At 45.8% G+C, this 144,179-nt stretch overlaps 4 protein-coding genes, 1 long non-coding RNA gene and 5 pseudogenes across 6 annotated transcripts; 7 read left to right on the top strand and 3 right to left on the bottom strand.

Annotated features, from left to right (window-relative positions):
- The first annotated feature begins 33,232 nt into the window (after positions 1-33,232).
- Positions 33,233-33,971, top strand: LOC123066279 (uncharacterized). The gene is made up of 2 exons (XM_044489393.1): positions 33,233-33,378; positions 33,494-33,971. The coding sequence occupies exons 1-2, from the start codon at positions 33,315-33,317 to the stop codon at positions 33,847-33,849; spliced, it is 420 nt and encodes a 139-aa protein (XP_044345328.1). The 5' UTR covers positions 33,233-33,314; the 3' UTR covers positions 33,850-33,971.
- Positions 33,972-39,226: 5,255 nt separating this feature from the next.
- LOC123067792 (inactive poly [ADP-ribose] polymerase RCD1-like) lies at positions 39,227-44,291 on the bottom strand (annotated as a pseudogene).
- A 676-nt stretch (positions 44,292-44,967) lies between these two features.
- LOC123067791 (uncharacterized) lies at positions 44,968-66,761 on the top strand. Its single transcript, XM_044490431.1, has 3 exons — positions 44,968-45,139; positions 64,754-65,130; positions 65,780-66,761. Exons 1-3 carry the CDS (start codon positions 44,968-44,970, stop codon positions 65,804-65,806), a joined length of 576 nt encoding a protein of 191 aa, XP_044346366.1. The 3' UTR covers positions 65,807-66,761.
- LOC123067790 (uncharacterized) lies at positions 65,898-75,931 on the top strand (annotated as a pseudogene).
- On the bottom strand, positions 72,985-75,043 carry LOC123066278 (uncharacterized). 2 transcript variants are annotated; one of them, XR_006431299.1, is made up of 4 exons: positions 74,729-75,043; positions 74,233-74,584; positions 74,002-74,100; positions 72,985-73,765 (listed from the first exon to the last, which is right to left on the bottom strand). It is a non-coding gene; the product is annotated as an uncharacterized lncRNA (long non-coding RNA). The 2 variants fall into 2 exon arrangements; XR_006431298.1 differs by lacking the exon at positions 72,985-73,765 and having other exon boundaries at positions 73,883-74,100.
- A 1,882-nt stretch (positions 75,932-77,813) lies between the features above and the next one.
- Positions 77,814-85,364, top strand: LOC123067789 (uncharacterized; annotated as a pseudogene).
- A 1,881-nt stretch (positions 85,365-87,245) lies between these two features.
- Positions 87,246-95,220, top strand: LOC123067788 (uncharacterized; annotated as a pseudogene).
- Positions 95,221-97,101: 1,881 nt separating this feature from the next.
- LOC123067787 (uncharacterized) lies at positions 97,102-105,230 on the top strand (annotated as a pseudogene).
- Positions 105,231-124,567: 19,337 nt separating this feature from the next.
- Positions 124,568-125,968, top strand: LOC123067786 (uncharacterized). The gene is made up of 2 exons (XM_044490429.1): positions 124,568-124,717; positions 125,036-125,968. The coding sequence occupies exons 1-2, from the start codon at positions 124,568-124,570 to the stop codon at positions 125,966-125,968; spliced, it is 1,083 nt and encodes a 360-aa protein (XP_044346364.1).
- A 1,511-nt stretch (positions 125,969-127,479) lies between these two features.
- On the bottom strand, positions 127,480-128,977 carry LOC123072125 (uncharacterized). Its single transcript, XM_044495682.1, has one exon. It carries the CDS (start codon positions 128,788-128,790, stop codon positions 127,807-127,809), a length of 984 nt encoding a protein of 327 aa, XP_044351617.1. The 5' UTR covers positions 128,791-128,977; the 3' UTR covers positions 127,480-127,806.
- Between the last annotated feature and the right edge of the window lie 15,202 nt (positions 128,978-144,179).

Genomic DNA, 144,179 nt, shown 5'->3' with positions numbered 1-144,179 from the left:
TTCACAGACATAAATAAGGTTCAAAATATCAACTTGTTTGTTTTTCAGCACACACAAATCAGGTTCACAAACATAAATAAGGTTCAATAACATCCACTTGCTGGTCAAAATATAAAGGTACAAATTCTCAAACATGCATAAGGTTGTAAAGAAGGATGTCCAGGTTCACAAGCATAAGGTCACGATCACACAAACTTCACATATGTAGCTTCTTTTTGCTTCTTGTGTTTTTAGCAGGACTATCTGGTGGTTCCGCATTTGCAACTTGAATATGTATGGGAGACGAAACAAATCCACCTGCACGTCCTTCGGTTGTGGTACAAACTTCATTTTGCATGTCCTTCCTTTTCCTAGTGCTCTTCTCTGTTTTCTTCACACTTGTTTTCTTCACACTTTTCTTTGAGCTGTACAGAAGTTAGTCATGTTGCAAAAAAGAATGAAAATGGATGTTGAAAATACATATAGAAAAGCACATGTTCTTTTCGTGTTACCTAGCAAAACTTGCAACCATTGATAGTTCAGGGATTGCAACCATTGATAGTGCAGGGTCACCTTCTCCTGCCACAGAAGGGGCTTCCCTAGCTTGGAGGTCAGCCTCATCTTCTCCAAATGCTGGGTCAACTGGATTTGTGCACAATCTGGCAATGTGCCCGAAGCCTCCACATCGCTTGCACTTCCTTTTCCTAGCGCCCACGCTAGCACCTTCAGCACTAGATCTAATTCTAGTTTTCCTTGGTCGGCCTTTTGGCCTCCTCAACACTGGAGAATTTAGTTTGAAGCCGGGGTCAACAATGTCCCATTGTTGCTTGCCTACCATCGCAGGTATGTTGTCCGCATACGCAGCCTTAAATTTTGCAACGGAGTAGAACTCATGTACATATGGTTCAATTTCTGATATCAGACCTCGTAGTGAAGTAATAAAGTACAGGGCATGGATACATGGCAAACCCTTGACCTGCCATTGCCTGCAGCTACATGTTTCCTTTGCGATGTCAAAAGGGTACCTCCATTCCCTATTCTCTTTGTCCACTGCAGTAATTTCTGCCTCAAAATCACTGCGTTGAATAGAGGAAAATCAAAGCCACTAACATATCGCTTGAGACCATCGCTACTCTCACGGCTTGTTTCCATACTAACTGTCAGCATACAAGCAGTATTCGCATCCATCCTGACCATCAGGAACACAAGTATCAAATTGTACGTGATTATCAGCAAGGCAAAGTCAGCTACTACAAATTCTATGTACAAATTTCGACCTCTACAAGTTATATTCAACCACACACCCACACTGAGAATTAGTATACTCACAATGCAGGAATTTCAGAACCTATGTCATTTTGGGGCGTCCTGTCGCCGATGCAACCCTCTGATTCGGTCCTGCTGTCCGTCGCCATTGCCGTGGAACAACTGCACTTCAAGACTCGGGAGGAGCTGCGGAGTCAGCCAGGAGATGCGCCGGAGCTGCCTGCCTCCAGTGGCAGTGCCGGGCGGGAGGAAGAGGCGAAGCTGCGATGGGTGGCGGCACTCAGCGGGAGGCGCCGCAGCTGCGGCGAGTAGGGGCGCGCCGGAGCTGGGCAGGCAGCCCGGCGATCGGCGGTGCCAAGTGAGGAGTTTGGCAGGCGGCGGCGGTGACTAGGGATATTGGTTCCGGCTAGGGAAACTGCCACGAACAGATCGGGTCAAGGATTATATAAGGTTCTGTTTAGTTAGGTTCATGCATCGGTATATAAGGACTGTATCTCCTCACACAAGAAAGAGTTTCCATGGTTCAATTGGTTAGCTCACGCGCTTGTGTACCCCGTGGTCTTGGGTTCGAACCCCCATCCTCCAATATTTTGTCCTCTTTTCTCATGCACCTCTTACAAATGGGATAGGGGTAGTTTCGTCATCAAAGTCAACGTGTATTGACCAAACGGTAACGGTGAAAAATGGTCTTTTTGAGCTAGTGTCTAACGGAATAGTGGCATTTTTTAGTACTGAAAATGTTTAGTGACAAAACTGAGTAGCGTTATACAGACGATGGCAAAACTGATAAAAACCCAAAAGAAAAAGTTAGCAGTAGCGCGTTTTTGCCAGGACAGCGCTATAGCTAAGAAAAAAAAGGAAAAAGGAAACGTTAGCAGTAGCGCTTTTTCGCTAGACCGACGCTATAGCTAAGTTAGCTATAGCGCGTTTTGCCAACACGTGCTATAGCTAATTTGCATATACAGAGCCACTGCACCCATCTCTTTCCTCTCTCTCTCACTCTCTCGCTCGATCCCCTTTCTCTCGCACCCGCCCATGCCACCGTCGCCGCCTACACCCTCCCACGCCGTCGACGCTCCCTCCCCCCATGCTACCCCCTGCCCTAGGTGCACCCCTGGCCCGGCTCCTCCTACTCCGACGCTCTCGCTCTCTCTCTGGCCAAATTTGGTTTTGCAGATCGATGAGGAGGAGAAGGACCCCCTCCCGCGCCGCCACCGCCCCGACCCCGATGCTGGCCACCGACCCCGATGCCGGCCACCGACCCGCTCCCGCTCCGGTATGGACCACCGACCCCTCTTCCTTCCTCTCCGACCCCTCAGTCCCGGCTCTCTCACTCTCTCTCTGACCAAATTTGGTCTCTGCAGGTCAACAAGGTGACCCCGACGCCGGCCACCGACCCCCTCCCGCTCCGGTATGGCCCCCCGCCCCCTCTTCCTTCCTCTCCGACTTGCTGATAGTCCACACTTGCTGCCATAGTCCACACTTGCTGCCATAGGGTGTTAAAATGCTAAAATGCCTATTGTTAGAGTGTTCAAATGTTTTTTGTTAAAATGCATGTTGTTCAAATGCTTGTTGTTAAAATGCCTATTGTTAGAATGTTGTTAATATGCTTTTTTTATTTCGTTGCTAGAGTAAATGAAAATTAGTGTTTAGTTTGTCGATAGAGTAAATTTGGTCTCTCCCGCAGTAGCATTTGTTAGCTTATGTTGATGTCCATTTGAAGTTTTTTTAATTTGTAGTTGATGTCCTTTTGTAGTTCATGAGGCAAAAAAAGTGAACATATACAGAGGAAAATGATACATTTCTGAATCTTAACTTGCATCTAAACAGAGGCACTGCTGCCTTCTTAGTCTACTGCTTTTGTTATTTGCCTAGCCATGTGGAGATGTAAGTGATGACACACATCACTTCAGCACATAGTGCTTATTGTCATTTGCAGGGAAACCGATTGCTAAGTGACCTATGTTTTGCCGGATATGTTGATTCATTTCCATTCCGACAAATTTCAGGCGCTCTATATGTGCACTTTCTAGCAAAGGTCATGCCAAAATTTTCCGTGAATTTCGGCATGACTTGTGCTAGAAAGTTGGACATATCGAGTGCTTGAGATTTGTCGTGACGGGAATGAAACGACATTTCTGGCAAAACAAAGGTCATTTTTTTGTCATTGTTCACTTTATTATATAAAGCTCGATAATTAAATGACTACGACATTGAACCCTAGGAAACATGACCGACACCGATGGGGCCGGAGGTTCTCACTCCCAATTAGGTCGAGCACACACCTACCTCGACTTTCTGGCGGATCAGGAGAGACAGGAAGCTGGGTGTCCGGACCGCCTTGTCATGACGGATGCCGATGGTGGTGGCGCCGGCGCCGACACTGATGCCACCAACGACACCGGCACTGAGACTGGCGCTGATGATGTTCCTAACTATAGCACGGAAGGTGGGACCTCCCAAGACAATGAAGGAAAGAAGGAAAAGAGGACACGACGCCCCAATGAGCTCGGCACCGGAAGACTGGTGGTCAGGGCGGTGCACCCTGGCGAGTTCGAGCCAATAGAGCCGCGAGAAGTGGCAGCGTGTTACGGCAACCAACTAGCATGCATCCTACGGGATACCGCTAACATCAACACCACAAAAATATGGAAGAATGACCAGTTGAAGAAGCTGCTTCTAACTAGGTTGCACGCAAGATTTATGTTCCCCGGTCAGAATGACGAAGTCCACCCATGGGATGATGATGCCATGAAAAAATCAACAACAAAGCCCTAGGGAAGTTCAGCAACGCATTGAGAGCTTGGAAAACTAGGGTGAAAAAGGCGATTCAAGTAGACCATGAAACCTACGCCGAGATTGTTGCAGACAATCCAAAAATTACGATAGAGGACTTTGAAAAGTTCAAGGAGACTTGCAATGAAGAAGCTGCCAAGGCTAGGTCGAAGAGAGGCAAGCAGCTGTAGGCAAAGAACATGGGGAACCACCGCCTTGGAAGTCGTGGTTACACGGGAAAGAGGCCCGTGTGAGCTAAGGAGGACGCAGTACGTGAACGTCAGGGGATCCCAGGCCCATTGGCTGAGTTCACCGACTAGCAGGAGCACGACTTCATCAGGGCCCGATTCTCGTGGGACCCCAAGAAAAAGATTATTTTTTCACCGACGGGCCGACTAGGCAATTCATGAGATTACTGGTAATTATCCTTTTACCACCTTACATATTAGGTTCTGATCAACGAAGTCTACTACATTCTAGTTGCATTCGTAAATGATTCACGGTCCATTTTTGCAGAGAGAGCAACACAAGCTTGCGGCCAAGAGCGACTTGTCGACTCAGTCGACTCAGTCGTCGGCGAAGTACAAGTGGGACACTTCTTTGAACCGGGCCATGAACATAATGATGGGACACCCACCCGGCCAGCGGCCGCAATATGGACGTGTGCATGGCGCCAGGGATGGGGCCACTTGGAAGTACTATTATAGCAAGGACCCCGAGGCCAAAAGACAGAGAAAGAAGTTCAGTCAAGTGACTATCGATGAGAAGGTGGCACGGGCGATGGAGAAAGCAAAAGCTGAGACCAAAGCTAAGATAATCGCTGCCTGTAGATCTGATATGGTGGCTGCCTTTACAAGCTTGATTCCAGCAGTGGTCACATGGGTGCAACAAAATCCAAATGCGCCACCAAGTGATTTTCCCATGCCCAGCTTCACCGGGAGCAACTCAATGAACACCGCACCCATACCCGTACCTAGTATGGCAACCGCACCCGCACCTCCTCCAGCACCTGCTCCTCCGCCCAGCTCTCAAGCAGCCCTAGCTCAGTCTCTGGCTTGAATGTCAGGCCGTCGACATTGGATGAGCTCGACGCCCTCACGGTAAATATGCGTTGTCGCACCTTCATCAACTCAACTAATTAATTAATCTTCAGTTGTCGTTCTTTTTGGATCTCTGAAGCCGCACATATATGTCTTTGTAGGCCGACTCCACTCCGTGCACCCTCCTTTACAACATGAAGGGCGGGTTGGTGGATGTGGGGAAGGGTACTATAGTGAAGCCTAAGGATCGATTGTTTCACCGCCAGCAGATGCCTGATAACGCCTTAAGAGTCTCCGTGGCGAGTGTGAAAGCAGGCTACGAGGGTCTCCCTCGTCCGATACAAACGGATGGAGAGGATGACGAGACCCCCACGCAGCTTGGCCAGTGCAAAAATTGGCCGATCCTATTCCTGAAAAATCTTCTTCGCGTCGAGGTGGCCGGGAGCACACCAACAAGACCTCGGGAAGGTATGACCACAACACCACCTGCACAAGTACAACCATCGTCCGTGCTGCTTGCTGAGATCGAGAGACATGAGGAAGGAGGGGCAACCGTTCCGCCGGCAGATGATGCCATCTGGCCCATGGAAGAGGATAGGGATGACCCTAACCAGTATTTCAATACTGCCTTTAACAATGAAGTAACAATGAGTCAACCATATGAATATGAGATGCATGTACCAGAGCCGGAACGTCCTCGGGAGTGCAAGAAGTCTTTGTTCATGCAATCCTCACAGGACACGCCTCCAGATGCTGGCTCCACCCAAGCTCAACTACTTAGCCAGAGTCATCCAATGCTGAGCCCGGCAATACTAGGGGTGGTGCTCAGGAAGGGTCTGACAGACCCACCAGCACCTCATCCCACCAAGAAGAAGCATAGGAAGAGACCGGTGGCGAGAAAATCCAATAAAGCTGGCAATGTTGGTTCTAGCAGCCAGCCGCCTTCGACCAAGGTTGACTATGTACCGATGAAACATGCGCCATTAATCCATGTCGCGGGAGATCCAATGGTACCGGCGAATGCACTAGCTGCCATAGAAGGGGATCTCAGGAGACTCCATGACCATGTGCTTTCGACAGAGAGAAGCCTCCTCGCCTCGGATGATCCAGGATACCCACTTTATACGGTTCATGTGCCGAGAAGTTGCAAGATGTATGTCCACACATGCCCCAAGGACCTCCTCTTCCTGAGGTTTGATCTTCCAGATGTTTCAAATGAGGACACTCGATTTTATGTTCGTCCGCCTGTATGCGCTGCACATGAACTACATCGTCAGGAGAGAGCAAGTCACCGGTCTTTCGGTCGCGGACCCATACTACATGCATGAGGGCTTCTTGTCAATCAACGAAGCTAACCGTCAATATGCGAGTCAGTACATCAAAGAATTCTTGGTCAGCAACAAGGACAAAGAAACGATTCTCCTACCTTATCATCCCAGGTAAGTCATCCGCGGATAGCACTATAACACATACATCCTTTCGTGCATTTCAATAGTTACTTTGCACGCATGGAGGCTAAACTTGATCGTGTATTTTGCGCAACGGGGGTTGTCGTGTCGTTCGCATTGTTCTTTACCCGCGTTACTCCCGCGCTCTATATTTGGACCCGTCGAAGAACATAGAGAAGAAAGATTACACACACATAAAGTATGTTCTGGACAGAGCTATGTTGGGCTTTAGCATGCGGGGTGGCTACATCCAACAAAAAAACAAATAAGGTCGGGCTTTGTTTCACCCACAAGACTGACTTTTGTTGCATCCAGCAACCGGCAAGAAGTGAGAATGATGGATTCTACGTCATGCATCTAATGATGGAGTACAGAAGAGATGTGCAATCACTTTGCATGAAATCTTCATCTGATACCCATATCCAGAGATGGGCCGAAGCCTTTGGAGCCGTGTTGGATAATCGACTTCGAAATGATTTCTACCAGATCCAACAGGAAATTGCGTCCATCATCATCAAAGATGTCCTCGAAGAGAATGGGATGTTCTACGTCGGCCCAATATCGCGAGCTGACATCCGAACCCGCATTGCCCTACAGCGTCAGGACATGACGCCTTTCACTAAGCTTGGGTGCACCCTTCTGGATATGGACAGGTGGGAAGAGTGCACTGCTTAAAAACAATGTGTCTGTTTAGTTACTTGTTACTTTCTGTACGACGAAACTTTGAATCTCTCAGTATGACGAAACTATTAGATGTATGGTGCCACGCTCTAGTTAATTACTTACGGTACGATAAAAATTGTTAACTATGTTTACTATATATGTTGCTTCTATTTCATAACTGTTTTGTTGAATTCGCTTCATGGTATATATATGTGCATCTCTGACAGGTATATAGATCAACGATGGCGAGGAAGTGGTATGCCGTGTATGCAGGGCATGTTCCGGGTGTGTATGATGAGTGGCCAGAGTGTCAGGCCCAAGTCTCTAGCTCCTCCGGCGGAAGCCAGAAAGGGTTTGATAGCAGAGTGGAAGCCGAAGCTAGATACTTGAGATTCATAGCACAACAGGGGATTCAGAACCAATGCCGCTGCAAAAACTACTACATAATACCGCTTTTGATCATCGTGATCGCTCTTATCTTCTATGCAGACATATCATAGTCTACATTGATGATGAAACATGAGTACGTGACCATGTAGTTGCATGTATTGAGAACTTGTAATGACTTGTAACACTATTTCGAGACATGTATTTGACCATGATTGATGATGATGAGATATTTGCGACATGTCGAGACTTCTAATAACTTTGGCTGATCGATGACTCACTTGCTTTTCAATGAATATGCATGTTATTGTATAAACAGTGGATCTGTTTAATTGTGTACAGAGCCAAAACGCAAAAAAATAATACAAAAGTTAGCAGTGGCGTGGGGGTAAAGATTACCAGTAGCACTCAATTAACAATAGCGCTGGCTAGTTCCATGCGCTGTAGATAATTATCAGTAGCGCTGGGTGAAAGCGCGCTACAGCTAGCTTTAGATACCAGTAGCGTTGGGCCAAACAAGCGCTACTGCTAAAAAATAGCTGCAGCGTTGTAGCGGTAGCGCGCCTACCCGCGCTACTAATAGCAAGAAACCCAACGCTACTGGTAAGGGTTTTCCTAGTAGTGTATTAAGAGCTTCAAAGCTTTGTGAAAGACAAATTTACCTTGAGATGGATTTTAAACCAGAATCTTCATTTTGAGCCGGCAATTTTCTGACGACTTTTAAATTTTTCACCAATATGGCGGTAGCCTCCGGAACCGGGTTATCTTCCCTTCAATGATCCGGGGTCTTGAATCTCACAATATTTATTAAGGCATGTCATCGTAACCCCCGAGTCTTAAGACGACTCAAGGAGTTATCTTGAGGTTCTCCATATTTGACCGTGATATAAACCGGTATGGGTCATTCAACAACTCAGTGATATAATAATCCCTTTTGTAGTAGATAATTTGTCCTACACTGGGAAACTTGCAAGCCAAAGTAATTGCTCTTTTTAAAGAAAGTAATATGTACTATAAAATATACTGGACGGATTTCAACCGATATGTCATGCCAGAAATTATCCACCGCGGAATTAATGATCACAACGGGGAAGCTGAAATCAATCATAGGCGGGTCGAGTCGCGACATTATAAGCTGGCGCGTACGGGCGAGTCAATCGGAGGCACAGTCCCGGTGAGTTGATGTAAATCAAGCTCCACGGGCGGCGGTTTGCGCACACTTGTGCAATGGCAAGCCAGCGCGGACACCGGTGCATGACAATGCTAACGCATACTCCATAGGCATAGCACGGCACCATCTTTATAATGAATGATTGTCCTGCACATAAAAAATATACAGACCAAGGTAACTGTTCTTCGAAGAATTAAATATGCACCAAAAACAGATAAGGCAAATATCACCTAGTATTTTCATCGGATGACACTTAGCCGCAGGGTTGATGATGACTTCTGAATCCTCACTCTCATAGGAATTAGTACCAATAGCACTATACAACACATCGGTCGCATTCGTAGTCTTCCTTTGAGCGAAGCATCATGGGTTCCACCCCCTTTTTTGAGCGAAGCATCATGGACTTTTCTCCCGACCGAACCTTCTCTTATCTTTTCCTTTGTTTCTTTTCCTCACCCTTGCCCAGTCAACTGAAATGGACAGCTGGAGGCGGCTTACGAAATCGCGAGCGGCCCTGAGGCAGGGGCGGGTCAAGGAGGTGCAGGAGCGGCTAGGGAGAAGCACGGCACGAGCGTGTCACCGGTGAGGCAGAGCAGCAATCTTCCTGAACCGCCGGCGATTTGCGCGGCTGCGGAGCGGAGCATGACCAATGCGGCAGAAAAAAGCACGAATCGGCGGGCGGTTTAGTGCAACGGCGAGACGGCAGGAAAAAGCACGAAACGGCGGGTGATTTGCGATTTGAGGAAGGAGGCAAGGCGAGGCCCAGCATGGAGCAGGCGAGGCCCGGCAACGGGGCGGGTTGCTCGGCCGGCTCAAAGTGCGGTGGTGGCGGCTCAAGACGAGATCAAGGCAGGGGACGGACCGGCGACTTGGAGTCTCGGGGCCGACCAAGGCAGAGGCCCGCGTGACAGGGCCAATTTGCGGCCGGGCCAACCCAGCGCGGCGGCTTGCGACGAGTTTGCGGTGGAGCTTGAATCCGCGGAAACATCCGCTTCCAGGTCGTGGCCGAATCGATTGACTCACAGCATAGCACCCCGGGCGGCTCGCGGCCGGTGATTTAGCGACTGCAGCTCAAGGCGGGGATAACTTGGTGACAGAGGCCGGCTTGTGGCCGTGACAGAGGAGGCTGGCAGCGACTTGAGGCGGCAGAGGGCCTAGGGGGATCGACGATGCACAGGAGGCGGAACAGAGACGTGGCTCGGCGTGGTCCAGCTATGGAGGCGCGGCGGCCTGAGGAAGCCCAGCGCCCGGTTACCCCGCGCAGATATGTGCGCGCAACACAGCGCGATGGCGCAATGGCAACTCGGCACAGCTTCGGCTTAAGACGCGGCCCGGCGGTTTGACGAGCCAGAGGCGAGATGAGGCCGCACCGGCAAGCTGGAGGCGCAAACCGGAAACGACGGAGGCACCGTGAGTCAACGAGGAAGATTGCCTGAGGAATCCAAGCTCGCAGACCATCCGTGTCTGGGTCGTATCCTCCTTTTCGCACGCTGATGAGGCAGGCCTACGGCGGCTTGATGCCAAGCACGGCGCGGAGGCAGACGGCAGCTCATCGCGGGGCAGGGTCGCCGGGCGGATAGCGGCAGTTGCTAGCAGACGACTCAGCCAGGGGAGACCGTGACTTGGAGCAGAGGAGGAAGACCAGTGAAGCGGCTCGGGGCCGGCTTGAAACGCGATGATGGAGGTACCATGGCGAGGTGAGACGGCAAGACGGTGGAGGCAGCGGTGAACCGGCGAGGTGAGACCGTGGAGGTAGTAGTTGCGGCCACTCAGCGGCTGGGGCGGCTCACAGGAGAGGCGAAGCGATGTCAGACCGGCGAACTCAAGTAGAACCACGGCAGAGGCGATGCTGCGTCAGCAGCCATGCATAGTCCGGGTCGTGGTTGAGTTGACCCGCCGGCTGGACCGGCATGTATCCTATCCATAACTAGCTGCAGAGGTCGACTCCGTGATTGTTGTGATATTTTTTTCTCAATCAAATCCTAATCCCTGTATTAGTTGCTCCACATCTCATAATACGAATTGGAGTAGCACTGATAGTCCGTACTTTTGATTGCTTTGATCATCATGCCTGAAGAGCAGCAACAGAAAAGATTCGCTTAGGTGTGATGCGCGTGTGCACGGCCGCAGCAGATATATGAATATCAGATAATTATACATGCACGTGTTTGACTGTCTTCGGTTGTTTGTGTGATCGACGATACGCGATCTGAGGCCAGGCGGATTAGACCAATCTTGCTCCCTTCTGCCTTATTGATTTTCAGGGCGGCGACTGCACCCGACGCAACCCTAACCTCATCAACTCAAACCTCGTACTATCAACTCCAAATCTAATCGGCTCTGTCCAAGGTTATCACTATGCCGGGTTATCCCGTGCGATTGCTTTCTTCCGGTTCTTCTTCATCCGGCTAAACACGAACTTCTCGATCCCTGGGTGAGATCCCTTCAAGAACTCAACACCACCGTGCCCAGGCCCCATGGTGGGCGCCAACTGTCATAGAATTGTCACGGCAGATGTCCTGGTGTGAGGACTTAGTCGTGAGGCCAACGCATCTATGTGGTAGCTTGAGAGGGGTTGATCAGGATGAGAGACGTGAGACGAATCAACGCAAAAGACAAGGGTTTAGACAGCTTCGGGCCTTGGGAAACATCATCCGATGATAACCCTACATGTTGTTTGTGGCTAGGTCTCATTATCATCACGAGGGAGTCGCCGTAAACCGGCTCTCCTAGTTATGTCTAGCCCTCAAATAGTTCCTCTCCTCTCTTGGGGTGCCCTGCCCCTCCTTATATAAGTTGAAGGGGCGGGTTACATGTAGAGTCCATCTCAGAGTAAGACTTAAACTATTCTGACTCCTCTTCGTGGGCTTCTTAACATCTTGGGTTTCTTAACGTCTCGGGCTTTATTAACCCCAGACGACTTTGTCTGCCGGGTTATGTCTGACTTAACATCTGTCGGGTTATCATCTGGCTTAACATCTGACAGGTTATCATCTGACTTAACATTTGTCGGGTTATCATCTAACCTATCATCTGACTTAACATCTGTCGGGTTATCATCTGACTTATCATCTGACTTAACATCTGTCGGGTTATGATCTGACTTATCATTTAGCGGGTTATGACTGTCTGCCGGTTTACCACCTGCCGGTTTAACATCTGCCTTAACCATCTGTCTTAATTGTCTGCCTTAACCATCTGTCTTAACTCTCTGCCGGTTTACCAAGTCCCAGCCGGGTTACAATTCCGGCCGGGTCATATCGCGGGGTATATCCCTGACACATATCCTTGTTTTCAGGCCTTTCCAAAGCAGTTCACTGATGATTACCTCTCAAACAACCTATATGGTCATGAGGCGAGGAATGTATCCATATAACACCCACGGTTCAATATTGAAGTCTTCCTGAGGAGGACGAATGATGGACGGTCAATCATCCACAGGCACTGGCCTAAAGTTGCAAAGACCTGCAACATCAATGAAGGCTCAACATTTACCTTCTACTTCAGCAGTTTTCCATATGAGATTCATGTGTCTATGTATCGTCTATGATGCTAATTTCAAAAGGTTATAGATTTTGTATTTGAAACTTGATGCTGGTGCAATTGTGTAATGGGGTAGCTGAGTGCTGAAGATATATGATGTTGTACTATGATGTATTCTAATTATGAAATCCTACTTCCTTAATACGAAAATGAAATATATTGTGTGCTTAATATGAAATGTCAATTAGATTAATAAATAGATTATTAATATTGGGCTAATTAGCCTACTAATCGGGTTTATATTGCAAACAATTATTGAGAAAACAATATGGGTGATGACATCAGACAACGCACACCGTTTCTAGTAATAAAATGTGTTGGATCAATAAATAATTGCACACGACTTTCTCTTGAAAACTGTTTGAGTTATGTCACCATGTGCAAACGTTGACCACATAAAGAGTGTGTGTGATGGACAGCTGATGCCACACAGTTTCTTCTACGCACCATGTGTGATGCATTCAATAACGCAAATGGTAAAATTGTTAATATCGTCTGCAATGACAACGCTATTACGAACGATTTAATGGGGACAATTGTATGTGATGTACGTACGAACGGAAACGTTTTCCCTGGATTGACTGTGCGGGATGTATATACAAACGAAAACATACTTCTTAGATTGACTGTGTGGGATGTACATATGAATGAAAACGTATTCCTTGGATTGACTGTGTGGTATGTACATACGTACGGAAACATTTGTCTGGGACTGACTGCATGGGATGTACTTACGACCGGAAAAAATTGGCATGTATAATTGTAAATTTTTTTAACGCAACTGTACGTATAACCGTATTTGATCGCTCGGTCGTCACACCCAAGCTCATTTTGCCTAGCGTGTGTGACCAGAGGGCCTTTCCCCGACAATTTTTGGGTCGTGTGGGAAGGACCCTCCCCCCAGTCACACACACTCACTTGGTGACGATTCAAAATGCCGTCGCAGAAAGGGTTAAGAACCGTTTGTATAGCACCTCGTTGTACCAGTGGATAGTCTGTGCAGAGGCCCGTTGAGGCTGAGGACGGGGGATGAGAAATGCAGTGTGTCGGTACATGGTGAGTGCGATGGACGGTGGTCGTGGCGCCGTGTCTGACACGACACGCACGGATTCGTGCATGAGCGACCCCGTCGGCGGCGCGAACTAGTTGCTAGTCTCGTCGTCCGAGATAAAGTCCATGCGGAGATAGTGGACGGAGGAGGAGAAATGCAGTGCTCGTGCCATGGCAGCGTCAGTGCAGTAGGACGAGAGAGAGGAGGCCAAGACGACCGATGCCAGAAACGACTCCAGTGTAGTAGGATGCGGGCAAGGAGGTCAAGAGGAACGGTCCCGGCGTCGAAAGGGATGAATAGGATGGCTTTGAGAGAAAGGATAGAGGAGAAAAAAAATACAATGTGTGCGCATAATTGCGTCGTCAGTGCAGTAGGATCGTCGAAACAGAAAACTTGCAACACAAATGTATTGAGGAACTAAGAGATTAGGCTACTAGTTAAAGAAAATTTCAAACGGTTGATCGTGCTCGATGAATCTAACAAAGTTCGTCTAAAATAGCTTCAAACGTGAACACAAAATAAAGCATATACAGCCCACGAAACTACAAACGGATTGCCTGAATGGAACCGTAACATCGATATGCATATTTTTTATGTAGAGCTTATCTTGACTCGTAGCATCGTTGTGTTGATTAGAGGGGAGAAGGAAGAAATGAGATTAGGGAGGAGGTTAGCGGAGGTAGAAGAAGAAGCACGTATAGAGCTCGCATCCCTCCAGCCTCCTCTCGTGCAAGGGGCCCACCCATGTGCCATCCCTCCAGCCTCCTCTCGTGCAAGGGGCCCACCCATGTGCCCTCACTGTGGCTCAGCTCAAACAAACTCACAAGAAATTACCGATCTGAGCATCCCGGCGAGCCAGGCTCAGAGGCGCTTTAAGTTCCGTGCGATGCACTCAACAATGAACGCATGTAACCAAGTAGCCCAGTTTTTTCCATGCGGGCCTTGTTGAGCTTAATGCAGGCAACCAAACGTACCCAGCGAGACCAGAATCGTGAGTGTCCAGTGTTTTGTGTTGGATGGGATCGTAGTATAGGCCCAGTCGGTCCAATTTAATCTAAGATGGCCGAGTAAACAACTGGAACGGTCCGAGACGGTTAGCACTCACAACGCTGGGAACGTAGACTATACGCGCGATTTACTTTCGATCAAGAGCATCTCTACCAGATCCGCAAATGCGCGGCCACAAAAACATATAAGGTATACCGTAAATTGTATTTACAGTGTGGCGAGCGTTCTGGCCGAATAGATCCTGCAAACGCATCCCGTTGTCGGATGTGTTTGCGGGATCTGTTCGGCTGGAGCACTCGCTGCACCGTAAATTTTTCGTAAAACATCTGACAAACTGCACATTTCATAATAATGTCTACTCAATGGAAATTAAAGTAAAATTAATATATGAATATATAAATAGTCAAGCAAATCAGAATACAACAGTAGTCATCATTACAACAAATGTTTGAACTGAAATAATTATTACAACACCAAATTATCCAAATCTCACACGGATAGAAATGGATACAAATGGGGTTCTTTCTCCCCCAATAGAGTTGCCACCGATGCTCAATAAAATCATGCTAAAGTTGGTCATGCGAATCACGGTCCTTGATCTTCCGGTAGGTCTCAAGAAATGCATTGATATCATTACACCCCTGGCCGACTTCGCACGGCTACCAACATTGTCATAGTTGTACTCCAAGTCCAAATCCCTCTCGTCCTCGATGATCATGTTGTGTAAAATTACACAAGTTGTCATGATGTTTCCAAGGGATTTTCTATCCCAGAAGCGAGCAGGACCTCGAACAATGGCAAACCGAGCTTGCAACACACCAAATGCCCTCTCAATATCCTTTCGGCATGCTTCTTGTGCTTCGGCCAAAAAAAAATTGTTTCTTGATCTTGGGGTCACTAATGGTCTGAACAAATGTAGACCATGATGGATAAATACCACCGGCATGATAGTAACCCATGGTATAGTCATGGCCATTAATGATATAGTTGCAAGTAGGAGCTTTGCTACTAGCTAGTTGAGCAAATAAATGAGATTGTTGCAAAACGTTGATATCATCCAGGGACCCGGCAAACCAAAGAAGAAATGCCAAATGCACACATCATGTGAGGCCACAGCTTCAAGAACGATGGTGGGTTTCCCTTTGTGGCATGTGTGTTTCCTTGCCCAAATCACCGGGCAGTTCTTCCACCTCTAACGCATGCAACCTATACTACCTAGCATGCCCGGCCATCCCCATGCTTCGTTCATTTCCATGAGCTTCTTCACGTCACCTTCTTTTGGAGCGCGAAGATACACCGAGCCAAAAACTCGGATTATTGTCAAACATAGAGACACTTTTTGATGGTGGTATCCTTGCCAATGCAAGGACATTCATCTGCATTGTCCGCCAGAACAATATATGCAATCTCTTGCATCGCCGCCGATTTTTTTCTGATATGCACTAAAATCAATCAACCTGGCGTCATTCCTACGCCGGGTGAAGAAACAAAAAATTTGCTCGCAAGCCTTGACGATGCGGACAAAAAGTGACATACACATTTGATATCGCCTACGAAAGAGGTTAGCCGGATATGTCGGTACCTCGGTGAAGTAGTCCTTCATGAGCATTTTGTCGCCGAGAGCTCGGTTACGGGGAATGCATAGCTGGCCGACCATCGACCAGCGCCGCTTTTTAGGTGGCCCCGCTTCAAATTCGTCGACGAGATGCAAAAACACTAGATTTTCATCATCACCGTCGAGGATCAAATCTTCTATGTCCGAATCGTCGAACGAAGATGGCGAGGACGAACTCCATTCCATCTACAATGTGCACAGAAGCCGAATAAGCTTCACCCGAAGCCAATCCGAGCCAAAATCGAGCACTTGCCGGAACGAGCATCACCCGAACATACCTCACCGGAAACAAGCCGAGTTGCGCTACCCTTTCTCCTTCCCGTCGGCCGACACCGCGCCGCCCCTTTCTTCCCCCCCCCCCGGGCCGAAGCAGCGCTGCGCCGCCCTCTTCCCCTGTCGCACGTTGGCTAGAGTAGGCCGAACCAATCGGATCAACAAGGAAAGAGCCCAAGCGCCGAGCTCCCGCGTGGATCCATGGCGCCGCCAGCGGCGGCGAGCCTCATGTGCAAATGGTCACCCCCGCTGCCGAGAGTTGGTGGAGTGGATGCAGCACGGGGCAGCAGAGCTTTCTGGCGGCGTGGGGCAGCTGGAAGTGGCACCTAGCGGCGGGGATTTGCGGCGGCCCCAGCGGGGAGTGGAAGCGGATGAAAATGCTTCGCGCCAGCCGAAAGGGGTTCCTGCAAAATCGAGCAAATTCCGGCACATATGAAGGAAACGGGCTCGCGGATGCTGGATCCCGCAAAAAGAATTTCGGGACGGCCCAATTTGGTGGATCTGCTCGGGCCAGCGATACGGGATGGATCCCTCAAACCGGCGGTTATTTTAGCGGATGACCCGGTTTGCGGGATCTACTAGAGATGTTGTACCAGTCAATCGGATGGCCAAGGAAGTCTAACAGTGACGACCCACCGGATAAAAATTCCAATGGCCTGACCAGTGCAGGAAAAGTGCTTAGTTATATTGTATCTAAATAAATGTGTTTGTGTACCAAAAAACTTAGCTACCTGTATAACAGCTGCATCAATCCTGGTGTTGTCTGACCTTCTGAATTTTGATGGGTGGCTGACCTCCTGAATTTTGATGGGTCTTGGAACATTTCACTCCTCAGACAATACTTCTATCCGGCTGATGTTATAGAGATTCTGGAAATAAAAACCTCTCTCCGAGGGGAGGCTGATTCTATTGCTTGGCAACCAGACAAGCATGATCATTTCTCTGTGAAGTCAGCGTACAATTTTGCAAGGGATGATATCTTGGCTCGAAAGGGGACTGCTGCGTGTAGTAGTCGGCCTGATGGCTCAAGGCCGGGGTGGAAAATGCTATGGAGTTGTGGAGCACCACCCAAAGTCTGTGTGTTTGCTTGGAAAGCTGCTAGGGAAGCACTGGCCACTAGGCTGAACAAGATGAAACGCCATATGGAGGTTGATGGAGTGTGCACCATTTGTGGACAGGAAGATGAATCAGTTCATCATGCACTCGTACGCTGCCCCCACGCTCGGAACTTGTGGAATGTTATGAGGCTAGTTTGGGACCTGCCATCAGAGGAGGTTCTTAGTAGAAGAGAACCAGATTGGTTGTTGCTGCTCTTACACGAATTATCTGAGACCCAACGGATGCTTGTGCTCATGGTGTTATGGCGTGCTTGGCATATACACAATGAGTTGACTCATGACAAGCCACTGATTCCAGTAGAGGTGTCCAAGAGGTTCCTTTGTGATTATGCGCAATCCCTGTTGACAATCAAGCACTACCCACATGCGGATACTATCAAAGGGAAACTGCCGGTCCTGACAGAGTTAAGCAATTTTGTTCCTGTCACTAGCAGTACAAAATGTTTGGTCAGTCCTGTTGCTTGGGAACCCCCACCGGACGGACATGTCAAACTGAATTTTGATGGCTCGTTCGTTGTCGCTGATGGGTCTGCGGGAGCGGGCATGGTACTGTGCGATCACTTGGGCCAAGTAATTTTTACGGCGTGTAGATGGTTGTATGATTGCCCGGGACCACTGGAGGCCGAGATTGCTGCATGTGCTGAAGGGCTTAACTTAGCTCTGCATTGGTCCCAGAAACCCATCTTAGTGGAAACAGACTGTGCTAAACTTGTGTCCATGATCAAGACTGGACCGGCGGATCGATCTAGTAGCATGTACCTTATTTCAGAAATCACGGAGATGCTAAAGGAGCGACACTCCCAAGTTCGGAAGATCACTCGTGCGCAGAACAAGGTTGGACACGCTATGGCAGCGATAGGGCGTGGACAGCAAAGGACGGCTTGTTGGCTCGCAAATGTTTCTCATGAGATTAGCATTGTCGTTATGAATGATTGTAACACTATGATCAATTAAGTAAGGAAATGCTTTCCCCCGCAAAAAAAAAATCCTGGTGTTGTCTTTGCATTTGGTGGATGAACTGTGTTATCATTGGACCCAACTTAGGATTTATTTTTCGGACCCCCCCACCCCCACCCCCACCCTCCGCGCGCAAAAAGAAAACTTAGGATCTGTTTTTTGTGTATCTGCATGTGAACTATCCCAAAAAACAATTCATGAAATGCGGAAAGGGGAGGTTAATTGTTGTGTGTAAAGAACATGTTCACTGTGGTGATGCCTTTTTTTTCTTTTTACAAAGAATGACAGTAATGTTTCATTGAGCCATGCAGAAAGCTAAAAACTGAGCCCCCGTGATGATTCTGCTGTGTAGAACTGCTCACCTGCGTTCTATCCACGGCGTGCAACGTACACGACTACGTTCCTGCCGCAGTCCGAGCATGGGAGAATGGGTGGAGCAATTGGATCTTGGGCCTAGTTTGCTTTCACCATCTCCCGGCGGTGCTAGGAATTTAAGTATGTGATGTCAAACACATATATGTTTACACCTTTATACTATCTTTGGCACAACTTTTACTTGCAGTAAAAAGTTTTGCCAAAATGTTGCATGGCTTCGCCAGTCTAGGTTCGTCGCTCAAATGGAGAATAGGTTTATCTGGGATATGCGAGCGTTGTAGGGCTAGCTAATAAAATGAGTGGTCACGTGTGTGTGCCCCATCCAAAGCTGCTGGCATGCACGTCGGCCGTTACGTACCGGCTTGCGTGCAATGCGTGCCATTGGAACAAATGGTTCCAGGACATCGACGCCGCCACTGGAAACGGCCGTCAGCTATGCACGTGGATTCACGGCCCAAAATATAGCATTTTCAAACAAACTATACACCTGACAATACCTGGCGCATGAGAAGTAGCGCCGCCATACGCTCGAGTGCTGCACCTACAAGAACTAAAAAACCCAACCTAAACTACCAACCAGTGTGGAGGCACCCAGATTCTCCTCCCCACCACCGGCCATCGAAGCGACAGAAAAAGGGGAGGCGAATCCACAGGCTCGCTGGTGTAGTTTGGAGGAGAGAGTTTGTCCTAGTCACCTAGGGTTAGGGCAGGAAAATGAGGGGGTGCCCACCGTTGCTTGCACAGTGCACGATGGTTGTCGATGTCATCTTCTGCTCTGGTTCCAGGATGAGGTGAAAGGGAGGCGACGGTTTTGTTGCTAGCTCCCTTAATAAGCGTGCAATCGCATAAGATCAAGTCTCTCTCGTGTCCTCCCCTCCTTATTTTGGCATCATGGCGATGCCATGGGTGCCATGGGTGCGAGAACCCGATAGAACTTGGGCTTCTAGTATGACATCTCACTTTATCCAAGCTAGCAGTGAGGTATTTTACCCAAATCTATTAGAGGGCCTCCAGCATGCATCCGATTGCCACATTCATCATGGTGGTGGAGGCGTCGATGCGGTCATCCGGATGGGTTTCAAGAGCTAAAGGCGGTGGATTTGGAGGAATTGTGGTGCCTCATGGTGGGCGTTCAGGTTTACCCAAAAATTCGGGTTTGGTAATTCAGATTTTTAAAAAATTTCAGGTTTCCAAAATCAACACCCAATATATTCGTGAAAAAAAGAAACCCAAAAATCCAGGTTTGTGTTTGGATAATCCCAAATTAACGCAACAAACAAAATGGCAGCAGCGGCTCGGGGCATAGTAATGGTTGATGCATCGCTCCCCTTTGCTTCCCTCTCACTCAAAGGTTGTGGGATCTAGCCTCGCGTCATGCGCTTCTCATGGCGGCATGATAGTGGGACTAGGATGTCGGGACAAACCCCCAATAGGAGGTCACATAGGATGTTGGCATACTAATGGTTGGTTGCTGAGCCACATAGGAGGTCATCGGCCATATCAGCCATATTGCAGGGGGAGATGGTGAGCTTCACGCGTGTCGCAGATAGTGGCTGCGAGGTGCAGATCATGGTGATGACATCAGCGAGGTACAGGGAGTTAAGGCAATTGTCGCCCGCTCGGCCGCATTACATATTGGTGGAGGGACCAAGGTTGTGGCCGTCTGCGTTGCATTGTATGCGCTGGTTCGAGAGAGAGCGAGTATTGGTGGAGGGACCAAGTTTTTTCGGGTTCGGGTTTGGGCTTCGGGTATTGGGTTTTATGCCCACCATGAGTGGTGCCCTTGTTGGTCATGGCCTGGTTAGCCAGACTAGAAAATCATGGCTAGACCTTGTTTAGAATTTGGATACTTACTAAGCCAAATGACCACGTTGATCGACTCCATGTTAGCCAGACTAGCTGCTGAATAACGATGTTGCAGTATTAGGTTGGAAGATCCTTCAAATCTGGGCGTTGAAGCACAAAGCGCTCAATGACTTTTTTTTGTTATCTTCTTATTTCAGGATTCCTAAATCTCAGTCGACTAAAGACTTAACGAAGTCTTAGTCGATGCTATATTTGTTAGATCTTACATGAAAATTCGTGTAAAATTTCCTTTTGAGTTTTTTCTTTCTTCTTTTTTATATGTTTTGTTACTTGACTGAGACTTCGTTAAGTCTTAGTCGACTGAGATCTAGCCACACCCTTTTTATTTACCTAAGCATCTGTATAGGTGTTTTGCATGAGAGATGGCCTTAACATACACTAGTAGAAAAGGAGGCATTGATCCAGGCCGGGTCAGCCCATTAGTCCTGGTTCAATCCAGAACCGGGACCAATGGGGGCATTGGACTCTGTTCGTTAGCCCCGGGGGCCGGCCGGGCCACGTGGGCCATTGGTCCCGGTTCGTCTGGACCTTTTGGTCCCGGTTGGTGGGACGAACCAGAACCAATGTGCCTTGCTCCTGGCCACCACCATTTGTCCCGGTTGGTGGCCTGAACCGGGACCAAAGGCTTCCCTTTAGTCCCGGTTCAAGCCACGAACCGGGACCAATTAATTGCCTATATATACCCCGCGAGCAGAGCACTCTCACTGCTCTATTTTTCGTGGCCGGCGAGGAGAGAGCTTTGTGGTGCTCTAGCTCACCTCCTATGCACACGAGGTGTTCGATGGAATGCCCGAGCCACACTACTTAAGCTTTCTCCTCTCCAAGCTCCACCTCCAAGCTCCATTTTTCTCAATATTTGTCTAGGTTTAGCGGTCTGTCACGTTCCATCCCCGTCTTCACCGCCGTCGATCGCCCACGCCGATCTCGTCGCCGGCACCACCGTGGTGAGCCTCTTGTTCTTATCTTCTTTCTGAAAGGAAAAAAAACTCTTACTTGTATGTTTATATAGATACTTGTATAATTTTCTTACTTTTATTATTGCAGCTTATATAGTGTGATGGTTTTGGTATCCGCCCCCGTCGGCCCTCGTCCTGTCTATGATTCAGATGTGGTATATATTATCTTTTCATAACTATTGGTTCATTTATTGTTTATGACAATTATACCAACCAACGTGACATAGATTTTATTTATCTAGGAGGTTGTTGAACCGGAAATTCCAACCGACCCTATTGTCGAGAGGTTAAATTTAGTTAAAGAAGAAAACAATTTGTTGAAGGAAAAAATTAGAAAAATTGAGGAGGAGAAGATGATATTGGAGTTGCATGTTGCGGATGTCGTCGATGATCACAAGATCAAGATGGATGCAATGCGCTTGAAGATTAGAAAGATTAGAAAATATGCCATTCATACCGAGGCTTGGTATCATTATGTCGTTGGATCAGTTGTTACATTGGTTGCGATTATGATCGCATTTGTTTTCGCATTGAAATATTTTACATAGTTTCAGTGTATGGTTTAATTAATTTAGATGCTCTGCAGAGCTTTATGTTGTTAGATGAGAACTATGTATGTACTTTGGTTTTAATGTGATGATGAACTTCTATTAATTTGGTCACTTAATTATCTATTCATGATGTTCTGTAATGATTTTTGACACACTTAATTATATATAATGCACGCAGATGAACCGGCAATGGATGTACGGTTCAAGACACACCTCTGAGTACATTAAGGGCGTGCATGATTTTCTCGAAGTGGCTGGGGCAAACAAGCAGAATGGTTTTATGTGTTGTCCATGCCCTATATGTGGGAATACGAAGTCTTACTCTGACCGTAAAATCCTCCACACCCACCTGCTTTACAAGGGTTTCATGCCACACTATAATGTTTGGACGAGGCACGGAGAAATAGGGGTTATGATGGAAGATGGCGAAGAAGAAGAGTACGATGACAACTATGTGCCCCCTGAATACGGTGATGCTACTGAAGATCAAGAGGAACCAGACGATGTGCACGATGATGCTGCAACGGGCGAAGCTGCTGAAGATCAAGAGGAACCAGACGATGTGCCCGATGATGATGATCTCCGCCGGGTCATTGTCGATGCAAGGACGCAATGCGAAAGTCAAAAGGAGAAGCTGAAGTTCGATCGCATGTTAGAGGACCACAAAAAAGGGTTGTACCCCAATTGCGAAGATGGCAACACAAAGCTCGGTACGTACTGGAATTGCTGCAGTGGAAGGCAGAGAATGTTGTGCCTGACAAAGGATTTGAGAAGCTACTGAAAATATTGAAGAAGAAGCTTCCAAAGGATAACGAATTGCCCGACAGTATATACGCAGCAAAGAAGGTCGTATGCCCTCTAGGATTGGAGGTGCAGAAGATACATGCATGCCCTAATGACTGCATCCTCTTCCGCGGTGCGTACAAGGATCTGAACGCATGCCCGGTATGCGGTGCATTACGGTATAAGATCAGACGAGATGACCCTGGTGATGTTGACGGCGAGCTCCCCAGGAAGAGGGTTCCTGCGAAGGTGATGTGGTATGCTCCTATAATACCACGGTTGAAACGTCTGTTCAGAAACAGAGAGCATGCCAAGTTGATGCGATGGCACAGTGAGGACCGTAAGAAAGACGGGAAGTTGAGAGCCCCCGCTGACGGGTCGCAGTGGAGAAAAATCGAGAGAAAGTACTGGGATGAGTTTGCAAGTGAGACAAGGAACGTATGGTTTACTTTAAGTGCGGATGGCATTAATCCTTTCGGGGAGCAGAGCAGCAATCACAGCACCTGGCCCGTGACTCTATGTATGTATAACCTTCCTCCTTGGATGTGCATGAAGCGGAAGTTCATTATGATGCCAGTTCTCATCCAAGGCCCTAAGCAACCCGGCAACGACATTGATGTGTACCTAAGGCCATTAGTTGAAGAACTTTTATAGCTGTGGAATGGAAACGGTGTACGTACGTGGGATGAGCACAAAAAGGAGGAATTTAACCTAAAGGCGTTGCTGTTCGTGACCATCAATGATTGGCCCGCTCTCAGTAACCTTTCAAGACAGACAAACAAGGGATACCACGCATGCACGCACTGTTTACTTGACACCGATAGTATATACCTGGCAAGCTGCAGGAAGAATGTGTACCTGGGCCATCGTCGATTTCTTCCGACCAACCATCAATGTCGAAAGAAAGGCAAGCATTTCAAATGCGAGGCAGATCACCAGAAGAAGCCCGCCATGCGTACCGGTGATCACGTACTTGCTATGGTCAATGATTTACACGTAATCTTTGGAAAGGGTCCCGGCGCACTAGTTGTTCCGAGTGACACTGGGGGACACGCACCCATGTGGAAGAAGAAATCTATATTTTGGAACCTATCCTACTGGAAAGACCTAGAGGTCCGCTCTTCGATCGACGTGATGCACGTGACGAAGAACCTTTGCGTGAATCTGCTAGGCTTCTTGGGCGTGTATGGGAAGACAAAAGATACAGCTGAGGCACGGGAGGACCTACAACGTTTGCACGAAAAAAACGGCATGCCTCCAAAGCAGTATGAAGGTCCTGCCAGCTATGCTCTTACCAAAGAAGAGAAGGAAATCTTCTTTGAATGCCTGCTTAGTATGAAGGTCCCGACTGGCTTCTCGTCTAATATAAAAGGAATAATAAATATGGCAAAGAAAAAGTTTCAGAACCTAAAGTCTCATGACTGCCACGTGATTATGACGCAACTGCTTCCGGTTGCATTGAGGGGGCTTCTACCGGAAAACGTCCGATTAGCCATTGTGAAGCTATGTGCATTCCTCAATGCAATCTCTCAGAAGGTGATCGATCCAGAAATCATACCAAGGCCAAGGAGTGATGTGGTGCAATGTCTTGTCAGTTTCGAGCTGGTGTTCCCACCATCCTTCTTCAATATCATGACGCACGTCCTAGTTCATCTAGTTGACGAGATTGTCATTCTGGGCCCCGTATTTCTACACAATATGTACCCCTTTGAGAGGTTCATGGGAGTTCTAAAGAAATATGTCCGTAACCGCGCTAGGCCAGAAGGAAGCATCTCCATGGGCCATCAAACAGAGGATGTCATCGGGTTTTGTGTTGACTTCATTCCTGGCCTTAAGAAGATAGGTCTCCCTAAATCGCGGTATGAGGGGAGACTGACTGGAAAAGGCACGCTTGGAAGGGACTCAATAATATGCAGGGACGGATATTCTTGGTCTCAAGCACACTACACAGTTCTATAGAACTCTACCTTGGTGACCCCGTATGTCGATGAACACAAGAACAGTCTGCGCTCCAAACACCCAGAGCAGTGCGACGACTGGATTACATGTGAACACATCAGGACTTTCAGCAGTTGGTTGGAAGCACGTATCAGAGGTGACAACACTGTTTGTGATGAGCTGTACTTGTTGTCCAGGGGACCATCTTTGACTGTATTGATTTGGAAAGGATACGAGATAAATGGGAATACATTTTACACGATTGACCAAGATCAAAAGAGCACCAACCAAAACAGCGGTGTCCGCTTTGATGCAACAACCGAGAGGGGAAAGGACACATATTATGGTTACATAGTGGACATATGGGAACTTGACTATGGAGTAGATTTTAAGGTCCCTTTGTTTAAGTGCAAATGGGTCAATCTGTCAGGAGGCGGGGTAAAGTTAGACCCATAGTACGGAATGACAACAGTGGATATGAAAAATCTTGGGTACATTGACGAACCGTTCGTCCTAGCCAATGATGTGGCACAGGTTATCTATGTGAAGGACATGTCTACCAGACCGAGAAAGAGAAAAGATAAGGAAGCGAATACATCATACGATGAGCCAAAGCGCCACATAGTTCTTTCAGGAAAAAGGGACAACGTGGGAGTGGAGGACAAGACAGACATGTCTGAAGATTATGAAAATTTTCATGAAATTCCTCCCTTCAAAGTCAAGGCTGACCCCAGCATCCTGATAAACGATGAAGATTATCCATGGTTACGGCGCAATAAGCAAATGATACAAGCGAAGAAAAAGTGAAGACTTTCTCCCGCAACTATTATGATGATACCATGCCAACTTTGTAACTGACGAGTATGATACCATTGTCGGTTTTGTACATGCACATGCTATGTGGGTCAATTTATGATACCATGCCAACTTTCAACTTTTTCAGAGTTCATTTGAAATGCTTTAATGTCTTATGGTTCGGCCCTCGTAATAATTAAAAATAGCAACAATAAGTATTTTGTTGTAAGTAGAAACAAAATAAAATAAATAAAGCAAGAAAGAAAACAAAAAACAAAAAAAGTGTTTTCAAATTTGAAAACTAATGGCACTAACAGAAAGTTTATAGTTTTCCTAAAACTAAAAGCAAAAACAATTAAAAAATAAAGCAAAAAACAAAAGAAAATAAATAATGCAGAAAACAAAAGAAAAAACAACAATAAGTATTTTGTTGTAAGTAGAAACAAAATAAAATAAATAAAGCAAGAAAGAAAACAAAAAAACAAAAAAGTGTTTTCAAATTTGAAAACTAATGGCACTAACAGAAAGTTTATAATTTTCCTAAAACTAAAAGCAAAAACAATTAAAAATAAAGCAAAAAACAAAAGAAAATAAATAATGCAGAAAACAAAAGAAAAAAACTGGAAAAAAATAAATATAGCAACAATAAGTAAAGAAAACAAAAAAACAAAAAAAATGCCTCCTACTGGGCCCCCACGGCCTGAATACGACTAGAAACCCTACTATGGCCAGGATTCAGGCCCGCAGTAGGCCCAGAAGGCCCATCAGGCAAAGCAATAGCAAGTAGGCCCGAAAGCCTGCGGTGGAGAGGAGCTCGAGAGGGGTGCGGCAGTGGGGCTTATAAACCACTGCACGCCCCTCTCGACTAGCGAGGTGGGACTAAACTTTGGCCCCGAGGCGGGCAGCACAGAGGCCTTTGGTCCCGGTTGGTGGCACCAACCGGGACTAAAGGGGGAGCCATTAGTCCCGGTTGGTGCCACCAACCGGTACCAAAGGCCGCCGGTTCCCGCCCTTTGGGCTGCCGAAAAAGAGGCCTTTGGTCCCGGTTGGTGGCACCAACCGGGACTAAAGGGGGGCATTAGTCCCGGTTGGAGTCACGAACCGGGACCAATGCCCTTCGTATATATACAGCACTTAGCAGTTTTCGCCAAAATCCATATGTTTCTTCTCGCCCCGACGCCTTCTGCTCCTCGTCGCCGTCGCCGCCGAGCCCTGCCCCGACGCTGTCAGGCTGGTCCACCTTGCCGTCGCCGCCACCGAGCCACTGCCCCGACACCATCGCCGCGCCCGCCGCCCCTGCCGGCCCCGACCCCGTCGCCGTCGCCGCACGCGCCGCCCATGCCCCGACCCCGTCGCCGTCGCTGTCGCCGCGCGCGCCGCCCCTGCCCCGACCCCGTCGCCGTCGCCGCGCGCGCCTCCCGTTCCCCGACCCCGTCGCCGTCGCCGCGCGCGCCGCCCCTTCCCCAACCCCGTCGCTGTCGCCCCGACCACACGCCGCCTCCTTCGGTCCGGCCGCCGGCGCCCTTTCCTCTTATTTTTTTGTGCATTTTATGTATATGTTCTCTGTGTATATATGTATATGTTCTCTGTGTATATATGTTCATATATGCAAAAGTTAGATTTTAGAAAAACTTTAGGATATATGCATTTTTTCTGTTGATGATATGATGATGTTTTTTCATATATGCATTTTTCATATATGTATTATTTTTTTAAGTTGTTAGTAGATATCGATTTTAGGTTAGTGCATTTTATCACTGATTTTAGGTTAGTTGATCAATTTAGTGCATTTTATGTTTGTTGCATTTTAGGATAGTGCATTTTATGTTAGTGGAGAGGAAAAAGTAAAATAAGGAAAAGGAAAATAAGTAGAGAAAGAAGGAGAAGAAGAAGGAGAAGACGAGGAGAGGAAGAAGAGAAAGAAGAAGAAAAAAGAGGAGAAGAAGAAGGAATAGAGGAGCTTCTTCTCCTTTTTTTTCTCCTCTTTTTTTCTTCTTCTTCTTAATTTTTATCGGGAACGAGGGTGTCGAGGATCGCCGAGGGGTCGAGGGTTGGGAACTAGGGTAGAGGGTCGAGGGTCGTTAAGGGGTCAAGGGTCGAGGGTTTCAGGGTCGAGGGTTCGAGGTTTCTAGGGTCGAGGGATCGAGAGGGTCGAAGGAAGAAAAGAGGAAGAAGGAAGAAAGAACAAGAAAAAGAATGAGAGGAAAAAGGAAAATAAGAAGATGAAGAAGAGGAGAGGAAGAAGAGGAGAAATAAATAAGAAGAGGAAAAAAGAAGAAAAAGAAGAGGAGAAGAAGAAAAAATAGAAAATTTCTATTTTTTCTTCTTCTCCTCTATTCCTTTCTTCTTCTCCTCTTTTTTTTTCTTCTTCTTCCTTCTTCCTTCTTCCTCTTTTCTTCCTTTTCCTTAATTATTTTCCTTTCTCGTCATTGTCGCGTCGTTGTCGATATAACCCCCTCGAGATAACTTCGACATGAGGGGCGGTCGATATAAATACCCCCCCCCCCTCGGCCCTCTCGCTCGACCAAAACTCTCGAGGACACCCAAACCCTAGAGAGAAAACGATGTTGGTCTCCTACCCCCTCCCGCCACGCCCCTACCCGACAAATTAACTCTCTCGAAGCGTTGTTGTGTCGAGGTGACCCCAAACCCTAGAGAAGCAGCGTCGAGGCCACTAACATGATTCCTTATTGTGATTAGCTGGCTAGTTCTATGTTTGCCATCTGTATCATATATAAACATGTTGTAAATATTTGCAGAAACTATGGAGCACTGCCGAGACGAAGAAACAGAAGCGATATTGAGGGACATAATCGCAAATGGAAGGGATGAAGTTGCGTCATTTCTCCTCGACTCCGTTGGTCAGCTGGAAGAACGGGGTGAAGAAGAGGGCTATGTTCATGATGGCTTCGGCCCATTAATGCCGGTACAAGAAAAGGACTATGTTCATGATGGCTCCGATGACACAATGGAGGAACAAGAAGGAGAACGTGCTGACTGCTCCGGTGACCGAACCGAACCCCGCCAGGTATATATATATTAGTTAAGCCCGTGCTGACTAGTTAATTGATGCTTCCATTGTTTTGGTATATGTACACATATTAATTACTCTCGTCTTTCTTCCTTATAATTTCTAGCCCTCCGGATCGAGCACAACTTCGGTAAGGAGACGAGGCCCGAAGAAAAAGTTGAGCTCGGATGAAAAGTTTGAGATCATAGAAATCGCGCCCGACGGCGAACCGATTGAACCCATCCGGACAAGGAAGGCATTTTCTTCTCAGTGCGGGGTTCTTGTTAGGGACAAGATCCCGATCAGCATCCAGCAATGGTATAAGCCTAAGGAGGAAGACCCTGAGGTGTCTTATGTCAATGATATGCAGAAAGAAGATCTTTGGACTCAGCTGAAGGCAAATTTCACCCTACCGCCAGAGGAGGATCCGGAGAAGCCAGTTAAAGAGGAATTAATCAAGTCTTGTGCTCTTAAGAAGATGGCAACCCTAATGAGGAGGTGGAGGAAAGAGCTGAACCAGTTTGTCAAAAATAAAAAGACACCAGAATTCATCGGCAAATATGAGAAGATCAAAGATCACTGGCCCGCATTTGTGGCCCACAAGACATCGGAAAAGAGTAAGAAGATGTCGGAGACAAACAAGAAAAATGCTGCGAAGAAGACGCTTCACCATCGCACGGGGTCAGGTGGCTACCTGCAAGCCCGGCCTAAGTGGTCCAAGGCTGAGAATGATCTGCTTGAAAAAGGGATCGAACCAGAGACAATGAGATGGCCAGACCGTTGCCGGACTTGGTTCTTCGGGTCTGGCGGAACCTTGGACCCTGTAACAGGGTTTTGCCAGTGGACGGACGAGCAACTGGAAATACCAGTCAAGAACCTTCGACACTATATCGATGCAGCGCAGCGAGGGACGTTCCTTCCAAACAGGGAGAAGGACGAGCTCACAATGGCCCTTGGGAATCCTGAGCACCCTGGACGGACACGAGGCACGCCAGGCTCCATTCCGTGGAAGGTTGGTTTTCCGGACGCAGGGGGTTACAAAACCCACGAGAGGAGGAAGAAACTGGAGCAGGACCAACTGCAGGCGCTGCACGAAAGGGTAATGGGGCTAGAGGATCGAGAAGAGGAACGAGAAGCAGCAGATCGCAGCAAACGACCTGCCGAAGCTTCCCCCGAAGCTACCCCGCCATCTCAGCGGAGAAGCAGCGTGGCTTCCACCGAGCTGCTTCAGCCGGAGCATGTCTTGACGGCTCCTGCCAGCTATCCCGTGGATGGTATCACGGAGTCTCAAAATTGCCACATGATGGCGCGATGGATGACTTTGAAGGTCAAGGCGGCTGTTGGCCAAGTTTATCCTAGTGGACCCGGCACAACTTATCACTGCCAGCCGATTCCAAAAGGATATGCTAAGGTGATGGTGGATGAAATAACGGAGGGATTTGAGGACCTCGTGCTTGACCACCCTACCGGTGAAGGGGAGACTAGGCTGGGTTCTGCTCTGAAGACTCCATGCCTATGGAAGAAGGAGCTCATCAACCTTCTGAACTGGACGCCTCCGCCTCCTCCTCCTGCTCCGGCGAGTCAGGGCACTCCGCCTCCTCCACCGCCTCCTCCTCCGGCGAGTGACGATCAGGGCACGCGTGGCGGCACTCCGCCTCCTTCTCCGGCGCATGGCGGCACTCCGCCTCCTTCTCCGCCTGCGCCGGCGCTCCCGAGCAGCCAGCAGCATCCTCCTTCTCCGCCTCGCCAGCAAGGGCGGAAGAGACCCGCCGCCGCCCGGCTGCTCCGGCGCGTCGTACTCCTTCTCCTCCGCCTCGTAAGCAAGCACGAAAGAAGACAGACGCCGCAGCCGCTCCGTCTGCTCCGGCGTCTAGCAGCACAACCAGAGGCGGGAGGCAATACAAATACGGTCCATCATCTCTCAAGCCTCTAGAGAAGTTACCGTACGAGAGGTCCGAGGAGGAAAACGATACGATTGTGCGGACCCACGTGAAGGAGTTCTTTGAAGGGGTGAAAGCAAAGAGACATCCACCTCCGGAGGAGAAGGTAGATCCGGTGAAAGCAAAGCGCACTATCGATGCCCTGAGGAAACCACCAAAGTCTCCGCCGAGAACCAACTATGAGCGCATTACTGAACAGACATATCTCCAAGCCCAGCGGTCGGGAACTACTGTCAGTGCTAAAAGGTCAAAAGAACGAGCAAAGGGGAAAAAATTGCCCAGCTCGGCGAACAAGCACAGCAATCGTGCCCCCCGCTCAATGTGTCTAATGCTCCGGGGACGGTGGCCGGTTATGGCAATCTTGACGATTACCTGCCTGACGATGCACTTCCTGATTTCTTGGAGGTGGACGGACACAGATACGAGTACGGGAAGCCTCTCGTCAAAGATGAAAAATCTCTGACAACAATGATGCGAAGATTCCATAATTGGTACATGGAAACCTGCAGAGAGTCTGAGGGTAAGAATGCTTTGTATCTGCATATTAAAGAGGAGCACGATCTCGTTGCAAATGATCTGTTGACTGTTCCATTTGAGGAGTTCTTCGAGTTCTTCAATCAAAAGGCCCTCGATAAATTAATGGTCTTTTGCTACTGCCTGTAAGTACTATTTCTGTCATTAAGTCTCTATATATAGCTCGGCTCTTTCATTGCATGTATTTATAATTAATTATCCTCAATATATTATGCAGATTGAAGATCGTCGAGTGCAAAAAACAAGAAATTTATGATATTGGGTTCATTAACACAAATATCATAGATGTATTTCTGGTTGAAAAGAACGTCAAAGAGGCCGAGGACAACTTGCTACAATCGTTGATCAAAAATCAAAACAAAGATACCATACTCTTTCCTTACAACGGCCCGTGAGTGTTACTGTCGTGTGCATATTCGGTTTCCCTTATTACTCAAGCGAGCTTATAGTAATGTAATTGATGAGTTATGCATGCGTGCGCAGGTACCACTATATTCTTCTGGAGATTAAGCTTGAGCGTGGACTAGTAACCGTCTTAGACTCGAGACGGAAAGATCCCAAATCCTATGCGGACATCACTGAAATGCTCAGCAAGTAAGTTCAATCGATCATTATCGCACCATATCGGCAACTTTTTGTTCATTTCCTGATATCTCAAGTAATAATAATTATTTTCTTTGTCTTGCAGGGTTTGGAAACAGTTCACCGCAGAAGCTCCGGGACTGCCGAAGGAGCTGACATATAAATACCCGAAAGTAAGTACTACTGGCTAGCTAGTTGCGCGCATCTCCCGTTGATTCTATAGCTATACTTTCATCAATGCCATTTATAATGCTTCATTATCAGTTTGATTGACCTCTATTTCTCGTAAAGTGCTTGTGGCAGGAGGAAGGGAATGATTTCTGTGGATACTACGTGTGCGAGTTCATCCACACCGCGACTTTGAAAAACAAGCGGGGCTACTCTAGAAGACAATATGAAGTGCGTAAGCAATAATATTCACAATTTCATTTTATTACACCATCATTTCTGTTGAGTTTCATTCATATATATGTATTAATTAACCCCCTTCTTCAAATTAGACGTGGCAGATGCGGGATGAACTCCTAGAACCAGATCGCATGAAAGCAATTCAAGAGGAATTGGCGGGATTCTTTCTTGACCACGTCATCAGTAAAGCCGGAGAATACCATGTGGAAATTGATTTCAAATGCTAGGGGTTTCTAATTAAGAGATCTTATACATATTGTACATGTATGTAGCCAGTAGCGTCGGATACATGATACGAAAACTTGTTGTTCGACCAATCTCTCGGAGAAGGAGAGGTCGATCGATCACTTCTCTCGGTATGCATGACGAACTTCTGTACTGAATGGTTCTCTCGATCACTTATGTATATATAGTACGTAGCGTCGACCAAGCACGGACATAAGAGAGGACACTTCTCTCTATTAATTAGCTAGCTAACACAATATATGAAACATCTAAATTAACCCCCCAAAACCCCCAACCTCCCCTCCTTTCAAAAAAACAAAAACCCCAGCCACTGGAATGCTAACGCGTGGATGCATTTTGGTCCCGGTTGGAGCCACCAACCGGGACCAAAGGCCCCCTCACTGGGCTCGGCGCACAGGGCCACGTGGAGGCACATTGGTCCCGGTTCTGGTTTGAACCGGGACTAATGGGTGGAGGTATTAGTAACGGCCCATTAGTCCCGGTTCATGAACCGGGACTAAAGGCCCTTATGAACCGGGACTATTAGGTGTTTTTCTACTAGTGATAATTTGTTTTCCACGACGAGTTCACTCATAGTCTTTTTTTGCATGTAACCAACTATGAGTAAGCAAGTATAATTTCTGTTTTGCTCTTACGTTGCCATCAATGTAATTGCACCAAGAGCCAGCAGAAGTTTTCTTTTTGTGGGGTAGCACAAGCTTTTATTTGGATACATATGATTAATTGCTGGAGATAGATACTAATATACACAAATGCTTGTATCCAATATTTGGATTTCCATATCTTCTAAGCCATTGCACAAATGCTTGTATCCAACATTTGGATTTCCATATCCTCCAAGACATCGCACAAATGCTTGTATCCAATATTTGGATTCTCATACCCTCTAAGACATTACACAAATGCTTGTATCCAATATTTGGATTTCCATATCCTGTAAGCATTGAATGCATAGCCAAGAGTGCAATAAATAGCACTCGAACCCCGTTCTTCTCCTCACACCATCATTCCAACAACTTATTTTCAGAACTTGGTCATGGCGTTCAGCGGTGCCCAGATTCTCGCTGCCTTCACCCTGGGCTTTCTTCTCATGGCCTTCTGTAAGTTCATATAGCAGTTTTTATCACATTGCAATTCCATGCAATTTTAGATCAATCGATGAAACAATTCTACTATAATTTTTTGGTGCACACATTAATTCTAAGTCACACGCAGGTGTGGAGGCTAAGATATGCACGGCCCCTAGCAAGTGGGGCCAAATGAGCACTTGCAAGACCACGGCTTGCATCGGGGCCTGTCAGTACGAGCACTTTAAGGGTGGGTACTGCTCCAGCAACGACGGCAACTACTTTCACATACCTAAGAGAAAGACGTGCATGTGTACATATGACTGCTGGAAAAACCCCACCACCACTGTCAGAACCTACGTGCCTAAGCCACCGGGTGAACCCGAGGTGCCCGATCCTAAGAAGAAGTCGCCGCCATATGAACGTGATGTGCCGGAGCCGCCCTCGGGAGAAAACAAGAAGAAAAGCTTCCGCCAGCTGCCAACCAGTGAGCAAATGGTCTAGTCCGCCCGTCCGTGGAAAATGATTTCAATAAGAGAGGAATTAATCAATACTCCTACTTGACTTGTACATATGCATAATTGATTACGTGAGAATAATAAAAATCTTGGTACTGTTAAAGTGAACCTGTGTGATGGTTCCACCTTCCACCCCCTCCCCCTTACGATCCCATGTACCCAACACCGATTTGTTTCCTCATACAACACCATGCATCCCCTAGCCAACACCTGTTTTTCTCCTTAAAAAATGCTAGACCTACGAACAGGCTACTAAAGCCTACGAAACCTTCCATCTCTAACTAGAGCATGGTTAATAATGTAGCCAGCTGCGGCCTATATGGTCTTGTCACATCATCTATAGCCAAGCTTATAGCTGGCAAATACAACAGTTGCATGTAAATGTGTATTACTTTTTTGATACATGGCCCATCTTTCTCTCTCACAACATGTTTAGGAGCACGTGATGCAGCCAGCTGTTATCAGTAGCCCGCTTCCCTTCTCTCTTCTCCTCTCCCTCCTCCAACTCATCCAAAATATAATATTTAAAGGCTTACAGCCTGCCTATGTCATCTTATTATACTTGCTCTTAATCTCCCCCCCCCCTCCCCCCCCCCTGAATTTCATTACGGGCATGTCGCTTTTCCTTTCCAATCAAAACCTTCCATGTTAACTCTCATGTAAAGTATGTCAAAAGATTTTTGTAGATGCAGCGTTATCCTTTTTCCCTTGTGCGACCCTTCCTCGGTCCCTCCCATCGATGCTCGGAAAAAAGAAAAGGAAAAGGAAAAGGAAAAAAGAGATCCCACGAACCATGAACACATGTTCATATGCCCCATCTCCCCAACCTCGTCGCTCACAATCACGTATCTCTCCCCACCCCTGAGAAAATTCGCTGATGCCGCTCCACTCCTCATTCACCTCGTGGTCGTGGGAGCGCGGCCGCCGGGATGGGGGACGTGGTGGGAGCGCGGTGCGCAATTGAAGGCAGAGCAGGGTGTCTTGCAGTGAAGATGTTCCCCACGACCACTCGTTCGCCTCGTGGTCGCCGTGGTTGTGGGAGCGCGTTCGCCGGGATGGGGGATGGGATGGGAGCGTGGTGCACGATTGGAGGCTGAGCAGGGTGTCTTGCACTGATGCATCCACCAAGTGTCCTAGGCTGCAACGTCCTTTGACATGGAGACAAAGTGTATGCAGGGAGAGAGCCTGAGCGGGAGGGGTATGGGGTCAACGCCCCCGTTAGCATGTTGCCTGCTGCTGCTCGAGGGGATTATGGTGGGGGGTCAATTTGAAGCATGGGGAGAGAGCACTGGGGAAGGTCGTTGCATTGGGGATTGATTTGGCCCCGATTCGGCTCGCTGGAATACAAGCCATGCCCATGCCACCCCATGGACGCCCCTGACCGAGGTCGGGGCTTGCCGTGGGTGCATCTGCACCAGTACGGTTGACAGTGTCTTGGACTAGGGGTACTCACGACGTCGTCTCCCGATCAGGTGGATCGGGCCGAGGACCCCATGGCGGTTCAGTAATTGGCCACTTCGGGCAGCGGATAACGTATACGAGGAAGATTCCACAAGACTTGGTGATCAAGAAAAGGACGCCTCTCCACCGATGTATCCGACTAGGACTCTTGTTATCCTAGGCCTTCGTACATTATATAAGCTGATACCAAGCTAGTCGATAGATCATTATGACATTCATCATCATACCCCTAGGGTTTAGACCACAACATATGATCTCGAGGTAGATCAACTCTGTACTTGATACTCCATCAATATAAACAAGAGCAAGACATGGGGTTTTACCTCCATCAAGAGGGCCCGAACCAGGGTAAAACATCGTCTCCTTCATTCCTGTTATCATTGATTCGAGAATACACAGCTCGGGACCCCCTACCTGAGGTCTGTCGGTTTGACACCGACGATGGTGCTTTCATTGAGAGTTCGGCTGTGAGATTAACAAAGGATTAATGGCTCGTTCGCAGATCAACCGCGACGTCGGCATCTTCGTTGCCGCCTCGACTGGTCACCTTGGATCGACCGAGGACTGCGCTCCGCCTTGGATCGTCATGTTCGGACAAGGGCCTTCATCAACATCAACTGTGATCTCTATCAAAAAATGGAGGAATCATCCATGGAGCTCGGGAGCTAAACTCAACATTGCCCTCGGGCGACTGTGCTGTTTTTCTAGACAGCGAAGTTGTATCCGCCGTCACCGCCTTCTCAAGCGTCGCTTTGACGATAGCTTTGGTGGAATTGTACGGAACTGAGTCTACAACAATCCTGTAAAATTTCGTCGTACTCCGATGAAGGAATTTCCGGCGATCTCCTATATACTGGAACCTGTCAAATCTGGACGGGAATTTGGAGAAGTTTAGGGCAAGGAGTCCATCCAGCTCAGACATCTTTTTGAAGATCCAACCGTTCATTGGCTGCGAAATTTCTATATCTACCACCCCTCAAAATTCAGCTCATCCGACCGTTCAAACTCCGGGAAACTTCCGATAAGTGGATCAATTTTTGGATTTGTTTTCTGCGCGAATACGAATGCGAGCCGAGTTCATCTTTCTTCATGAACGGGATATTGGATAACCTTTTTGGAGGAATTATGGAATTTAACATTTATGGAAAAAATATTTAAACTTCTGAAATACATATTGCAAATCTGGGAGTCCACTATGGTGTGCGACTTTTTCTGAATAAATAATAGAGTCCTTTGTACATCTAATAGTGGTTGTATGCATTATATATAGGTTTGTACAATAAATAGTTACTCTTTATTTACATAATAAAATTTGCATCTACATACACTACGTATTTGTATGAAGAGGCATCTCATGAATATACTCTCTCGTTCATAAAAAAGATGGTATTTAGACATCGGCCCAGTCACCAACATGTATCATTGGCTACATCTTATTTGTCTGTTTTTTGGCGGGATGGATACGTCTTACTTGTGTATATATTGCTAGAAAAGTATAAATTTTATGCCATAAAAATAATATGTTATCCTATGTCGTGATGATAAAGAAGTTTTGCGGGTGGCGATAATTAACTTTTACTTGTCTTTATTTGCCGAGCACAGAAATCAATTTTTTTTCTTTTAATTTTTGTTACTATCGTCATTTATTGAAAACCTTTTTTTTTCAAAAAATTCTGAACTATTGTTAGCGATCAGTTTTTCACCTTAACATAGAAGTATACTTTTTATTTTGATAATAAGCATTGATGTATATTAATTTGGCAGCTTCTCTATTTTTCTGTAGAGATTTGGGCAACGCGGCCTTTGTCTTTGATGTGCTTCATGCGTTGCTTTGGGTCTATGTGTTAGCCCTTTTTTTAATGGAACCTTGCTTTTTTTAACTGGGTTTTCCAGGGAGTCTTCACAGCTTTACGGTAACTAGCACATATGTCCATGCGTTGCAACGGTAGATATATTCTTTTGAGAAGCAACGCGAGAGATAATTGATGTGTGCACAAAAAATGGTTTGCAGAGCAGTGGGGCGACGGAGCGAGGAGTTGTGGTCTTCTTCGGATCATGTTTGGCCTGTGAGATCTTGATAGTGGTGGAGTTAGTCGGCGTGGCGACGACCAACCAACTCGTGCCTTTTGTTCCTTTGGGTTCGCCCTCGTGTCGGGGTTGTGGCTCCCTCCTCATTTGGTGGCTGCGCTGCGACCTTCAGGGCACGGTTGCTTCGCCACTTTCTCCTACTACGATGTAACCGGATGGATTATTAATTGCAGTGCACAAATAAATTTTCATTAGCATAATCCATGCATAACCATGCAGTCTCTTCTTTATCAGGGTTTATTCTCTTTGATTATTTTAGCGGTCACATGCCTACAGTTCTTTTCTTTAGAGCCAATTCAGCATATTCTCTTTTATTGGCTTGTTCCCATAATTTCTTGAACTCTAGTAAAAAAACATACTCTTTTATCGTCAAATAGCGCATGAGACGCACAATAGTTCGCGCCTGGCAGGCACCTAAACGACTTGTGTTTGTAAGGCTCGAGTATAAATAAAAAAAGACGAGTTGAAGGATCGACCTCACAACCTAAAAACTCGTCCACTAGGTGCTGGCCACTCGAATAAACAAGTCTTGCTTACCAATGACCAGCACGAACATTTAAGAACATACTGCATCACCATATTCAAAACATTTTTTTGATATTTTGGAAATTTTCCAAAAATAAATTAATATTTATGAATTGCAAAATATTTTTAAAACATGGGCGATATTTGAAATCCGGAATTTTTTTTGAAAATTTCATTCATTTCGTAAAAAGATGAACAACATTTGAAAAAGGGGGAATTTTTTAAATTCACAAACATTTATTGAAATCATGAACCTTTGAAAATGCAGTAACTTTTTTTGAATTTGGGAACAATGTTTTAAAACAGGAACATGTTTTGAACTTTTATAGTAGTTTTTGCAAATGTTTTTATATTAACCACGATCATTATTTTGAATTTGTGAACGTTTCACTAAACAAGAATATTTATAGAATCTGGAACATATTTTAAAATCCAATTTTATTTTAAAATCCCAATTGTTTTTGGAGAACACAATTTTTTTAGAAAAAAAGAACATTTTTAAATGCAATTTTATTTTGAACATCTCAATTTAGTTTTAAAACACAAGGATTTTAAAAAATATTTTTCAAAATTTTGTGAAAATTTGGAATGAGAACAAAAATTAAAGGTTTCGTACATTTTTTAAAATAGGAACAAAATTTTGGAATTCGGATATATTTTCTAGAAATTGAAAACACAAATCAAAATTTTTGCAGGTAAAAAATAAAAAATAAATAGAGAAAGAAAGAAAAACTAAAATAGAAATAAAAATATAAAAAAAGAAAACGGCTGGCATAGCCTTGCGCCCTGTGCAATGGTCAAACTATTTACGGCCTTGTGCGGTAAATAGGGTATCCGTAGCTGTGTGCGCGGGGAATAAGTGGGCTGGCTTCGACGGGCCACAACATGCACAGCCCATGTACGAAAATTGCATTTTCTTTTCTAGCAAACGGACGCACAAAAATTTAGTACCACCTTGAATAGGGAAAAAACTTTTCGGCGGATGAAAAAATTGGAAAAAGGCATCTCGCTTTATTAGTAGGTATAGAGATATAGATATAGACTAGTACAAATGCCCGTGCGTTGCACCGGGCAAAAAAAGGGCACAATCTGCTTCATGTGCCATTATGCATCATTTTTATGTCCAATTTAAATAAACATCGATAATTAGGTTAATTTTGGTAATTTTCTTATTTTTAATAAAAGTTAATTCACATTTTCGTAAAAATTGGGACACTATTTGTCTTGTCCCAAACAAACACTTGCAGCATTAGTTTACAAAGAACATCTAGAGCATTAATATCAGAAGACTAACCTCAACATATACACATGCTCTTCCTATGCCATCACTCTAGAGAAATTGTACAACCAGAAGGGGATAAACCATGCTGCTAGCTGTTATAGTTGGACATACAAGTCATTGTACTCTAGAAGCTAAATAGCAGAGGTAATGCTCCATCAACAAAATTCCAGTGTCACAGTCTCACAGATGATCATTGATGTGTTCTTGCACATCCGGCTGCAGTGAGATCTGGGACCATCTTTTCTGGTCCTGCCATTTCAGTTTCTCGTGTTGGTGATCCATTGAAATCCCCCGGGCATCGGCTTTGACCCCGACCTTCTTATCTGGGATGCCAAGATCATTTTCTGCAAACCCTTCTCTATGGAGGACTTCATTGCAGCTGGCTGGAATAGTTGAAAGCAAAGGAATGTGAGGGACGGCCACATGAAAGAATTCATGTGAACATATCAGACATGGTTGCTTTGATAGAACATTCTTCTGAACGAAGCAGGTTGTACAAAGACTACAAACAAAGTACCCCATCCGTTTCTAAATAAAGTCTTAGAAGATTTTTCAATATGGACTACAAACGGTGGAAATGGGTGAATCTCACTTTAAAATCCATCTATATACATCCTTATCCATGTGATATTATGCACTATAGTTTAACATTTGTAATAAAGTTGCATTAATTATTATTTTCAGAGTCTGAAGTTTGCACGTTAAAAAGCCCTCTTAGCGTTCTTTATCTGATGGAAGATTAGTTTGGAATAGTTTGTGAATCAATTTTTATTTTTTACTTTTTTCTGAAAAACATGAATATTTCTTTGTTTTTAAAAGTGAATGTTTTATTAAAACTCGATTTTTTTAGGGAGAACATTATTTGAATGTTTTTTAAATATTGTGAATACTTTTTATTTTGGTTTTTAAGGAAAATTTGACCAGTTTTTAGAAAGTGTGAATAAATATATAACTATGTACATTTTTTTAACTATTTTTACTATGTTGATTTTTATCAATAGAGTTTGTTGCTTGGTTGGGAAGATTCTTTTTATTTTTTTCATCATTTAGGCTTAGCCAATAAAAAGCACTTCACGTACACACTTCACTTACAGATAAAACACACTCTCTTTTTCTATATATAAAAAAAGACACCCAAACTCATCTCCCTTCCCCCGTTTTCCATTCTCAAGAGTCCCCCTGCCAGAGACCAATTCTCTAGATTTCTTTCCGTAATTGCTATTATATTGGCACACCCTATACTAATAAGCACCCCCACCAATTTACCTTGAAGCAATTGTAGGTCCCCTGCAATGTCTGCAGCTTGGAAGATGGCATGAACCACTGGATCTCTGCTAGAAGCGTCGGAAACATGTCATGAGCCACCGGCGAAGGCTTCTTTAGCGTGGAGTTCGCTCCCGATGATCCTGAAACCCAAAATTTCAACGAATAATAACATGAGATCCAGGCACATCTCGGAACAATTACAACACCAATTCAGACGGAGCACTCACTAACCTTGCATCTGATGGAGGTTGGGACACTTGAAGCTGACGACGTACTCTGGGAGGATCCTCATGTTCATGTCCTTGCCCCAAACAACATACCACTGTGGGTTCTGCATGTTGTCGATGGCACTGTCGTAATTGTCACTGCTGGGGTGGAGCTTGGAGGACCCGGCCGGGATGGCCTCTGGCCGGCCCAACAGAACACGGCACAACATGATATGCGCCTCGCCGTTCTCATCTGCATTTGCTAGCATTGCGCTGCATAAAAATGATTTCATACTCGTAAGTTCCTTTATGCACTGCTTCACAGAACATTCAGAACATATTTCATCACCCGGACTCTAGGTAGCAGGAAACATGATTTAGTTTTGCTCGTATTCCACCCTTCCACAAACCATTACCCAATCAAATTACTGCATTCATAGATAAACTAATACTGTCGTTCATGCAAACTTGTTTCCCCATAATTTTTGAGCTAGGAGTATGAATCAAGATATAGAAACCAAAGGCTAAAATAACATGGAATCAATTATATTATGGGACGGAGGGATAATATGAATGCAATTTGGAACAGATCCTGAATTGGTAACTGTGTCTGATAAATTATCCTACAGCTATATGCCTATATTCATGCTTGCCATCGATCAAAACCACAAATTCAGAACTCTGACCTGACCTGGCATAAGGAGACCGAGGCGGCGAGAGGTGGACGTCGTCGCCGTGCGCGCGATGGAAAAGGACCCGGTTGTTCATCCTGCCGAACCCGTGCTCCACCGCCGCCGCGGCCACATCCACCGATGGAGCGCCATACCACGCGAACTTGGCATTGCCCCCGTCGGCGCCGCGCGCAGCGGCTAGGAGCTGGCCCTGCATCTTGTCGCTGCTCTCGTTGGACCTCTCATCCACCCCGGACGAGGCCCCGTACTCCAGCTCAGGCTCGCCTCTCTTCCTCTTCATCCCGCTCTCTGGAACAGGGAAGAAGCAGATTTTCAAAAATGAAATCTATTGTTATAGCCCTCAAAAAGCAAAAATAAGCAAATTAATTTTCTGAGCACAAACACACCGAGATAAGATAAGCATGCCTTATTTTTCTGAATACAAACACAATGACATAAGAGAATCTAAATGAGGCATCATAAATTAATTTTCTGAATACAAACACCATGACATAAGAGAATTTAAATGAGGCATCATGCCATCAGGAGCCGAGCGATGGAAACTTTCTGGTTAGGATTAGAAACATGGTTGATTCTGAGAAAAAAATGTAGGAGATGAAACCTCCCTTTGAAGAGAAAAAATGTGAGAGATGATGATTCCTGATCTCACTGAGTTTGTGCAAGCTGTACAAAAAAAATTCACATAAAACTTGTAATCAAGTAGTTGTAGTGCAACCTTCAATGTTTGGCCGGCAGCTAGAATATTAAATGAGAAGACAATGATCTTTTTTGATTATTTGTCACAGTACTGCAGCTAATCACCCTAGAAGGTCTTTCTGTAGTAGGTTAAAGAAAATTCAGGTTGACGCTGAAACATCCACAATAAGAACCTCGCTTTCAGAATATGCTTTTAGACAAAGAGCACAAGACCAGCTTGCCAATGTTGAATTTTTCGATTTCCTAGCTTATAGCAGCACGGACTTCATCAGATTAAAGTAAAACAGCTTCGGCTTCTACCTGTTTGATCAAACAGAGTAAATCATGTCACTATCCGGACCAGATTTCATGACTTCGCATGAACCGCAAATCACATGGTAGATCAGACAATCACCTAGCATGTTGTAGGCATACATAAGAAAATATGCTCAAGGGATTAAATCAAATGAGAGAATGGAAGAGGCAAATCAGGAGAGAGAGGGGGAGATAGCAGTACCGAATGCATGGATGTAGCCTTGCCATGGCAGCCTACACATCAGGCCTGCTGCACGGGGAGTGCTTGAGAGTGGCAGGAGATTAGGCTGGATTGAGGACTCCACCATGTCGCTGCTCTCGTCGGACCTCTCATCCACCTCGGACGACGCCCCGTCCCCCAGCTCATGCTCGCCCCTCTTCCTCTTCCTCCCGCTTTCTGGCACAGGGAAGAAGCAGGCCCCGCGGTCAATCCAGCCCATGGCGACCACCTCGGCGGTGCCAGCGTCGATGCGCACCATCCACAGGAAGTCGAACAGGAACTCCCTGCCGCCATACGCGGCCTCTGCGACCACCCTCCCGTCCAGGAACGCCCGGCGCAGAGGCACAGCCGCCTCGCCCTCGACATCAGCCCACGCGCCGCCCTCGAAGCAGAGGAACCTGACCAGAGCGCCGCTCCGCCGTTCTGCCAGCCCCGGAGGAGCGGGGGCGGACCGGCGCCCCCGATGCCGCCGAAAGCCACGGCGGGCCGCGGGCGTGAGATGCGGCGGATCCTGCCGGTCTCGTCCGGATTCGGCGACGGTGGAAAGAGGACGGGCACCGGGGAGAGGGGGACGGGGGCGCGGCGGCGGCGGCAGCGAGCACGCCTGCGTCGAGCGCGGCGCTTTTCGGAATCAGTCGACGGCGGAAAGCAACGAGAGGTGAGAGAGATCAGAAGAGACAGGGATGAGGGGAAAATCAGCGACAGATAGACTTTTTTAGTTCGCACTCGTGTTCGTGTTGGAGACGGACTGCTCCTTCGTGTGCGAGACCGACGACGACGTGTTTTTTTCCTCTACCCGGTTGATGATGCCCATATGGAGTGCGGGTTGATTTCATAAAAGATGAGGGACTTGTTTGCAAAAACGCAGCGACGGTGAACACGGAGACCCAATCCGTGCTTTATTATTAGGGAGAGATATAGCCTATATATTGTTTCTATATGTGATCGTGCGTTGTTTTGGGATAATAGATGACCTTTTATTTAATGCATGCATCTACGTGACCGATTATATTAGTACTTCGGCTGGACTTCTACCTTTACAGAGACGGAGTATGCTTTGTATCACGTGACTTTAATGCTGCTAGCCTAGTTTTCTTTACACCCGATGGTTGAATATATAGTTTTGTTCTATTTTGGTCAAGGCATATGCATACATTTTCATATGTACTTTTTTCTATTTTGGCCAAGGCATGCATACCTTTTCATATGTATGCGACAGGCATATTAACATGTTACGTAGAAACTATTAAATCTGAACCGTTATTATTATGATCAAACGGTGTAAATAATATTAGCATATGTGGACGAACGTGATAGCTTGTTTGACTTCTATATCTATCTTCTATATCTATATCTATATCTACTAATAAAGCAAGGTGATATTCTTGATTTCGTTCCGCTTAGATTTTCTTTTTTAGAAATTTTCGCCCCGCTTAGGTGATTTAAGGGTCTGTTCGGCAGCTCCCCAGCTCCCAGATTCAACGAATCCGCGAGCGGAGCTGGCCCGAACGGTGTGGCTCCACGAAGCTGGCTTCTAGGATCTGCCCGTCGTCCATGCACAAAAACGCGGAGCCGCAGCTTTGCCGATCCCAGGAATTGAGAAAACTGGAGTTCGGGGTATTTACACAAACCTGCCACCGCAAAGTTGCTTACCTCTTCCATAGAAAGCCTATTAGCCCGATCCCCAATCTCCTCCATCCTCACCCGCTCGTCAACCCTAGCCGCCAGCGACGGACGAGGCCATCCCGCCGCCGCCAGCCAACTCGTCCGGCGACCCGGCCGCCGCCGGCCAACTCGTCCGGCCACCCCGACGACGGTCTCCTCCTCGAGCCGCCCCTTCCCCGACACCACGAGTCCTTCCTCTGTCTCGCCACCCCAACCTGTCAGCAGCCGGCACCGCCTAAGGTTGTCGGCCTTGCTCCTCTGCCCCGCCGGCGCCGCTCCAGAAGCTCAAGGTGAGCTTGTGCGTATGCACAACCCCTCCCCATCTCCATTCAGTTCATGTTACATGCAGTCAGACCATTTGGTTCAGAGTTTAGGATGTGCAGATGAGGCCATTTGGTTCAGATTTTAGGATGGCCAGATGAGTCCCTTTGGTTCCTATTTTTGGATGTACCCTGTACCGATTTCTATATGACATAGTTGAGGTAGTCCCTCTATCATTTTAAATATGTTCAGATGACATAGTTTAGGCAGTCTCCCACACTGTTTTTTTTCATGTTCTTAATTTCAGATGACATGGATGAGGTTCAGATTTATATGAGAGTATACAATCTTTTTAGAGGAAGTAGTCGCTGTACAGATTTATAAATGAGTGCATACAATCTTTTTTAGCACACACAGTGACATGAACTTCTATATAGAATTGTCCAACATGGTTGCTGAATGGAACATTGAGAATACAAGGATTGTCACCGAGTTGTTTGTCAAGCAAGTGAGAGCTGGAAATAGGCCAAATACTCACTTGACCTCGAATGCATATGATGAGGTGGGGAGGGAATTCAAACTAATAACAGGGCTGGAGTACATCAATGACATTGCTCTAGGTTGGTGAAGATTACTTTAGGATTATGTACCACTTTGGTGAAGATTACTTTAGGAATATGTACCACTTTTGATTTGCAGAACTTATGCAAATATTATGCTTTTGTTGAATGAAATATGCGTGCACTGTGTTGATCCTTAAAATACGAGTTCCAACATTATATTTTCAGTCAAAATAAACATTTGAAGATGCATTAGTCATAATTTGCAGGCTTGAAAGCATAGGAAACTGGACCAAAATTGCTCTCTATTACTGAAGGAAGATACAGAAAAGGGAGAAAACGCTGTCTCCTAGCGATCTGGGCTGAAAAATGTCCTCCACCCGGTCCAAATTAGGCCTTTAGCCAACTTTCCAGCCCCTAGGAGCCGGTCCTCACGTGACTTTTCCCCCAGCGTCCTTCTTGGGCTCACTTTAGGCCTCTCATCAATACCCAACAAGGCCAAATTCCAGTGAATATGGTTGGCAGCCCATGTGTGGCGACCGAAACCTGGAGCTGAGACACCGAACGAATTTCTCAGCGCTAGCGCTCGCGTCGGAAGCTGGCGATCCAAAATAGAAGCTGGATTTCAGGATTTATGAGAGTTGGGGAGCTGCCGAACATGCCCTAAGAACACCGAACGAATATATATACACGCGAGGTGGTACTAATTCTGGAATCTCTTTATACTGTTCCAGTCGAAAGAAGGCAGCCCACCTCGCCCCGAACTTGGCCAGGAAGGAAGCCCACCTTGCCGCGGACAAGGCCCTAATGGGAGGCAAAAATAAGATCTCAGGCACAAGGGATCAAACTCCCAACCTCACCACCAAAGCCAAAGGGCACTAACAACTGAACTAGCTCATGCTTGTGTACACAAATATGAATTCGTTCACTGATTAATAGCACCTCGCCTAATCACACCCTATTGCATCAACGTATATACCTCCGTGATGCGAATTCAGTAAGCCATGTCAAGAATCAATAATGAGAAGAAGTGGGCTGAACGGGAAGGAATTAAGCGAAGGAGAGAGAACAGATACTCAATAAAGAAAGAAAAGAACCTAAAAAAGGAGTGAGGCGTTTTGGCTCCCAGGAGAATCTGCACCTGTGCTGAATAAAAAGAAATCAAAACAAATACTAGATTTTTTTTAAAAAATCTAATTTTTTTTGGCATGGTAGATAATTTGGTGCATGATGTCCGGTCCAAATTTCAAATCATTTGGACATCAGAGTAGCTCTTGGCAAAAAAAGACAAATTTGGGATCTGTTTAACAGTGTACTGTTCGTATACTGTTCTAACCCAATTTATCTTTTTTCTGAGAGCTACTCTCTGAAATTTAGAGCGCACCTCAAGCATCAAATTATCTACCATGCAAAGAAAAATTGGATTTTTCTGAATTTTTTTACGAATTATTTCTTGACCGGGTGCAGATGAGCCCGGACTCAGAATTGAATATTCGCTAAAAAGGTTGGACCGATTCGAGAGAACTCAAAAGATGCGGCTCTACATGAAAGATTGAGGGTGAGGCGTGCATTAATAAGGGAAGGACATGCATGCGCGTATGAAATGAAGGAATTTAATTCGGTGAATTTGTGCATAGATTGAGGAGAAAATTCCTTATTTAGCCCTTTCTTAAATTTTGATTCCTTATTTGGCCCAAAATAATTTTTTCTTCCCTGTTTGACACCTAAAGTTATTTTCATTCCTTATATGACACTTTTGTCCATTTTAGGCACTAATTGGGTTAAGTATGACGTGAAAAGACGATTTTGCCCCTAGTACATTGTGTAACTATCTTGCATGTAGTTAAAAAGCAATCAGTTCACCCGTGTTTTAGGGATGTCGAAAAACAGATGTAAAAGCCGTACAATACATCTGTAGAACTTGTACTAGCATATCTATGATTACTTACTTTTCTGCGAATAAGTGCAGTGCCATATATTTTGCGGCGAGATGCATGTATTTTTCGACGAGACGTAGCCTGTAATACAGCTGAGTACTTTCCGGCGAGATGCTGTACGAGCTAGCCGCGGCTGATTACTTTCCGGCCGTCAGGAGACTCGCGTACGTAGGTACAGCTGGATCGATTTGCACCAGATGCACTTGGACCATTGTACAAATCGCACACTCGGCTGGGAGCTCCTAGTTGGCGCTGTAGGCGCCGGTTCGCGCCGCTGGGAAATCATGACTCTTTAATATTTCATACAGTACAAACATTAAACATATACTACTATTATATACCCCCCTATAAATTCTTTGAATAAAGAAAACATAAATTGAAAATGCATTCATATAGACCATGAATTGAAAAGAAAAGTTCACAAATTGGAAAAAGTTAGTGAGTTTGAAAAAAGTTCATCGAATTTGAAAAAACGTTCATCAATTTGAAAAAAAGTTCATCAAATTTGAAAAAAGTTCATTGAATTTTAAAAATGTTCATTGAATTTTAAAAAAAAGTTCATCAAACTTGAAACAAGTTCATCGAATTTAGAAAAAAGTTCATCCAATTTGAAAAAAGTTCATCGAATTTGAAAAAAAGTTCATCGAATTTCAAAAAAGTTTATCAAATTTCAAAAAAAGTTAAGTGAATTTAATAAAGTTCATCGAATTTCAAAAAAGTTCACCGAATTTCAAAAAAGTTCATCGAATTTGAAAAAAAGTTCACGTATTTAAAAATAATTTCACAAATTAGAAAAATCACGTAATAAAGAAAACAAAGAAGGTGAGAGAAAAAGAATAAGAATAAACCAAATTGAGAATGAGAATAAAAGAAAAAAATGCACTGTATTTACACTCGCGGGCGGATAGCGTGGTGGCTAGAGCCGATCGGTAGCAATGAACCGATGCGAGTTCGAATGCCCCTCCCCGCACTCTTTTTGACCTTTCCAAAACAGAAAGGAAAGAGAAAGAATGGGCCAGCCCAGCTTGGACTGCTGCAGGCGTCCGTTTGCAAATTGCACTCTTTTTGACCTTTCCAAAACAGAAAGGAAAGAGAAAGAATGGGCCGGCCCAGCTTGGACTGCTGCAGGCGCCCGTTTGCAAATTGCACTGTAACGGCCTTGTTTTTCTATTTGGATTTGGATGTTCTACAAACAGGCCGAAAGGGAAGTAGGAAATTGGTACCAGACCGACTGTGGGCTTGTTGGCTTTGACTGGGGCCGCACGCGCATCCTACTGCTTTTTTAGGATCGAGCGAGCCAGCCAGCGAATTAAACGGAATGTTTGTTTCTTGATTTTTCTCCGATCGGGGCCCCTACGATTGCACAACTCGCACAGCCTCCTCGACGGGCCTGGCCACAGGAGCGTGTCGCTCTCATTAATCTCTTCCGCACTCTTTTTGACCTTTCCAAAACAGAAAGGAAAGAGAAAGAATGGGCCGGCCCAGCTTGGACTGCTGCAGGCGCCCGTTTGCAAATTGCACTCTTTTTGACCTTTCCAAAACAGAAAGGAAAGAGAAAGAATGGGCCGGCCTAGCTTGGACTGCTGCAGGCGCCCGTTTGCAAATTGCACTGTAACGGCCTTGTTTTTCTATTTGGATTTGGATGTTCTACAAACAGGCCGAAAGGGAAGTAGGAAATTGGTACCAGACCGACTGTGGGCTTGTTGGCTTTGACTGGGGCCGCACGCGCATCCTACTGCTTTTTTAGGATCGAGCGAGCCAGCCAGCGAATTAAACGGAATGTTTGTTTCTTGATTTTTCTCCGATCGGGGCCCCTACGATTGCACAACTCGCACAGCCTCCTCGACGGGCCTGGCCACAGGAGCGTGTCGCTCTCATTAATCTCTTCATTGCCTTTTTGTCACGATATACAAGTTATCACATATATATACTAGCAGTATATAACTAGCCTATATAGGGTCACTAGTAGAAAAACACCTAATAGTCTCGGTTCATAAGGGCCTTTAGTCCCGGTTCATGAACCGGGACTAATGGGCCATTACTAATACCTCCACCCATTAGTCCCGGTTCAAACCAGAACCGGGACCAATGTGCCACCACGTGGCCCTGTGCGCCGAGCCCAGTGAGGGGGCCTTTGGTCCTGGTTGGTGGCTCCAACCAGGACCAAAAGGCATCCACGCGTCAGCATTCCAGTGGCTGGAGTTTTTTTTTTGAAAGGAGGGGAGGTTGGGGGTTTTGGGGGGTTAATTTAGGTGTTTCATATACTGTGTTAGCTAGCTAATTAATAGAGAGAAGTGTCCTCTTTTATGTCCGTGCTTGGTCGACGCTACGTACTATATATACATAAGTGATCGAGAGAACCATTCAGTACAGAAGTTCGTCATGCATACCGAGAGAAGTGATCGATCGACCTCTCTTTCTCCGAGAGATTGGTCGAACAACAAGTTTTCGTATCATGTATCCGACGCTACTGGCTACATACATGTACAATATGTATAAGATCTCTTAATTAGAAACCCCTAGCATTTGAAATCAATTTCCACATGGTATTATTCGGCTTTACTGATGACGTGGTCAAGAAAGAATCCCGCCAATTCCTCTTGAATTGCTTTCATGCGATCTGGTTTTAGGAGTTCATCCTGCATCTGCCACGTCTAATTTGTAGAAGGGGGTTAATTAATACATATATATGAATGAAACTCAACAGAAATGATGGTGTAATAAAATGAAATTATGAATATTATTGCTTACGCACTTCATATTGTCTTCTAGAGTAGCCCCGCTTGTTTTTCAAAGTCGCGGTGTGGATGAACTCGCACACGTAGTATCCACAGAAATCATTCCCTTCCTCCTGCCACAAGCACTTTACGAGAAATAGAGGTCAATCAAACTGATAATGAAGCATTATAAATGGCATTGATGAAAGTATAGCTATAGAATCAACGGGAGATGCGCACAACTAGCTAGCCAGTAGTACTTACTTTCGGGTATTTATATCGCAGCTCCTTCGGCAGTCCCGGAGCTTCTGCGGTGAACTGTTTTCAAACCCTGCAAGACAAAGAAAATAATTATTATTACTTAAGATATCAGGAAATGAACAAAAAGTTGCCGATATGGTGCGATAATGATCGATTGAACTTACTTGCTGAGCATTTCAGTGATGTCCGCATAGGTTTTGGGATCTTTCCATCTCGAGTCTAAGACGGTTACTAGTCCACGCTCAAGCTTAATCTCCAGAAGAATATAGTGGTACCTGCGCACGTATGCATAACTCATCAATTACATTACTATAAGCTCGCTTGAGTAATAAGGGAAACCGAATATGCACACGACAGTAACACTCATGGGCCGTTGTAAGGAAAGAGTATGGTATCTTTGTTTTGATTTTTGATCAACGATTGTAGCAAGTTGTCCTCGGCCTCATTGACGTTCTTTTCAACCAGAAATACATCTATGATATTTGTGTTAATGAACCCAATATCATAAATTTCTTGTTTTTTGCACTCGACGATCTTCAATCTGCATAATATATTGAGGATAATTAATTATAAATACATGCAATGAAAGAGCCGAGCTATATATAGAGACTTAATGACAGAAATAGTACTTACAGGCAGTAGCAAAAGACCATTAATTTATCAAGGGCCTTTTGATTAAAGAACTCGAAGAACTCCTCAAATGGAACAGTCAATAGATCATTTGCAACAAGATCGTGCTCCTCTTTAATATGAAGATACAAAGCATTCTTACCCTCAGACTCTCTGCAGGTTTCCATGTATCAATTATGGAATCTTCGCATCATTGTTGTCAGAGATTTTTCATCTTTGACGAGAGGCTTCCCGTACTTGTATCTGTGTTCGTCCACCTCCAAGAAATCAGAAAGTGCATCGTCAGGCAGGTAATCGTCAAGATTGCCATAACCGGCCACCGTCCCCGGAGCATTAGACACATTGAGCGGGGGGCACGATTGCTGTGCTTGTTCGGCGAGCTAGGCAATTTTTTCCCCTTTGCTCGTTCTTTTGACCTTTTAGCACTGACAGTAGTTCCCGACCGCTGGGCTTGAAGATATGTCTGTTCAGTAATGCGCTCATAGTTGGTTCTCGGCGGAGACTTTGGTGGTTTCCTCAGGGCATCGATAGTGCGTTTTGCTTTCACCGGATCTACCTTCTTCTCCGGAGGTGGATGTCTCTTTGCTTTCACCCCTTCAAAGAACTCCTTCACGTGGGTCCGCACAATCGTATCGTTTTCCTCCTCGGACCTCTCGTGCGGTAACTTCTCTAGAGGCTTGAGAGATGATGGACCATATTTGTATTGCCTCCTGCCTCTGGTTGTGTTGCTAGACGTCGGAGCAGACGGAGAGGCTGCGGCGGCTGTCTTCTTTCATGCTTGCTTACGAGGCGGAGGAGAAGGAGTACGACGCGCCGGAGCAGCCGGGGCGGCGGCGGGTCTCTTCCGCCCTTGCTGGCGAGGCGGAGGAGAAGGATGCTGATGGCTGCTCGGGAGCGCCGGCGCAGGCGGAGAAGGGGGCGGAGTGCCGCCATGCGCCGGAGAAGGAGGCGGAGTGCCGCCACGCGTGCCCTGATCGTCACTCGCCGGAGGAGGAGGCGGTGGAGGAGGCGGAGTGCCCTGACTCGCGGGAGCAGGAGGAGCAGGCGGAGGCACAAGACTTGATTAATTCCTCTTTAACTGGCTTCTCCAGATCCTCCTCTGGCGGTAGGGTGAAATTTGCCTTCAGCTGAGTCCAAAGATCTTCTTTCTGCATATCATTGACATAAAACACCTCAGGGTCTTCCTCCTTAGGCTTATACCATTGCTGGATGCTGATTGGGATCTTGTCCCTAACAAGAACCCCGCACTGAGAAGAAAATGCCTTCCTTGTCCGGATGGGTTCAATCGGTTCGCCGTCGGGCGCGATTTCTATGATCTCAAACTTTTCATCCGAGCTCAACTTTTTCTTCGGGCCTCGTCTCCTTACCGAAGTTGTGCTCGATCCGGAGGGCTAGAAATTATAAGGAAGAAAGACGGGAGTAATTAATATGTGTACATATACCAAAACAATGGAAGCATCAATTAACTAGTCAGCACGGGCTTAACTAATATATATATACCTGGTCGGGCTCGGTTCGGTCACCAGAGCAGTCAGCACGGTCTCCTTCTTGTTCCTCCATTGTGTCATCGGAGCCATCATGAACATAGTCCTGTTCTTGTACCGGCATTAATGGGCCGAAGCCATCATGAACATAGCCCTCTTCTTCACCCCGTTCTTCCAGCTGACCAACGGAGTCGAGGAGAAATGACGCAACTTCACCCCTTCCATTTGCGATTATGTCCCTCAATATCGCTTCTGTTTCTTCGTCTCGGCAGTGCTCCATAGTTTCTGCAAATATTTACAACATGTTTATATATGGTACAGATGGAAAACGTAGAACTAGCCAGCTAATCACAATAAAGAATCATGTTAGTGGCCTCGACGCTGCTTCTCTAGGGTTTGGGGTCGCCTCGACACAACAACGCTTCGAGAGAGTTAATTTGTCGGGTAGGGGCACGGCGGGAGGGGGTAGGAGACCAACATCGTTTTCTCTCTAGGGTTTGGGTGTCCTTGAGAGTTTTGGTCGAGCGAGAGGGCCGAGGGGGGGTATTTATATCGACCGCCCCTCATGTTGAAGTTGTCTCGAGGGGGTTATATCGACAACGATGCGACAACAACGAGAAAGGAAAATAATTAAGAAAAAGGAAGAAAAGAGGAAGAAGGAAGAAGGAAGAAGAAAAAAAAAGAGGAGAAAAAGAAAGGAATAGAGGAGAAGAAGAAAAAATAGAATTTTTTTTCTATTTTTTCTTCTTCTCCTCTATTCCTTTCTTCTTCTCCTCTTCTTTTTCTTCTTTTTTCCTCTTCTTATTTATTTCTCCTCTTCTTCCTATCCTCTTCTTCATCTTCTTATTTTCCTTTTTCCTCTCATTCTTTTTCTTGTTCTTTCTTCTTTCTTCCTCTTTTCTTCCTTCGACCCTCTCGATCCCTCGACCCTAGAAACCTCGAACCCTCGACCCTGAAACCCTCGACCCTTGACCCCTTAACGACCCTCGACCCTCTACCCTAGTTCCCGACCCTCGACCCCTCGGCGATCCTCGACACCCTCGTTCCCAATAAAAATTAAGAAGAAGAAGAAAAAAAGAGGAGAAAAAAAAGGAGAAGAAGCTCCTCTATTCCTTCTTCTTTTCCTCTTTTTTTTTCTTCTTTCTCTTCTTCCTCTCCTCGTCTTCTCCTTCTTCTTCTCCTTCTTTCTCTACTTATTTTCCTTTTCCTTATTTTACTTTTTCCTCTCCACTGACATAAAATTCACTATCCTAAAATGCAACAAACACAAAATGCACTAAATTGATCAACTAACCTAAAATCAGTGATGAAATGCACTAACCTAAAATCGATATCTACTAACAACTTAAAAAAATAATATATATATGAAAAATGCATATATGAAAAAAAACATCATCATATCATCAACAGAAAAAATAGTATTTTTTTTAAATCTATCTTTTGCATATATACATCAACATATATATACACTAACCTAAGATGCACAAAAATGCTATCGGGAGGGGGTATATCGACCCTCCTAATGTATCCACATACATACATCTATACATACATATATACTTACATATATGTATAAATTTTTGCAGATATAAACTTTTGCATATATAAAGTTTTTCTAAAATCTAACTTTTGCATATATGAACATATATACACAGAGAACATGTACATATATACACAGAGAACATATACATAAAATGCACAAAAAAATAAGAGGAAAGGGCGCCGGCGGCCGGACCGAAGGCGGCGGCGTGTGGTCGGGGCGACGACGACGGGTTGGGGAAGGGGCGGCGCGCGCGGCGATGGCGACGGGGTCGGGGAACGGGTGGCGCGCGCGGCGACGGTGACGGGGTCGGGGCAGGGGCGGCGCGCGCGGCGACGGCGACGGCGACGGGGTCGGGGCAGGGGCGGCGCGCGCGGCGACGGCGACGGGGTCGGGGCCGGCAGGGGCGGCGGGCACGGCGACGGTGTCGGGGCAGTGGCTCGGCGGCGGCGACGGCGAGGTGGACCAGCCTGACAGCAAGGGCTCGGCGGCGACGGCGACGAGGAGCAGAAGGCGTCGGGGCGAGAAGAAACAGATGGATTTTGGCGAAAACTGCTAAGTGCTATATATATACGAAGGGCATTGGTCCCGGTTCGTGACTCCAACCGGGACTAATGCCCACCCTTTAGTCTCAGTTGGTGCCACCAACCGGGACCAAAGGCCTCTGTACTGCATGCCTCAGGGCCAAAATTTAGTCCCACCTCGCTAGTCTAGAGGGGCGCGCAGTGGTTTATAAGCCCCACTGCCGCACCCCTCTCGAGTTCCTCTCCGCCGCAGGCTTTCGGACCTACTTGCTATTGCTTTGCCTGATGGGCCTTCTGGGCCTACTACGGGCCTGAATCCTGGCCCATAGTAGGGTTTCTAGTCGTATTCAGGCCGTGGGGCCCAGTAGGAGGCATTTTTTTTGTTTTTTTGTTTTCTTTACTTATTGTTGCTATATTTATTTATTTTCCAGTTTTTTCTTTTGTTTTCTGCATTATTTATTTTCTTTTGTTTTTTGCTTTATTTTTTAATTACTTTTGCTTTTAGTTTTAGGAAAATTATAAACTTTCTGTTAGTGCCATTAGTTTTCAAATTTGAAAACACTTTTTTTGTTTTCTTTCTTGCTTTATTTATTTTATTTTGTTTCTACTTACAACAAAATACTTATTGTTGTTTTTTCTTTTGTTTTCTGCATTATTTATTTTCTCTTGTTTTTTGCTTTATTTTTTAATTGTTTTTGCTTTTAGTTTTAGGAAAATTATAAACTTTCTGTTAGTGCCATTAGTTTTCAAATTTGAAAACATTTTTTTTGTTTTTTTGTTTTCTTTCTTGCTTTATTTATTTTATTTTGTTTCTACTTACAACAAAATACTTATTGTTGTTTTTTTCTTTTGTTTTTTGCATTATTTATTTTCTTTTGTTTTTTGCTTTATTTTTTAATTGTTTTTGCTTTTAGTTTTAGGAAAATTATAAACTTTCTGTTAGTGCCATTAGTTTTCAAATTTGAAAACACTTTTTTGTTTATTTGTTTTCTTTCTTGCTTTATTTAATTTATTTTGTTTCTATTTACAACAAAATACTTATTATTGCTATTTTTAATTATTACGAGGGCCGAACCATAAGACATTAAAGCATTTCAAATGAACTCTGAAAAGTTGAAAGTTGGCATGGTATCATAAATTGACCCACATAGCATGTGCATGTACAAAACGGACAATGGTATCATACTCGTCAGTTACAAAGTTGGCATGGTATCATCATAATAGTTGCGGGAGAAAGTCTTCACTTTTTCTTCGCTTGTATCATTTGCTTATTGCGCCATAACCATGGATAATCTTCATCATTTATCAGGATGCTGGGGCCAGCCTTGACTTTGAAGGGAGGAATTTCATGAAAGTTTTCATAATCTTCATACATGTCTGTTTTGTCCTCCACTCCCACGATGTCCCTTTTTCCTGAAAGAACTATGTGGCGCTTTGGCTCATCGTATGATGTATTCGCTTCCTTATCTTTTCTTTTTCTCGGTCTGGTAGACATGTCCTTCACATAGATAACCTGTGCCACATCATTGGCTAGGACGAACGGTTCGTCAGTGTACCCAAGATTTTTCAGATCCACTGTTGTCATTCCGTACTATGGGTCTATCTGTACCCCGCCTCCTGACAGATTGACCCATTTGCACTTAAACAAAGGGACCTTAAAATCTACTCCGTAGTCAAGTTCCCATATGTCCACTATGTAACCATAATATGTGTCCTTTCCCCTCTCGGTTGTTGCATCAAAGCGGACACCGCTGTTTTGGTTGGTGCTCTTTTGATCTTGGTCAATCGTGTAAACTGTATTCCCATTTATCTCGTATCCTTTCCAAATCAATACAGTCAAAGATGGTCCCCTGGACAACAAGTACATGTCAGGACCCCGACTCAATGCCACATTGATCTAGCATGTAACACCTCATATCACTTTGCGGCCTCACGCACGTATTCCCACGGGTGTCGTCTTACCTTTGCCCGGGACCGTTTGCGCCTTTTGGCACACGTATATGATAATGTCGCTAGCATCCATATGATAAGGAGCCCGGGCTGACATGGCTAGTCGTAAACCCAAAGTGGCACAAACTTACAGGGACAGGCATCCATGACCCAACATCGAACGTGTCGGTCATCAGCGAGTGAATCCAGGCTGTAGCACTGGGCTAGCAGGACTCCGGTGAACCGGGCTGTAGCGGGCTAACAGGACTCCGGTATTCATCGCGTGACATTTCCCCGAAGGGACAGACACAGGAACGAAGAAGGACACATGCCGGCCAGCCTAAGTGTTTCGGAGCAGTAGCAAGCTACCATGGCTCGGTGGAAACACTAGGAGACATTTCCCGGTAAGAGAGGCTACTAAAGATAAACAACTAGATAGTCAGATCCCACACATACCAAGCATTTCAATAACATACACACAATATGCTCGATATGTGCAAACACAACATGGCATCACAACATGACTCTACGACTCAAGTATTTATTCAATAGGCTCCGAGGAGCGAGATATTACAAACATGAGTCTCATGACCCAACATTCAAAGCATACAAATCAAAGCACAAGCGGAAGCTCAACATGTCTGAGTACAGACATCTACAAATGAAAAAGGCTGAGAAGCCTGACTAACTACCAGATCCTGCCGAGGCACAAGATCGTAGCTGAGGTAACAAGCTAAACGTCGAAGCCCACGTGGAACTACTAGTGAGACTGAAGTCTCTCTGCAAAACATAAAATAGGCAAACGTGAGTACAAATGTACCCAGCAAGACTTACATCAGAACTAACTACATATGCATCATTATCAACAAAGGGGATGGTGGGGTTTAACTGCAGCAAGCCAGCTTTGACTCGGTGGCTATCCTGAACTACGACTGCAAGTAACTCTTTTGGGGTGGCGCACACGAGTCCACATATTCACCATATCAATACACCACTATGGATCCGCTCCCGTCTCCCTACGAGAACGCCATCCATAGCACTCACGCTTATCTTGCGTATTTTAGAGTATCCACTTTCACTTGTCTATGAACTGATATAAGCAACCCAGAAGTCCTTTACCGCGTACACGGCTATTCGAATAGATGATGTTAACCCTGCAGGGGTGTACTTCTTCATACATGTTTCCACCACTTAGCGTCTGCACACGACATGTGCTCGGCAGACTTCAAGCGAAAGCCGACGTGGGTGTAGACCACGACCTACCTAAACACTCAAGTCTCTAGTCCAGGTTTATCGCCTATTCGGGTTCCATCCGCGAGGAGATCCGGCCAGAGTTTCGCTCGCAGCCCCAAACGATGTGTGCAGGCTTCCCAAGACACCAAACGGGCTCCCGGTACACCGTGCCACGTGCCTACCACATCACAGCCCACCCCTCCGGTCAGCGCTGTGCACGGCCTCCAGCATACTACAAACACCAGAAACTACTTGCAACTCCTGGACAGAGGACTTGGGTGAATAAGAAGTCGAGCGGGGTCATATTTCAGGGCCCAATGTATGGTAGTAGCTGAATCATGGATCACAAACACAGAACTCAGTTCCTAAGGACGGCTTCAATGAGACAACCCACCATGTACTCTTACATGGCCTCTCACCGCTACCTTTACCAAATCGTGTTCACCACTTAGCTCACACACAGTAGGACATGTTCACACACCTCTGATTCATCCCCGATGAATCAGACCTGACTCAACTCTAAGCAATAGCAGGCATGACAAACAAACATGAATGAGTAGGCACAACATGGCTCAAACAACTCCTACTCATACTAGTGGGTTTCATCTATTTACTGTGGAAATGACAGGTCATGCAGAGGATAAAGGGGTTCAGCTACCGCAGCAAGTAACAGTTGAATCGTTGTTGTCCTAATCCAGTAAAAGAGAGCAGGAGCGAGAGAGTAGGATTGTATCGGAATGAACAAGGGGGTTTTGCTTGCCTGGCACTTCTGAAGATAATATAGCTCTTCATCGGTGTCATCGATCACATCGCCGGTACACGTCTATCGAGAGGGGACAATTACCGGCAAACAAGGAAGAACACAATCAATGCAATGCGACAATATGATGCATGAATGTGACATGGCAATATGATGTGATTTGGGCTAATGTATCTAGCAACAGGTTAAATGGGGCTGGTTTGAACACTAGGTTCAAATTCAAACTCCATATGTGAGAGTTTAAATGCCATTTAATTGAATTTTCCTAAACAGTGGTCATAAGTTGTTCTAACATGCATGAAAATGGTACAGATGGATAGATTGGATTTTTCTGATCATTTTTCATATATAAATTATTTCATTTGGAGTTACGGTTGAATTTCTATGAATTTTTAAAGTTTGGGATATTTTCTGGATTTTCTGAATTATTTTAAATCCAGAAAGAAATAATTGCGTCAGCCTGACGCCAGCATGATGTCAGCGAGTCAACGGCCAGGTCCAGGTCAAACCTGACGTGCGGGGTCCACACGTCAGTGACACAGGAACTAATCCCGGTCAAACTCAGCGCTGACTGGGGTTTGACCAGGGGTGGGGCCCACTGTCAGTGGCTGTAGGTTGTTTAACTAGCTGGGTTAGCTCCTAATGACGGAGCCACGTCAGCTCCCGCCGGAGTTTCGCCGGCGACGACCTAAACTGCGGCGGAGACGCACCGGGGTGGCTCGGGTTTCGTCTATACTACACCGTTCAGTGCGTCCTTTGGCCCTACGGAGAGCTGGCGCGATGGCGCGTCGGATGGTCGTGGTCTCCGGGCCTGGGGTGGCCGGAGTCGACGGCGGCGAGCTCGGTTGCGGCCGCCGGAGCTCGGGTGAGACACGGGCGACCACTAGAGGGCACGGGAGGGCGAGCTGCGGCATGCAACGGGCTCGTGGAGACGTTCTGAGCACGATGGTGTACTCGGGTGGGAGCTCCAGTGGCTGCAGTGACGGCGGCGACGAGGTCAGCGGCGGCCGGAGTTCGGCCGCGACGGAGCTATGGCCTAGAGCTCGCAAACGCGAGGGGAAAGAGAGGGGTTCTGCACGGAGGCTCACAGCGAGGTCGATGAGCAGCTCGGTGGTCTCGGGGAGGCGTCGGAGGCGGCGAATCGACAAGCGGCATCCGGCGGCCGTGCGTGAAGAAGACGGCTCGATGACGGCGATGCAGGGCGTCCGAGGTCGCTTGACTCGGCGGAGAGGATGAGGGCGAGGTAGCCGAGCTACTGGGCACACCGAGGGGTCGAGGGGGAGGCTCTGGGTGCGGCAACGGCGAGCGGCGGCGATGAGCTCTGCTCGGGCTGCGCGAGAGAGAGAGCAGAGGAGGGGGAAGGGGTCGAGAGAGAGCAGAGAGCGAGGGGAGAGACAGAGGGGGCTACGGGCGTATCCAGACGCGTCGGGGCGCCTCGGTGGCAAGCAGGAGGTGGCCAGGGCGGCGTCGGCGCTCGCCACCGAGCTGCTTCGGTGCGAGGGGAGGAAGACAACAGGAAAAGGGTGGGCTGGGCCGCGCTGGGCCGGTCCTGTTGGGCTACCAGGTGGGCTTCACAGGTAAGTCGCCAGGTATGTGCTCTGTTTTAATTCCTGCTTATGTTTTCTATTTTTTTTTAAATTTGTTTTGCCACTGTTTTGAATTTAAAAATAATTCAAACAATGCCAAAAACTCCTCTGAATGTTTTTGTTTTGCTAGATGGACTTTTCCAAAAGCTCATAAAATATTTCAGGGGTATTTGAAATTATATTCTAATTATATGAATATAATTCAAATTCAAATAACTAACGATTTAAATTCAAAGTCCCAAGATTAAGTCCTTAAAAATGTTCAATATTTTGGTTGGGACCAGAACCCTTTGCCAAAATTATCAAACATTTAAGAAGAGCATTTTGGAACAATGAATGAGATTTTAGGGTTTTTGCCCTTCTTTTATTTAGGGTTTTGAGGCTTCCAAATTTCCCCAGTTCAAGTTCAAAAATTTAAACATGATGCAAACACTAGGCAGCACCAGAAGCTAGGGATGTGACAGTACAGCTCATCACAAACAGTGTTGTCACCTCTGATACGTGCTTCCAACCAACTGCTGAAAGTCTTGATGTGTTCACATGTAATCCAGTCGTCGCACTGCTCCGGGTGTTTGGAGCGCAGACTGTTCTTGTGTTCATCGACATATGGGGTCACCAAGGTAGAGTTCTGTAGAACTGTGTAGTGTGCTTGAGACCAAGAATATCTGTCCCTGCATATTATTGAGTCCCTTCCAAGCGTGCCTTTTCCAGTCAGTCTCCCCTCATACCGCGATTTAGGGAGACCTATCTTCTTAAGGCCAGGAATGAAGTCAACACAAAACCCGATGACATCCTCTGTTTGATGGCCCATGGAGATGCTTCCTTCTGGCCTAGCGCGGTTACGGACATATTTCTTTAGGACTCCCGTGAACCTCTCAAAGGGGTACATATTGTGTAGAAATACGGGGCCCAGAATGACAATCTCGTCAACTAGATGAACTAGGACGTGCGTCATGATATTGAAGAAGGATGGTGGGAACACCAGCTCGAAACTGACAAGACATTGCACCACATCACTCCTTAGCCTTGGTATGATTTCTGGATCGATCACCTTCTGAGAGATTGCATTGAGGAATGCACATAGCTTCACAATGGCTAATCGGACGTTTTCCGGTAGAAGCCCCCTCAATGCAACCGGAAGCAGTTGCGTCATAATCACGTGGCAGTCATGAGACTTTAGGTTCTGAAACTTTTTCTCTGCCATATTTATTATTCCTTTTATATTAGACGAGAAGCCAGTCGGGACCTTCATACTAAGCAGACATTCAAAGAAGATTTCCTTCTCTTTTTTGGTAAGAGCATAGCTGGCAGGACCTTCATACTGCTTTGGAGGCATGCCGTCTTTTTCGTGCAAACGTTGTAGGTCCTCCCGTGCCTCAGCTGTATCTTTTGTCTTCCCATACACGCCCAAGAAGCCTAGCAGATTCACGCAAAGGTTCTTCGTCACGTGCATCACGTCGATCGAAGAGCGGACCTCTAGGTCTTTCCAGTAGGGTAGGTCCCAAAATATAGATTTCTTCTTCCACATGGGTGTGTGTCCCCCAGCGTCACTCGGAACAGCTAGTGCGCCGGGACCCTTTCCAAAGATTACGTGTAAATCATTGACCATAGCAAGTACGTGATCACCGGTACGCATGGCGGGCTTCTTCCGCTGATCTGCCTTGCCTTTGAAATGCTTGCCTTTCTTTCGACATTGATGGTTGGTCGGAAGAAATTGACGATGGCCCAGGTACACATTCTTCCTGCGGCTTGCCAGGTATATACTATCGGTGTCAAGTAAACAGTGCGTGCATGCGTGGTATCCCTTGTTTGTCTGTCCTGAAAGGTTACTGAGAGCGGGCCAATCGTTGATGGTCACGAACAGCAACGCCTTTAGGTTAAATTCCTCCTGTTTGTGCTCATCCCACGTACCTACACCGTTTCCATTCCACAGTTGTAAAAGTTCTTCAACTAATAGCCTTAGGTACACATCAGTGTCGTTGCTGGGTTGCTTAGGGCCTTGGATGAGAACTGACATCATAATGAACTTCCGCTTCATGCACATCCAAGGAGGAAGGTTATACATACATAGAGTCATGGGCCAGGTGTTGTGATTGCTGCTCTGCTCCCCGAAAGGATTAATGCCATCCGCGCTTAAAGCAAACCATACGTTCCTTGGCTCACTTGCAAACTCATCCCAGTACTTTCTCTCGATTTTTCGCCACTGCGACCCGTCAGCGGGTGCTCCTAACTTCCCCTCTTTCTTACGGTCCTCACTGTGCCATCGCATCAACTTGGCATGCTCTCTGTTTTTGAACAGACGTTTCAACCGTGGTATTATAGGAGCATACCACATCACCTTCGCAGGAACCCTCTTCCTGGGGGGCTCGCCGTCAACATCACCAGGGTCATCTCGTCTGATCTTATACCGTAATGCACCGCATACCGGGCATGCGTTCAGATCCTTGTACGCACCGCGGAAGAGGATGCAGTCATTAGGGCATGCATGTATCTTCTGCACCTCCAATCCTAGAGGGCATACGACCTTCTTTGCTACGTATGTACTGTCGGGCAATTCGTTATCCTTTGGAAGCTTCTTCTTCAATATTTTCAGTAGCTTCTCAAATCCTTTGTCAGGCACGGCATTCTCTGCCTTCCACTGCAGCAATTCCAGTACGGTACCGAGCTTTGTGTTGCCATCTTCGCAATTGGGATACAACCCTTTTTTGTGGTCCTCTAACATGCGATCGAACTTCAGCTTCTCCTTTTGACTTTCGCATTGCGTCCTTGCATCGACAATGACCCGGCGGAGATCATCATCATCGGGCACATCGTCTGGTTCCTCTTGATCTTCAGCAGCTTCGCCCGTTGCAGCATCATCGTGCACATCGTCTGGTTCCTCTTGATCTTCAGTAGCATCACCGTATTCACGGGGCACATAGTTGTCATCGTACTCTTCTTCTTCGCCGTCTTCCATCATAATCCCTATTTCTCCGTGCCTCGTCCAAATATTATAGTGTGGCATGAAACCCTTGTAAAGCAGGTGGGTGTGGAGGATTTTCCGGTCAGAGTAAGACTTCGTATTCCCACATATAGGGCATGGACAACACATAAAACCATTCTGCTTGTTTGCCTCAGCCACTTCGAGAAAATCATGCACGCCCTTAATGTACTCGGAGGTGTGTCTTAACTGTACATCCATTGCCGGTTCATCTGCGTGCATTATATATAATTAAGTGTGTCAAAAATCATTACAGAACATCATGAATAGATAATTAAGTGACCAAATTAATAAAAATTCATCATCACATTAAAACCAAAGTACATACATACTTCTCATCTAACAACATAAAGCTGTGCAGAGCATCTAAATTAATTAAACCATACACTGAAACTATGTAAAACATTTCAATGCGAAAACAAATGCGATCATAATCGCAACCAATGTAACAACTGGTCCAACGGCATAATGATACCAAGCCTCGGTATAAATGGCATATTTTCTAATCTTTCTAATCTTCAAGCGCATTGCATCCATCTTGATCTTGTGATCATCGACGACATCCGCAACATGCAACTCCAATATCATCTTCTCCTCCTCAGTTTTTCTAATTTTTTCCTTCAACAAATTGTTTTCTTCTTCAACTAAATTTAACCTCTCGACAATAGGGTCGGTTGGAATTTCCGGTTCAACAACCTCCTAGATAAATAAAATCTATGTCACGTTGGTCCGCATAATTGTCATAAACAATAAATGAACCAATAGTTATGAAAAGATAATATATACCACACCTGAATCATAGACAAGACGAGGGCCGACGGGGGCGGATACCAAAACCATCGCACTATATAAGATGCAATAATAAAAGTAAGAAAATTATACAAGTATCTATATAAACATACAAGTAAGAGTTTTTTTCCTTTCAGAAAGAAGATAAGAACAAGAGGCTCACCACGGTGGTGCCGGCGACGAGATCGGCGCGGGCGATCGACGGCGGTGAAGACGGGGACGGGACGTGACGGACCGCTAAACCTAGACAAATATTGAGAAAAATGGAGCTTGGAGGTGGAGCTTGGAGAGGAGAAATCTTAAGTAGTGTGGCTCGGGCATTCCATCGAACACCTCGTGTGCGTAGGAGGTGAGCTAGAGCACCACAAAGCTCTCTCCTCGCCGGCCACGAAAAATAGAGCAGTGAGAGTGCTCTGCTCGTGGGGTATATATAGGCAATTAATTGGTCCCGGTTCGTGGCTTGAACCGGGACTAAAGGGAGGCCTTTGGTCCCGGTTCATTCCCCCAACCAGGACCAATGGTGGTGGGCCAGGAGCGAGGACCATTGGTCCTGGTTCGTCCCACCAACCGGGACCAAAAGGTCCAGACGAACCGGGACCAATGGCCCACGTGGCCCGGCCGGCCCCCGGGGCTCACAAACCGGGTCCAATGCCCCCATTGGTCCCGGTTCTGGATTTAACCGGGACTAATGGGCTGACCCAGCCTGGACCATTGCCCCCTTTTCTACTAGTGGTTTAGTAGTATGTGACTGTGTAATTCTGTACTTTGGAACGTGTAACCAAATTCAGGACGAACACATAGACCAGATTACCTAAGACAAAATATTGGAGCATACATATACATGTGCAACATCCTTTGAACATCCCTAAAACATGGGTGAACTGATTGCTCTTTTACTTCATCCTGGACAGTTAAAAATGCATTAGGGGCAAAATGGTCTTTTCACCACACAGTTAACATTATTAGTGTCTAAAATGAACGAAAGTGTCATATAAGGAACAAAAATTAATTTAGGTGTCAAACAGGGAAGAAACTTTATTTAGGGCCAAATAGGAAAGCAAATTTTAAGAAAGGTCCAAATAAGGAATTCTCTCTAGATTGAGTCCCCCAATAAAGTAAGAACATGCATGCGTATGAGACTGGCCATAGTGGAGTTACTTCAGCAGTAACATAGACTCCAACTCAACAGATTTGCATACGTGGCAATGATTTAATGAGGAGAGAGAGCATAGCAGTAACATAGCTGGTTACCGTAACTTCGCGCTTAGTCCCACAATTTTTTAATGCAAATCGATCCACTACAGCGTCCCCATCGCGAAGGAAAATTCTCCACCACTCCATCCTCTTCCTTCCTGCCGCCTCCATCCTCTCCCTCCCTGCTGCCTCCATCTCCCTCGCCCCGCTCTCTGTCTCGCCGCCCGGCGGCGGCTCTGACCGGAGGCGCGAGGCCACCCGAATCATGGCCAAGTCTGGTGCTTGTAAGGAGGCGGCGCTAGTGCGGTCATTGGCGACCTGGCCGCCGCAGCAGCACGTCCCCGGTGCCCCGGCAAGATTGTGCGCCAACCGCTGGCCACAGCAACTCTTCTACTCCGGCGATCCGACGAGCTCGTCCGCCAGCCCCTCCGAACCACCGTACCTCTACCCCCCCTCTCATGGAATCCTCTACTGCAAACCCTACATGGTATAAATTTCTTCTTTTAATTCAATCTTCGCCAATTGCAATTCCTTTAGCTCAAATACCCGATTTAGCGTGTGTAGGTCTTCAGGGAACTTCTAGACTGCCAAGTCTTTACTCACATCTAAGTCTGAATTTCTAAGTCTTGATTCAGCGTGTGTAGGTGTAGCCTAAATTACCAAAACTGTGAGCTTCAGTTGAGATCCTTTTGCTTTTGCTTTCTTCATTGAACAAGTGATATATTACATCGAGACACTAGTTAGGACATGCTTTTTGAACAAAGGATTGATTATGCTTCATATAGCAGAAACAGTAGGATTATCCTACTGCAGTTTTATTAAGATAAGTATTTACAAGTTAGAATTTCATACAAAGAGGAATAAGTTATGTACCTGACCAAATACAGTCATTAAGATCAGTCCAAATACTCCAGCTCACCAAAATAGATGTGTTCTGTGTTAAGCCTATCTCTTACAGTAGCCTAAAAAATATCTTGTTTAAGTCTGTTCCTGGCCAAATCCAATTGCATACCTCATGAATTTGTCCAGTGCGCTTGATAATTTAATATTTATAATACTTCTATTAGAGAGATGAGGTGTTGTACAAAATTTCATTGCTACTGTACTATGCTCATGACTTCTGATATTTGTAACAGGAGGCCAATGTACACCCCTGCACCTAAAGACTTGCCAAGTTTTGGACAATTCCCCCCAATGCATAATTATAATTTTCAACCTCCACAAGTGTAGCATCATGTACAAGGGCACCAAAATATGGATACCAATCAACCGGCTGATGGTTCCGATGATGAAGCTGAAGCAAGTATCAGTGATCCTTCCTCCGTCTACACACTAGATCACTACCTTGTCCAGATGGACATGTTAGACTCATTCGCCAAGGAGATCGCAATAGAAGTGAAGGAGAACCTCGACGCTCAAGGAAGATCAAGCAGAAGTGGTCCGAGGATTTACGTGAACAGGCCACGTGAAGAAGCTGCTGAGCAATTGGTACGCGACTATTTCTGTGATAATCCTATCTACAAGAATAAGGTATTTCATAGAAGATTCCGGATGAGAAGGCCCCTTTTTGAGTGTATCATACATGCACTAGGAGAGTGGTCTCCAGAGTTCATGCAAAGGAAAGATGCTCTTGCCCGTGATGGACTATCTCCATCGCAGAAATGCACATCAGCTATTCGCCAATTGGCATATGGTACTCCGGCCGACGCTCTCGATGAGTACCTTAAGATTGCCGAGTGCACATAAATTAAGTGCTTAAAGTTGTTCGTCAAAGGCGTGATTCATATATTTGGTGATGAGTATATGCGAAAACCCAATGTCAACGATGTGCAACGCTTACTTGATATTGGAGAGAGTTGTGGGTTTCCTGGCATGTTAGGAAGCCTCGACTGTATGCACTGGCGTTGGGACAAATGTCCCATGGAGTGGAAGGGACAATTCATCAGTGGGTATAAAGGCGCCCCTACTCTTATTCTAGAGGCGGTTGCTTCTTAGGATCTTTGGATATGGCATGCATTTTTTGGTGTTGCTGGATCCAACAATGACATCAACGTGCTTAATCAGTCAATGTTGTTCCTTGGGCAACTGAAAGGGCAAGCTCCTCGAGTGAACTATAATGTCAACGAGAAGTAATATCAACTTGGTTATTACCTTGTAGATGGAATATACCGAGAGTGGGCAGCATTCGTGAAGTCGATACCGATGGCTCAAACAGAAAAACAGAGGTTGTTTGCTAAACATCAAGAAGGTGCAAGGAAGGATGTGGAACGCGCATTTGGTGTGCTCCAGGCGCGATGGTCTGTTTTACGTCGCCCGGCACGTTTATATGACCGGGGCGATCTCCATCATATTATGTTAGCCTGCATCATTCTACACAACATGATAGTTGAGGATGAAAACGAAGAGGCGGGGAATATGCTTGATTTGAATCAGGAAGCAGGATCGTCAATTGTTTTCCATCAGTATTTACTCACGGTGACATGCCAATATTTGCCGAGGTACTTGAAAGAGATGCTAGAATTCGTGATCGTCTGATGCATAAGGCTCTAAAAATGATTTGATTGAGCATATATGGAAAAAGTTTGGGCGACGATAGATTATATTCTAGACTTGATCCATGTATTGCTAAACATGTTTTATATTTTTTAATTATATTATATTGGCACTTATTATTTATTATGGATCCGTTCGAATTTGTATTCTTGTATTTATATATGGGTACTAGCAAACAAAATCATATTGATACATGCCACATATAGATCACAAAGTTGAAGTACTAGTATAGATCCCACAAAACAATAAATGAAAACCTCCAAGTTACTACCTTTATGTTACTACCCATTATGGAGGTAGTAACATAGACTAATAACATATGCATGTTACTACTCTATGTTACTACCCACTATGGCTAGTCTGAAGGCTGTTTGTAATAGTGGTATTATAGGCTAATATACCCGGACGAAGGGAGTATCATGCATGCCAACTAGGCAAGTTTGATAAGGTGTCATAGAATCAAATAAAGTAAAAGAGGGTTGAGTATCATATCATGATACAGTATAATAATATGGAAATACTAACGCCCACATGTGTGGGTGTTTGCATCTCGCCCACACACGTGGATCCACGTCTGTTTGTGGTTGCACGAATCTTGGCATATTTGTGGTGCCATGTAGGACTGGGTTGGTGTGTGGGTATTCATCCGGTCGCCCACACGTCCGTTTCACCACACGGGAGGGTCGGTGTGTAGGCATTTAGAAGTTCGCCCACACATCTATTTTCACTCACGCACCAGGGCTGGTGTGTGGGCATTTGCCATCTCGCCCACACGCCAGTCTCTTTTTCCACACCCAAAGCTGCCAGTTGCCATGTGTTTTGCAGTATACATGGCAACTACCCTAGTGTGTTGGTAAGCAGATGACAACTCTTTTTTTACCCGAACATGTCAGTTGTCATGTGTTTTACAGCGTACATGGCAACTGCCCTAGTGTGCTTATAGCAGATGGCAACTCTTTCTTTGCCCGAAACATGTTATTTTGTCATGTCTCTTTGTAGCGCTACACGGCAACTGCCTAGTGTTAGTAGATGGCAACTTCTAAGGTTTTCAAATCATGGCAACTGTAGTAAACCAGACCATACGTGGCAACTGCCTAGTGTTAGTAGGTGGCAACCCCTAAAGTTTTCAAATCATGGCAACTATAGTAAACCAGTGCAGTTGAGCAACCTTGGCAACTGCAGTTAAATGGACATTGAAGAGGGTCCAGATCATGGCAACTGCGGGGACGCGTGGTGACTGTCACGCGGGGCGTGCGGGACCGTGAGGTAGGTGGCCGAGAGAGATTGTGTGGGCATTATCCATTTTGCCCACACGTAGGCGTGTGAGAGGGACCGCGAGGAAGAAAAGAGACGTGTGGGCACTAGTTGTTTTGCCCACACACGTAGGCGTGTAGGCTGGTCCTCTTAAACATCATACAAAATGTGTGTCCAAATACCTTAACGTCCACACGTGTGGACATTATCGGCGTCCTAATAATAAATGTTATAGTACTATGTGTCATATACTGGCAATAAATAAAGTACTACGTCGCCGACCGTGCCGGCGGCACGAGCACTGGCCTGCCAATCCAGGTTACCTTCCATGCCGCCCGACCGCCACTCCTCTCCTACCTGTGCGTCCACTGCCCCGGCCTCGACTACAACCGCCGCCGTGAGCCCAGGGTCGTCGCCGCCGAAGCCGACCTCGTGCTCTTTCGCGTTCCTGACAACATCAACACCCGCCTAGTCGTACAGTCCTGGGACTACTTCATGTACAGCCCGCGAACCCATGTGATGGACCTGCTCCACAACCCGCACCCCAGGGGCTTCCACAACTCCGCGACCGCCCTCCTCAGCCGCAAAGGCGGCGCCTGGTATGCCGTCGCCGCCATGAGCAATTGGTCCCCAGTATACAAGACCTAGTGCAACTGCGACACGCCCATTATCAGATGGGAGTTCAGTCTCCACCTGTACCGCTCCTACGACTCCGAGTCCGAGGGGTAGATCACCGTGCCCATGTCAGTGGACGAGCTCGTCAGGGACAAGCTCGCCCCCCTAGGCCCCTACCCGTCGAAGTGTCGGAAGAAGACATGCCGTATCACAAGACGGACAAGACGATCACGATCGGCGGCGAGCGCGGCACGGTCGCCTGGGTGGACCTCTGGCGTGGCATCCTCGTTTGCGACGTACTTGTGGAGCCCCTAGTGATAGTGCAGCACATCCCGCTGCCGGTGCCGGCGAGGGGAAACTGGGGTCGTCTCCTGCGGATTTTTAGAACATCTGCACCGGGGCCGCATTATCTCAGCTGTTGAAGCGTTGTGCTGTACCTTGAGATGTCCGTCAGGGAATCCAATTTTACGTACTCCTATTACCGTGGCAGATGGCTGTTAGTACGAGCCTAGGCGGCAGGGGTCTAGGGGTCTGCACAAGTTTGGTCGTTTCCGCTCACACAGTATGCGGAGGCATGCCCGTGAGGCCGTGGGCCGTGATGCGGGTGATCTTCTGTGGTCACTTGTACAACATATTTGTATTTTTGTCATAGAAAATCCCGCATCATAGAAAGCTGCATGTGAAACGAGACGTATCTGAGACGACTTTTTTCCAACGCCCGGCCGGACAGGGTAATATGCATGGTCTCCCATGTCGCCAATGTCAGACGTGTCACGTGTTTGTTTCCTACCATGAAAAAGAACTTTGTTGTGCATTCGCGGTTCATGTATTGCTACTATTGTACAATTAAATCTATTCTATTTTGAGCTATGCATACGTGTACTTAAAACAAAGTGAGAGATGTACACGGACTCCTGTTAGAGTGTCTACAGCCGGAAATCCCAAACTCGCCTTAAACGCCCGGACGGACCGCCCGCCCGGCCACGAAATTTCAACCCGACCGAGCTCCTCAAACGGGCCTCAAACGGCCGGGCTGACCGGCACCCTGATATCCAACTCAAATATGGGGCGAATATGGGGGCGCCTGGGCATGCCCGCCAGGTCGGACTGACGTCGGGGTCCCATGCGGAATCACTCGGGAAACCGACGGTCTGAAACTCGTCTCCTCCGTTGGACCGATGTTGTCGTGTGGTGCCGCTCCGGCGGGCCGCGTAGTGCCTAGCCCGGCTATTTAAGCCGACTGTCGGTACCGAAACCCTACCCCTCCACATTTCTCTCTGCCTGTCCGCCGCCGCCATTTCCACTCCCCTTCCGCCACCAGTAGTAGCCATGCCCCCACGATGCCAGATAAGGGTCACCCATTTCTATCCCCGGAGCGCCGGCTACAGCTCCTTTAGCAGATCCGGGCAAGGTGTGAAGCCCGAATCGGCATGGGGGTACCTCCGGATGCAGTGGATCCGGAGGAGGAGTTGGAGGAGGAAGAAGAGGTTGAGGAGTAGGAGTTGGAGGAGGAGGAAGGGGAGGAGGTGTCGGAGGAGGATGTGGAGGACGTCGTGGACTAGCCACCGTAGAGCGGAGGGATGTTGACGAGCCACCGCCTCGCTGCCGAAGGCGCCGCTGCGCCGGGGAAGACCACCGCGGGCCAAAGCCCAGATCGCACCCTCTCCTAGGGTGAAACAGCCCCGCCACCGCCGTCCTTGGCTGCGGCACGGACTTGGCCAGCGCCAGCCTCAAACGGCAGCAAGGGATCGAAGATGTATGAGGCCTGGAGGTGGCACTCGCGTTCGCCCCCGAGTCGCCCGCGCGGGGCGACGCGAGGGTACCAAGTGTGCCGTTGTGCCTGGAGAGGAATTATAGTTGACATCACATGTTTATAGTTTTGGCACCCCCACTGGATGTAGGATAGGGCTGGACGGTTTGAGACGTCCGGTTGTAGATGCTCTTACCCGAAAAAGCGGGATCGCATATATCTCATATTTAATAAGGAGTTAATTACAGTTTTAGTACACAAACTTGCAGCGGGGGTACAATTTCATACAAGAACTTGCAAAACGACTCAAATTAACCCCTAAACTTGCTCTGCGAGAACAAATTGATGCAATTTAGTTTGAAACCTGCCACGTCAGACAGGAAGCACGCGCCGGTAAGTCTAATATTATGCAGAAACGCTCCCAAGTATAGCACTAAGCGAAATCGCGGTCCTCATAGAGAGCTGGTAGTAGAAAACTTTAAAACGACCCCTGAGGTTATGCAAAATATTACATTTGCACTGGACGCTCAACACAAAACCCTTCGTCTGTTCGTGTTCGCCTGCCTATTCGTTTCTCATCGGCCGCTTCGGCTGTTCGTTTCCCGTCCGTGACGAGCGACGGTACTGCCTGGTTGGTCGCCGTCGACGGGATCGTCGCTTGATGGACCCACGTCCCTGGGGCATTGGCGAGTTTCCACCGGATTATGGTATGCACACTCCTTCTGCTATGTTGGATGGTCCCCTATTTCGGCCCTCTTATGGCTAGGATTTTGAACGTGTTTGACCAAAGGTATTTCCGCTTTGATCCGTGGCAAGCACATCTAGACGCGTGCATCGGAGAAACTAATATCATATTTGATCCCATCACAAATACAAGGTTGTAAGCATAAGACCTCATACCATACCTTTTTTTATTATAAGTGTATAAATCACTATTTGTTTGTTGATCCGGTGAAAAGCTGGATTTGACACTTTGACGAAAGCTTGCTAGAGACCATCGCTTCAAGGGAATCTTCCTCTCGTGGGTTCGATAAACCAGTGTCATCTCTAGAGAAATATGTGCGGGATACTTTTTTCTGTTCCAATACCAGATCAATAAAAATGAGATATCAAGTCCTTTTTCTAGTGCCGTTGTCGGGGAGGAGTTTAGTATTCCTAATCTTTGTGTTTAGAGTTTTTGTTAAAGTTAATTTGTAGTTTTTGTATTTAATTTTCTGCTTTTAGTTTAAGTGGGCTGATCAAGAACGAATACCTCTGTTCAAACATGATCAAAACCCTAGCTATAAGAGGTCCGAGATAGGGGACCATCCAACATAGCAGGAGTGTGCATACCATAATCCAGAGGAAACTCGCCAATGACCCGGGGACGTGGCTCCATCAAGCGACGATCTCGTTGGCGACGACCAACCAGACAGCACCGTCACTCGTCGTTGACGAGAAACGAACAGCCTAAGCGGCCGATGAGAAACGAACAGGCAGGCAAAAACCCGAACAGACGAAAGGGTTTGTACTGGGTTCGCAGTGCAAATGTAATATTTTGCATAGCCTCAGGGGTCGCTTTTAAGTTTTCTACTACCAGCTCTCTCTGAGGACCACAGATTCATTTATTGCTATACTTGGGGGCATTTCTGCATAATATCGGATTGGCCGATGTGTGCCTCCTGTCCAATATGGCAAGTTTCAGACTAAATTGTATCAATTTGTTCTCGCAAAGCAAGTTTAGGGGCTAATTTGAGTCGTTTTGCAAGTTCTTGTATGAAATTGTACCCCCCCTGCAAGTTTGTGTACTAAAACTGTAATTAACTCTTTAATAAGAATACTGGGCATTGTACACAACAGGGGCGTCATAAGCATCTTGAACATGTACAATGTGCCAAGTACACGATCACTTCACCATGTACCTTACCCATGAACGTTTGAAAATGGATCCCGTGCTGTACCAAGTACTCCGTACATGATAAACCCCCGACTTGTACCTCGCACACGTAATCTATTTCTGGCATGTGCGAGCATCGTGTACCTTTCCCATGAATGTTGAATCTACATGATCATTATGTGCCAAGCACATGATCGGTGTTTTGCATTTCTTTCTTATAAAAATTATTATTTCAAAGTAGTCAGTTTGTGAAATAATCACTTTCACTCTTCTGTTCTTATTTCAAGTATTTTAGAATATGTAGAAATATTTCAGTTTATAATAATCAGTTTCACCCTTTTCTGCTTATTTCACATAGTGAAGAACGAAAATGTACTGAACATCAGTAAGCAGGACCATTATATGTAGCCATCTCCCCTGTCTGATTCGTGTTCTTCAGGTATCGTGGGCAGTTTTAATACAAGGTCGTGGGCAGTTTGTTGATTTTGCTGTAATTCTGAGCAAAAACGAAACAGAGATAAATCAACAATATGCCGTGAATAGCATAAACGGAGCCGCTGGCAGATACGATGAAACATGCATTTTTGTGGTACTTCAAGTACGATACTGCTGACATGTTAAGCCCCTAAATCCCGATTATAGCCAACAACCTTCAAATCAGTATAATTTCCATAAACATTAGAATAGATGGACATGGAGGTATTGTCGCAATCGTGCTACACACATCATCAATCGTGTCGCACTCTCCACTGAACAAAAACAACCAATGTTGTAGTATCTTGCATCCAAGGAGTACATGGTTGTACTTTGCACATCAGAGATGCAATCTGCAAAGTCTAGTCATCGGCGCCAAGAGCTTTCACAACCAAGCCCATGTACACTGCGACTGATACTGGGGCAAGAATACAGTACCTGCATGATTATCCAGGTTGGACTGACTCTGGTCTGCTCTCTGCCTCCCGTCAAGCTGTACAAGATTTGTATCCAGAGTCGAATATAGCAATGGCGCGGTCAAGTCAGATCACCTTCTTCGCAAAGTTCACTCGCATCTGCTCACCGCCGGCGCTGGTCAAACTGCGATATCACTAAATGAACCTTTTGTACTGAACATCGGAAGTCATGACCCAGCTGGTTTATGAAACCCAAATGAATGGAAAGATAAAAAAAAATACCTAGAGGCAAAACACAACATCTATTGTGCTCCATCTGGCACTAAATCCATTCAGCCTAAATTCAACGCATTTTGGGCAGTGTGCATGTATACCAAAAAAAAAAAAATCAGGCTAAAGCAATGATACATTTAGGCACACCTTAGTCTGTTAATAGCCCTTATGAATTGATGAGCTTTACATATTGTCGAATTCAGACTGTCAGTATTTCGACAGGAAATGCCATGGTGTGCCTGAATCCTGTAACAAGGCAGGCAGAACGGATCACTACGGAAAATAAGCAATTGCGAAACCCCATGTGATTTGCACCCCACAAACGAAACCCATGTCATCTGCTTCCCCATTACAGATGATGTTCTCTGGATTCCGTACCTGCATGATGCCGCTGCAAGATGCACTTGAACTCTGGCTACATAGAAGATACATAAGGGCTAGTCAACTCCAGGATCTGCGCCAGACAATACAAATCTAGCCGGCGGTGGCAGTGGCACCTGCAACTTAAAAATCCCCAAACTGCAATATAGGGTTCGCCCCCAAAGTTAATGAAACATAGATTTACCTGATGGCTCCAGAGAACACCCACCGGCTGCTGATCTCCTCGTTGGCGGTGCACTTCTATGTCCGCCTGCCGCTCCGCCGGAATCTGATGTTTCCCCTCCTCTTCCCAATCCAGCAACCGATGCAGCTACTCAGCTCCCTTCCTTCTCCATATGCTTGTTATGACCTGCGAAACAGAGACATCCGGGCTAATCATCCTTCTGACATGGCCCCAAATCCAAACAAAGAATTGGTTTTAGAACTCCCCAAAAAAGTACATCCCAACATAAAAAAAGGGACTATGCACATTCCAATCAACAACTATATTTACCTTGGTGGATCCGCACAACACCGCCGGCGCAGGAGATAACCAGCGGCGATGCGCTCCCGGGTACCCCGCGCGGGATAGCACCGCCGGCAGTGCTCGTGCCGGTGCCGTAGGCCCAGACCTGCCGGAGATTCCCCTCCGCCTCTAGACCAGCAACTCACTCCTCCGCTCAGATCCGTGCCATCTCCATGATTAACCTCCAATGAATGCGCCTCCCCTGCCGCCTAGCATGCTCCTCCGGATAACCAAACGAGGGGGAACATAGGTGGAAGTGGAACTGAGTCACGGGCCGCTGCGGGACAGCGGGAGTGACCATGTATCTGTCCTCAACCTTGCTATACATACGACAGAATGCATGTCCAACACTGTACGATTAGAGACAATTGTAGATAACTCAGTTTGTGGGACATAGCATTTAAAGATGATATGCTCTTGACGTACTGGTCGGACGAGAAAACCATCGTACGCAGAGCAGTTTCGATCTGTCCTTATCACGATCGCTACCACCGCAAACCCTGCGAGATAACCGTGTACGGAAACAGCTGGTGCAAATCCCTATGTATATGGATGTCCAGGATAAGGGGACCGGGGTGCAGGTGCTCTATTCAATATTTTCGGGCGAGCCCAACTATATCCGGGACGTCGCCATCAGTCGGCACAAGGGCACCATCAAGTACATCGAGATGGAGATCTGGTCGCTGACGAAGGTGTACAGCAAGGCCCCTGATTCCTATCTGGAATGGGTGCGATGGAAGCGGAGCGTCGCCCAGGTCATCCCCGGTGGCTGGAAGGCAAGAACATGGTGATACCGGATGGCGTTGGTTCATTCACAATGGCAGACTGGCAGCCTGGCTGTGAGGCCAAGGTCGAAGAAGTCATCATGGATGCCAGCGACGTCTCACTGTCTCAGATCCTTGCGACCTGCTGTCTAAGCTGAGTGGTAGCGCCAGTGACACCACGACATCGTTGCAGAAACTTCAGATGGCGTTCCCCAGCATAAGCATAGATGACGACGATATCGTCTACTTGGCTTGTAGCACCAAACATGGGATCATGGAAGTCATGGAGTTCATGATTGCTGTCGATGTGTGGAACAAAACCCTGCGAGGAGTAGCCCAACTTGATGTCCAGAAGAGCCGAGTTTTCTTTCCCATATTCCGCACCAGTGAGATCTGCAGATATCTGGGCAAGAGTGCAGGTATTTAACTAACTTTTGTGTGTACTACTGCTACTCGCTCGCTGCATGTTTTTGTGTGTGGCTATCCGTATGAATATTCAGTTCTATATGATCAACTGATTCAAAAAATCCTGGCAATCCAACAGAAATAAGTTGCTGAATTTGTCTTGTGTTTGTGGCTTTGTGCGCGCAATCATTCTTGCAAAATTGTGAACAGCAGTTGCGAAAATTAATAGACGACTCACAATTCACATGACACTCAAAATAGATCGTCTGCTTCCACCGGTCGCAGAGAGCCAGAGTGTGTGTTGAATCGAAGCACGTAGATGTGGGATTCAGATTCTTTCTTTCAATAAAAGTACAATCTTAAATACTTATATGTGTGGTGTATAGATAGCTAAGAGCATCTCTAGCAGACCCCGCATCTCGCCGACCCGCAAAACGCGTTTGCAGTTCGCTAAAAAAAGGCTTTGCGGGTCGGCGCGGACGGCCATAGAGCAGACCCTCAAACGAACCCGTATAAAAGAATATTCACGGAATATACTTTTTACGAATCGGCTTTACGGGGTCTGCTCTTGCGCCGCTGCATCACACATCCCGCCAGTCCGCAAAATATCAATACCACAACACAAAAATAAATCAAACAAACATAAAAAACACAAAATAATTATACAGAAAAATTATCAATACCAACACAATACAACAATCATCCACATTACAAATAATTATTCAAATCACCGAAACAAACTTAAATAATGCAATACAAAACTTGTCTCGAATACAAATACAAATGAACAGAAAAATGAGTTTGTTACTGTCCAACCCTTTGCCAATGGTACTCAATGAGATCCTCCTGAAGCTGAAAGTGGGTGTTTGCATTTTCAATCTCCTTGTATGTTTGAAGAAAAACTCTAATGCGGTTAGGGTCTCTAGCTGGTTTGACACGGCTACACACATTGTCGTAGAAGAACTCCAAGTTCATGTCTCTCTCATCTTCGAGAATCATATTATGAAGGATAACACAACATGTCATGATGTTTTTCAAGGTCCGCTTGTCCAAAACCGAGCAGGACCACGAACAATAGCAAACCTAGATTGCAAAATCCCGAATGCTCTTTCAATGTCTTTCCGGGCTGCCTCTTGCAACCTTGCGAATTCACATTGTTTTCTAGTTTTGGGTTCTTTGATGCTCTTGACCAATGTGCACCAAGGAGGGTATATACCATCTGCAAGATAGTACCCTTTTATGTATTCATGCCCATTGATAGTGTAGTTGCAAGAAGAAGCATCATCACTAGCAAGCCTAGCAAACAAATGAGACCGTTGCAACACATTGATATCATTGAGAGTGCCCGGCATACCAAAGAAGCAATGCCAAATCCATAAATCCTCGGATGCTATGGCCTCTAGCACAATTGTTGCATCACGAGACTTGCCACAATACAATCTCCTGCCATGCCTTCGTGCAATGTTTCCAAGTCCAATGCATACAATCAATACTACCTAGCATGCCAGGCCAACCTCTCCTCTCATTAGATGCCATCAGTTTCTTTGTGTCATCCTCGTTGGGTGCCTGAAGATATTCAGGACCAAAGACACGAATGACCACTTTGGAAAATCTATGCACTGACTCAATTGTGGTATCTTCACCAATGCGAAGGTACTCATCGGCATAGTTAGCCGGAACGCCATATGCAATCACCCGCATAGATGCCGAGATTTTTTGATATGCACTAAATCCCTTCAAGCCCGCAACATTTCTTCTTTGAGTAAAATACCGACAATTTGCCTCGCAAGCTTGAACATTTTCACAAAGAGGGATCGACGCATTCGGTACCTTCTCCGGAAGAGGTGCGATGGATATGTTGGATTCTCCGCGAAGTAGTCTTGCATCAACATCTCGTTCCCGAGATGGCGATTCCGAGTAATGCAAAGACGCTCGACGGTCGGTCCTCGTCGCCTCTTCCGGTTCTCGTCTTCGTGCTCCTTGACGGCAAGAGCCATCACCAACGTCTGCTGCCGAAAGTTTCCAAGCATCGTCTCAACATCTGAGTCGTCCGAATCGGAGAGAAAAAACTTCTCGCACAGGGTCAATTCCATCTACATTAACAAAAAACGCACGCCGCGTCAACCAACTATGCAAAGCGCTCGGCACAAAGCGCAAACAAACACTAACCGGCGGCGACAAGGGGCGGCTCGAGGACGGTCGATCCACCGCGGCGATATCAACGAGGGACGGCTCTTCTCACCGGATCCGTGGGGCGGTGCAGCGTATTGGTGGTGGAGGGTGGGGGACGCCCCCGCGGTGCGATTCCGCCCGCGGATTTGGCCAGAATCGTCGTCGGCAGACGGGTGGAACCAATGGCGGGCGGCGGCGGACGGGTGGAACCAATGGCGGGCGGCGGCGGAAGGAGGTGGGGAAAGGGCGCGGGCTGAAATGTCCCTCTCACCAACCGCTTCACTGCAATACGAGACACCGTATGGGCAAGGCGGAAACCCGCGTATTCGCGGGTTGGGGCTGAGATTTTGCCGCGCCCCTCAAAAAATTTTACGGGCCGCCCGCGTTTGCACGGTCTGTTCGGGCAGGATTTTTCATGTCGACCCGCATTTTGGCGGTTATTTTGCGGATCGGGGCTTTTTATGGGGTCTGCTAGAGTTGCTCTAATGCAACCATCATCCTTCGCTTGCTTATTTTAGAGCAATGAATCTTGTCGCAAGTCCACAATTTTCAGTTTACTGTAATGTTGGTAGCGGGGGGTTCTGCCAAGGCGATAGATACTATACATTGCATTTAGGACATATGCTTGTTGATCAAGTGAATTGCATTGCTTTCTTACCTTTACGTTGTAAACCTAGCAAGAGGATAAGCAGCCAAGAAACTGTGGTCAACATGTTCCTAGCACGGCCAGTATTCAAGTTGCGTTTGTGGATGTTGTGCACTCGCAGAGTTTGGCAGAGCCGAATGAGCGGTTGTGAGGTTTTTTTTTGCCATGTCAGTAGGTAGTCCGTGCTTTGTTTGTATAGCTTTTCGTCCAGTTTTGCTTAAATTAACTGGACAATTCTCTTCTTCTTAATTAATCAATGAGACAAAACTTTTGCCTTCGATTTAAAAAAATACATGAATTAAAATGTGCAAATGCTCAATTGTGTGTGTGGTGTGTGACATAGTTCGCCCGCACGTGTGTGGTGTGACATAGTTCGCCCGCACGTCGGATGCCACTCGGGGCGTGCGGTGGAACTGCTATGCGCCCGCACGCCACGCGCCGACCATGGTTGACGTTAAACACGTCGCGCACTTTGCCCCCTCCCCCTCACGGTTCCATTTACTCCTCCCCACAGTTACTCGCACAACCCACTTTGCATTTCAGACGATTGGAGGAGAAGACGAGGGGAGAAGGCGACGGCGGAGGAGGAAGAGTCGACGGCGTTCGCGGCCGTTGGTGGTGCTCGCCGGACTGGAGCGGATTCGCCGGAGCGCCTACAGATTGAAGGTAATGCTCGCTCCCACTCTCATAATCCTTGCCTGCATTTTCTCCCCTGCCCTCCGTGTTCGAAGCTTCGCTCGAGATTCAAAGAGATTCGGGCGGGTTCGCGATGCGCCGGCGTTCCCGCCGGCGGCGGAGTCCTGTACTTGCCGTTTTTGGTGGCACTAGGCAGTCTCGTTGCCGTCGCGGTAGCGGTCACGCCGGTGTGGTTCGGCCTGTCCGGAGACACATACTGGTTGTGCCTTGGGATTGGGCCGTTGTTTTTCTGTCTGATAGTTGCGCATTGCTTCAAATTGGTATTTGCGATCAGTTCGGGGAGAATTTTGGGGATAAATTTTAAGTCATTATAGTTGCCATTGAACCCTAGATCTAGTTAGTTATTTTTCAAACTTCAGTATGAAGGCAAACATGGTAGTTTGAGTAACTATCATGACTGTATGGTGATACGTCTCCGTCGTATCTATAATTTTTGATTGTTCCATGCCAATATTATTCAATTTTTATATTCTTTTGGCAACTTTTTATACTATTTTTTGGGACTAACATATTGATCCAGTGCCCAGTGCCAGTTCCTGTCTGTTGCATGTTTTTTATTTCGCAGAAACCCAATATCAAACGGAGTCCAAACGGGATAAAAACGGACGGAGAATTATTTTGGAATATTTGTGATTTTTGGGAGGAAGAATCAACGCGAAACGGTGCCCGAGGTGGCCACGAGAGTGGCCCACGCCACCACTCCAGGTGGGCGCGCCCCCACTCTCGTGGGCCACCCGTAAGGCGGTTGATGCTCTTTTTTGGCCGCAAGAAAGCTAATTTTTGGAAAATGATCTGGGCGAAGGTTTCAATCCAATCGAAGTTACGGATCTCCAGATATAAAGGAAATGGTGCCAGGGCAGAATTCCAGAACGCAGAAACAAAGAGATAGATCCAATCTCGGAGGGGCTCTCGCCCCTCCCACGCCATGGGAGCCAAGGACTAGAGGGAAAACCTTTCTCCCGTCTAGGAAGGAGGTCAAGGAAGAAGAAGAAGAAGAAGAAGGGGGGCTCTCCCCCCTTGCTTCCGGTGGCGCCGGAACGCCGTCGGGGGCCATCATCATCACCGCGATCTTCACCAACACCGTCGTCATCTTCACGAACATCTCCATCACCTTCCCCCATCTATATCCAACGGTCCACTCTCCCGCAACCCGATGTACCCTCGACTTGAACATGGTGCTTTATGCTTCATATTACTATCCAATGATGTGTTGCCATCCTATGATGTCTATGTAGATTTCTATCGTCCTATCGTGATTGATGAATTGCTATGATTTGTTTGAGTTGCATGTTTTATTATTGGTGCTGTCCTATGGTGCCCTTCGTGTCGAGCAAGCGTGAGGGATTCCCGCTGTAGGGTGTTGCAATGCGTTTATGATTCGCTTATAGTGGGTTGCGTGAGTGAATAAAACACAAACCCGAGTAAGGGGATTGTTGCGTATGGGATATAGGGGACTTGATACTTTAATGCTATGGTTGGGTTTTACCTTAATGAATCTTTAGTAGTTTCGGATGCTTGGTAGAGTTCCAATCATAAGTGCATATGATCCAAGTAGAGAAAGTATGTTAGCTTATGCCTCTCCCTCAAATAGTATTGCAATAGTAATTACTGGTCTAGTAACATAGTCAATTGCTTAGGGACAATTTCACAAATCCTACCACCACTTTTCCACACTCGCTATATTTTCTTTATTGCATCTTTATCTAAACAACCCCTTGTTTATATTTACGTGTTCTTTATTATCTTGCAAACCTTTCCTATCACACCTACAAAGTACTTCTAGTTTCATACTTGTTCTAGGTAAAGCGAACATCAAGTGTGCGTAGAGTCGTATCAGTGGCCGATAGGACTTGAGAGAGTATTTTTTATACCTTTAGCTCCTCGTTGAGTTCGACACTCTTACTTATCGAAAGAGGCTACAACTATCCCGTATACTTGCGGGTTATCAAGACCTTTCTCTGGCGCCGTTGCCGGGGAGTCATAGCGTGGGGTGAATATTCTCGTGTGTGTGCTTGTTTGCGTTATCACTAAGTAATTTTTATTTGCTGTTCTAAGTTGTTCTCTATCTTTAGTTATGGATATGGAACACAAAATACCAAAAAAATTAGGTGTAGATGCTACTCATGGAGATGGGGAACCCCCTAAAACCCTCGATGCTCATTATGTGAAAGAAATTATGTACTACTTTAATAATCCTGAGAAAACCCCATTCTGTTATGTTATGGGAGACACGTTAGATCAACGTGAATACTTTAGGGATTATCGCTTGACACAAAAAGGGAAACTATTATGGGATCAAATTTCTATGTTGCTTTGGTATGCTCGTCAACTATGTGTGATACATGATTATACTTGTTGCTCTAGGATGAAGGCTCCACACCTTCCCTTTTCATGCAAATTCAATGATAATGAAACCTTAGCTTCTTATGCTAATGGTATCTTTGATTACTATGATGTGGAACAAACAGAAGAATTTGTTGCTTTTATGGGTGCTTATGAGGTTGAATCTATGTTTAAAGCGTTTGATGATTTTGATGATTCAGTTTATAGACCAGAAAATCTTGCTATACTTAGATATTGCTATGAAAATTATGAATACAATTACTATATCAATGCATTTATTGAGAAAGTCTCCGCTGTCCAAGAAGAGACTAATATTTTGCAAGAAGCTATGGAAGAAGAAATTGATGAAACTGTAAGGTCATTGGATGAAAAAGATGACGAGCAGAGCGAAGAACAAAAGGAGGAAGAGCGGATTGATCACCCGTGTCCACCTTCTAATGAGAGTAACTCTTCAACTCATACATTGTTTAATTCCCCTTCGTGCTTACCGAAGGATGATTGCTATGATGATTGATATGATCCCTTGAATATGTTTGAAATATCCATTTTTGATGATGCTTGCTATGCTTGTGGCCAAGATGCCAATATGAATTATGCTTATGGAGATGAACTTGCTATAGTTCCTTATGTTAAACATGAAATTGTTGCTATTGCACCCACGCATGATAGTCCTATTATCTTTTTGAATTCTCCTGACTACACTATATCGGAGAAATTTGCGCTTAGTAAGGATTATATTGATGGGTTGCCTTTTACCATTGCATATGATGATTTTGATGAATGTAATATGCATGTGCTTGCTGCTCCTACTTGCAATTATTATGAGAGAGGAACTACATCTCCACCTCTCTATGTTTCCAATATAATAAAATTGCAAGAAATTGTTTATACTATGCATTGGCCTTTACTATATGTGCATGAATTGTTCTTTTATGACATGCCGATGCATAGGAAGAGAGTTAGACTTTGTTGTTACATGATATATGTTACTTTGTGCTCACTACTAAATTACAAATCATTGTTAATTAAAATTGGCTTTGATATACCTTGGGATCCTGGTGGATTCATTACTTGAGAACTAAATGCCTAGCTTAATGGCTTTAAAGAAAGCGCTGCCTGGGAGACAATCCAGAAGTTTGAGAGAGTCATTTATTTCTGTTGAGTGCTTTCATATAGTTTAAAAACCAAAAAAATAAAGAGGGGAACCTTAAAACTTTTCAAAAAGGAAAGTGAAAGTGAGAAAGACAAGCATTGTTGAAGTGGGAGAGCTCTTTGAACTTTGTTCATGCTCATGGTAACTTTGTGAATCTTGATTATAGAAACTTTTCATAAATTATCCCCTTGTATAATTCCATTATATTATAAAAATAATGTGCTAAGGTTAGCCTTTAGGATGTTTACAATGCTTGTTGGTTTGTACGGTGCAGGACAGAAACTTCGGTTGTAGTGCGCGATTTTAAATTTTTAACTGGAACGTCAAACGGTTCTGATTCTTTTTGAACTGTCTTACTGTACAACTTGTTTATTTTTCCTAATTTTGGTAGAAGTTTTGGGGTACCAGAAGTATGGTGAATGTTCAGATTGCTACAGACTTTTCTGTTTTGACAGATTCTATTTTTGATGCATAGTTTGCTTGTTTTGATGAAACTATCAATTTATATCAGTGGATTAAGCCATGAAAAAGTTATATTACAGTATACACAATGCTAAAACAAAATATGAATTGGTTTTCTACAGTACTTATAGTAGTGATTTGCTTTATTATACTAACGGATCTTACCGAGTTTTCTGTTGAAGTTTTGTGTGGATGAAGTGTCTAATCGAGGAGGTCTCGATATGAGGAAAAGGAAGAGAGGCAAGAGCTCAAGCTTGGGGATGCCCAAGGCAACCCAAGTAAATATTCAAGGAGACTCAAGCGTCTAAGCTTGGGGATGCCCCGGAAGACATCCCCTCTTTCTTCAACAAGTATCGGTATGTTTTCGGATTCGTTTCGTTCATGCGATATGTGCCAGTCTTGGAGCGTTTTTTGCATTTAGTTTTCACTTTTCTTTTGTGCGGATTTTCGTGCTGAATTTTTTGATATATTATACGTTTTTTCCGACATCGTATGCAAAAGTTATAGCCGGTTTACAATTTCCCTACACTTTTTGCAAAACATGTCCAAATTTAAGTTTTTTAATTTTCCTAACTAGTAGATGCAGTAATATAACTACATCTCAAAGAATTTTATTTTTTGAATTTTTTATCATTTTCTTTTGTATTTTTCAAAACTTAAATAGCGATATACGGGGGGGCGGGGGGTAGAGATTGAAAATTGCCCTTTAGTACCGGTTCGTGCCACGAACCGGTACTATAGGTCAAACCCCTTTAGTACCGGTTCATGGCACGAACCGGTACTAAAGGTTAGCCCTTTAGTATCGGTTTGTGCCACGAACCGGTACTAAAGGTGATCGCGGGGCCCCGGCCTGACGCCACCCTGCCACCACCCCATTAATACCGGTTCGTGGCACGAACCGGTACTAAAGCTTCAAAAGAAACCGACATTAATGCATAACTGTTCGAACCGGCACTAATGGTGCCATTACTACCGGGCCAAAATCGAACCGACACTAATATGTCTCACATTAGGTCCTTTTTCTACTAGTGGGTAGACAAGACCGAGTGCAACTGCGACACGCCCATTATCAGATGAGATTTCAGTCTCCACCTGTACCGCTCCTACGACTCCGAGTCCGAGGGGTGGATCACCGTGCCCATGTCAGTGGACGAGCTCGTCAGGGACAAGCTCGTCCCCCTAGGCCCCTACCCATCGAAGTGTTGGAAGAAGACAGGCCGTATCACAAGACGGACAAGACGATCACGATCGGCGGCGAGCGCGGCACGATCGCCTGGGTGGACCTCTGGCGCGGAATCCTCGTCTGCGACGTACTCGTGGAGCCCCTAGTGATAGTGCAGGACATCCCGCTGCCGGTGCCGGCGAGGGGAAACTGGGGTCGTCTCCTCAACTTAGGCGAGCCCAACTATATCCGGGACGTCTCCATCAGTCGGCACAAGGGCACCGTCAAGTACATCGAGATGGAGATCTGGTCGCTGATGAAGGTGTACAGCAAGGCCCCTGATTCCTATCTGGAATGGATGCGATGGAAGCGGAGCGTCGCCCAGGTCATCCCCGGTGGCTGGAAGGCAAGAACATGGTGATACCGGATGGCGTTGGTTCATTCACAATGGCAGACTGGCAGCCTGGCTGTGAGGCCAAGGTCGAAGAAGTCACCATGGATGCCAGCGACGTCTCACTGTCTCAGATCCTTGCGACCTGCTGTCTAAGCTGAGTGGTAGCGCCAGTGACACCACGACATCGTTGCAGAAACTTCAGATGGCGTTCCCCAGCATAAGCATAGATGACGACGATATCGTCTACTTGGCTTGTAGCACCAAACATGGGATCATGGAAGTCATGGAGTTCATGATTGCTGTCGATGTGTGGAACAAAACCCTGCGAGGAGTAGCCCAACTTGATGTCCAGAAGAGCCGAGTTTTCTTTCCCATCTTCCGCACCAGTGAGATCTGCAGATATCTGGGCAAGAGTGCAGGTATTTAACTAACTTTTGTGTGTACTACTGCTACTCGCTCGCTGCATGTTTTTGTGTGTGGCTATCCGTATGAATATTCAGTTCTATATGATCAACTGATTCAAAAAATCCTGGCAATCCAACAGAAATAAGTTGCTAAATTTGTCTTATGTTTGTGGCTTTGTGCGCGCAATCATTCTTGCAAAATTGTGAACAGCAGTTGCGAAAATTAATAGACGACTCACAATTCACATGACACTCAAAATAGATCGTCTGCTTCCACCGGTCGCAGAGAGCCAGAGTGTGTGTTGAATCGAAGCACGTAGATGTGGTATTCAGATTCTTTCTTTCAATAAAAGTACAATCTTAAATACTTATATGTGTGGTGTATAGATAGCTAAGAGCATCTCTAGCAGACCCCGCATCTCGCCGACCCGCAAAACGCCTTTGCAGTTCGCTAAAAAAAGACTTTGCGGGCCGGCGCGGACGGCCATAAAGCAGACCCTCAAACGGACCCGTATAAAAGAATATTCACGGAATATACTTTTTACGAATCAGCTTTACGGGGTCTGCTCTTGCGCCGCTGCATCACACATCCCGCCAGTCCGCAAAATATCAATACCACAACACAAAAATAAAACAAACAAACATAAAAAACACAAAATAATTATACAGAAAAATTATCAATACCAACACAATACAACAATCATCCACATTACAAATAATTATTCAAATCACCGAAACAAACTTAAATAATGCAATACAAAACTTGTCCCGAATACAAATACAAATGAACAGAAAAATGAGTTTGTTACTGTCCAACCCTTTGCCAATGGTACTCAATGAGATCCTCCTGAAGCTGAAAGTGGGTGTTTGCATTTTCAATCTCCTTGTATGTTTGAAGAAAAAGTCTAATGCGGTTAGGGTCTCTAGCTGGTTTGACACGGCTACACACATTGTCGTAGAAGAACTCCAAGTTCATGCCTCTCTCATCTTCGAGAATCATATTATGAAGGATAACACAGCATGTCATGATGTTTTTCAAGGTCCGCTTGTCCAAAACCGAGCAGGACCACGAACAATAGCAAACCTAGATTGCAAAATCCCGAATACTCTTTCAATGTCTTTCCGGGCTGCCTCTTGCAACCTTGCGAATTCACATTGTTTTCTAGTTTTGGGTTCTTTGATGCTCTTGACCAATGTGCACCAAGGAGGGTATATACCATCTGCAAGATAGTACCCTTTTATGTATTCATGCCCATTGATAGTGTAGTTGCAAGAAGAAGCATCATCACTAGCAAGCCTAGCAAACAAATGAGACCGTTGCAACACATTGATATCATTGAGAGTGCCCGGCATACCAAAGAAGCAATGCCAAATCCATAAATCCTCGGATTCTATGGCCTCTAGCACAATTGTTGCATCACGAGACTTGCCACAATACAATCTCTGCCATGCCTTCGTGCAATGTTTCCAAGTCCAATGCATACAATCAATACTACCTAGCATGCCAGGCCAACCTCTCCTCTCATTAGATGCCATCAGTTTCTTTGTGTCATCCTCGTTGGGTGCCTGAAGATATTTAGGACCAAAGACACGAATGACCACTTTGGCAAATCTACGCACTGACTCAATTGTGGTATCTTCACCAATGCGAAGGTACTCATCGGCATAGTTAGCCGGAACGCCATATGCAATCACCCGCATAGATGCCGAGATTTTTTGATATGCACTAAATCCCTTCAAGCCCGCAACATTTCTTCTTTGAGTAAAATACCGACAATTTGCCTCGCAAGCTTGAACATTTTCACAAAGAGGGATCGACGCATTCGGTACCTTCTCCGGAAGAGGTGCGATGGATATGTTGGATTCTCCGCGAAGTAGTCTTGCATCAACATCTCGTTCCCGAGATGGCGATTCCGAGTAATGCAAAGACGCTCGACGGTAGGTCCTCGTCGCCTCTTCTGGTTCTCGTCTTCGTGCTCCTTGACGGCAAGAGCCATCACCAACGTCTGCTGCCGAAAGTTCCAAGCATCGTCTCAACATCTGAGTCGTCCGAATCGGAGAGAAAAAGCTTCTCGCACAGGGTCCATTCCATCTACATTAACAAAAAACGCACGCCGCGTCAACCAACTATGCAAAGCGCTCGGCACAAAGCGCAAACAAACACTAACCGGCGGCGACAAGGGGCGGCTCGAGGACGGTCGATCCACCGCGGCGATATCAACGAGGGACGGCTCTTCTCACCGGATCCGTGGGGCGGTGCAGCGTATTGGTGGTGGAGGGTGGGGGACGCCCCCGCGATGCGATTCCGCCCGCGGATTTGGCCAGAATCGTCGTCGGCAGACGGGTGGAACCAATGGCGGGCGGCGGCGGACGGGTGGAACCAATGGCGGGCGGCGGCGGAAGGAGGTGGGGAAAGGGCGCGGGCTGAAATGTCCCTCTCACCAACCGCTTCACTGCAATACGAGGCACCGTAGGGGCAAGGCGGAAACCCGCGTATTCGCGGGTTGGGGCTGAGATTTTGCCGCGCCCCTCAAAAAATTTTACGGGCCGCCCGCGTTTGCACGGTCTGTTCGGGCAGGATTTTTCATGCCGACCCGCATTTTGGCGGTTATTTTGCGGATCGGGGCTTTTTATGGGGTCTGCTAGAGTTGCTCTAATGCAACCATCGTCCTTCCCTTGCTTAAGAGCAATGAACCTTGTCGCAAGTCCACAATTTTCAGTTTCCTGTAATGTTGGTAGCGGGGGGTTCTCCCAAGGCGATAGATACTATACATTGCATTTAGGACATATGCTTGTTGATCAAGTGAATTGCATTGCTTTCTTACCTTTACGTTGTAAAGCTAGCAAGAGGATAAGCAGCCAAGAAACTGTGGTCAACATGTCCCTAGCACGGCCAGTATTCAAGTTGCGTTTGTGGATGTTGTGCACTCGCAGAGTTTGGCAGAGCCGAATGAGCGGTTGTGAGGGTTTTTTTGCCATGTGAGTAGGTAGTCCGTGCTTTGTTTGTATAGCTTTTCGTCCAGTTTTGCTTAAATTAACTGGACAATTCTCTTCTTCTTAATTAATCAATGAGACAAAACTTTTGCCTTCGATTTAAAAAATAAATGAATTAAAATGTGCAAATGCTCAATTGATCATTGGATTAAAAATCAACATTCAAACTGGTCGACTTATAAGGTAACAATTCTTGGGTCAAGGTGGACTCCCATAGTTAAATTGTGCCTTTATTGCGCATGCTATCTCATCGTATATATTCGTGCATCTTCAGGCCCTATTTATTTCGGCTTATACTTCAGTTTTTGTAACTTTTCGCTTTAGCTTAAAAGCCAAAAAACTTTTAAATAGGGCTTCGGGTTTTGAGTGTAAAAGCTCCAAAAGCTGAAGCATAGTCCCACACAAACAGGAATTTAGACTTGTCTAACTTATACTGTAAGTGTGATTATTTTACAATTTACTATAGATGATCAGCTATAAAAATACGGAAGTGTTAACGCCCACACGTGTGGGCGTTAGCCATCTCGACCACACGCATTCATCATCGTCCAACAGTATATGCACGAATCTTGGCACGGTCTGGCCGATTTTCTGTGCCACGTAGGACAAGGCGCGTGTGTGGTGTGTGACATAGTTCGCCCGCACGTCGGATGCCACTCGGGGGCGTGCGGTGGAACTGCTATGCCCCCGCACGCCACGCGCCGACAGTGGTTGACGTTAAACACGTCGCGCACTTCGCCCCCTCCCCCTCACGGTTCCATTTACTCCTCCCCACAGTTACTCGCACAACCCACTTTGCATTTCAGACGATTGGAGGAGAAGAAGAGGGGAGAAGGCGACGGCGGAGGAGGAAGAGTCGACGGCGTTCGCGGCCGTCGGTGGTGCTCGCCGGACCGGAGCGGATTCGCCGGAGCGCCTACAGATTGAAGGTAATGTTCGCTCCCACTCTCATAATCCTTGACTGCATTTTCTCCCCTGCCCTCCGTGTTCGATGCTTCGCTCGAGATTCAAAGAGATTCGGGCGGGTTCGCGATGCGCCGGCGTTCCCGCCGGCGGTGGAGTCCTGTACTTGCCGTTTTTGGTGGCACTAGGCAGTCTCGTTCCCGTCGCGGTGGCGGTCACGCCGGTGTGGTTCGGCCTGTCCGAAGACACATACTGGTTGTGCCTTGGGATTGGACCGTTGTTTTTCTGTCTGATAGTTGCGCATTGCTTCAAATTGGTATTTGCGATCAGTTCGGGGAGAATTTTGGGGATAAATTTTAAGTCATTATAGTTGCCATTGAACCCTAGATCTAGTTAGTTATTTTTCAAACTTCAGTATGAAGGCAAACATGGTAGTTTGAGTAACTATCATGACTGTATGGTGATACGTCTCCGTCGTATCTATAATTTTTGATTGTTCCATGCCAATATTATTCAATTTGTATATTCTTTTGGCAACTTTTTATACTATTTTTGGGACTAACATATTGATCCAGTGCCCAGTGCCAGTTCCTGTCTGTTGCATGTTTTTTGTTTCGCAGAAACCCAATATCAAACGGAGTCCAAACGGGATAAAAACGGACGGAGAATTATTTTGGAATATTTGTGATTTTTGGGAGGAAGAATCAACGCGAAACGGTGCCCGAGGTGGCAACGAGAGTGGCCCACGCCACCACTCCAGGTGGGCGCGCCCCCACTCTCGTGGGCCACCCGTAAGGCGGTTGATGCTCTTTTTTGGCCGCAAGAAAGCTAATTTTTGGAAAATGATCTGGGCGAAGCTTTCAATCCAATCGAAGTTACGGATCTCCAGATATAAAGGAAATGGTGCCAGGGCAGAATTCCAGAACGCAGAAACAGAGAGATAGATCCAATCTCGGAGGGGCTCTCGCCCCTCCCACGCCATGGGAGCCAAGGACCAGAGGGAAAACCCTTCTCCCATCTAGGGAGGAGGTCAAGGAAGAAGAAGAAGAAGAAGAAGGGGGGCTATCCCCCCCTTGCTTCTGGTGGCGCCGGAACGCCGCCGGGGGCCATCATCATCACCGCGATCTTCACCAACACCACCGACATCTTCACCAACATCTCCATCACCTTCCCCCATCTATATCCAACGGTCCACTCTCCCGCAACCCGATGTACCCTCTACTTGAACATGGTGCTTTATGCTTCATATTACTATCCAATGATGTGTTGCCATCCTATGATGTCTATGTCGATTTCTATCGTCCTATCGTGATTGATGAATTGCTATGATTTGTTTGAGTTGCATGTTTTATTATTGGTGCTGTCCTATGGTGCCCTTCGTGTCGAGCAAGCGTGAGGGATTCCCGCTGTAGGGTGTTGCAATGCGTTTATAATTCGCTTATAGTGGGTTGCGTGAGTGACTGAAACACAAACCCGAGTAAGGGGATTGTTGCGTATGGGATATAGGGGACTTGATACTTTAATGCTATGGTTGGGTTTTACCTTAATGAATCTTTAGTAGTTTCGGATGCTTGCTAGAGTTCCAATCATAAGTGCATATGATCCAAGTAGAGAAAGTATGTTAGCTTATGCCTCTCCCTCAAATATTATTGCAATAGTGATTACCGGTCTAGTAACATAGTCAATTGCTTAGGGACAATTTCACAAATCCTACCACCACTTTTCCACACTCGCTATATTTACTTTATTGCATCTTTATCTAAACAACCCCTTGTTTATATTTACGTGTTCTTTATTATCTTGCAAACCTTTCCTATCACACCTACAAAGTACTTCTAGTTTCATACTTGTTCTAGGTAAAGCGAACATCAAGTGTGCGTAGAGTCGTATCAGTGGCCGATAGGACTTGAGAGAGTATTTTTTATACCTTTAGCTCCTCGTTGAGTTTGACACTCTTACTTATCGAAAGAGGCTACAACTATCCCGTATACTTGCGGGTTATCAAGACCTTTCTCTGGCGCCGTTGCCGGGGAGTCATAGCGTGGGGTGAATATTCTCGTGTGTGTGCTTGTTTGCGTTATCACTAAGTAATTTTTATTTGCTGTTCTAAGTTGTTCTCTATCTTTAGTTATGGATATGGAACACGAAATACCAAAAAAATTAGGTGTAGATGCTACTCATGGAGATGGGGAACCCCCTAAAACCCTCGATGCTCATTATGTGAAAGAAATTATGTACTACTTTAATAATCCTGAGAAAACCCTATTCCGTTATGTTATGGGAGACACGTTAGATCAACGTGAATACTTTAGGGATTATCGCTTGACACAAAAAGGGAAACTATTATGGGATCAAATTTCTATGTTGCTTTGGTATGCTCGTCAACTATGTGTGATACATGATTATACTTGTTGCTCTAGGATGAAGGCTCCACACCTTCCCTTTTCATGCAAATTCAATGATAATGAAACCTTAGCTTCTTATGCTAATGGTATCTTTGATTACTATGATGTGGAACAAACAGAAGAATTTGTTGCTTTTATGGGTTCTTATGAGGTTGAATCTATGTTTAAAGCGTTTGATGATTTTGATGATTCAGTTTATAGACCAGAAAATCTTGCTATACTTAGATATTGCTATGAAAATTATGAATACAATTACTATATCAATGCATTTATTGAGAAAGTCTCCGCTGTCCAAGAAGAGACTAATATTTTGCAGGAAGCTATGGAAGAAGAAATTGATGAAACTGTAAGCTCATTGGATGAAAAAGATGACGAGGAGAGCGAAGAACAAAAGGAGGAAGAGCGGATTGATCACCCGTGTCCACCTTCTAATGAGAGTAACTCTTCAACTCATACATTGTTTAATTCCCCTTCGTGCTTACCGAAGGATGATTGCTATGATGATTGATATGATCCCTTGAATATGTTTGAAATATCCCTTTTTTATGATGCTTGCTATGCTTGTGGCCAAGATGCCAATATGAATTATGCTTATGGAGATGAACTTGCTATAGTTCCTTATGTTATACATAAAATTGTTGCTATTGCACCCACGCATGATAGTCCTATTATCTTTTTGAATTCTCGTGACTACACTATATCGGAGAAATTTGCGCTTAGTAAGGATTATATTGATGGGTTGCCTTTTACCATTGCATATGATGATTTTGATGAATGTAATATGCATGTGCTTGCTGCTCCTACTTGCAATTATTATGAGAGAGGAACTACATCTCCACCTCTCTATGTTTCCAATATAATAAAATTGCAAGAAACTGTTTATACTATGCATTGGCCTTTACTATATGTGCATGAATTATTCTTATGACATGTCGATGCATAGGAAGAGAGTTAGACTTCGTTGTTACATGATATATGTTACTTTGTGCTCACTACTAAATTACAAATCATTGTTAATTAAAATTGGCTTTGATATACCTTGGGATCCTGGTGGATTCATTACTTGAGAACTAAATGCCTAGCTTAATGGCTTTAAAGAAAGCGCTTTCTGGGAGACAATCCAGAAGTTTTAGAGAGTCATTTATTTCTGTTGAGTGCTTTCATATAGTTTAAAAACCAAAAAAATAAAGAGGGGAACCTTAAAACTTTTCAAAAAGGAAAGTGAAAGTGAGAAAGACAAGCATTGTTGAAGTGGGAGAGCTCTTTGAACTTTGTTCATGCTCACGGAAACTTTGTGAATCTTGATTATAGAAACTTTTCATCAATTATCCCCTTGTATAATTCCATTGTATTATAAAAATAATGTGCTTAGGATGTTTACATTGCTTGTTGGTTTGTACGGTGCAGGACAGAAACTTCGGTTGTAGTGCGCGATTTTACATTTTTAACTGGAACGTCAAACGGTTCTGATTCTTTTTGAACTGTCTTACTGTACAACTTGTTTATTTTTCCTAATTTTGGTAGAAGTTTTGGGGTACCAGAAGTATGGTGAATGTTCAGATTGCTACAGACTTTTCTGTTTTGACAGATTCTATTTTTGATGCATAGTTTGCTTGTTTTGATGAAACTATCAATTTATATCGGTGGATTAAGCCATGAAAAAGTTATATTACAGTATACACAATGCAAAAACAAAATATGAATTGGTTTTCTACAGTACTTAGAGTAGTGATTTGCTTTATTATACTAACGGATCTTACCGAGTTTTCTGTTGAAGTTTTGTGTGGATGAAGTGTCTAATCGAGGAGGTCTCGATATGAGGAAAAGGAAGAGAGGCAAGAGCTCAAGCTTGGGGATGCCCAAGGCAACCGAAGTAAATATTCAAGGAGACTCAAGAGTCTAAGCTTGGGGATGCCCCGGAAGACATCCCCTCTTTCTTCAACAAGTATCGGTATGTCTTCGGATTCGTTTCGTTCATGCGATATGTGCCAGTCTTGGAGCGTTTTTTGCATTTAGTTTTCACTTTTCTTTTGTGCGGATTTTCGTGCTGAATTTTTTGATATATTATACGTTTTTTCCGACATCGTATGCAAAAGTTATAGCCGGTTTACAATTTCCCTACACTTTTTGCAAAACATGTCCAAATTTAAGTTTTTTAATTTTCCTAACTAGTAGATGCAGTAATATAACTACATCTCGAAGAATTTTATTTTTTGAATTTTTTATCATTTTCTTTTGTATTTTTCAAAACTGAAATAGCGATATACCAGGGGGCGGGGGGTAGAGATTGAAAATTGCCCTTTAGTACCGGTTCGTGCCACGAACCGGTACTATAGGTCAAACCCCTTTAGTACCGGTTCATGGCACGAACCGGTACTAAAGGTTAGCCCTTTAGTATCGGTTTGTGCCACGAACCGGTACTAAAGGTGATTGCGGGGCCCCGGCCTGACGCCACCCTGCCACCACCCCATTAATACCGGTTCGTGGCACGAACCGGTACTAAAGCTTCAAAACAAACCGACATTAATGCATAACCGTTCGAACCGGCACTAATGGTACCATTTGTACCGGGCCAAAATCGAACCGACACTAATGTGTCTCACATTAGGTCCTTTTTCTACTAGTGGGTAGACAAGACCGAGTGCAACTGCGACACGCCCATTATCAGATGAGATTTCAGTCTCCACCTGTACCGCTCCTACGACTCCGAGTCCGAGGGGTGGATCACCGTGCCCATGTCAGTGGACGAGCTCGTCAGGGACAAGCTCGTCCCCCTAGGCCCCTACCCATCGAAGTGTTGGAAGAAGACAGGCCGTATCATAAGACGGACAAGACGATCACGATCGGCGGTGAGCGCGGCACGATCGCCTGGGTGGACCTCTGGCGCGACATCCTCGTCTGCGACGTACTCGTGGAGCCCCTAGTGATAGTGCAGGACATCCCGCTGCCGGTGCCGGCAAGGGGAAACTGGGGTCGTCTCCTCAACTTAGGCGAGCCCAACTATATCCGGGATGTCTCCATCAGTCGGCACAAGGGCACCGTCAAGTACATCGAGATGGAGATCTGGTCGCTGACGAAGGTGTACAGCAAGGCCCCTGATTCCTATCTGGAATGGGTGCGATGGAAGCGGAGCGTCGCCCAGGTCATCCCCGGTGGCTGGAAGGCAAGAACATGGTGATACCGGATGGCGTTGGTTCATTCACAATGGCAGACTGGCAGCCTGGCTGTGAGGCCAATGTCGAAGAAGTCACCATGGATGCCAGCGACGTCTCACTGTCTCAGATCCTTGCGACCTGCTGCCTAAGCTGAGTGGTAGCGCCAGTGACACCACGACATCGTTGCAAAAACTTCAGATGGCGTTCCCCAGCATAAGCATAGATGACGACGATATCGCTACTTGGCTTGTAGCACCAAACATGGGATCATGGAAGTCATGGAGTTCATGATTGATGTCGATGTGTGGAACAAAACCCTGCGAGGAGTAGCCCAACTTCATGTCCAGAAGAGCCGAGTTTTCTTTCCCACCTTCTGCACCAGTGAGATCTGCAGATATCTGGGCAAGAGTGCAGGTATTTAACTAACTTTTGTGTGTACTACTGCTACTCGCTCGCTGCATGTTTTTGTGTGTGGCTATCCGTATGAATATTTAGTTCTATATGATCAACTGATTCAAAAAATCCTGGCAATCCAACAGAAATAAGTTGCTGAATTTGTCTTGTGTTTGTGGCTTTGTGCGTGCAATCATTCTTGCAAAATTGTGAACAGCAGTTGCGAAAATTAATAGACGACTCACAATTCACATGACACTCAAAATAGATCGTCTGCTTCCACCGGTCGCAGAGAGCCAGAGTGTGTGTTGAATCGAAGCACGTAGATGTGGGATTCAGATTCTTTCTTTCAATAAAAGTACAATCTTAAATACTTATACGTATGGTGTATAGATAGCTAAGAGCATCTCTAGCAGACCCCGCATCTCGCCGACCCGCAAAACGCGTTTGTAGTTCGCTAAAAAAAGGCTTTGCGGGTCGGCGCGGACGGCCATAGAGCAGACCCTCAAACGAACCCGTATAAAAGAATATTCACGGAATATACTTTTTACGAATCGGCTTTACGGGGTCTGCTCTTGCGCCGCTGCATCACACATCCCGCCAGTCCGCAAAATATCAATACCACAACACAAAAATAAAACAAACAAACATAAAAAACACAAAATAATTATACAGAAAAATTATCAATACCAACACAATACAACAATCATCCACATTACAAATAATTATTCAAATCACCGAAACAAACTTAAATAATGCAATACAAAACTTGTCCCGAATACAAATACAAATGAACAGAAAAATGAGTTTGTTACTGTCCAACCCTTTGCCAATGGTACTCAATGAGATCCTCCTGAAGCTGAAAGTGGGTGTTTGCATTTTCAATCTCCTTGTATGTTTGAAGAAAAACTCTAATGCGGTTAGGGTCTCTAGCTGGTTTGACACGGCTACACACATTGTCGTAGAAGAACTCCAAGTTCATGCCTCTCTCATCTTCGAGAATCATATTATGAAGGATAACACAACATGTCATGATGTTTTTCAAGGTCCGCTTGTCCAAAACCGAGCAGGACCACGAACAATAGCAAACCTAGATTGCAAAATCCCGAATGCTCTTTCAATGTCTTTCCGGGCTGCCTCTTGCAACCTTGCGAATTCACATTGTTTTCTAGTTTTGGGTTCTTTGATGCTCTTGACCAATGTGCACCAAGGAGGGTATATACCATCTGCAAGATAGTACCCTCTTATGTATTCATGCCCATTGATAGTGTAGTTGCAAGAAGAAGCATCATCACTAGCAAGCCTAGCAAACAAATAAGACCGTTGCAACACACTGATATCATTGAGAGTGCCCGGCATACCAAAGAAGCAATGCCAAATCCATAAATCCTCGGATGCTACGGCCTCTAGCATAATTGTTGCATCACGAGACTTGCCACAATACAATCCCTGCCATGCCTTCGTGCAATGTTTCCAAGTCCAATGCATACAATCAATACTACCTAGCATGCCAGGCCAACCTCTCCTCTCATTAGATGCCATCAGTTTCTTTGTGTCATCCTCGTTGGGTGCGTGAAGATATTCAGGACCAAAGACACGAATGACCACTTTGGAAAATCTACGCACTGACTCAATTGTGGTATCTTCACCAATGCGAAGGTACTCAGCGGCATAGTTAGCCGGAACGCCATATGCAATCACCCGCATAGATGCCGAGATTTTTTGATATGCACTAAATCCCTTCAAGCCCGCAACATTTCTTCTTTGAGTAAAATACCGACAATTTGCCTCGCAAGCTTGAACATTTTCACAAAGAGGGATCGACGCATTTGGTACCTTCTCCGGAAGAGGTGCGATGGATATGTTGGATTCTCCGCGAAATAATCTTGCATCAACATCTCGTTCCCGAGATGGCGATTCCAAGTAATGCAAAGACGCTCAACGGTCGGTCGTCGTCGCCTGTTCCAGTTCTCGTCTTCGTGCTCCTTGACGGCAAGAGCCATCACCAAATTCTGCTGCCGAAAGTTTCCAAGCATCATCTCAACATCTGAGTCGTCCAAATCCGAGAGAAAAAACTTCTCACACGGGGTCAATTCCATCTACATTAACAAAAATCGCACGCCACGTCAACCAACTATGCAAAGTGCTCGGCACAAAGCGCAAACAAACACTAACCGGCGGCGACAAGGGGCGGCTCGAGGACGGTCGATCCACCGCGGCGATATCAAAGAGGGACAGCTCTTCTCGCCGGATCCGCGGGGCGGTGCAGCGTATTGGTGGTGGAGGATGGGGGACGCCCCCGCGGTGCGATTCCGCCCGCAGATTTGGCCAGAATCGTCGGCGGCAGACGGGTGGAACCAATGGCGGGCGGTGGCGGACGGGTGGAACCAATGGCGGGCGGCGGCGGAAGGAGGTGGGGAAAGGGCGCGGGCTGAAATGTCCCTCCCACCAACCGCTTCACTGCAATACGAGGCACCGTAGGGGCGAGGCGGAAACCCGCGTATTCGCGGGTTGGGGCTGAGATTTTGCCGCGCCCCTCAAAAAATTTTACGGGCCGCCCGCATTTGCACAGTCTGTTCGGGCAGGATTTTTCATGCCGACCCGCATTTTGACGGTTATTTTACGAATCGGGGCTTTTTATGGGGTCTGCTAGAGTTGCTCTAATGCAACCATCGTCCTTCCCTTGCTTAAGAGCAATGAACCTTGTCGCAAGTCCACAATTTTCAGTTTCCTGTAATGTTGGTAGCGGGGGGTTCTGCCAAGGCGATAGATACTATACATTGCATTTAGGACATATGCTTGTTGATCAAGTGAATTGCATTGCTTTCTTACCTTTACGTTGTAAAGCTAGCAAGAGGATAAGCAGCCAAGAAACTGTGGTCAACATGTCCCTAGCACGGCCAGTATTCAAGTTGCGTTTGTGGATGTTGTGCACTCGCAGAGTTTGGCAGAGCCGAATGAGCGGTTGTGAGGGTTTTTTTGCCATGTCAGTAGGTAGTCCGTGCTTTGTTTGTATAGCTTTTCGTCCAGTTTTGCTTAAATTAACTGGACAATTCTCTTCTTCTTAATTAATCAATGAGACAAAACTTTTGCCTTCGATTTAAAAAATAAATGAATTAAAATGTGCAAATGCTCAATTGATCATTGGATTAAAAATCAACATTCAAACTGGTCGACTTATAAGGTAACAATTCTTGGGTCAAGGTGGGCTCCCATAGTTAAATTGTGCCTTTATTGCGCATGCTATCTCATCGTATATATTCGTGCATCTTCAGGCCCTATTTATTTCGGCTTATACTTCAGTTTTTGTAACTTTTCGCTTTAGCTTAAAAGCCAAAAAACTTTTAAATAGGGCTTCGGGTTTTGAGTGTAAAAGCTCCAAAAGCTGAAGCATAGTCCCACACAAACAGGAATTTAGACTTGTCTAACTTATACTGTAAGTGTGATTATTTTACAATTTACTATAGATGATCAGCTATAAAAATACGGAAGTGTTAACGCCCACACGTGTGGGCGTTAGCCATCTCGACCACACGCATTCATCATCGTCCAACAGTATATGCACGAATCTTGGCACGGTCTGGCCGATTTTCTGTGCCACGTAGGACAAGGCGCGTGTGTGGTGTGTGACATAGTTCGCCCGCACGTCGGATGCCACTCGGGGGCGTGCGGTGGAACTGCTATGCGCCCGCACGCCACGCGCCGACCGTGGTTGACGTTAAACACGTCGCGCACTTCGCCCCCTCCCCCTCACGGTTCCATTTACTCCTCCCCACAGTTACTCGCACAACCCACTTTGCATTTCAGACGATTGAAGGAGAAGACGAGGGGAGAAGGCGACGGCGGAGGAGGAAGAGTCGACGGCGTTCGCGGCCGTCGGTGGTGCTCGCCGGACCGGAGCGGATTCGCCGGAGCGCCTACAGATTGAAGGTAATGCTCGCTCCCACTCTCATAATCCTTGCCTGCATTTTCTCCCCTGCCCTTCATGTTCGATGCTTCGCTCGAGATTCAAAGAGATTCGGGCGGGTTCGCGATGCGCCGGCGTTCCCGCCGGCGGCGGAGTCCTGTACTTGCCGTTTTTGGTGGCACTAGGCAGTCTCGTTGCCGTCGCGGTGGCGGTCACGCCGGTGTGGTTCGGCCTGTCCGGAGACACATACTGGTTGTGCCTTGGGATTGGGCCGCTGTTTTTCTGTCTGATAGTTGCGCATTGCTTCAAATTGGTATTTGCGATCAGTTCGGGGAGAATTTTGGGGATAAATTTTAAGTCATTATAGTTGCCATTGAACCCTAGATCTAGTTAGTTATTTTTCAAACTTCAGTATGAAGGCAAACATGGTAGTTTGAGTAACTATCATGACCGTATGGTGATACGTCTCCGTCGTATCTATAATTTTTGATTGTTCCATGCCAATATTATTCAATTTTTATATTCTTTTGGCAAATTTTTATACTATTTTTTGGGACTAACATATTGATCCAGTGCCCAGTGCCAGTTCCTGTCTGTTGCATGTTTTTTGTTTCGCAGAAACCCAATATCAAACGGAGTCCAAACGGGATAAAAACGGACGGAGAATTATTTTGGAATATTTGTGATTTTTGGGAGGAAGAATCAACGCGAAACGGTGCCCGAGGTGGCCACGAGAGTGGCCCACGCCACCACTCCAGGTGGGCGCGCCCCCACTCTCGTGGGCCGCCCGTAAGGCGGTTGATGCCCTTGTTTGGCCGCAAGAAAGATAATTTTTGGAAAACGATCTGGGCGAAGGTTTCAATCCAATCGGAGTTACGGATCTCCAGATATAAAGAAAATGGTGCCAGGGCAGAATTCCAGAACGCAGAAACAGAGAGATAGATCCAATCTCGGAGGGGCTCTCGCCCCTCCCACGCCATGGGAGCCAAGGACCAGAGGGGAAACCCTTCTCCCATCTAGGGAGGAGGTCAAGGAAGAATAAGAAGAAGAAGAAGAAGGGGGGCTCTCTCCCCCTTGCTTCCGGTGGCGCCGGAACACCGCCGGGGGCCATCATCATCACCGCGACCTTCACCAACACCGCCGTCATCTTCACCAACATCTCCATCACCTTCCCCCATCTATATCCAACGGTCCACTCTCCCGCAACCCGCTGTACCCTCTACTTGAACATGGTGCTTTATGCTTCATATTACTATCCAATGATGTGTTGTCATCCTATGATGTCTATGTAGATTTCTATCGTCCTATCGTGATTGATGAATTGCTATGATTTGTTTGAGTTGTATGTTTTATTATTGGTGCTGTCCTATGGCGCCCTTCGTGTCGAGCAAGCGTGAGGGATTCCCGCTGTAGGGTGTTGCAATGCGTTTATGATTCGCTTATAGTGGGTTGCGTGAGTGACTGGAACACAAACCCGAGTAAGGGGATTGTTGCGTATGGGATAAAGGGGAATTGATACTTTAATGCTATGGTTGGGTTTTACCATAATGAATCTTTAGTAGTTGCGGATGCTTGCTAGAGTTCCAATCATAAGTGCATATGATCCAAGTAGAGAAAGTATGTTAGCTTATGCCTCTCCCACAAATAGTATTGCAATAGTGATTACCGGTCTAGTAACATAGTCAATTGCTTAGGGACAATTTCATAAATCCTACCACCACTTTTCCACACTCGCTATATTTTCTCTATTGCATCTTTATCTAAACAGCCCCTTGTTTATATTTACGTGTTCTTTATTATCTTGCAAACCTTTCCTATCACACCTTTCCTATCACACCTACAAAGTACTTCTAGTTTCATACTTGTTCTAGGTAAAGCGAACATCAAGTGTGCGTAGAGTCGTATCAGTGGCCGATAGGACTTGAGAGAGTATTTTTTTTCTACCTTTAGCTCCTCGTTGGGTTCGACACTCTTACTTATCGAAAGAGGCTACAACTATCCCGTATACTTGCGGGTTATCAAGACCTTTCTCTGGTGCCGTTGCCGGGGAGTCATAGCGTGGGGTGAATATTCTCGTGTGTGCTTGTTTGCTTTATCACTAAGTAATTTTTATTTGCTGTTCTAAGTTGTTCTCTATCTTTAGTTATGGATATGAAACACGAAATACCAAAAAAATTAGGTGTAGATGCTACTCATGGAGATGGGGAACCCCCTAAAACCCTCGATGCTCATTATGTGAAAGAAATTATGTACTACTTTAATAATCCTGAGAAAACCTCATTCTTTTATGTTATGGGAGACACGTTGGATCAACGTGAATACTTTAGGGATTATCGCTTGACACAAAAAGGGAAACTATTATGGGATCAAAATTCTATGTTGCATTGGTATGCTCGTCAACTATGCGTGATACATGATTATACTTGTTGCTCTAGGATGAAGGCTCCACACCTTCCCTTTTCATGCAAATTAAATGATAATGAAACCTTAGCTTCTTATGCTAATGGTATCTTTGATTACTATGATGTGGAACAAATATAAGAATTTGTTGCTTTCATGGGTGCTTATGAGGTTGAATCTATGTTTAAAGCATTTGATGATTTTGATGATTCAGTTTATAGACCAGAAAATCTTGCTATACTAAAATATTGCTATGAAAATTATGAATACAATTACTATATCAATGCATTTATTTAGAAAGTCTCCGCTGTCCAAGAAGAGACTAATATTTTGCAGGAAGCTATGGAAGAAGAAATTGATGAAACTGTAAGCTCATTGGATGAAAAAGATGACGAGGAGAGCGAAGAACAAAAGGAGGAAGAGCGGATTGATCACCCGTGTCCACCTTCTAATGAGAGTAACTCTTCAACTCATACATTGTTTAATTCCCCTTCGTGCTTACCGAAGGATGATTGCTATGATGATTGATATGATCCCTTGAATATGTTTGAAATATCCCTTTTTTATGATGCTTGCTATGCTTGTGGCCAAGATGCCAATATGAATTATGCTTATGGAGATGAACTTGCTATAGTTCCTTATGTTAAACATGAAATTGTTGCTATTGCACCCACGCATGATAGTCCTATTATCTTTTTGAATTCTCCTGACTACACTATATCGGAGAAATTTGCGCTTAGTAAGGATTATATTGATGGGTTGCCTTTTACCATTGCATATGATGATTTTGATGAATGTAATATGCATGTGCTTGCTGCTCCTACTTGCAATTATTATGAGAGAGGAATTACATCTCCACCTCTCTATGTTTCCAATATAATAAAATTGCAAGAAACTGTTTATACTATGCATTGGCCTTTACTATATGGGCATGAATTGTTCTTTTATGACATGCCGATGCATAGGAAGAGAGTTAGACTTCGTTGTTACATGATATATGTTACTTTGTGCTCACTACTAAATTACAAATCATTGTTAATTAAAATTGGCTTTGATATACCTTGGGATCCTGGTGGATTCATTACTTGAGAACTAAATGCCTAGCTTAATGGCTTTAAAGAAAGCGCTGCCTGGGAGACAATCCAGAAGTTTTAGAGAGTCATTTATTTCTGTTGAGTGCTTTCATATAGTTTAAAAACCAAAAAAATAAAGAGGGGAACCTTAAAACTTTTCAAAAAGGAAAGTGAAAGTGAGAAAGACAAGCATTGTTGAAGTGGGAGAGCTCTTTGAACTTTGTTCATGCTCATGGAAACTTTGTGAATCTTGATTATAGAAACTTTTCATCAATTATCCCCTTGTATAATTCCATTGTATTATAAAAATAATGTGCTTAGGATGTTTACATTGCTTGTTGGTTTGTACGGTGCAGGACAGAAACTTCGGTTGTAGTGCGCGATTTTACATTTTTAACTGGAACGTCAAATGGTTCTGATTCTTTTTGAACTGTCTTACTGTAAAAGTTGTTTATTTTTCCTAATTTCGGTAGAAGTTTTGGGGTACCAGAAGTATGGTGAATGTTCAGATTGCTACAGACTGTTCTGTTTTGATAGATTTTATTTTTGATGCATAGTTTGCTTGTTTTGATGAAACTATCAATTTATATCAGTGGATTAAGCCATGAAAAATTTATATTACAGTAGCCACAATGCAAAAACAAAATATGAATTGGTTTTCTACAGTACTTAGAGTAGTGATTTGCTTTATTATACTAACGGATCTTACCGAGTTTTCTGTTGAAGTTTTGTATGGATGAAGTGTCTAATCGAGGAGTTGTCGATATGAGGAAAAGGAAGAGAGGCAAGAGCTCAAGCTTGGGGATGCCCAAGGCAACCCAAGTAAATATTCAAGGAGACTCAAGCGTCTAAGCTTGGGGATGCCCCGGAAGGCATCCCCTCTTTCTTCAACAAGTATCGGTATGTTTTCGGATTCGTTTCGTTCATGCGATATGTGCAAGTCTTGGAGCGTCTTTTGCATTTAGTTTTCACTTTTCTTTTATGCGAATTTTCGTGCTGAATTTTTTGATATATTATACGTTTTTTCCCGACATCGTATGCAAAAGTTATAGCCGGTTTACAATTTCCCTACACTTTTTGCAAAACATGTCCAAATTTAAGTTTTTTAATTTTCCTAACTAGTAGATGTAGTAATATAAATACATCTCAAATAATTTTATTTTTTGAATTTTTTATCATTTTCTTGTGTATTTTTCAAAACTGAAATGGCGATATACGCGGGGGGGGGGGGGGGGGTAGAGATTGAAAATTGCCCTTTAGTACCGGTTTGTGCCACGAACCGGTACTATAGGTCAAACCCCTTTAGTACCGGTTCGTGGCATGAACCGGTACTAAAGGTTAGCCCTTCAGTATCGTTTTGTGCCATGAACCGGTACTAAAGGTGATCGCGGGGCCCCGGCCTGACGCCACCCTGCCACGACCCCATTAGTACCGGTTTGTGGCACGAATCGGTACTAAAGCTTCAAAACGAACCGACATTAATGCATAACCGTTCGAACCGGCACTAATGGTACCATTAGTACCGGACCAAAATCGAACCGACATTAATGTGTCTCACATTAGGTCCTTTTTCTACTAGTGGGTATACAAGACCGAGTGCAACTGCGACACGCCCATTATCAGATGGGATTTCAGTCTCCACCTGTACCGCTCCTACGACTCCGAGTCCGAGGGGTGGATCACCGTGCCCATGTCAGTGGACGAGCTTGTCAGGGACAAGCTCGTCCCCCTAGGCCCCTACCCATCGAAGTGTCGGAAGAAGACATGTCGTATCACAAGACGGACAAGACGATCACGATCGGCGGCGAGCGCGGCATGATCGCTTGGGTGGACCTCTGGCGCGGCATCCTCGTCTGCGACGTACTCGTGGAGCCCCTAGTGATAGTGCAGGACATCCCGTTGCCGGTGCCCGCGAGGGGAAACTGGGGTCGTCTCCTCAACTCAGGCGAGCCAAACTATATCCGGGACGCTCCATCAGTCGGCACAAGGGCACCGTGAAGTACATCGAGATGGAGATCTGGTCGCTGACGAAGGTGTACAACAAGGCCCCTGATTCCTATCTGGAATGGGTGCGATGGAAGCGGAGCGTCGCCCAGGTCATCCCCGGTGGCTCAAAGGCAAGAACATGATGATACTGGATGGCGTTGGTTCATTCACAATGGCGGACTGGCAGCCTGGCTGTGACTCTGTGAGGCCAGGGTCGAAGAAGTCACCATGGATGCCAGCGACGTCTCACTGTCTCAGATCCTTGCGACCTGCTGTCTAAGCTGAGCGGTGCGCCAGTGACACCACGGCATCGTTGCAGAAACTTCAGATGGCGTTCCCCAGCATAATCATAGATGACGACGATCGTCTACTTGGCTTGTAGCACCAAACATGGGATCATGGAAGTCATGGAGTTCATGATTGCTGTCGATGTGTGGAACAAAACCCTGCGAGGAGTAGCCCAACTTGATGTCCAGAAGAGCCGAGTTTTCTTTCCCACCTTCTGCACCAGTGAGATCTGCAGATATCTGGGCAAGAGTGCAGGTATTTTTGTGTGTACTACTGCTACTCGCTCGCTGCATGTTTTTGTGTGTGGCTATCCGTATGAATATTCAGTTCTATATGATCAACTGATTAAAAAAATCCTGGCAATCCAACAGAAATAAGTTGCTGAATTTGTCTTGTGTTTGTGGCTTTGTGCGCGCAACCATTCTTGCAAAATTGTGAACAGCAGTTGTGAAAATTAATAGACGACTTACAATTCACATGTCATTCAAAATAGATCTTCTGCTTCCACCGGTGGCAGAGAGCCAGAGAGCCAGAGTGTGTTGAATCGAAGCACGTAGATGTGGGATTCAGATTCTTCCTACCAATAAAATTACAATCTTAAATACTTATATGTGTGGTGGGTATAGATGATAGCTAATGCAACCATCATCCTTCCCTTGCTTATTTGCAACGAACCTTGTCACAAGTCCACATCTCTCAGTTTCCTGTAATGTTGGTAGTGGGGATTCAGCCAAGTTGATAGAAACTATACATTGCATTTAGGACATGTGCTTGTTGATCAAGTGAATTTGCGCGGCTAAGTTTGTTATCTGACAATGTATTCGTGTTTTTATCTACCATATTGGTTTGAAAGATTCTTAGAGGATGTTCACCATTCCAGGTCATGTAAAGAATGTGTTTATTGTGTAAGTTTTTTGGAGTAAATTTCTTTTATCTACCGTATATTTATTTTTATATACTTGTACTGCTCTAAACATGTTTTCATATACCTCACAGAGATGTTCTTACCGACCTACCCCAGTTGCATGGTGATGAACTATTGCCAGAAGGAACACACCTAATTTTGAAACATGTAAAAAGAAATATCCAATCTTTTGTAGTCCATGAAAGCGTATTAGGTTGTTTGTAGGAGCTCGTTGCGTGATGAATGAAGATATATGGCTCTGGCGTCTATGATCCACAATGCAAAACTATATATATTCGTACTAATTTTCAGATTGTCTTCTTACTACCATTCATCATGTTTATGTTTTTCAACTACACATATTTTTTTCAAAAAGTTCCCGCCTATATTTTTTCTAGAAAAAGATTCACACTACTTTCATCATAGCTCATTCTTTTTATGTTTACATATCATTTCTATCAACCACTAATTTTAGCATAAATCATCGACAATATGCTAAACAGCTTCCAAATTTTAGCTATTTAAGCAATTCACATGAAGGTTCTATGAATTGTTTCTTTACCTTTTTTATGTTCTAGATTTATGTTAGCATATAAGAAAAATTCAAATGTTAGCTTAAATATAACATACGCTCCTTATTCAAAAGGACGGATTACAACCACATTTGACAATCATTTTTTCTAGCTTAACTTTACATGTGATATACACCGGGATATGAAATTCAAATAAAGTACTGACTTTGTAAAATCTTATTCAACTTTAATGATTTAAGGCATATTGGATTATATACCCATATTCTGTCTTGCCCACTTTATATTTTTATGATTTGTTATTCCGGAACTTAACATTTATGGAAGAAATATTTAAACTGCTGAAATATGTATTGCACATCAGGGAGTCCACTATGGTGTGCGACTTTTTCTGAATAAATAATAGAGTCCTTTGTACATCTAGTAGTGGTTGTATGAATTATATATACTAGCAAAAGAGCCTGTGCGTTGCAACGGGAGAAAAAACAACCCAACAACCATCACTCAATAGGTCCATCTCCTTTATATTTGCGAGGCATCATATTTGTGTTGCCGCTTATGCTCCTTTTCACCCTCGCCGGCGATGGCCTCGGTGTTCACACAAAACAACAAAAAAACGTGTTTGAATATGGTTAATCCTAAGGCGTCTCTCTCCCCCTCTCTCCTCCCTCGCCCCTCTCTCTCTCTCTCTCTCTCTCTCTCTCTCTCTCATTCTCGATGAGAAATCTGTTGTTTTCCCCTGCGACATTTTTCAGAGGTATGCATGTGTAGTTATTGATATTTTCTTTTGCCTATATGGTTATACTGGGGTGTTTATTTGCAATCTGGATTGCCGCCGGTACGAAAGAAAAACGGATCCTGAGCTAGAAATTATAAGTTTGCTTTCAAAACAATATTTAAAAAATATTTAACAGGTAAAATTAACATCATATTTAGATTCCACACATTTTTCTAATAAAATTTCATATATAATATGTTAAAATCGAAGTTACGGTTTAAAAGATACGGATAATTTAGAAAATCATTTGTTTGATTTAAATATATTCCAAAATAATATTAAAATACTTAATAGGTAAAAGTAATCTCATATTCATATTCTACATATTTTTCTAATCAAATTTCATATATAACATGTTCAAATCGGAGTTACGGTTTAAAAGATATGGATGATTTAAAAAAGTATTTGTTTGACCTACATATGATCCGCGGATGAATTACCTAAAACGTCAGGGTTTTTTCAAAAAACGTAAAATAACGATTCAGGTGTGACTTAAATCCGGATGGCGGGTTGATTTCAAGAAAATACAGGGACTTTTGTGTAAAATACGAATAAAACGATTTGTTTTCCGACTTAAAACAGGACTGCGGGTTGACTTCTCTAAAATAGAAGGACTTTTCTAAAAAATGCCATGACGGACGAAAGAAACCCAATTTGCTTTATTATTAGGTAAAGATAAAGATTTGTACAATAAATTGTTACTCTTTATTTACATAATAAAATTTGCATCTACATACAATACGTATTTGTATGAAGAGGCATCCTCATGAATATACTCTCTCGTTCATAAAAAAGATGGTATTTAGACATCGGCCCAGTCACCAACATGTATCATTGGCTACATCTTATTTGTCTGTATTTCGGCGGGATGGTTACGTAATCAGCTATAAAAATAAACAAAGCCGGTCAAACAAAGTCAAAGCGAGTTTACCCAAAATATCTGCCGCGATGCTGAAGGCAGCCTTATCAGTTCAGACTCTCTTGTGTATGTCGAAATGGGTACTGTATTAATTAAATAGAACCAACACACGTCCTAATTAAAATTAGTCAAGACCAGAGTACATTTTCTGAAAAAATTTGTAATCCTGCGCTAACGGAACGGCAAGCTAAGCTACTGATTCATCGTCAATGGAATGGTGGGTTCATGATGGCGCTCCACGCACCGGCGATAGAACACCGTTGCCGCCACCGTGGAGTACAACTGCGCACCGACGGCCGGGAGAAGATAGACATACATGACGCCCAACACCCATACGGTGTCGCTCCGTGCCAACTCCAGATCGAATGTGACAATGGCGGCCCTGCTCTGTGCGAACTCGAGAACGAGCGCGTAGACCGGATAGATAGCGACGCCGGGCAGGAGGCTCGCCGCGAGCGCCAGAACGAACGCCTCTTTTCCCCTCGCCGCCACGAGCCGCCACACCCGCCGGAGAGCGCCCACGCCGCAGTCTTCCTCTGCCGCCGCCACTGCCGATGACGCGGCGATGCTCACCGGGAGGACCGCGCCGAGGCAGAGGTGCAAGAGGAGAGCGAGGAGGAGGCAGACCGACGAGGAAGACGCGCCGGCGCCGCCCGAGTGGCCGGCGCGCCCCCACCAGGACCAAGACGCGAGCGCCAGCAGAGCCGCGGACGCGAGCTCTAGAGTGGCCACGAAGGCCACGGCAACGAAGAAGGGGGCGCGGCGGGTCCTGTACTTGGACCGCTCGCCGGAGTGCGTGACGGAGGCGGCGAGGACGGCCGAGACCTGCGTGGCGAGCTTGCTGGCCAAGTACGCGAGGTAGAGGAGGGCGAGCATCTTGCCGCGCTCCCGGATCTCGTCGTCCGTGGCGTAGCCGGGGTCGGCGTTCCTCTCCCGCGCGTCCAGGCGGAGCAGGACGGCAGCGGCGAGAGGGTGGACGCGGAGGACGGCGACGGAGAGGAAGACGAAGGTGTGCGCGAAGGTGAGCGCGACGACGGGCGCGAAGAGGCCGGCGTTCCGCGCGGGGAGGGCCAGGGACTCCTCTAGGAAGCTGATGCGCTGAGCCATGGAGCTCGATGAGGACACTAGCAGTAGGTGACTGAAGTGGGTGTATATACAACTGTAGAGTGGCTCATAGGAACGAGTGCAACGTGTTGGTTAGTGGCGATGCAGAATAACATAAACATTACGCGGTTTTTGGTCAAAAAACACGTGGGTTTGAAAATTAAATATTCGATTGCACAGGACACCAGCAGCTGCATAAACACTCGAATCATTTTATAACAACGGGTCCTTTAAAACTGCAACCAACATGTCATTGGATGATTAGAAGAGCAGTGATATCCCAAATCCACTTAAACTTGACACTGGTACTCATTTTTTAAAAATTTATTTTAGTCTTTACATTGATGTGTGTTCAGTGAGTGAGTATGCCGCGTGTTGGTTAGTTGCGGCATAAAATAGGATAATTGCGCGTTTTTTGGTGACAAAGTTCAAAAACACGTGGGTTTGTAAATTAAATATTCGATTGCGCAGGGCACCACCAGCTGCATAAACACTCAGATCATTTTTTACTTGTGGGATGGTTAGAAAGACATTTGTATCCTCAGTTCATTAGGATTCAAGTCCTACACTTGACACTGATTGTATTATGTATTTATTTCAATCCTTTCGTTGATATGCGTGAAGTGAGTATATATGCGTATGTGTTTGTACTACTTGTATAGAGTGGTTCATAGGAACGAGTGCGACGTGTTGGTAAGTGACGATGCAGATTAAATAAATAAGCTTTACGCTCGTGGGTTCGTAAATTAAATATCTGATTGTGCAGAACATCCGCTGCGTGAACACTGAGATGATTTCGTCACATGAATTAATTTTGTATTAGTGAAAATTTAAAAGTTACTCCCTTCTTCACAAATATAAAATATTTTGAATATTTCAATATAAACTTTACAAGGACTGAAATGAGTGAATAAACACACTAAAATGTGTTAGTATACAATTGAATCAGAAAATAGTTAAAACATCTTATATTTGTGAATGAAGGGAGTATAACTTTTGACAAAGCGTCATAATATTGATTTGTTTTTACTTTTGATCTTTCACGACAAGCTCCATTAAAACTAGACATCATATTGCCAAAAAAAAACTAGACCTCATATGAATACACTCAAACTCTATTATAGTGTGCACGCTCATCCATTTGCTTTTTATATGTTCACACACGTGAGGATGCCAACCGCTCCCTCGCGGGTCGCTCGCGCGAGCGGCCCGGCGGCTCCAAAACCTGACAAAAGAGCCCCCAAACCGTGGTCTCTCCTGGCCAATGTTGTCGCCGGCATGGACGATGGCGGCCGCGCCTGGCCGTCGAAGACGGCGAGGAGGTGTGGTGGTGCTGGTTGGGAGGCGCGGGGAAGGAGTTGTGGTGCACGACGGAGGCCCCGACGGAGCTATGGAAGTCCTGGAGCAGGCCGACGCTGCACAATAGAGGGGCCTGGATGAGATCTGGTGGCGGTGCGGCAGGGGGGGGAGGTGGATGGTGGAACGAGGCGGTGGTCTCGCGGCGTGCAGGAGGTAGAAGACGGTGTGCTCTCGGCCATGCGGGTGTTGGTGGACCACGACTTCATGGGTACGATGATGAGGTGTTGTGGCGGCACTAGTGTGAACCAATTTGGACAAGGTTGTGCCAATCCTGTGGCAGGGATGGAGTTGCGCGACTATACCGACGAAAGTCTTGCCAGTCTCCGACCTGTGCAGTTGGCGATGGTGCTCGTGGGTGTCGTTTTCCTCCTTGGAGGCGTCATCGAGTGTGTCGGCATCTTCCTCGCTTTCACTTGGGGTTGGTAGTTGTCTCTGGAAGAAAGCGTTGGTTCAGAGTCGGATTGGTCCGATGGCGGCGTCTTCGTTCCTCCGTTGGGAGCATCATATTAGGACACACTACCTGAGGTTCTATGTGGTGCTACTCCGGTGCTCGTCATTGTCCAAGAATGAGCTTATGGAGCACAATGTACGTCGTCGCCGGTGAGTCCTAGACGATGCTTTCCTTGGACCGACCAAGTCATGTCATCTACTTGCCACCTTCTTTTAGGCATCAAGGGTTGATATATGGTGTGTTGACGAGGGATGTTCAGTTGGAGTTGGAGTCGTCTTCGAAGGTGACCGGCGTTGGTCGTGACGTGGTGTTGTTGCTTAGTTTTGGATAGGCGCTTCTGCTTTGTATTTGTGTTGTCTGTGGTGTCTGTCTTCGGACTAGCTTGGGTGTGGAGTTATACTACACTTGTAGTTCAAAACAAGTTGTAGCTCTCTTGTACTTGAAATTTTGACTTTTATAAAAATATGATATGTCTAAGCGTACTTTCAAAAAAAATCTCCACACACACCCTTGTCCGCCCTGACATATATTCCTAGCTTGAATACATCGAGGGCAATACCCAAACAAAAACAATCTTTACAACTAGATGTTCGTCTTCTCCACTGCTTCTCTACACATGTTGGAACTATCAATTTCTGCCTTCAAAAACACATCGCTTCATGTGGTGCTTCATTCTAGGCCGCGTGCTTGTTCAAGAATGAGCCGGCGACTCATAGACAGTGGCTTGGTTAAGGGAACAGAACGCATTGGAGCCGTAGTGAAAGTGAGTCTTAATAGGGCGATTGTCACTGCTTATGGACCCGAATCTGGGTGATCTATCCATGACCAGGATGCAGCAACAATTTTTTCCAAATACCCCATTCCTATCATAGAAGACCGGTACATTAACTTTTTGTGTGCTAGCAATATCTCTACCTGTGATTCGTTAAAATATGATCTTTTTCCTATAAAATTCATTAACTATTTATATTCCTTTTCTTATTTAGTATTTGGGTTGGTAAGTTAAACTAGATAGCTATATGAGTGAAACAAAACAGCTTATAAATTTGTAGTAAAAAGAAAAAAATCTCATTTCCAATGTACAAGAAAAAAGTGGAAGTAACATAGGAAGTGTAAACTCTTTATCCCAAGGTTGATATTTTTTAATTAGTCATCATATCTTGAAGGCGCCAAGAATAAAGGATTCACGATATGGAATTCCTTACTAGAATAGTCCTAGTTATTATTATAACTTAATAATCCATAAGAATAATCCACCAAAAGTTAGTGAAGGGTTAGGAACACTAAAGTACATAAAGGATTAGTAATGGAAAATCTAAAACATTAGAGATTTTTGCCCATAAAAGGAATCATAATAAGGACTTGCAGTTTGTCGAAATTATCAAGTAGTACTTTCTTGATGACCTCACCTGCACCACATGGCCTCTGCACATCAGGAAAGTGATAGAACTGTTCATAGCTTTCTCCTTTTTGAGGGGGAGAACTATTCATAGCTGGTGGGCCGTAATGAGGATAGGCAAAACTCTCCCCCATTGTGGCAGAAATTGATCGTTCCAGATGATACGTTTCCAACGTATCTATAATTTTTGATTGTTTCATGCTATTATATTATCTGTTTTGGATGTTTAATGGGCTTTACTATGCATTTTTATATTATTTTTGGGACTAACCTATTAACCGGAGGCCTAGTCCAAATTGTTGTTTTTGCCTATTTCAGTGTTTCGCAGAAAAGGAATATCAAACGGAGTCCAAACGGAATGAAACCTTCGGGAGAGTTATTTTTGAAACAAACGCAATCCAGAAGACTTGGAGTGGACATCAGGAAAGCAACAAGGGGGCCACGAGGGTCCAGGGCGCACCCCCACCCTCGTGGGCCCCTCATGGGTCCCCTGACCAACTTCTTTCGCCTATATATACTCATATACCCCGAAAACATTCAGGTGCACCAGGAGTTCCGCTACCGCAAGCCTCTGTAGCCACCAAAAATCAATTGGGACCCTGTTCCGGCACCCTGCCGGAGGGGGGGGGGGTCCATCACCGGTGGCCATTTTCATCATCTCGGCGCTCTCCATGACGAGGAGGGAGTAGTTCACCCTCGGGGCTGAGGGTATGTACCAGTAGCTATGTGTTTGATCTCTCTCTCTCTCTCGTGTTCTTGATTTGGCACGATCTTGATGTATCGCGAGCTTTGCTATTATAGTTGGATCTTATGATGTTTCTCCCCCTCTACTCTCTTGTAATTGATTGAGTTTTCCCTTTGAAGTTATCATATCAGATTGAGTCTTTAAGGATTTGAGAACACTTGATGTATGTCTTGCATTTGCTTATCTATGATGACAATGGGATATTCACGTGATCTACTTGATATGTATGTTTTGGTGATCAACTTGCGGGTTCAGTGACCTTGTGAACTTATGCATTGGGGTTGGAACACGTTTTCGTCTTGACTCTTCGGTAGAAACTTTGGGGTACTCTTTGAAGTTCTTTGTGTTGGTTGAATAGATGAATCTGAGATTGTGTGATGCATATCGTATAATTATGCCCAGGGATACTTGAGGTGACAATGGAGTATCTAGGTGACATTAGGGTTTTGGTTGATTTCTGTCTTAAGGTGTTATTCTAGTACGAACTTTATGATAGATCGAACGGAAAGAATAGCTTCGTGTTATTTTACTACAGACTCTTGAATAGATCGATCGGAAAGGATAACTTTAGGATGGTTTCATACCCTACAATAATCTCTTCGTTTATTCTCCGCTATTAGTGACTTTGGAGTGACTCTTTGTTGTATGTTGAGGGATAGTTATATGATCCAATTTTTTTATTATTGTTGAAGAACTTGCACTAGTGAAAGTATGATACCTAGGCCTTGTTTCCTAGCATTGAAATACCATTTACGCTCACTTTTATCTCTTGCTACCTTGCTGTTTTTATATTTTCAGATTACAAAAACCTATATCTACCATCCATATTGCACTTGTATCACCATCTCTTCGCCGAACTAGTGCACCTATACAATTTACCATTGTATTGGGTGTGTTGGGGACACAAGAGACTCTTTGTTATTTGGTTGCAGGGTTGTTTGAGAGAGACCATATTCATCATACGCCTCCCACGGATTGATAAACCTTAGGTCATCCACTTGAGGGAAATTTGCTACTGTCCTACAAACCTCTGCACTTGGAGGCCCAACAACGTCTACAAGAAGAAGGTTGCGTAGTAGACATCAACATTTTTTCTGGCACCATTGCCGGGAGGTGAGTGCTTGAAGGTATATCTTTAGATCTTGCAATCGAATCTTTTAGTTTCTTGTTTTATCACTAGTTTAGTCTATAAAAGAAAACTAAAAATGTAATTGAGGGTGCCTCATACGCTTCATCTTTTTAATATCTTTCGTGAGAATGATGGAAATGAAAATTGTGCTCAAGTGTTAGAAGAAGAAGTCTATAAAATGTTTGACACTAAATCTTTGGATGATGAGCATGATTGCAATGTTGTTAGTATGAATTCTTTGAATACCCATGATGCTAATGATATGCAAAGCCATAAGCTTGGGGATGCTATGTTTGATGAATATGATATTTTTTGTCCCCCAAGTTTTGATGAGCAAATTTATTATGATGAAAGCATGCCTCCTATTTATGAAGATTATTGTGATGATATGTATGCCATAAAGCATAAACATAACCATGAAACTTGTCATCATGATTTTAATTTTAAATTGGATTATGCTTCACATGATAGTTATTTTGTTGATTTTTCTCCCATTACTATTCATGAGAAGAATTTTGCTTATGTGGAGAGTAATAAAATTTCTATGCTTGTAGATCATGAAAAGAATGATTTATGTGATGGTTATATTGTTGAATACATTCATGATGCTACTAAAAATTATTATGAGGGAGGAACATATGCTTGTAGGAATTGCAATAATATCAAGCTTCCTCTCTATGTGTTGAAAATCTTGAAGCTTTGCTTGTTTTGCCTTCCTATGCTAGTTGATTATTGTTCCCATAAGTTGTTTGCTCACAAAGTCCCTATGCATAGGAAGTGGGTTAGACTTAAATGTGCTAGTCATATTCTTCATGATGCTCCCTTTATGTTTCAATTCTTATCTTTTATGTGAGCATCATTTAAATCATCATGCCTAGCTAGGGGCGTTAAACGATAGCGCTTGTTGGGATGCAACCCAATTTTATTTTTGTTCCTTTGCTTTTGCTCCTGTTTAGTAATAAATAATTCATCTAGACTCTGGTAGATGTGGTTTTATGTTTTAATTAGTGTTTGTGCCAAATAGAACCTTTGGGAAGATTTGGATGAAGTCTTTCTGATCTTGCTATAAAAAACAGAAACTTTTGCGCTCACGAAATTAGTTGCCATTTTTTACTGGAGAGTGCTTTTAGGTTGATTGTTCTTTAAGATGATTAATAGACAAATTCTGAAGGTCCACCAATTTATTTCAGAATTTTTGGTGTTACAGAAGTATTCGAATGATACATATTACTACAGACTGTTCTGTTTTTGACAGATTCTGCTCTCTATGTGTTGTTTGCTTATTTTGATGAATCTATGAGTAGTATCGGAGGGTATGAACCACATAGAAGTTGGAATACAGTAGATATTACACCAATATTAATTTACAATTAGTTCACAACAGTACCAAAGTGGTGGTTTTATTTTCTTTTACTAACGGGGCTCATGAGATTTTCTATCGAGTTTTGTGTTGTGAAGTTTTCAAGTTTTGGGTAAATATTCGATGGACTATGGAATAAGGAGTGGCAAGAGCCTAAGATTGGGATTACCAAGGCACTCAAAGGTAATATTCAAGGACAACCAAGAGTCTAAGCTTGGGGATGCCCTGGATTGCATCCCCTCTTTCGTCTTCATTCATTGGTAACTTTATTTGGAACTATATTTTTATTCACCACATGATATGTGTTTTACTTGGAGCGTCATTTTCTTTTGTTAGTATTTTCTTGATGTTATTTATAATAATGTTTTGCATCTATATTTTCAATAAAAATATCCAGGATAGCCTTTACCATGCTTATTTTGCAAGAATACATGTTGTTGTTTCAAAATAGAAAGTTTACCGCTGTTGCAAAAATTCCCTAGAAAAGTCAGAGAATGATATAATGTTGAATTTTTTTGCATATTGAGCTCTGATAAATCTTCTACAGTGTAGTATTTTTCTCATTATTTTTGGAGTTAGGGAAGTATGATTAATCTTGCATTCTTTACAGACTATACTGTTTTGGCAGATTGCTGTTATGTTTGCATTGTTTGCATATGTTTGCTTGTTTAATGATTGTATTTGAGGATAGGAGTATTAAATATGCACATACACTTAGTATGCAATGTTGAATAATAATTTTTGTGATTTGTTACAGTAGAAAATGATAAGGTTTTTGCATTGGTTTATACTAACTTATCTCACGAGTTCTTGTTGAGTTTGGTGTGGATGAAGCTTTCGAGATTTAGGAAACCGAGATATAAAAGGAATTAAGGAGACACAAAAGCTCAAGATTGGGGATGCCCAAGGCACCCCAAGATAATATTTTAAGAAGTCTCAAGCATCCAAGCTTGGGGATGCCCCGGTAGGCATCCCACCTTTCTACTTCAACAATTATCGGTTAGTATCGGTTGAACCCAAGTTTTTGCTTCTTCACATGATGTGTGCTATCCTTGAAATGTCATTTTGTTTTGTTTTGCTTGCTATTTGAATAAAATACCAAGATTTGAAATTCTTAAATGTAAGAGAGTCTTCACATAGTTGCATAATTATTCAACTACTCATTGATCTTCACTTATATCTTTCAGAGTAGTTTGTCATTTGCTCCAGTGCTTCACTTATATCCTTTTTAGAGCACGATGGTGGTTATATTTTATAGAAATTGTTGATCTCTCATGCTTCACTTATATTATTTCGAGAGTCTTTTAGAACAGCATGGTAATTTTCTTTGGTTATAAAATTGGTCCTAATATGATGGGCATCCAATTTGGGTATAATAAAAACTATCATATAAAGTGCATTGAATACTATGATAAATTTGATACTTGATAATTGTTTTGAGATATAAAGGTGGTAATGTTAGAGTCATGCTAGTTGGGTAATTATGACATTGAGAAATACTTGTGTTAAAGTTGGCAAGTCCCGTAGCATGCACGTATGGTGAACGTTGTGTGACAAATTTGAAGGATGGGGTGTTCTTTAATTGCCTTCCTTATGAGTGGAGGTCGGGATCGTGCGATGGTTAACTCCTACCAACCCTTCCCCTAGGAGCATGCGTAGTAATACTTTGCTTCGAGGGCTAATAAACTTTTGCAATAAGTATATGAGTTCTTTATGACTAATGTGAGTCCATGGATTATACGCATTCTTACCCTTCCACAATTTGCTAGCCTCTACGGTACCGTGCATTGCCCTTTCTCACCTTGAGAGTTGGTGCAAACTTTACCGGTGCATCCAAACCCCGTGATACGATACGCTCTATCACACATAAACCTCCTTATATCTTCCTCAAAACAGCCACCATACCTACCTATTATGGCAGTTCCATAGCTATTCCGAGATATATTGCCATGCAACTTTCCACCATTCCGTTTATCATGACACGCTCCATCATTGTCATATTGCTTTTGCATGATCATGTAGTTGACATCGTATTTGTGGAAAAGCCACCTTTATAATTCTTTCATACATGTCGTTCTTGATTCATTGCATATCCCGGTACACCGCCGGAGGCATTCACATAGAGTCATATTTTGTTCTAAGCAATGAGTTGTAAATTTTTGAGTTGTAAATAAATAAAAGTGTGATGATCTTCATTATTAAAGCATTGTCCCAAGTGAGGAAAGGATGATGGAGAATATGATTCCCCCATAAGTCGGGATAAGACTACAGACTTTATGAAAAATAAAAGAAGCCAAAGAAGCCCAAATAAAAGAAAAGATGCCAAAGAATGCCCACCAAAAGAAAAAAGAAAAAAGAAAAAAATGAGAGAAAAAGAGAGAAGGGACAATGTTACTATCCTTTTTTCACACTTGTGCTTCAAAGTAGCACCATGATCTTCATGATAGAGAGTCTCCTATGTTGTCACTTTCATATACTACTGGGAATTTTTCATTATAGAACTTGTCTTGTATATTCCAATGATGGGCTTCCTCAAAATGCCCTAGGTCTTCGTGAGCTAGCAAGTTGGATGCACACCCACTTAGTTTCTTTTTGATGAGCTTTCATACATTTATAACTCTAGTGCATCCATTGCATGGCAATCCCTACTCCTCGTATTGACATCAATTGATGGGCATCTCCATAGCCCGTTGATTAGCCACGTCAATATGAGACTTTCTCCCTTTTTGTTCTCTCACATAATCCCTATCATCATACTCTACTCCATCCATAGTGCTATGTACATGGCTTATGCTAATGTATTGTGTGAGGGCTGAAAAGGCTGAAGCACGTTAAAAATTATGAACCAATTGCTTGGCTGAAATCGGGGTTGTGCATGATGGGAGAATTTTGTGTGACGAAAATGAAGCATGACCAAACTTTATGATTTTGTAGGGATAAGCTTTCTTTGGCTATGTTATTTTGATAAGACATGATTACTTTGTTAGTATACTTGAAGTATTATTATTTTTATGTCAATATTAAACTTTTATCTAGAATCTTTTGGATCTGAACATTAATGCCACAATAAAGAAAATTATATTGAGAATTATGCTAGGTAGCATTCCACATCAAAAATTCTGTTTTTATCATTTACCTACTCGAGGATGAGCAGGAATTAAGCTTGGGGATGCTTGATACGTCTCCAACGTATCTATAATTTTTTATTGTTCCATGCTATTATATTATCTGTTTTGGATGTTTAATGGGCTTTACTATGCATTTTTATATTATTTTTGGGACTAACCTATTAACCAGAGGCCTAGTCCAAATTGTTGTTTTTGCCTATTTCAGTGTTTCGTAGAAAAGGAATATCAAATAGAGTCCAAACGGAATGAAACCTTCGGGAGAGTTATTTTTGGAACAAACGCAATCCAGGAGACTTGGAGTGGACGTCAGGGAAGCAACGAGGTGGCCACGAGGGTCCAGGGCGCGCCCTACCCCCTGGTCGCTCCCCCACCCTCATGGGCCCCTCGTGGCTCCCCTGACCGACTTCTTTCGCTTATATATACTCATATACCCCGAAAACATCAAGGAGCACCGGGAGTTTCGCCGCCGCAAGCCTATGTAGCCACCAAAAACCAATCAAGACCCTGTTCCGACACCCTGCCGGAGAGGGGATCCATCACCGGTGGCCATCTTCATCATCCCAGCGCTCTCCATCACGAGAAGGGAGTAGTTCACCCTCGGGGCTGAGGATATGTACCAGTAGCTATGTGTTTGATCTCTCTCTCTCTCTCGTGTTCTTGATTTGGCACGATCTTGATGTATTGCGAGCTTTGCTGTTATATTTGGATCTTATGATGTTTCTCCCCCTCTAATTTCTTGTAATGGTTTGAGTTTTCCCTTTGAAGTTATCTTATTGGATTGAGTCTTTAAGGATTTGAGAACACTTGATGTATGTCTTGCATGTGCTTATCTGTGGTGACAATGGGATATTCACGTGATCTACTTGCTATGTATGTTTTGCTGATCAACTTGCGGGTTCAGTGACCTTGTGAACTTATGCATAGGGGTTGGCACATGTTTTCGTCTTGACTCTTCGGTAGAAACTTTGGGGCACTCTTTGAAGTTCTTTGTGTTGGTTGAATAGATGAATCTGAGATTGTGTGATGCATATCGTATAATCATGCCGACAGATACTTGAGGTGACAATGGAGTATCTAGGTGACATTAGGGTTTTGATTGATTTGTGTCTTAAGGTGTTATTCTAGTACAAACTCTATGATAGATCGGACGGAAAGAATAGCTTCATGTTATTTTACTACGGACTCTTGAATAGATCGATCAGAAAGGATAACTTTGAGGTGGTTTCGTACCCTATAATAATCTGTTTGTTTGCTCTGCGCTATTAGTGACTTTGGAGTGACTCTTTGTTGCATATTGAGGGATAGTTATATGATCTAGTTATGTTATTATTGTTGAGAGAACTTGCACTAGTGAAAGTATGAACCTTAGGCCTTGTTTCCTAACATTGCAATACCGTTTACGCTCACTTTTTATCCCTTGCTACCTTGCTGTTTTTATATTTTAAGATTACAAAAAACCCATATCTACCATCCATATTGCACTTGTATCATCATCTCTTCGCCGAACTAGTGCACCTATACAATTTATCATTGTATTAGGTGTGTTGAAGACACAAGAGACTCTTTGTTATGTGGTTGCAGGGTTGTTTGAGAGAGACCATCTTCATCCTACGTCTCCCACGGATTGATAAACCTTAGGTCATCCACTTGAGAAAAATTTGCTACTCTCCTACAAACATCTGCACTTGGAGGCCCAACAACGTCTACAAGAAGAAGGTTGCATAGTAGACATCAACCTCTTTTCTGGCGCCGTTACCAGGGAGGTGAGTGCTTGAAGGTATATCTTTAAATCTTGGAATCGAATCTTTTAGTTTCTTGTTTTATCACTAGTTTAGTATATCCGAACATTTTGTCAAATTCCAAACTCGAACAAATATTTAAAATAACGTGATTTTTTTACAAGTGAATAATTCTCAAATTTGACAAGAAAAATAAAAAACTCGAACATTTTATGAATATGTGAACACGTTTTGATAAAGGGAACAATTTTTGAATATGTGAACAATTTTTGCTAAAGGGAACATTTTTTCGAACTCTGAACAAAATATGAAAACGTGAATAGTTTTGAAATTCATGAACAAATTTTGAAACGAAACCATTTTTTCAAACTTGAAAAAAAAATTGAAAACGAGAATACTTATTAAGTTTTCAAACATTTTTTGAAAACATGATTTTTTTACATATTTAAAACTGTGAAATGTTCTTAAAACGAAAAAGAATAGGAGATAATAAGCAGAAAAAGGAATAAGATAAAAAAAGGGTAAGAAAACCTGAACAAGCAGTAAAGAAATTTGTGATTATTCTTTCAAAACAGGAACAATTTTTAAAATCATAAACAAAATTTGAATTTTTTGATTTTTTTTGAAATGGAGAACATTTTTTGAAAATCCCAAACAAATTTGGACACAAACAATTTTTTAATACGTGAACAAAATTATGAAAACAATTTTTTATGTAAATTTATGAACATTTTTCTGAAAAAGGTATATATTTTTTTAATTCCCGATCATTATATGAAACGTCCTGACAAAATTGAATAAAAACATTCCGAACATTTTTTAAAAAGGGAACATTTTTTAAAGCCCAGAACATTTTGTTTAAAATGCGAACATTTTTTGAATATATGATTTTTTTTGGAAACACAAACATTTGTTTTAAATAATCACGTTTTTAAAAGTGAGAATAATTATTTAAAGTTTAGGAACAATTTTTGAAATATGAACTTTTTTGAAAAAGAAAAAAACTGAAAAATAAAAAATAAACAAAAATAAGAAACAGAGAAAAAACAGAAAACAGAAAAATAAACAGACAAACGTAAAAAAGAAAAACCAAAAATCAAAAAGAAAGAAAAAACTGGTTTAGGGAACCTTCTAGAAGCTTCCCAAGTCTGAAAAAACCGGCTGGCAAACTCTAGAAGATTCCCAAAACCAGAAACGCGGATGGGCCAGTTCATAGTTCGATCAGCAGCTCTTATGAGAAGCCTCGACAGCTTGACGTAGAGAGCGTCAAATAACAAAATCACTAATTAAGGAGTACTCTTTGCGCAGATCACTCCAAATTCTCTGGGTTGCGACAAGTGGCGCGCTGCATGTGCGCCACTTGTCGCAACCTGGTAGTTTTCCTTTTTTTCGTAGATCCGTTTATTCAAAACATTTTATCTCTTAAACAGTGCGTCCAAATCTCGAACCGCTTTCGCCATTGGATTCCTCGCGTTGAGATCTTTAAAACTAGATTCAATGTTGATAGGTTTTGACGAACTTTTTTTCACGAAAAAAACCGGACAAGAAAACCAGACGAAAAAACCGAACCGGGAGCACGGGTTTTTTCCCTTTCTGAAAGAGGCAAGCCCATGCCTCCGACGAAATCACAATCGTACCTCTCCCGAAAGCCAAACCGTGACTCTCGCGAAAGAAAAAAACAAAAAAGTGTTTTTTCGTTTCCGAGGAGGCACGGCCGTGACTCTCGCGAAAGAAAAAAAAAACAAAAAATGTGTTTTTTTTGTTTCCGAGGAGTCACGGCCATGACTCTCGCGAAAGCAGAACCGTGACCCGCGAATAAAAATAGAAAACACGTTTTTTTTTTGTTTCCGAGAGGCACGGCCGTGACTCTCGCGAAAGCACAACCGTGCCTCTCGCGGAAGCAAAACCGTGACTCTCTCGGAAGGAAAAAAATAAAAACCATATTTTTTCGTGTCCAAGAGGCACGACTGTGATTCTCGCGAAAGCAAAACCGTGGCTCTCACGAAAGAAAAAGAAAATGCTTTTTTTTGCGAAAAAAAAGAATTTTTGTGGTCAAAAACTTGGGAAGACGGGTGGAAAACCAAAACGTCGAAAAACCCTCAGAAAAAACCCGTTTAAAAAGCCGAAAACGCGTGTGAAAAGATAAAAAATAATTAAAGGGAGCGCCCAGAGCGCGACAAGTGGCGAATGGCTGAGAGCGTCAAGTAACGCTAATCGTTGCGAAGCTCCCGAAGAAGCGCTCGTCAATTAGTTGCTCTCGTCAAATAGGATATTCCGCCCCAGCCCAACAGAAAATAGTGAAGGTTGAGAGTAAAACTGGGCCTTTAAAGACGAAGATTGCGTGTTGTTGCTTAACCTGGCCCGCAATGGGTTGCCCAACAAAATTCTTGTAGCTCTGAGAGCCTCTCATAAAACAACGGAAAGATTGATAGAAAATAAATAGACTCCACTTTTGCCACTTCAGTTCCTCGTGATTTAGTTGAACATCTTTAGAATTTAAAATATTCTTTCACCATTATCACAGAACAAATGAAAGTTAAACACAATTACTGCATTGCGTACATTCTGTTGTACTGTATCCAAGGTCAATAAAAGTTAATTGGTCATGCATTTTAAGTTTCCGAAAGGGTCTTGGACTTCATAAATTCAGGGAGCGCTCAGCGCCAGGTGACCGGCCGTGCCACCCCGGTCGCCGTCCGATCAGGTTATTGTCGCCAACCTTCTCCCTCCCATCTTCCACCTCTTATACATGCCGCAAATGCAACACCTCGCCATGGCTTTCGTGCGACACCGGGAGCTCGTTGCCCACGCGTCTCCTGCCCCACAGTCATGTGGCCTTGGCACCCTCGCTCCCAACTCTGTTGCCCCCTCGCACAGTCTCGGGCAACCTTGTCCACACACATTTTTCATGTCGTCGTGGCGGCGTCCTTGTTCTTGAGCAACCCTGCCCAGAACGGGCTTGTCCTCACACATTTTTCATGACGTCGTGGCGTCGTCCTTGTCCTTGCGCAACCCCACCCCACCATGGGTTCGTAGCACCGCCATTCCTCGGCTCGTCGAGCTCCGCTGGCATCTATTAGTTGCCATTCCGCAACATTGGTGTTGACGCTTGCATTTTTACTGTCGTCGTTGCAACACCACTGGATGTTGGTTCTTGCGTCGACCACGCCCGGTTGCAGCATTCGGGCCCCTTCATCACAGTTACACCCAATGGCTGGTCACAGCTCCCAGCACGCGCTGTTGTGGGTTCCAGCATCCCACGCCGCCGCCGGGTCGCAACTTTGGCTCATGTCGGTCGCAGCATGCCGCACTACTGGTTCCAGCATCCCACGCTTTCAGTCGCAGCTTCGGCAACACAACCGCGCTCTGGTTACAGTATCACACGTCGTCGATCGCACCACACCGTGTTGTTGGTTCTAGCATACCCCACTACCATCATAGTTCCCGTGTTAGGCTCTCATCAATGGCGACGTTGCTTTCACCTACCCCGTGCTTTGCTCGCAACCTCGCCCGCAATGGCATCACGGCCTGCAAGCGTCGTTTGCGCCCCCACCTAGCACCGCTCCCCGTTTTGCCACAGCCATGCCCCTGTCCTCTAGGAGCGGGCGGCTATGAAGCGCTTGTCACCGTGCTCTGCTATGGGGGAAGAAAAGGGAAGCTATGTGGAAAGAGGCGACGAGAGAGAGATTGATTCGTGAGCAGTTGGGAAGACAACGGGTGGCCACAAATGCACCTCTTGGAGAAGAAGATAAGGCAGAAGGGCATGATGGTGTCAGGTCGCAAGAGATCGGGGCGGCTCGTCTAATTGGCCGATAGCTTTTTTTGCGAGGAAATCGCTCTACTTTTTCCAGTGATGAGTGATTAAGTAAGGTCTAATTCAATCTGTGTTATGACCTACCTTTTTTGATTGAAGTAAACGAAAGGAAAAAATTGTTGGAAGCATTTTCTTTTCTATGGGATAAAAAACAATGAATTATTTCCCTTAAAAGTTCATCTTATCTGTTCTTTTTATGAAAGTACTCTCTCCTTTTGCCGTGTACTCCGTATTTAGGAATTGAGGAAGTATAATTCATGTATTTCACGTGGCACTATATTTCCCACAAAAACTGCGCGGGTATATAGCCAAACCCCACTTCTCCATCGGTCCATCCGACCTCTCCTCCCCTCCTCCCCCACGATGGCCGCCGCCGCCACCTTGATTCCGCCCACCCTTCTCGAGTGCGACGGCTACGACGGCGCTGTCCTCATCGACCTGCGGTGCTACATCGCCGACCGTCCCAACGCCACCACCGCCAGGGGCGCCACGAGCACCGGCCTGCCGATCCAGGTTACCCACGAAATTCCCCCTCTCTTCCTTCATATATACAGCCCTTAGCGCACCGTTTAGACTTTGGATTTTGTTTAGATTAAAGTTCGCCATAGCTGCAACTTCGCGTACTTCGTTTGTGTTCAACGACGAGACAAAGGCGTCACAGAATCCCATCTTGATCAATAAAGCTTTCATCTTATATTCGCAATAAATTTTTTTATTACATTTTTTATTTTTTATTTTCAAAATAATTTTTATCAAATTATTTTTTATTTTTTTATTTGTTTTTACCTGTGCCTCCCCTGCCCCGGCCTCGACTACAACCGCCGCCATGAGCCCAGGGTCGTCGCCACCGAAGCCGACCTCGTGCTCCTTCGCGTCCACAACAACATCAGCGCCCTGTACCGTTCCTGCGACTCCGAGGGGTGGATCACCGTGCCCATGTCAATGTCAGTGGACGAGCTCGTCCCGCTACCCGTCGAAGTGTCGGAAGAAGACAGGCCGTACCACGAGACGGCCAAGACGATCACGATGGGCGGCGAGCGCGGCACGGTCGCCTGGGTAGACCTCTGGCGTGGCATCCTCGTCTACGACGTGCTCGTGGAGCCGCCAGTGATAGTGCACGACATCCCGCTGCCGGTGCCGGCGAGGGGAAACTGGGACTGTCTCCTCAACTTAGCCGAGCCCAACTATATCCGGGACGTCTCCATCAGTCGGCACAAGGATACCATCAAGTACATCGAGATGGAGATCTGGTCACCGACGAAGGTGTACAGCAAGGCCCCTGATTCCTATCTGGAATGGGTGCGGTGGAAGCGGAGCGTCACCAAGGTCATCCCTGGTGGCTGGAAGGCCAAAACATGGAGCATGGCGATATCACCGGCGACGGATGGTGATGGTTCATTTGCAGAGTGGCAGCCTGACTGTCAACTTTCAGTCAAAGATGTCACCATGGACGCGGGCAGTGTCCCAGGTCATTGCGACCTGCTGTCTAAGCTGAGCAGCAGCGGCAGCCACACCACGCCAACGTTGCAAAAACTTCAGATGGCGTTCCCCACCATAAGCATAGACGACGACGATATTGTCTACTTGGCTTCTAGCACCAAACATGGGATCATGGAAAAGATGGAGTTCATGATTGCTATCGATGTGAGGAACAAAACCCTGCGAGGAGTAGCCCAACTTGATGTAAAGAAGCGCTTCGTTTTCTTTCCCAACTTCTACACCAGTGAGATCTGCAGATATCTGAGCAAGAATGCAGGTAATTAATTAACTTCTGTGTACTGCTGCTGCTACTCGCTTGCTGGATATTTTTGTGACCGACTATCGTATGAATATTCAGTTCTGTATCAGCTGTTTCAACAAATCCTGGCAATCATCCAATAGAAATAAGTTGCTGAATTTGTCTTGTGCTTGTGCACACAACCATTCTTGTATGATTGTGCACAGTTAACCTTTGTGGAAATTAATTAATAGATGACTCACAAGTCCACATCTCTCAGTTTCCTTCAATGTTGGTGGTGAAGTTCTTACAAGTTGAGAGAAACTATACATTTGCATTTAGGACATATGCTTGTAATGCTAGCTAGACGATAAACAGCCAAGAAAGAGTGTTCACCCTGTTCCTGGCAAGGCCAGCAGAAACATATGTTTGCTCTACACGTGTTCGGTTCTATTTCGTATATGCAGATGCTATTTACCTTCTCTTCATTGCTTTATTTATAATGCGGGGCGAAAGCCTTTTTCGGTAATTTACCTTCTCTCTGTCAGATTGCATGAATTGTTTTATCTCTGCTATATTAGTCATGCTTTATCTAGTATTTCTGTTAATAAAATCATTCGGTAAATTGCTCATTTTTCCGACAGCAAGAAACTGTGGTCAACCTGTTCCTGGCAAGGCCAGCAGAGAAAGTATTTGAGTTGTGTTTAAGAAGAAATTAAGAAATTTCAGCAAAGCCAACCTGGACAAGTGATTATATTCTAGCTGCAGGTTTCCGCGCATCTGATTTTTGTGCTAATAACTGACAACAGGGTACTTTTCTCGTCGATGGAAAAGAGAAATCAGTTACTGCTCTTGACCATTTTCTTACTAGCATGAGCTATATGTACTCTTTGATGCAGGGGCACCAGAACAGCTCAAACGAACTGAAAAGGAAGCTGCCAGGCCAACTGAAAAAAAAACTGTTAAGCTGACTGGCAAAAAGGAGGGTAAACAAACCAGGGTGCATGGGGTCGCAGAACAAGGGCGCTTGTGAACGGGTAATGAAAACCTTGGAGCAGCTATATGAGCGATCAATTGGAGCTGCCGGAGGCGACTTCGTGAGCAGATGAAGGATACAGATAATGGCGATCAAGGAGCTTGTTGGATTGATCTATGACAGTGATTATCTGGAATTCTGGATTGATTTGTGTGGAACTTGTGTAGGCTCCATTTGATTTTGTTTCTGTGACCAATGTTTTTCCATGGTTTTGGTTCGGTTCAGTATTTTCTTGCGTCGCTCTCTAAAGACCAACCCAAATTCTTTAGCTGATCTCTTGAACAATTTGCTTTAACTGCCCGAGTCCAGGTATCAAGCTTTGGAAACAAATCATTCCAAGCCCCTGTTTGGGAGCATTGTAAAATTTTGCTGACTCGAGAAGCACAGTGAATACAGAGCATTGAACACAAATACTAACGATTTTAAGTGAATGATGGCCTTCCTCGAAAAACCTGACAGTGAGAACTGCACTGAACACAAACTGCAATTTTCAGTAACCGCATTGCATATTTCTCAAGATTCTATGATTATGCCATGATCATTCAACTTATTTCATACAACACAGTCATTATATAGTCATATAGATCATGAGAATTTTTTAGGATGAGCAACACGACTTTTGAAGTTTGGATTGCAACTCTGACAAGCGGTTCCATGAGGAGGGAGATATTAATGCCTTATTGAGCTGAAACTAAAATCTGCTCACCAATGGCGGACCTAGAAATTTTACTGAAACCTGAGCAAAGCTAGAGTGCCTAATATGCCATTTTCACTATCTACATAGCCACAAATTTGCACCCGAGCTCCTTCCAGGCGATTCAGAGCAGATTGCTATTCATCATAGATTCTTCAGGCGATCCCACCCTTAATCAATTTCAGAGAATTTAGCGGGGTACCTCCTAGCTTCATGACCTTCATCGTCAGTGGAATGGCAAGCTCATGACGCTGCTGCTCCATGCACCGGTGGTAGAACACCGTGGCGGCCACCGTGGAGTAGAGCTGCACGCCGGCGGACGGCAGAAGGAACCCGTACATCCAGCCGAGCAAAAGCACGCACCCGCCCTGCCCGCAGTCCAGAGCAAACGCGTACACCGGGTAGGTGGCCAGGGGCAGCACGACGCTCACCACGACCACCTGCACGGCGGCCTCCTTCCAGCTCGCGGCCGCGGTCATGAGCCGCCACGCGCGCTGGAGATGAGCGGCCGCGCTCGCGCCGCCACCACCGTCGCCGGCTTCCTCTGTCGCCGCCGTCGCCGACGCGGCGACCGCGACCGGGAAGACCGCGGCGAGGCAGAGGCGGAAGAGGAGCGTGGCGAGGAAGACGAACAGCAGGACGCCCTGCACGAACGACTCCACGCCGCCGGTGTCGGAGTGGCTCCAGCTGTACCTGTACCAAGAGTCCAGATAATACGCCGGGACGGCCGTGCACGCGAGCTCCGCGACGGCGACCAGCGCGGCGCCGGCGAAGAGGGCACGGGGCCGGGGGGTGCCGCGCACGAGCTCGGCGAGCGAGCGCGGCCGGTCGCCGCAGAGCGTGGCACAGCCGGCGAGCGCGACGGCGGCCTGCGTGGCGAGCTTGCTGGCGAGGTAGGCTAGGTGGAGGACGAGCAGCGCCGCTGGGTGCAGCCAGATCGTGGGGCCCGACAGGGCGTACTCGTGGGCGAAGTGGACGGCGACGGCGAGGAAGACGAAAGTGTGGGCGAGCACGAGCGCGAAGACCGGCGCGAAGAGCCTGGCGTTCCGGGTGGGGAGGATCAAAGAGTCCGCGACGAAGCCGGCGCACGGAGAGAGGGGCGCACCTCCACCTCCCGGGCCTGCCGGTGCGGCGACCATGGTGGGACGAACTGGTCTGGCTAGGGGGTTTGGTCGCAGAGAGAGTGCGCTTGTAGTAATGTATCTTGTCGATGGTCGAGAGGCGGGTGGTCACCGGAGAAGAAGTTTCTCATGAGACGACTTGGGATGGAAATCTGGAGTCTTCCGTTGGTCAGTCAACTGAGTGGGTGGAAGAAATTATGTTGCGGTATGCCGTGCTGTTTGGGTTTCTTCGCGAGCGGAGCGGTCGAGGCATCCGCTCATAATTTTCTTCTCCTTCCTTGTTCTTTTCCGCGGCATGAGGTTATTCGGGTGGATGATCATCATCCGTGCCTCTCGTTTCCTTTTGTCTCCGTTTGGATGTGTTAGTAGGGAGGGAGAGATTTAGTGGAATAGTTGATATATTGCTACAATGATTTATTTGGAGTACAAGACAAGCCAGAACAAATCCTAGTCTATCTCGTCTTTCCTAATAAACATTATACTCAACATCCCCCCGCAGTCACAACGGTAGCGACGCAGACGGTGAGACTCGAGAAGAATCCGAAGGCAAGCCGACGAACACCCCCCACAGTCGTAACGGTCGACGCATCGCGGAGTCGTGGCTGGAGTGGCAACCGACGAGGTTGCTCAAGCAAGGCGACAACCCTTTGTGCCGTTTGTCGAGGTAGCCGAGAGTGTGGGTGGTGGAGCCGTGGTCGAGGTAGCTGTGCGAAGAATGCCGTGGTCGATGTCGAGTCAGGGTGGCCGGTGTCGAGGAAGTCGCCGTGGAGCCGCGAGCGCAAGGGGGCGCCGAGTTAGCATTGGCGCAGTGGTGTCGAAGTAGGGGTGCGCCAGGAAGATGATGTTGTTGACGACGCGTCGCGGCGGGTTTGCCAAGCCCGGGGACACATCGTGGACGAAGGCACACACCGGTGTTGCCAGCACCGGGAATGCGTAGACGGACGAAGACGAAGTTGACGAAGCGCCGCGCCAGGCTTGCCAGGCCCAGGGACACGTCGTGGACGAAGGCACGCGGCGGTGTTGCCAGCACCAGGCATGCATAGACTGGGACCTGCACAAGCTGTACACCATGTCGAAGAAGTCGGAGAGGCCAGCAGAGAAGGATTCGACGACGGTTGCGGCGCCAATCGGCGCGGGGCCAATGTCGCCCGCGGTTGTCGGAGTAGATGAAGCGGTCGGGGTAGATGACGGCGACACTGGCGACGGGCTGGTGCTGGATGAAGACGAATGGGGTGGACGGGCGGCGGCGGCTACGGGGGTAGCGGCGATGGCGGCCGAAGAAGAGCGGCGACGGCAGCCTGACGGCGGCGGCGGCGGTTAGGTTATGAGCGCGGCGGCGATGCTCGAAGTAGGTGAAGAAACCTGGCAGCGTGACGAAGACCGGTGCGGATGGTGGCGTTCCCGCGCCAAAGGAGGTGGTGCGGCGCATGCCACAGGAAGTCGACACGCGGGGACGGCGGTGGACCGCGGGCCGCGGCGCTACGGCCCGAAGGGGCGATGCAGCGGCGGCGGGCAGGTCGGGCGACGACGGAAGACCTCGGGACGGTCCCAGGGACCGCGAGCCGCGGTGCTACAGGCGGCGTAGCGGCGGAGCGCGGGGTGGTGCAACCGCGTGGACGGCCTCGAGACGGCGGCGTGGACCGCGTGCCACGCTCGCTACGGCCGGACGGGGCAACGCAGCGGCGGCGCGAGGGTCGGTGCAGCCACGGGGACGGCCTGGAGCGGACGGCCTCGGGGCGGCGATAGACCGCGGGCCGCGGCACTACGGCCCGAAGGGGCAACGCAGCGGTGACGCGGGGCGGTGCAGCCGGGAGAAGAACCACGGGGCGACGGCGCTGCGGCCCGACGGGGCGACGCAGCAGCAGCCCGTTGCTCGATCGGCGGAGGGGCGCGCTGAACTCGGAGACGATCTTCACGGGACCTGCGGAGGCGCGCGTAACTGACGGGCCAGGTCGGTCGCGCGGCGTAGATGAGGCGGATCACGGCGGCGAGCGGGTGATCAAGCTGATCGCGCGCGAGGTCGGGGACGCCGCTCGATGAAGACGTGGTGGCGGCAGAGTCCGAGATGAAGCCGGTGGCGGCGGGCGGCAGGGCGGCTATGATTGGCCGCCGCATGGCGCGAGGCCGCCTGGTCGGGGTGATGCAGGATTCCCAGTCAGAGCAGGGCGGTGACGGCCGGCGTAGATCGACGGGCGAGTCGTCGCGCGAACGGCGGCGGTGAAGGGCCGCCGCATGACGCGAGCCCACCGGGTCGGGGCGACCGGCGGACCGATGTGTGGACGACGCGCGAGGCCGCCGCATCGGGGCGACCAACGGGCAGACGCGCGGGCGACGCACGAGGCCGCCGAGTCGGTGAAGAAGCTGGCAAATCACGCCGGTGTTGGAGTAGAGGCGCACGAGGTCAACGGCGGCGGTGGGCGACGCAAACCGGATCATATAGACCGGAAAACCAAAAAGTAGACGCCGATCAAAGCGACTGGCGAGAGAGAGAAAACCCTAATCAAAGGATCGGGAAAAAAGACTCTCTAGGGCAGCCGATCAACACGGCCGGCGGACGAACCCTAGGTACGGGCGGCGCGGCCCCCGATGGCGGTCATGGAGGCCGACCGCCCCGGGGGCGGCGCGCAGGTGCGGAAGCGGCGGCGGCTAGGGTTTAGGACCGACTTGCGATAGATACCATGTTAGTAGGGAGAAAGAGATTTGGTGGAATAGTTGATATATTGCTTGAGCCTCGTAGGCATATATATAGGAGTACAATGATTTACTTGGAGTACAAGACAAGTCAGAACAAATCCTAATCTATCTCGTCTTTCCTAATAAACATTATACTCAACAGGATGGAACCTTGAGCAATTCTGTTGCACGCTGGAGGTCTGAGGTTGAGAGTTTTTAAGGGCTTATATACACAAAGTTTATTGCCAATTCGTATCATAGGCACAAGGGGAAAACGTGTGCAAATAAACACACATAACACTTCGTACGAGAGAGAGGATCTTGGTCGGCACCAAATATCCTAGCCGTCACCCGACGTCTCTCCCTCTTGCCAGCGGGGAGGTCCTATTGGGGTGGGGAGAGGGGGCTGCCGAGGAGGTGTCAACGGGTTGTTGTGGGACAACAAAGGAGATGTATGCTAGAGTGGCGGTCTTTGTCAGGCTGTGCTCGATGGAGGCGCTGGTGAAGTCGATGACAGCAAGAGGGATCCCAAATGACGATCTTCATTGGTGGCCTCGCCTGGCTAGATCATCAAATAAGAGGTCATCGGTGCATGATTCTAGACGACAGTGAGCTAGACATCAGCCCTGAATTAGTCATACAATCACATGGGTGATTTGTTTCCGGTTTTCTTTAGGGAGTTTTCGTATTTGATGTGAGGCGATGAGGCGGCGGCGTTGCCTCATTGTAGGAATAATGTTCTCCTCGTCTATCCTTGTTCATTTTGAGGCAGTTTGTTTCTCGCCAACGGAGGATGTGTGGAACCTTGTCTCCAATTGGTTTTCCAGGACCCTGTCGGTTTAGAATTCCGGTTGATACAGTCGATTTTCATGGTTTTCTAAGCCTCTAGACACCCTTACCGACTTTTCTTCTTCGGGGCGGCCATTAGCTTGGCAGATCGCGATCGCTGGCGTCTGCTGGTCTCCACTAATGACTTTCGGCCGCTGCTTCCCCACGCCAAAGGCCCAAAGGCGGCATCGAGCTATGGGCATGGCGTGCCATTGATGGTGCACGAGAAAGAAGACTTCGACACCCTCAGGATTTTGAATGTAATTTTATCTTTCTATATGGGTGTGTCCGTATGAACCCGTGATACTTAATATATGACCTTAGACATTTTCGCAAAAAGGCCCAAAAGTGCAACTAAAATATTTTTATTCCTAAAAAAACCAATTGTTTTTCCTTTGTCTGATCTGGAGGTGCACAACTTCGGGGGCTCTTAATTTGTCAATCTATTTTTAATTATTTAGGTTTATGTCCTCATTTTATTTTTCAGGTGGTGGGATTTATCGAGTTTCCAAATAAAAACAATACCACTGCGCATCATCTCATATCCGTCCCTGGATGTCAATCTCGAGAGTGCAACATGGTGGCTGTTGGGGAACGTAGCAGAAATTCAAATTTTTTTACGCATCACCAAGATCAATCTATGGAGTAATCTAGCAATGAGGGGAAGGGGAGTGCATCTACATACCCTTGTAGATCGCTAAGCGGAAGCATTACAAGAACGCGGATGAAGGAGTCGTACTCGTAGCGATTCAGATCGCGGTTGATTCCGATCTAAGCGCCGAACAACGACGCCTCCGCGTTCAACACACGTGCAGTCCGATGACGTCTCCCGTGCCTTGATCCAGCAAGGGGAGAGGGAGAGGTTGGGGAAGACTCCGTCCAGCAGCAGCACAACGGCGTGGTGGTGATGGAGGAGCATGGCACTCCAGCAGGGCTTCGCCAAGCACCGCAAGAGACGAGGAGGGAGAGGGGTAGGGTGTCACGCCCAATATGCGATACTATCCTAAAGAGACTCGAAGGTCCCACCAAGGATAGAACCGCATATTGAAACGCTTTTGCAAGGTGGATATCATTACATCAACATTACATAATAGATGGGGATACATACAAAAGGCATACAGTGCCACACGAATACAACATCATCTTACATAAGAGCACCATCCGACTACAGATGAAACACAAACAGAAACTCAAACGACATCCACCCTGCTAGCCCAGGCTGCCGACCTGGAACCTATCCCCTAATCAAAGAAGAAGCAGAAGAAGAACTCCAAAACAAGCAAACATCGCTCTCGCGTCATGATCATCGCACCACCTGCACCTGCAACTGCTGTTGTAGTAATCTGTGAGCCACGAGGACTCAGCAATCCCATTACCATGGGTATCAAGACTAGCAAAGCTTAATGGGAAAGGAAGGGGTAAAGTGATGAGGTTGCAACTAACATACGCAAAAGAGAGCGAGAAGAGAGCAAACGAAACGGTCGTGAAGCTAACAATGATCAAGAGGTGATCCTGAAATCCTACTTACGTCAAACATAACCCAAAACGGTGTTCACTTCCCGGACTTCGCCGAAAAGAGACCATCACGGCTATACACACGGTTGATGCGTTTTAATTCAGATCTGGTGTCAAGTTATCTACAACCAGACATTAACAAATTCCCATCTGCCACATAACCGCAGGCACGGGTTTCGAAAGTTCAAACCCTGCAGGGGTGTCCCAACTTAGCCCATGATAAGCTCTCACGATCAACAAAGGATATTCCTTCTCCCAGGAAGACCCGATTAGTCTCGGAATCCCGATTACAAGACATTTCGACAATGGTAAAACAAGACCAGCAAAGCTGCCTGATGTGTCGATGATCCCGATAGGAGTCGCACATATCTTGTTCTCAGGACACACCGGATAAGCGAAACGTACAGGTACCGACGTAACCCAAGTTGCCAAGGGATGGTCCCACACGGTGCTCTAGTTTGGACCAACACTTAGACAAGCATTGGCCCGGGGGGGGGGGCTAAAATAAAGATGACCCTCGGGTTAATTACTCCCAAGGGAAATGTATAGGTGGTAGGCAAATGGTAAAACCTATGTTGGGCCTTGCTGGAGGAGTTTTATTCAAGGCGAACTGTCGAGGGGGTCCCATAAATCACCCAACCGCGTTAGGGACACAAAATCCGGGAACATCATACCGATATGACGGAAACTAGGGCGGCAAGAGTGGAACAAAACACCAGGCATAAGGCCGAGCCTTCCACCCTTTACCAAGTATATATATGCTTAACTTAAATAAAAGATATTGTGATATCCCAACATAATCCTATCAACCATGAAGCAACCTTCAACTTCACCTGCAACTAACAACGCTATAAGAGGGGCTGAGCAAAGTGGTAAAATAGCCAGGCAACGGTTTGCTAGGAAGGGTGTCAAGGTTAGAGGTTCATGGCAATTTGGGAGGCTTCATAAAAGAGTGGTAGGTAACGCAGCATAGCGATAGAGCGAAGCAACTATGCATAGCAATGATAGTAATGAGATTCAAGGTGATGGTCATCTTGCCTGAAATCCCGCAAGGAAGAAGAACGAGTCCATGAAGAAGACAAACGGATGAAGACGAACCAAGTGTAGACGAACGAATCCTCACGATCGCAACGAAACAAGAGCTATCGAGAAGAAGCACACAACATAGTAAACACACCACACATGAACAAGACATGATGCTCGACCAAGTATGATGCATGACAAGGCTACATGAAGCTACTCATGGCAAGAGATGATGCATACAAGAACAACACATCAAAGCAAGGTTAAATGAGGCCGGAAACAACATATAACAATTCCGGTAAGTCCTCATATGCAAATTTTGAAATTGGTCCAGAACTGCATAAACCTTATGTTCAAGTTGTTAAACAGCAAGTTAAAGATGCACCAAGATGATCTACACAAGATTCTAGTCAAGTTACATATAAGGTTCATTTAGTTCGGAGCTACGGCCTAGAAGATATGAGCAAAACAAGCTAAACATGGCATTGATGCTAAATGCATACAAACATCAAGCAAACACCTCAAAACAAGGATGCAACATGATAATATGAAACTTCATGCAAAACCAAGCAAGTTTCATATAGAGCACACTCAAAACGGAGCAACGGTTCAACACATACACTCTATACAAGTTTAAAGGACAAGCTGTCCAAAACAGCAACTAGGCATCTAGCAAGCATCGAAACAATATGCTATAGAGCTCAACATAAGAACAAAAGGCATGGACGTGATGTACAGGTAAAGCATGAAAAAACATGAACACTGAGCTATCTCCAGAAATCACTAGAACATGCTCAAAAGGACATGACAAGATTGCAAATAATAACAGTTTCAGACTTAGCAAAAATAACATCAGGTTGCAATGTTTAAAGCTATCAGACAACACGTTGCAGAAAGCTATCATGGCAAACTTAAGCATGGCATGTTGTTACTAAAGACAAAGAACAAATCTCCCTTACTGAACTAATTCCAAAGATCAACAGAAAACATGGTAGCATCCATGCAAACATGGCAAATGAAATGACAGATTCATACATGGCAGGAACAACGATAAGTAGGCATGTTGGTGAGCTTGTACCACTCACCAAAGAGCAACACATGGCATAAGAAGGTGACCAACAGTAATAATACATGTTTATGAATCTAAGAATAGCAAGAGCAAGTTTATAGGGCGCATGAATCACTAGCAAAACACATGGCAAAACTGAACTTCATGTTAACAGGCTGACAGCAACATTATTTAGCAATTTGAGAGCAAGATTACAACAAGCTACAGCAAGCTATAAATTCAACCAGGGGCATAGATGGATAGAGCATGACATGTATAACAAAACATCCTTAGTGAACATCTCCAGATTATGCATAGAATGACTTGTAGCAGCAGGTTTACATAACATCCTCATAGCAGATTCAGCCTAGCAAAACAGTAACAACAAGTACCCTACTTCACGAGCTTGATGCACTCACTACAGGACTCGCAAAAATACATGGATGGCACCGCTGTGAAGATGGCATGATGTCGCTCAAAACTCATGTCGAGCTCATGCTCATAGGAGGCACACATTAAACATGGCAAAAATGACAAATGTCCAAATCCTGATAAGAATCTGAAACTAACATTACATAGCACTCTTGGAACAGCATTTAGGGCATCAAGATGGACTCAAACGAGAATGGCACAATGGAACAAAATGAAGAGCATCTCACAACAAACATTTTGATATATCATACACGCAAAACGGAGCAATGTGCAAGGAGTTATGGCATGATGAACAGAGGCATAAAATATCACAGACAGGGACTTGGCAGAAAAACAGGTCAGCGTAGAATAGACAAAATGCGCACGGGCGGGTTTTGAGGGGTAGCTCACCATGGGCTCAGCCCATCTGGAAAGAGGCAAGGTGGGCCGGCGGATCTGGGCCGGACCACGGGGCCCACGTAGCTGACGACGCGGTCGGGGTGTTGTGCGTCGTCGTCCTCCTGATGACCGAACGGCGGCGGATCGGGGCTCCGGCGCCAGGGAGCTGCTCCGGCGAGAGGAGGGCGCCGAAGAGGGCCGAAACAAGGAGCTGCAGCGGGGAGAAGGCGAATCTGGGGCGAGGAGGAGCGTCGGGCGGTTGGGGTCACCGGCGGGATAGCGGCTTGCGGGATCCGGCGAGCGGGCGCGGAGGTCGGCGTCGGCGGGAGGCGCGCGGTGGCCGGCGCTGGAGGCGACGGCGAGGCGCGGTGCCGCGGAGGGAGGCACTCGTGGCGCGTCCGGTCGTGAGGCGGAGGCCGGCGGCGCGGGGCACGGGCCGCGGCGGCGGGGACGGGCCAGGCGGCGGCGGGATCTGGGCCCGTGCGGGCCCTGGATGGGCTCCATGGGCCGGCGGCGCGGGGACGGTGGCGAAGGACAGGTGTCAGCGAGGGATTCATCGGTCGGCGGTGGCGGACGTGTCCGGTCCAGATCGGACGTGTCCGGCGGGCGAGAGGAGCGGGGCTAGGGTTTCATCCGCGAAAATGGAGAGGGAGGCACCTATTTATAGGTAGAGGGAGCTAGGAGAGTTCAAATGAGGAGCGGTTTTCGGCCACGCGATCGTGATCGAACGACCAAGAGCATGGAGGGGTTTTGGATGGGTTATTGGGCCACTTTGGAGGGGTGTTGGGCTGCAACATAAAGAGGCTTTTGCGGCTACCCGGTTAACCGTTGGAGTATCGAACGACCTCCAAATGGCACGAAACTTGACAGACGGTCTACCGGTGGTGTACCAAGGCCGCTTGGCAAACCTCAGGCCATTCCGAGAAAGTTTAACACCCGCACATGAAAAGAGGCACAAGGGGGCGCCGGGTGACATAGGAGTGTCGGATTGCAAAACGGACAACGGGGAAAATGCTCGGATGCAAGAGACGAACACATGTGCAATGCAATGCATATGATGACATGATAAAATGCAACACGCAAGAAATGACATGGCAATGACGGCGAATAACTGGCAGACACCTGGCGCATCGAATCCGAGGCGTTACAACACTCCTCCACTAATAAGAGATCTCGTCCCGAGATCTTAGGACCGAGACAGAAAAGAAAAAGGGATGAGATGAAATGAGAACACAAGAGAAGAAGCAAAGAATCGAGAGCACTCGATTAGAAAAGATGAAAGACGAATATGACGAGAATCAAATGCTCAAGAAACAAGATAGACTCTGAAACCACTCCGGTTAGACAAGGTAGAAAAGAATAAGCACAAAAGAATTTGGAAAGCAGTCCGGCTGAAGGAAGAATTGAATGAAAAGAGCTTAGAAGGATTGAATGGAGTTGTTGAGAAAATCAACAACGAAAGAATAAGCTTGATGTTGACTTATGGATAACATCTCAAAATTTATGAGCTGATAACCGACCCTGAGCGGAAAAGATTAAATAACTGGGAAGAAAGAAGAAATGCAAAACTCCATTTCAAAAGAATACGGAGAATTAATTGCACTTCGAGACGCAAGATAAAAGATACCTGAACTCCTCCAACAAGAATCTTGATGAACTCTTGAGGAATGAATTAAATCATGACGAACCACCGTGAGGAACTCTGGTAACAAAAGGATGATGAGATAGAAAGAAGGAAAAAAGAATACGATGAGCCTTGCAGTGATTTAGATGGAGGTTCCGATGAGATGGCCGAGGAAATTTGAACTCCGGAAAAGAAAATATGAAAACACCTGGAACTCGAATTTAGTCATTAAGAACAAACTCCGAAAATAAGGGATTAATCACTTGGATGAAATACGAATAAGATTTATTGTATGCTTATCCTTCATCAAATTTAATTGATGATACAGGAATTTTGCATACTACTTATTCTTGTTGAAAAGGATTAAGGGGGATACAGCGCAAAACTTGAGAAAGTCTTCATGAACCATTGGTAGGATTGAAAAGAACGAATGAATTAATATGATAATCAAAGAAAAGAATCTTGAACGAACCACCGTAAGAATTCGAAAATGACTGATGAAAGAGACTGAATCACCGGGAAGAATTAGAAGAACCAATAGGCTAGAGGGGATTTAGATGCAAAAGAACAAGGAGAGCATAAGCTGATTAAAGAACACTTGAACGAAGCACCGGGATAATTGGATAATGGTAGCTGAAATGTGAGGACGAAGAATTCTTCTGGAACGATGGCCTCCGGTGAAAAGAAACGGGAAAACAACTCCTGACACACTCTGGATGGGTAAGAAAGAATATCTAACAAATGGAATAAATCGAGAGGATAATAAGAAGCTAGAACCACGAAACTTCAAGAGAACGGGTAAGATTTAAGAGGAACTCTTCTTCAATCTTCAAAGCTGAGAATGACGACGAGAAACACCACCGAAATTGTTGAGAAACTCCGGAATGATGAAAAACGAAGAGGTTGAGCCAACAATGAAAAGAATTTGAAAACGATCTTGGAAAGGCATCTGACTGATGAAATTCATTCTTACATCACACTTTGAAAAGAATTTAGAATAACTCCAGGGGAATTTGAAGAGTCAGGTAAGATCCTGGGAAAAGACCTGTGGGTTAGGGCCCACTAAAAGAAAACACCGTTGAAAAGGATTGTTGAAAAGATAGATGATGCGCCGGAACAATTGAAATATTTGAATGAGGTGACAACCTCGAATTACTTGGAACACAGATGAATCTTCTGAGATGTCTTAAATGCTCCGGAAGGATAAACTGGCGAGAGGCGAACGAGCAAGGAAAAACACTTGAGCCAAGGAGAAGAATATGATCAACACCGAATACTTGAATTGGGTCCACCGGAAAAAGAAAGGAATGAAGAATGACGAACGAGACGAGGATTCATCGGTAGAAATAATTGAGGGAAGACTGAAGAGGCTCCGTATGAATGAAATTGATGCTCAAAACAGACTTAGACTCCGGGAAGAAGAGGGGTGGGAGGGCGGGAAAACAAAGGCAACTTGGAAGGGGAAACCGACGAACAACTTGAAGAGAAAGCACCGGTTGGAATAATTGAGGAAAGAAAGCAAAGACTTCGCACGAGTAGGATGGATACTCGATTACAGACTCGGACTTTGAGATGAAAAGGGTGGGTGGGTGGGATAGAAAACAACTGAGGATTGAACTTGGAAAAGATGAAGAGGCTCGATTCAACTTGACGAGAAATGCACCAGATGAAAAGAGCTGGGGAACAACAATCAAAAAACCGATTGCGTGATTGTCGTTGTCAAAACCGGCGGATCTCGGGTAGGGGGTCCCGAACTGTGCGTCTAGGCGGATGGTAACAGGAGACAAGGGACAAGATGTTTTTACCCAGGTTCGGGCCCTCTCGATGGAGGTAAAACCCTACTCCTGCTTGATTAATATTGATGATATGGGTAGTACAAGAGTAGATGTACCACGAGATCAGAGAGGCTAAACCCTAGAAGCTAGCCTATGGCATGATTGTTGTTCCTCCTACGGATTAAAACCCTCTGGTTTATATAGACACCGGAGAGGGCTAGGGTTACACAGAGTCGGTTACAATGGGAGGAGATCTACATATCTGTATCGCCAAGCTTGCCTTCCACGCCAAGGAAAGTCCCATCCGGACACGGGACGAAGTCTTCAATCTTGTATCTTCATAGTCCAGGAGTCTGGGCAAAGGTTATAGTCCGGTCATCTGGACACCCCCTAATCCGGGACTCCCTCAGTAGCCCCTGAACCAGGCTTCAATGCCGACAAGTCTGGCGCCCTGATTGTCTTCGGCATTACAAGGCGGGTTCCTCCTCCGAATACTTCATAGAAGATTTTGAACACAAGGATAGTGTCCGGCTCTGCCAAATAAGTTCCACATACCGCCATAGAGAGAATAATGTTTGTATAAATCTAATCTGCTGACGTATTTCACAGCGTGACATCATGCCACGACCAAGCCTTTATTCGAATAATTTTACTGTCCCACCTCAGCGCGTTTAGCGAGGCGGTTTCCTTGGCACGTCTTGTCAAAGCAGAGATCGTGTCCCTTTATTTCGGGATTCTCATCAATACGGGCGTGGGTAACCCAATCGTGCCTATTGGTATGTCTCCTCAATCGAAGGCGAGTCCCGAACGGTCACGGGGAGGGCTCTTGGTATTCAACCTCTTTATAAAGAGACCAAGGCTCGACTCCTTTCTTTCAATCTCAATCAAATCCGCCTCTTACCTTGAGTTCCAACACCCAAAGCTTCAGATTCAGGCGCTTCGGACTTCCGACGATGTCCGGCTCCGACCTTCAAGGCTGGTGGATGCCTTCCTCCGTTACGGAAGAAGACGTGTTAAAGTTAAGAGATGCCAGGTATCTAACCGACGAAATCTCGAATAGGCTGCCTGCTCAAGGGCAAGTCATTCCCACTCCCAAGCCTGGTGAGAGCATGGTGTTCGCGTCTCACTTCCTTTGGGGGCTAAGCTTCCCGATTGACCCCTTCGTGAGGGGGCTCATGTTTTATTACGGGCTGGAATTTCACGACTTAGCCCCGGATTCCATCCTCCATATGTCATCGTTCATTGTCGTGTGCGAGGCCTTGCTCCATATTACTCCTCATTTCGGATTGTGGCTCAAAACCTTCAAAGTAGAGCCGAAGATGATCGAGGGGTAGCACGCGGAGTGCGGAGGTGCTGTTATAAGCAACATTGTCGACGCTCCATGGCCCGAGGGCTCTTTTCAAGAGGAGTTCGACTCGTGGCAACAAGAGTGGTTTTATATCACAGCTCCCAGGGGCACCAAATGGGTGGTGCCACCTGCCTTTCGCTCGGGTCCCCCACCACAGCTAGCATCATGGGTCAATAAAGAGCTTAACTGGGGGCCATCCAAGGACGTGCCCCTGTTGCAGGGCCGCGTTTGAGATCTCCTAGAAAGAGATATCAATCTGGCCGTAGTGACGCAGGTTATGTTGATTCGCCGCATCCTGCCCTGCAAATGCAGCCCCCTCCACTTGTGGGAGTTTAAACCGAAAGGACCACGAGCCCTCCAACATTTTGTGGGCGCAACGCCCATGGAGATGTACAAATTGTTCTTCGGATCACAAGCAATGTGTCCGGACTCGTCCGAGGATGCAGGTCTGAGCTGCAATCGCCCGGATACTCAAGTAAGTAGCCCTGTACCTGGACACGCTATCCGTATATTTATCATAAAATTGCCCTTAAAAGAGTTGTCCCTTATACAGGAGTGGGTAGCGAAAGCAAAGCTAATCAGGTGTCCGGCCCCCCTCCCTGAGACTACGCCGAATCCCGTGTTAACCAGGATGCTGGAGGTTGCGCCTTTGGAAGAAGGCGAAGAGGGGAACAAGGAAGCTACCGCCTCCCCGAAGGAGGCTGTCAGGAAAGGAGGAATCGACAATTCCTCTAACCAGGGGAAGAAGAGGACCGCCTCTGAAGACCCGGAGGCCATGGCCTCAAAGCGAGGGAAGAAATCTTCGTCAAAGGGTCCGGCGCTGGGAGGTGCCTCGGTCGCATCGCGTCCCCAAGGGGATCATCCCTCCACCGAGCCGTAAGTAAAGAGGGGGGTTTTAAAATGAGAGATATCCCCGTTCTATTTCTGAGGAAGATAACCAAAATTTTACCTTGTAGTTCGGATCTCCGCCCTTCTCAGCAGAGCTCATCTTCAGGGGACCTTCGTCCAGAGATGATGGAGAGCGGAACGCCTCCCCCTGCCTTACCGCCTTGCGAGGCGGGCGACCCTGAGGTGTCGTCACGGAGGGTTTCTCCGAATCCGGCAGGGCCGGAAGGCAGTCGTATGGGCCCCCAAGGCCCTCCATGTCCGGCCTTCGAAGAAGGACATCGGACGAGTCTGGCACCATCTGGTGCGCGGTCAGAGGAGCTGAAGGATCTTCTTGGGCGAGCGTCTATCTCAAAAGAACACCGTGCGTTGATGGATATGGTGATTAGAAGGATTTCATCCACGGAGAGCGGGTTGTACGAGGCCGTCAGGAGTTTACTGACAGGTTTTGAGGTACGTGAAATGATGTACCTTTTGACAGATCCACATATATAAGATGCGCCCTGTATAGATAGTAGCCCCTGACTCGGTGCGTTGTCAAAAAGGACGGCGCGCCGAGGATCATAATACCAGGTATAATATTGTGCCTTTCCTATGTAGGTGGCAAAGTGTCCGGTGGCTGGCCGGACTGATGAATTTGCCGAGCTAAAGCGGCAACTTGACGTGGCAGATGCCGACATCGCGCTTGTCAACAAGCGGCTTGACGAGGCACAAGGTATATCATTTCTCCGAAGACACCTAGTAAGAGGAGCTTGATGCCCGTACCTTACAACATATGTGCTTGATGCAGATGGTGCCGCTGCCATGGAGAACCTTCGGGCGGAACTTGCCCGAGCCAAGGAGCAGGCCAGGAAAAGCGATGCGGCTGCCTTAAAGGCGGCTGAAGAGCTGAAAGCCGAACATGCTGCTCACTGCCAAAGCAAGAAGGAAATGGCTGAGATGGCTGAAAAGTTGAAGAATGCTGTCGACCGCTGCAAGCTTCTTGAAAAAGAAGATCGGGTGGCACAGAAGGACCTAGAGAGGGTCACTACCGAGGCCAAGGATACTCGCTCTGCGATGAGAGCTATGAAGGAGGAGCTACGTCAGGCCGGAGATATCACGGCTGGAAAGCCCTATATGATGCGGATGAATTTCGGGGATCCTAAATATGCTCCGTTGGACCTGAGGTGGAGTGCGGTGAACACTTACCTGGACTTGGCGGCGAGTGCCGCGGACGCGGCCGAACACTTCCGCGATCAAAATGACCATGAAGTGGAGCTTTTTTGGTCGCAGTTCCACAATCCAGAGCGCCCACTTTCAGTATCCGATCGTTTGGCCGCATGGGCGGAGCTGAATAGGTTATCCGGACTCGCCATGAATCATGTCGCGAGTCATCTGTGGCTGAAAAGGCCCAAGCCGAAGAGTTATTTTAGCTTGGTGCAGCAGTTCCTTGGTGCGGTGCCACATATTAATGCAATGAAGAGGTCGGCGTGCATAGAGGGTGCACAGATGGCTCTTGCCCGTGTCAAGACATACTGGGCGGATATGAAGGCCAGTGCTGTTGCATCCCAAGATTCGGACGAAAGCCGAGTACCTGCCGAGCACTATTTTCAGGAAGTTCTGCAGGGCGCTTGTTTAATAGAGACGTAGTGCTCGAAGGATGTTATGTTCGAATAACATGTATCATTGTAAAACAATGTTTCGATGGAATATAAAAGCTTTTTATACTTGTGCTTTCATGAATTAAAATACCTCCTGTGCGGCCGTTAATGTATATGTGTATATAACCTGAAAGATGGCAGTCTTCGGCTTCAGCCCCCACGCATATAATGCGGGGGTGTTCGCAGAAGGCGCATTTTCACACTTGATCCAACGTCTTGGTCCTATAAAGGAGGTGAT

This window comes from Triticum aestivum, chromosome 3B (genome assembly GCF_018294505.1).
Source record: "Triticum aestivum cultivar Chinese Spring chromosome 3B, IWGSC CS RefSeq v2.1, whole genome shotgun sequence".
NCBI classification, from domain to species: Eukaryota; Viridiplantae; Streptophyta; class Magnoliopsida; order Poales; family Poaceae; genus Triticum; species Triticum aestivum.
Note: the sequence above shows the minus strand (reverse complement) of the source record. Positions and strands in the feature narration are given on the sequence as shown.

Bases quoted from the DNA above. Each gene is read 5' to 3' on its own strand.
- LOC123067786 (XM_044490429.1), top strand. From the start codon at position 124,568: ATGGCCGCCGCCGCCACCTTGATTCCGCCCACCCTTCTCGAGTGCGAC. The intron at 124,718-125,035 runs GTTACCCACGAA...CGCCGCCATGAG, and splicing joins GCACCGGCCTGCCGATCCAG to CCCAGGGTCGTCGCCACCGA.
- LOC123072125 (XM_044495682.1), bottom strand. From the start codon at position 128,790: ATGGTCGCCGCACCGGCAGGCCCGGGAGGTGGAGGTGCGCCCCTCTCT.
- LOC123067791 (XM_044490431.1), top strand. From the start codon at position 44,968: ATGGTTGCTGAATGGAACATTGAGAATACAAGGATTGTCACCGAGTTG. The intron at 45,140-64,753 runs GTTGGTGAAGAT...GATCCACTACAG, and splicing joins CATCAATGACATTGCTCTAG to CGTCCCCATCGCGAAGGAAA. The intron at 65,131-65,779 runs GTATAAATTTCT...TATTTGTAACAG, and splicing joins TCTACTGCAAACCCTACATG to GAGGCCAATGTACACCCCTG.
- LOC123066279 (XM_044489393.1), top strand. From the start codon at position 33,315: ATGGCGTTCAGCGGTGCCCAGATTCTCGCTGCCTTCACCCTGGGCTTT. The intron at 33,379-33,493 runs GTAAGTTCATAT...AGTCACACGCAG, and splicing joins CTTTCTTCTCATGGCCTTCT to GTGTGGAGGCTAAGATATGC.